The sequence below is a fragment of the Mobula hypostoma genome, chromosome 12 (assembly GCF_963921235.1).
Source record: "Mobula hypostoma chromosome 12, sMobHyp1.1, whole genome shotgun sequence".
Taxonomy (NCBI): Eukaryota; Metazoa; Chordata; class Chondrichthyes; order Myliobatiformes; family Myliobatidae; genus Mobula; species Mobula hypostoma.
This window is the reverse complement of record NC_086108.1, coordinates 56,760,733-56,875,131: the sequence shown is the minus strand read 5'-3', so window position 1 is coordinate 56,875,131 and position 114,399 is coordinate 56,760,733. Positions and strand designations below refer to the sequence as shown.

The window sequence follows — 114,399 nt, the reverse complement described above, 5'->3', positions numbered from 1 at the left end:
TTGAAATTTTAGCTAATGGAACAGATAAATGTGATTAAAGTATTTACTACCAAATTGTTTTGCAGATAATAACTTTTCCTGTAAAGTCTTAACAGTGGTAAGTGCTGGTAAATATCAACATTAATTACTGCAGTATAGAAGAAGGTGGGTATTTTACTTTACAGATCCTCGCCACCTCTTTCAATGAAGAATTTGCTTAATTTCACTATTCCCATTTTTCTCTTACCACTGAAGTAACTCTTCTGGATATTATCCAGCTGTACTTTGGAAGCTATTGTAATGTCTATACAACCCTGTTAGGAGCACATAAGAAGTCCTGTCCACTCATGCCTTCTGAATCCTTTGGCTTATTTAGAAAACCTCACTGGACCGTACTTTTTTCCCCCAAGAATGGTGGGATTCACGTTCCAAGACCTCTGCTAAGTAGTACTATTTAGGTACTGCTACATTAGTATGTCCAGGCCTTTTTGCTTTGACTTCTATTTAACATTTTGCCTGCCCTTCATGGTTGCTGAAAGAAGACTAGCCACTCTCTACAGCAGTCTATGTTGTCCACTATTTTTAAGGCACTGAATCTATAATTTCAATTTGCTGAGCCACCTCAATGCTGTGTATTTTTTTTAGTATTATGGCAAGCCCGAAGTACTGGAAATGGGGATTTTGAACAAAGTGTTACATTGGAAACCCAGCTTTTGGTTCCTAAAGTTCTAATAAGTGTTTTTGAAATGTTATCAAAAAATGAGGTACCATTGTCAGCTAGTAAAATACCACATTTCTTTTGATATTTGCAAATGCCAAGTTCGAATATACACATCTTAATATTGTATAGGTTTAACATCACACCAGTAAGCTCAAATGGATGTTGACAGCAAATTGCTATTTTTTTTAAATCCCAAAAACACTGAGACACAGGTAACATAATGTATTAAAAGAAGTTGATGTTTGTCTTTGAGTAGTAGTGAAAGCAGTTGTGAATTATGTTAGTTTGGGTACAGCAGGAAGACGTTTTGCATTGCTTAGTAGTTTTCAATGTCACTTCACGTGGTTGGTGTTGAGTATTCAGATGATGGGATAGATACCTGTTCCCTGTCTGTTTTCTCGCAGGAGGTGAGGTGCAAAGTTTTCCTGTGGATAAAAATTGTTAGGGAATATACTGGAGAAAATCTGCAGATGCTGGAAACCAAAGCAACACACAAAATGCTGGAGGAACTCAGCAGGTCAAGTGGCAGCTATGGAGAATAAAACACACATTGTTGGCGTTTTGGGCCAAGTCCTGCTAGTCCTGCTGAAGGGTCTCAGCCCGAAGTGTCGACTGTACTTTTTTCCATAGATCCTGCCTTGCCTGCTGAGTTCCTCGGGCATTTTGTGTGTGTTGTAAGAAATATACTGATCTGAGTTGATCCACGGTTGGGAAAGTTTTGGTCCTGTTGATAATTTGAAAAATCTGCTAATTTTACCCTTGCTCAGTGCATCAAACTGTTCTTTTACAGCAGAGCAGTGGTTAGTTTTTAGGAAGTATTTTTTGCTATGCAATGTTAAAATGGATTTCATTTTGCAATAGTCTTTTAGCATCCTCATACCCATTGATACCTTTGGAAATTATCTAGACACCTACAAGCATTAATAATCACAAAATTCTTCATTTACCATCTCCACTTCAAAGATTTATCAGTTAGTATTTATTGAATCCTACTTAACAGAATTGCTGTAAGATATTCTAAAGATGGATTTTTACTGACATCTACATCAAGGTTGCAGTTGTATGTATTTAGAATTGCTATTTGCAAGACTACAGACTTGGGACAAATCTCCATGCAGCCAATTATCCTTATGATAAATAAGGAATGTTTTCACAATTAATATTTTTTATAATATCTCAATACAGCAACTTCACAATTAAATGTATGTTTCTGGGATGGCCATGTGCCTTGGTATTGAAAGAATCATAAGTATAGATTTGGCTGCAGTGCATTACTTGAAGACGTAGTCTCATGTACTACTAATTTAGGACAAGAAAAATATTCTCTATGCCCAGGCTAAGGGAAACTCATTTGAGATCCTGTCACCTTGCTTTAATTAGCTGCAGGTTAAAGGCAGCATGGTATTTGTAAACCTGTTTTTAAGTTTTAAAAAAAATGAGAAGTCAATAGAGAGTACGTACTGTAAATCTAAAATAAAGCAGAAAATATTAGTTTAAAGCTATAATGAAAGGACATGAACCTGAACTTTGCAAGGATTTGGCTGGCTTGCTGAGTAACCCATGCACTTTTCTGTTTTTTGATAACTAGCTATCTGCATTTGGTGACCACCCTTTGCTGTTAAAACGACGTCAGTTCTCAATGTACACTGTTATGCACTTTTATAAGAAAATCAGCTGGTAGGTTGTTTCAAGCATCTTAGAGACTGGCTGTCTCTCTTGCTTCTGTCTGTCTAGGTAATCCCAGACTGTCGATGATACTGAGATCATGGCTCTGTAGAGGTCATACCATCTGTTGCAGAACTCCTTGTTTTTGCTGAAGATACAGTAGTTCTTTATGACCTTGGGGTCATTGTTCTGCTGATTGATAATGCGTAATTGATGAGAAGCTGCTTGTACTCGGCAATGAGGATTCCATTAATTCTGACCAGATCACCAACTCCATTGGCAGAAATGCAGCTCTAAATCTGCAGGGAATCTGTAGTGCTTCACTGTTGCCTGCAGACTCATCCATATTGCGCTCTCCAGCTGTTCTATGGACAAACTGCCTCCTGTTTGAGCCAAAAATTTCAAAGATTCCAAAGCACTTGCTGCTAATGTTCAGCACCCAGTTCTTGTGTATTTGTACATAAGCGAGTCTCTTGGTTTTGTTTCGCTTTGGAGGAATGACTTTTTTTTGGCAGCAACTCTTCCATGGAGACCGCTTCAGACAAACATCTGGATTGTAGAGGGATTACTTGGGTTCCAGTGGCTTCTGTGAGTTCAGTGCTGGACTTTGATTTAGCAGGGGCGTCAGTTTGAAGTATCTCTTGTCTGCTGCACTCAGTTTCCATGGCCAGCCACTGTGTTTCCTGTTTCTTTGTATTTCAGAAGAACTTGGACAACACGACTTGAAACTCCTGTTTACTGCAACATTTTTGCTTGGGAGAGACCTTGTTGATGTAGGGTGCCCACCTTGTCTTGTTGCTATATTCACTCTCGCCATGGTGTAAGAATTGATGATTTGAAGGTTAAATTCAGATCTACCATACCTTTAAATTTGGTTGTTTTTTTTTGCCTGGTTTGATTCCTTCTACACTGTTTGTGTTTCAGTTAGTCAGTTTGGTTCAGTCAACTCATGTCATTGATCATTAGCATCTGTTTGTTTAATCATGCACTCGGCTATATACCTACAGAGTAATCCAGTTTTTACTTGAAATGCGGTCTATTACTCAATAGTTCAACACACCACAATATTTTAAATTTTTTTTTAATGTTAACTCTAAAATGCACTGTTTCCTGCTGACACTAAAGCAGATGGCATAAAATATCAAACAAAATTTGTATTAAAAATCTAGAGTACCCAAGACTTGAGCTGAAACATTGCAGTATTACACAAAACAAATTCAGTTTTCTACTTCAAGTATATTAACCACTATTCTAAGTGCTACCCAGTTTCCAACATTCCTCTCTCAGTAGATTTCATAATTTTTAGATATTGAGGGTTTTTAACTCTTTAATAATAGCACTGACATATCCTTAAGAGTGCATCATTTCACTTTGCTATTTTTCTGACCCTTCTGTATTGTGCTTACCAGTGGTCTTCCTCCACTGTCTCATTCAGCTTGGATGCAGTGTTACTGGTCTGATCATTTTGGCATACTGTATATCAAAGGTTTTCTCTTGGGAGACTACCTCATCCACAGTAGGATTTTGTCTTTGGCTACTCTTTCTACTAAGCAACAACATTGCACATAGTTTCCACGCTTGTTAGAGGTGCCATCCTCTAGCTTTGGCCCACCTTAAACCTACTATTGATGGGTGTTTCAAAATTCAATTTGTGCTTAACTTCCTACAGCCGAATGTGAGACTAATGCTAAAATATCTGGAAAATGACTATTCTAACCATTGTTTCTCTAACTGGGTACCATCCCTGGGTGAACCAAAGTTTCCAACCTTATTGTCTGACCATATGCTTCTTTGACTTTCAGCTATTCAATTGCAAACAATGCCCATTTTATAAAAACTACCTCAACTCATCTACTGGTGAACTTGTTTATAGCATCACCACTTCCTGATTTTACACGGTATTAGCCTGATTTTCTTTCTTTCTCTCACTCTCACTCACACTCACACACACACTCACACACTCACACACTCACACACACACACACACTCACACACACACACATCTGGCTTAACCTCCCACTATTATTACTCTGTTTCTGTGTCTCAAATTTTAAATACTCGGTGTTTGGAAAATTGGTAACTAGGTTATATATGGATATATTTATTGCATCTCGTTGTATAGAACTTCCAATGCTTTCTTGGTTCCAACTCCACCATACATTCTCTACCTGGCTTCTGTCCCAGTGGAGTTGTCCTCAGGATGTTTATATTTCCAACAAAAACATGACTATCTTTTGTTTTTAAAAAAATAGTATAATATGCTATTCTTTGAGTTTACAATACATCTGAGTTGCTGGTGGGAACCTGGAGTAATCACATCTGTGTATAAAAATAAGACTACTAGAATTAGGTATAAGTTTTCAATCATGCATTACTAAAGCTGCACAAACTATTTTCATGATCCGACTCTTATATCCTGTCTACCATTCCCTAGTAGGTATACCTGCTTTTTAGATCTTGGCTGATGGGCATTTTTTTTTTAAATGAGCAAATCTGCAGATGCTGGAAAAATGAGCAACACACAAAATACTGCAGGCCAGGCAGCATCTATGGAAATGAATACAGTTGATGTTTTGGGCAGGAAGGGGTTCGACTCCGAATGCTGACTGTACTCCTTGCCATAGATGCTGTTTGGCTGCTGAGTTCCTCCAGCATTATGTGTGTGTGTGTTGCTTGGCATCTTCTGTTGGCTTATTTGACTGACTTTAGTAATCCTTAATTTTCACTAGCTAGTATATTTTCCAGTGGAATGGAGCCAAGAAGGTGTAACTGGAGCTTTTGTATAATTGCAATCTACTTATTTTTGTTGAAGCCTATTTTAATATTGGCCTTTTATACAGTACATTTGTATATACCCTCTAAAATTGGTGAATAATGTATATGTAGAGTTCAATAAATGCTCAGTTCCCAATTTCACATATAACGTTATGTATGTTGGGTCCAGGGGTGGATGACCTTGTTCTTCTCCATATTAAGCCTCCATCTACTGTCTTTTTCATTTCAGTCTTTTCTCCCAGATTTTAATTAGGAAGTGGTTGCAAAGCACCTGTGCAGATATCTGTTTTAAATACGTGGGATTATGTCAGTGCATGCAATGTATTTGTTATTTTGTTTTGTTCCAACTTTATACTTTAAAGCTGCTTTGTTTATACCATGAAGAAAAGCATGGCGATTGTACTTAAGATGTGTATATTCTCCATAGTAATACAATGAAAAGCTTACTGAAAAGCAATCCTTGCTAAGGAAAGCCGATTTTAATTTACACTTGATGTATTTAGTTACTTAATCCAACAATTGGTAATTAATTGGTCTTCATATTTATGATATTCAAGTTTAGCATAAATAAGCAAATTGATTACAAATTTTTAATTGCTGCATATATTGCAGAATGAGCTAATAAATAGATATCTTTTAGTGTTCCTTCGTCATTCCACAAGTCAGAATGATGTACTGACTAATGTTGGAAATTGCTAGAAACAAATTGAGTTACCGAGGTAAATATAAATATTTTGCAATGTTTATGCTAGCAGTCCTGTATTTATAACACATCCCTTGTCTAGGATATAAACAATCAACATAGAAGGGGAAGTTGGGGTTTTATGTAGGTAGGATCAAGTGGGCATGACTAGTTCCTCCTGGAATTGTGGAATCTTGGCACAACTGCCACCCAATATACCTGATTGGCCCCTTATGCAATATTGAACAAATTGGGCTTTTGCAATAAATTAACTTTGTGTGGTGCTTTCTGCTGCTTGCCCACAAATTGCCAAATTAATTTTCATGACTATTAAGTACCATAATTGGTAGTGTATCCTAAATAAATACAAATGTTAGTAAATTATTAAAAATAAATTAGTTTTTAGTGATAACATATTGTTGGAATTTCAGTGAAGAATGTAACCTCTGGCAGGAAGGAGGATAAAGTGGCAAGATTTGGACTTGTATCTCAATTGCAGGTGGTTTCAGTCCTGGAAGAATGCAACAAGGTGAGGTAGGTGAAGGAAAAGAAATGGAGGCATCTAAAAATGCCTTTGTATTAAAAACATTTTGATATTAAACATGACCAACAATACACTGTACCAATTAAAACTGACTTGGGGTTACTGTGCCTTGTGGCTCAAAAGCTGAATTGCAAGAGCAGTGTGAGGAATGTGAAGCCTATGATACTTATTTTTGGTGGACTGACATCTGACACTTCAATCAGCAATAAAATAAATCAAACACTGTTAACAGGTCATAAGTTGATCTTTAGTTTTGAAATTGCTTTTCTGAATCTTAGTTCCATTATGTGTAGTGGCAGTTGTGTATTGCTTCCTTAGTTTGGAAATACTTTGCATTGTTGGTCACTGACGATCATTAAATAAATTAATGAAAAGTTGTGGCAAATAATGAGAGCAAAAGGGATATAAATGGAGTGCGTTTGTGATTTCATTGAACTGTATCATTGACATTTCCAGTGAAATAAAGTTTGACTTTTTCTTGGACAGTACTTTTTAAGACACCAATTTTGAAGATTTTCTCAAGGGATAGCAGACAATCATGGATGCAATGGAAATATATATAACAAATAGATGCAGGCCCTTGCAAATAGTATTAGATTGTTATAAAAGATATGCTACATTAATGTTAAATGTTAAGATTTATTCAAATCTATATGCACTGACTTATTGAAGTCGATATGCATTTGTAGCATCAGTGTTTATTTGGAATAATTTTAGCCTAAATTTTGGATGATGCAGGCAGAGGGGCAAAATGAGCAGATTGTGTTTTTAAGGTAAGCAGTAACATCAATTTAAATTTGTTTTAGTTTGACTGGGTTTAAGTTTCAGAATTTTATGCAGATGGATTGAGAGCATGTGATTGGTTTAGCAATTCAGAGATTTTGGCTGATCTGGGAGACAAAAAGAAGCAAATTAGAATGGAAGTGAAACGTGATGGAGACAGTGAAAAAGACCTCCTTGGTAGGTCTGACTTCAGACCTAACAAAAACTGTTTCAAGATCCCTGCTGCTTAAATTCATGCATACAATCAGCCTTTGAATCTTTGGCTCCTACCATGTTCCATTGAACTAAAATGGAGGAACACCACATGATCTTCTGCCTTGAGGACCTGGCAATGAGTTTAACAATTTCTGACACATTGTGTTCTCAATAATCTATTTAATACCTCATATACCATTTTATTAAGCAGATGCCTTGCCATCTGTCACCACCACCTTGGGCAGTATCTCTTCTGGTCTCCTGTCATGGACAATGCACTTTCAGCCCTTTTCATGTCTAACCATCTTTAATTTTGTTTAACTTCTGCATACTATTTATAAATTACGATAATTTGCACATTTAGACGTAATGTAAAATTTTTTACTCCATATATATGAAGGATGTAAGAAATAAAGTCAATTCATTAGCCCTAGTTATCTATGCGGACTTAGTAGACATTTCTTGAACACTAAAACGTTTTAATATGCGGAGTCTCAACCCAAAGCTAAGAAATCCTCCCCATTACCCCACCCTCCAAGCCCCAATACCCCCTCCCTCGATGCTCGATAACTGATTTTTGCTTCAGATTCTGCAGTATCTTGTATCTCCAGTGAAATAACCCATCTGTTGATCAAACTTGTTGTTCCCTCTGATTTGGTGATTTCCTTGAATGTTATTTTGCCTCTTCAAAATTAACATAGTTGCCTTTGTCTTTTTAACAAAGGCTCTAGCTTCATGTGGTAAATGAAATATTTCCTTTAACAACCTTTAATTTACAGTCTGCCTCTCAGCCCTTGAATGTGTTGTTACTAATTTAACTGTCACTTCCGACAGAAGCTTCTACAACTTCTAATCTGTTGGTTTACAATCAGTGAACTCCAACTAATTTGCATACTTAAAAGTTGCTTGAGTTTCAGTTCTTAAATCCTCGGAAGTGTATCCATAATTTCATCACGTTTCTATCTCGTTTAAAACAATCGTAATGCAATCTTTTTGAGTTGCATATATGTTGGCTAACCACACAGCAGCCCACTTCAATGCCGTTCATTTGTTCAGTTCGTGTTTATCCCCATGCAGCCGCGAAGCCTTCAGTTGCAAGTTAAAAATCGTACAACTTTTCCTGCTAGCTAGCTTGAAATGGTGGCAAAAATAGGAAAACAGATTATTATCTGAATGGTGGCCGATTAGGAAAAGGGGAGGTGCAACGAGACCTGGGTGTCATTATACACCAGTCATTGAAAGTGGGCATGCAGGTACAGCAGGCGGTGAAAAAGGCGAATGGTATGCTGGCATTTATAGCGAGAGGATTCGAGTACAGGAGCAGGGAGGTACTACTGCAGTTGTACAAGGCCTTGGTGAGACCACACCTGGAGTATTGTGTGCAGTTTTGGTCCCCTAATCTGAGGAAAGACATCTTTGCCATAGAGGGAGTACAAAGAAGGTTCACCAGATTGATTCCTGGGATGGCAGGACTTTCATATGAAGAAAGACTGGATGAACTGGGCTTGTACTCGTTGGAATTTAGAAGATTGAGGGGGGATCTGATTGAAATGTATAAGATCCTAAAGGGATTGGACAGGCTAGATGCAGGAAGATTGTTCCCGATGTTGGGGAAGTCCAGAACGAGGGGTCACAGTTTGAGGATAGAGGGGAAGCCTTTTAGGACCGAGATTAGGAAAAACTTCTTCACACAGAGAGTGGTGAATCTGTGGAATTCTCTGCCACAGGAAACTGTTGAGGCCAGTTCATTGGCTATGTTTAAGAGGGAGTTAGATATGGCCCTTGTGGCTACAGGGGTCAGGGGGTATGGAGGGAAGGCTGGGGCGGGGTTCTGAGTTGGATGATCAGCCATGATCATAATAAATGGCGGTGCAGGCTCGAAGGGCCGAATGGCCTACTCCTGCACCTATTTTCTATGTTTCTAATAACAGAACATAGAATAGTACAGCACAGTACAGGCCCGTTGGCCCACAATGTTGTGCCAACCCTCAAACCCTGCCTCCCATATAAGCCCCCACCTTAAATTCCTCCATATACCTGTCTAGTCGTCTCTTCAACTTCACTAGTGTATCTGCCTCCACCACTGACTCAGGCAGTGCATTCCACGCACCAACCACTCTCTGAGTAAAAAACCTTCCTCTAATATCCCCCTTGAACTTCCCACCCCTTACCTTAAAGCCATGTCCTCTTGTCCCTGCAGTAGTCCCGTGGGGAAGAGGCGCTGGCTATCCACTCTTATCTATTCCTCTTATTATCTTGTACACCTCTATCATGTCTCTTCTCATTATCCTCTCCAAAGAGTAAAGCCCTAGCTCCCTTAATCTCTGATCATACGACATACTCTCTAAACCAGGCAGCAGCATCCTGGTAAATCTCTGTTCCCTTTCCAATGCTTCCACATCCTTTCTATAGTGAGGTGACCAGAACTGGACACAGTACTCCAAGTGTGGCCTAACCAGACTTTTATAGAGCTGCATCATTACATCGCGATTCTTAAACACTATCCCTCGATTTATGAAAGCTAGCACTCCATAAGCTTTCTTAACTACCCTATCCACCTGGGAGGCAACTTTCAGGGATATGTGGACATGTATCCCCAGATCCCTCTGCTCCTCCACACTATCAAGTATCCTGCCATTTACTTTGTACTCTGCCTTTGAGTTTGTCCTTCCAAAGTGTACCACCTCACACTTCTCTGGGTTGAACTCCCTCTGCCACTTCTCAGCCCACTTCTGCATCCTATCAATGTCTCTCTGCAATCTTTGACAATCCTCTACACTATCTACAACAACACCAACCTTTGTGTCGTCTGCAAACTTGCCAACCCACCCTTCTACCCTCACATCCAGGTTGTTAATACAAATCACGAAAAGTAGAGGTCCCAGAACAGATCCTTGTGGGACACCACTAGTCACAATCTTCCAATCTGAATGTACTCCCTCCACCACGACCCTCTGCCTTCTGTAGGCAAATAAATTCTGAATCCACCTGGCCAAACTTCCCTGGATCCCATGCCTTTGGACTTTCTGAATAAACCTACCATGTGGAACCTTGTCAAATGCCTTACTAAAATCCATATAGATCACATCCACTGCACTACCCTCATCTATATGCCTGGTCACCTCTTCAAAGAACTCTATCAGGCTTGTTAGACACAATCTGCCCTTCACAAAGCCATGCTGACTGTCCCTGATGAGACCATGATTCTCTAAATACCCAGAGATCCTATCTCTAAGAGTCTTTTCCAACAGCTTTCCCACCACAGACGTAAGGCTCACTGGTCTATAATTTCCCAGACTATCCCTACTACCTTTTTTTTGAACAAGGGGACAACATTCGCCTCCCTCCAATCCGGTACCATTCTCGTGGACAACAAGGACATAAAGATCCTAGCCAGAGGCTCAGCAATCTCTTCCCTCGCCCTGTGGAGCAGCCTGGAGAATATTCCGTCAGGCCCCGGGGACTTATTGGTCCTAATGTATTTTAACAACTCCAACACCTCCTCTCCCTTAATATCAACATGCTCCAGAACATCAACCGCACTCATTGTCCTCACCGCCATCAAGTTCCCTCTCATTGGTGAATACTGAAGAGAAGTATTCATTGAGGACCTCGCTCACTTCCACAGACTCCAGGCACAGCTTCCCACCTTTATCTCTAATCGGTCCTGTCATCCTTTTTTCTTCACATAATTGAAGAATGCCTTGGGATTTTCCTTTACCCTACTCGCCAAGGCCTTCTCATGCCCCCTTCCTGCTCTTCTCAGCCCCTTCTTAAGCTCCTTCCTTGCTTTCCTATATTCCTCAATAGACCCATCTGATCCCTGCTTCCTAAACCTCATGTATGCTGCCTTCTTCCACCTGACTAGATTTTCCACCTCAATTGTCACCCATGGTTCCTTCACCCTACCATTCTTTATCTTCCTCACTGGGACAAATTTATCCCTAACATCCTTCAAGAGATCTCTAAACATCAACCACATGTCCGTAGTACATTTCCCTGCAAAAACATCATCCCAATTCACACCAGCAAGTTCTAGCCTTATAGCCTCATAGTTTGCCCTTCCCCAATTAAAAATTTTCCTGTCCTCTCTGATTCTATCCTTTTCCATGATAATGCTAAAGGCCAGGGAGGGCTGGTCACTGTCCCCCAGATGCTCACCCACTGAGAGATCTGTGATCTGACCCAGTTCATTACCTAGTACTAGATCTAGTATGGCATTCCCCCTGGTCGGCCTGTCCACATACTGTGACAGGAATCTGTCCTGGGCGCACTTAACAAACTCTGCCCCACCTAAATCCTTGGAACTAATTAGGTGCTAATCAATATTAGGGAAGTTAAAGTTGCCCATGATAACAACCCATCAAAGTTGCTGGTGAACGCAGCAGGTCAGGCAGCATCTCTCGGAAGAGGTACAGTCGACGTTTCGGGCCGAGACCCTTCGTCAGGACTAACTGAAGGAAGAGCTAGTAAGAGATTTGAAAGTGGGAGGGGGAGATCCAAAATGATAGGAGAAGACGGGAGAGGGAGGGATGGAGCCAAGAGCTGGACAGGTGATTGGCAAAAGGGATATGAGAGGATCATGGGATAGGAGGCCCAGGGAGAAGGAAAAGGGGGAGGGGGGAAACCCAGAGGATGGGCAAGGGGTAGTCAGAGGGACAGAGGGAGGAAAAAGAGAGAAAGAATGTGTGTATATAAATAAATAATGGATGGGGTACGAGGGGGAGGTGGGTCATTAGCGGAAGTTAGAGAAGTCAATGTTCATGCCATCAGGTTGGAGGCTACCCAGATGGAATACAAGGTGTTGTTCCTCCAACCTGAGTGTGGCTTCATCTTTACAGTAGAGGAGGCCGTGGACAGACATATCAGAATGGGAATGGGACATGGAATTAAAATGTGTGGCCACTGGGAGATCCTGCTTTCTCTGGCGGACAGAGCGTAGGTGTTCAGCAAAATGATCTCCCAGTCTGCGTCAGGTCTCGTCAATATATAGAAGGCCACATTGGGAGCACCGGATGCAGTATATCACACCAGCCGACTCACAGGTGAAGTGTTGCCTCACCTGGAAGGACTGTCTGGGGCCTTGAATAATGGTAAGGGAGGAAGTATAAGGGCATGTGTAGCACTTGTTCTGCTTACAAGGATAAGTGCCAGGAGGGAGATCAGTGGGGAGGGATGGGGGGGACGAATGGACAAGGGAGTCGTGTAGGGAGCGATCCCTGCGGAATGCAGAGGCGGGGGGAGGGAAAGATGTGCTTAGTGGTGGGATTCTGTTGGAGGTGGCGGAAGTTAAGGAGAATATATATGTTGGACCCGGAGGCTGGTGGGGTGGTAGGTGAGGACCAGGGGAACCCTATTCCTAGTGGGGTGATGGGAGGATGGAGTGAGAGCAGATGTGTGTGAAATGGGGGAGATGCGTTTGAGAGCAGAGTTGATGGTGGAGGAAGGGAGGCCCCTTTCTTTAAAAAAGCAACTTTGCTGTGTTTTGCTTGAATTTCCAGCATCTGCAGAATTCCTCGTGTTTTCATGATAACAACCCTGTTATTTTCGCACCTTTCCAAAATCTGCCTCCCAATCTGCTCCACTGTATCTCTGCTGCTACCAGGGGCCTATAGAATACCCCCAATAGAGTAACTGCTCCCTTCCTGTTCCTGACTTCCACCCATACTGACTCAAAAGAGGATCCTGCTGCATTACCCACCCTTTCTGTAGCTGTAATAGTATCCCTGACCAGTAAAGCCACCCCTCCCCTCCTACCCCCCCCATCCCTTTTAAAGCACTGAAATCCAGGAATATTGAGAATCCATTCCTGCCCTGGTGACAGCCAAGTCTCTGTAATGGCCACTACATCATAATTCCACGTATGTATCCAAGCTCTCAGTTCATCACCTTTGTTCCTGATGCTTCTTGCATTGAGGTACACACACTTCAGCCCTTCTACCTTACTGACTTTACACTGTTTATTCTGCTTCTCTTTCCTCAAAGCCTCTCTATATGTTAGATCTGGCTTTACTCCATGCATTTCTTTCACTGCTCTATCGCTTCAAGTCCCATCCCCCTTGCAAATTAGTTTAAACCCTCCCGAACCATGCTAGCAAACCTACCTGCAAGGATATTGCTCCCCCTCGAGTTCAGGTGCAACCCATCCAATCTGTACAGGTCCCACCTTCCCCAGAAGAGATCCCAATGGTCCAAAAATCTAAAACCCTGCTCCCTGCACCAACTCCTCAGCCATGCATTCAACTGCCATCTCCTCCAGTAACTGCCATAACCTTGCCAGATAGAATGAAATTCTTTCTTTGGTTGCCCCCAGTTAATATAACATTGCACATCAGAAGATTCATTTCAAGTCCCACATCAGCACTGAATATGTTCAATATAGATTGGGTGTCAGCTGTAATCCTTTCAAACAAAAAAAAAGTTAAGCTTGTGTGTGTGGTCAGGATTTGAATTAGGATGTTAAGTGTTTCCAGTAATACAACCCCGCAGCTTTAAGCCAGTTATGATTTATTTCCAAATTATGACATTTGTTGACTTCAGAGTGCTATAAATGGGCACTTGCCTTAATCGTATAATTTTTCTTACCTTTTAGACAATTGATAATACCACACATTCTCAAGATTTCACCTGAATGGCCATTAGGTTTTAGGCATGATATTGCTGATATGCTATTTATTAATGGGAGAATCAAAACTGAATTTAAACTTAAATGTCAATCACATTATTAGCAACATCATACTTGGATACTCTTACTATCATCTGGGTATCAAATATAGCACCTTCCCAGTTTGTATAGCACAGTATCACCAATGGATTTAATGATTATATAAAGTGCCCCTTCAAAGGGCTGGACCTGGCCCGCAACCTAGAATCGCTTCATCAGGCCAGATACAGAGAGCTGATACTAATGGTACTTACACCTTCATCAGACACCAGTCTGCACGCTAACTCTTGTCTTAGACAAGACAGTATTAAATTTTAAGTTCTGGTTCTGCTGTTAAATGGTATTGACAAAATCTATCTTGTGGCACAAGAGTAAACTATGTCATGGAGGGAAAAATAACCTGTAAATGTTCCCAGTTATCAGCATAGTAGTTATACAGATTACCCAAGGTAATGTCCAGCTTTCTCACAATACGTATAACTGATATGAGGCACTGCTATTCACTTGGTTCCACTTATGGTTGTCCATAATCCTCAATCCAGGCGAAGGCATATGCAATTTATTTAGCTGGATACTCAATTATCAGTTGTAGAAAGAAACAAACAAGATGTGCCCAAATGGTGAGCTGTAATAGTCTGAAGTGCTCTCAAAATACTCGCTGTATGGATTAAGAAAATTATTCTACAATTGAACTACAGTCAATTCTCACCACATCTAATGTTAATTTCCCTTCGTAAGTGAGTTCCATTCTGGATAGGGACGGAAGAGGCATGAATGAAAAGCTGTTAACAAAATCTTGACTGGTCTCTGTAGTGTTGTCTGTAACATGTATAAAGTTGGAAGGTATGTATCCAATGCTTTGGTCTCTTGCAGAATTTATTGAATCTGTTAGTTGGTGAGTAATTTCCCCAGGGGACAACTTTTCGATATATGAACAAGGGAGTTGGCATTTGTAATCCAGAATGGCCACTTGACTGTTCCCTGGTGAAAGATCTTGGCTCAAGTCCTCACTCTGCTGTGGCTGACTAGCCGTGGGCTGAATATGAAATGTGGACAGCTGGCTGCTCTGGTCTTGATTAACAGCCTCCATACCACTGCAGAGTTCCTGGACAGATGACATCTCCTCCACTTGTAGAGTCTCAGGATCTTCATAAGCTGAAGTTGTGTCAGCTTGGAAGTAAGGACAAGTTAAATCCAGATTGCCCTGTACCAAATAAAAGGAGCAAATTTGAGAATTATGAAACTTGCAAATGTATGTTTTGTTTATTTAAAACTAATATATTTACTTAACTGCACCAAAATTGTTCAGTGTTCTAGATGTGATCTTGGTAACACCTTATACTGTTGCAGTAAGACTTCTATTCATAAGGGCTATGTTCAGAGTTTTATTAATTAGGTTGACTTATAAAAGAAATTCCACGAAGTTGCTTTGACAATTGGGTAATCTACTTCTGTGCTGAACCAGGCATTAATAAACATTCAAAAACAACAAAGCTAAATGCATATTTAAAATTAAATCCAACGAATACTGTGCCTCTTAAGTGGTCATCTGCACTGAAATGGATGGCTTAACCTGGATTTGTGCCAGGTTAAGTACATAGATTTCGCAGCAGAACTGCTGAGAAATCGAATGAAGCAAGTCTGCTGCTGCAAGAGAACTCCAATGATGAGTGAAGTTGAAGTGACAGTGGCATCAGCTCAAAAATTCCAGGACTTCCAGGTGCACACACTTTTCTGCAGTAGTCAAAGGTGTTGCTAAGTGTAATATTTTGGGACCAGTGACCTTTGGTTATATTTGGCTATTTTATATATAAAGGGACAGATCCAGTCCACAAGTTAAATTAACAAGGCAAAATTTCACTATATCAGACAGTACATTGTTGATTGGAATAGGTTAATGAGGGCAGGGCAATGGATATAGAAGGTGGTTTCAGTGATCCCCATAGTGGGTGATATTTCTCACCCCCCCCCCCGGGGCACTGGGAGTTTTTAAAGGGGCAATAAAGATAAAGGCTGTGGTGAGAGGGGGCAGCTGAGGGATTGCAGGCTTAATTTAAGATGAATTTCTTAAGAATCTGATCTGCAGTGCCTCTCATGAATGGTCATGTAACCACCTCATCTCTTGCTAATCCACCAAAGTTTGCTTGACATGCATTATAGTTGTTCAAAAGCAATGCAATACTTATGTATTTGGCATATTATGAGAAATCTGGACTGAAGGGCCTGTGTTATAGCCAGATATTACCTTTCACTACTGTATACAGTTGGCTAGTATGATTCCCATGCTCTAATCATGCAGTGACACAGTTCCTGTGAATTACAGTATGGAGTTCATGGGGTAATGTTCAGAATCTGCCCTATCGAATGGTCTTGATGGCATTTCTCTAGCGCATGACATAATCAAGATATTGTTGCCCCACTTTACTTCAGGCAAAGAGGATTTTGCCTGACCTATGATGATGTCATAACTTAAGGAACGGCTGGGCTTAACAACCACAGTCAATCGCTTATTAGGATATAGAGCATAGAAATCTACAGCACATCACAGGCCCCTCGGCCCACAATGTTGTGCCACCAGGTAACCTACTCTAGAAACTGCCTAGAATTTCCCTACGGCATAGCCCTCTATTTTTCTAAGTTCCATGTGCCTATCAAAGAGTCTTTTAAAAGACCCTATTCCATCTGCCTCCACCACCATCGCGGGCTGTCACATTGCTCTCTGGGGGGAAAACTTACCCCTGCCATCCTCTCTGTACCTACTTCCAAGCAGCTTAAAACTATGCCCCTTGTGTTAGCCATTTCAGCCCTGGGAAAAGGCCTCTGGCTATCCACAGGACCAATGCCTTCATCATCTTATACACTTCTATCAAGTCACCTCATCCTCTGTCGCTCCAAGGAGAAAAGGCCGAGTTTACTCAACCTATTCTCATATGGCATGCTCTCCAATCCAGGCAACATCCTTGTAAGTCTCCTGTGCACTCTCTATAGTATCCACATCCTTCCTGTACTGAAGTGACCAGAATTGAACACAGTACTCCAAGTGGGGTCTAACCGTGGACTTATTTAGCTTTAACATTACCTCAGGGTTCCTGAATTCAATCCCAGGGTTGAAGAAGTACATCACACCATACACCTTCCTAACAACAGTCAACCTGCGCAGCAAGTTTGAGTGTCCTATGGACACGGACCCCAAGATCTTGCTGATCCTCCACACTACCAAGAGTCTTTCCATTAATATTATATTCTGTCTTCAAAATCAACCTGCCGAAATGAACCACTTCACACTTGTCTGGGTTGAACCCCATCTGCCACTTCTCAGCCCAGTTCTGCATCCTACTGATGTCACGCTGTAACCTCTGACAACCCTCCAGACCATCCACAACACCCCCAACTTCTGTGTCATCTGCAAACTTACTAACACATTCTTCTACTTCCTCATATCATTTATAAAAATCACAGAGGAGGGGTCCCAGAACAGATCCCTGTAGAACACCTCAGGGGAAGTTAGTTAATTAGCAAAAAAGTTGACAAATGCTCAAACCTAAAGATAAATGCACCAATTGTCAATTTATTACACTTTCAGGTCACCAAGTGAAGGGCCAGTATTCAAGGAGATTCTCAGAAGAAAATAGGCAAAATGGTCACTCCAATTCTGGCAGTAAGTAGCATGTTGTAGGATGTTTCTCATGATGTTGTTTAATTCATAATGAAAATGGCAAAAGGAGACCAAACAAAAAAGAAGTGTAGACCGCATGGTGTAGAGTATCTGAAATAGGGAATTGTACCAGCACCAACAGCAGCCATTTGTTGTGTGAAACATTATTTTTCAAATGAGGCAATAAAACCATCCAGACTTCTTGAAAATTTGAAGAGAATATGCTCTGATAAAGTAGATAAGAACTTGGCTTATTTTCAGTCACTGCATGAAAAATTTCAGAAACAGGAAACACTAAAACATTGTTGCCAGTATTTTGTAACAACAGTGATGGTTTATGTGTTTCATACAATATTTCATTGCCAAATTTGGAAAGCCCCTGTACACTTGGAGAAGAACTGATTCTGCCGGCAGTAAGGGATGTTTTCAGCACAGTTTTGCATAAGTCACCAGACCAAATAATTAAAGAGATTCCACTCAGCAATGACTGTTTTAAAGACAAATAGATGAAATTCTGAGTCATAGCTTTGCCAGGCAACAAATCTTTCCTTCTTGGTTATGTTCATTTCATAAAAGGTAAAAAGCATTGTTCAAGAGATGTTTTGGGGACTAGAAACAGATACAAAGGGGGAGCTAATATTTGAGATTGTTGAGCAGTTTTTCAAAAAGAAGGACATTCTGCTCATCAACATTCTTGCTTGTACAACAGACTGAGCACCATCAATGACGGGATGTCACCATGGAGTTATTACTTATTGAAAAGGCTGTATCTAACATATTTGCCATTCAATGTGTAACTCACGGACAACATCTCGTCACAAAATATCTAAGGATCCAATGCAAATAATTAAATACTGTTATTACATAGGTAAATAAAGTCCCATGTTCTCAATTCTCAACAACTTCAACAGCATTGAGAATGATGACAGTTTGAATGTTTGCTGTTGCACACAGAAGTTAGATAACAGTGAAGATGAAAAGATGCCCATAGGTACATGGAGAAAATGTATGATGGCAACATGCATTCAATAAACGGGACCTTTTCAGAATGGCAGGCGGTGACTAGTGGGGTACCGCAAGGCTCAGTGCTGGGACCCCAGTTGTTTACAATATATATTAATGACTTGGATGAGGGAATTAAATGCAGCATCTCCAAGTTTGCGGATGACACGAAGCTGGGCGGCAGTGTTAGCAGTGAGGAGGATGCTAAGAGGATGCAGGGTGACTTGGATAGGTTGGGTGAGTGGGCAAATTCATGGCAGATGCAATTTAATGTGGATAAATGTGAAGTTATCCACTTTGGCAAAAATGGGAAAACAGATTATTATCTGAATGGTGGCCGATTAGGAAAAGGGGAGGTGCAACGAGACCTGGGTGTCATTATACACCAGTCATTGAAAGTGGGCATGCAGGTACAGCAGGCGGTGAAAAAGGCGAATGGTATGCTGGCATTTATAGCGAGAGGATTCGAGTACAGGAGCAGGGAGGTACTACTGCAGTTGTACAAGGCCTTGGTGAGACCACACCTGGAGTATTGTGTGCAGTTTTGGTCCCCTAATCTGAGGAAAGACATCTTTGCCATAGAGGGAGTACAAAGGAGGTTCACCAGATTGATTCCTGGGATGGCAGGACTTTCATATGAAGAAAGACTGGATGAACTGGGCTTGTACTCGTTGGAATTTAGAAGATTGAGGGGGGATCTGATTGAAACGTATAAGATCCTAAAGGGATTGGACAGGCTAGATGCAGGAGGATTGTTCCGGATGTTGGGGAAGTCCAGAACGAGGGGTCACAGTTTGAGGATAGAGGGGAAGCCTTTTAGGACCGAGATTAGGAAAAACTTCTTCACACAGAGAGTGGTGAGTCTGTGGAATTCTCTGCCTCAGCAAACTGTTGAGGCCAGTTCATTGGCTATGTTTAAGAGGGAGTTAGATATGGCCCTTGTGGCTACAGGGGTCAGGGGGTATGGAGGGAAGGCTGGGGCGGGGTTCTGAGTTGGATGATCAGCCATGATCATAATAAATGGCGGTGCAGGCTCGAAGGGCCGAATGGCCTACTCCTGCACCTATTTTCTATGTTTCTATGTTTCTAATACAGAACAAGAAATTATGTCAGCTTATAAAAATTAAAGAAAGATTGCTGCAACACAAATCGTTAATGAGGCAGAGGACACTGGAAGAAACATTCAAACAAAAGTCATCCAGCACTGTGTTTCATCCTGAGAGTATCCACTTTCATATCCCTCAACCACTTCTGATGTTCTTCCTCACAATGTTTGGTGCTGTATTTATCATCCTTTGTAAGTGGAAATCTTCTTATTTTTTGTTAATTACAAAACATTATTTTTGCATGAAATAGAACATAGAACATAGAGTAGTACAGTACAGGCCCTTTGGCCCACAATGTTGTGCCAACCCTCAAACCCTGCCAGCCATATAACCCCCCACCTTAAATTCCTCCATATACCTGTCTAGTAGTCTCTTAAACTTCAGTGTATCTGCCTCCACCACTGACCCAGGCAGTGCATTTCACGCACCAACCACTCTCTGAGTAAAAAACCTTCCTCTAATATCCCCCTTGAACTTCCCACCCCTTACTTTAAAGCCATGTCCTCTTGTATTGAGCAGTGGTGCCCTGGGGAAGAGGCACTGGCTATCCACTCTATCTATTCCTCTTATTATCTTGTACACCTCTATCATGTCTCCTCTCATCCTCCTCCTCTCCAAAGAGTAAAGCCCTAGCTCCCTTAATCTCTGATCATAATGCATACTTTCTAAACCAGGCAGCATCCTGGTAAATCTCCTCTGTACCCTTTCCAATGCTTCCACATCCTTCCTATAGTGAAGTGACCAGAACTGGACACAGTACTCCAAGTGTGGCCTAACCAGAGTTTTATAGAGCTGCATCATTACCTCGTGACTCTTAAACTCTATCCCTTGACTTATGAAAGCTAACACCCCATAAGCTTTCTCAACTACCCTATCCAGCTGTGAGGCAACTTTCAGGGATCTGTGGACATGTAACCCCAGATCCCTCTGCTCTTCCACACTACCAAGTATCCTGCCATTTACTTTGTACTCTGCCTTGGAGTTTGTCCTTCCAAAGTGTACCACCTCACACTTCTCCTGGTTGAACTCCATCTGCCACTTCTCAGCCCACTTCTGCATCCTATCGATGTCTCTCTGCAATCTTTGACAATCCTCTACACTATCTACAACACCACCAACCTTTGTGTCGTCTGCAAACTTGCCAACCCACCCTTCTACCCCCACATCGAGGTCATTAATAAAAATCACGAAAAGTAGAAGTCCCAGAACAGATCCTTGTGGGACACCACTAGTTACAATCCTCCAATCTGAATGTACTCCCTCCACCACGACCCTCTGCCTTCTGCAGGCAAGCCAATTCTGAATCCACCTGGCTAAACTTCCCTGGATCCCATGCCTTTGGACGTTCTGAATAAACCTACCGTGTGGAACCTTGTCAAATGCCTTACTAAAATCCATAGAGATCACATCCACTGCACTACCCTCATCTATATGCCTGGTCACCTCCTCAAAGAACTCTAATCAGGCTTGTTAGACACGATCTGCCCTTCACAAAACCATGCTGACTGTCCCTGATCAGACCATGATTCTCTAAATGCCCAGAGATCCTATCTCTAAGAATCTTTTCCAACAGCTATCCCACCACAGACGTAAGGCTCACTGGTCTATAATTACATGGACTATCCCTACTACTTTTTTTGAACAAGGGGACAACATTCGCCTCCCTCCAATCCTCCGGTACTATTCCCGTGGACAACGAGGACATAAAGATCCTAGCCAGAGGCTCAGCAATCTCTTCCCTCGCCTCGTGGAGCAGCCTGGGGAATATTCCATCAGGCCCCGGGGACTTATCCGTCCTAATGTATTTTAACAACTCCAACACCTCCTCTCCCTTAATATCAACATGCTCCAGAACATCAACCTCACTCATATTGTCCTCACCATCATCAAGTTCCCGCTCATTGGTGAATACTGAAGAGAAGTATTCACTGAGGACCTCGCTCACTTCCACAGCCTCCAGGCACATCTTCCCACCTTTATCTCTAATCGGTCTACCTTCACTCCTGTCATCTTTTTTTTCTTCATAAAATTGAAGAATGCCTTGGGGTTTTCCTTTACCCTACTCGCCAAGGCCTTCTCATGCCCCTTTCTTGCTCTTCTCAGCCCTTTCTTAATCTCCTTTCTTGCTTCCCTATATTCCTCAATAGACCCATCTGATCCTTGCTTCCTAAACCTCATGTATGCTGCCTTCTTCCACCTGACTAGATTTTCCACCTCACTTGTCACCCATGGTTCCTTCACCCTACCATTCTTTATCTTCCTCACCAGGACAAATTTATCCCTAACATCCTGCAAGAGATCTCTAAACATCGACCACATGTCCATAGTACATTTCCCTGCAAAAACATCATCCCAATTCACATCCGCAAGTTCCAGCCTTATAGCCTCATAATTTGCCCTTCCCCAATTAAAAATTTTCCTGTCCTCTCTGATTCTATCCTTTTCCATGATAATGCTAAAGGCCAGGGAGCGGTGGTCACTGTCCCCCAGATGCTCACCCACTGAGAGATCTGTGACCTGACCCGGTTCATTACCTAGTACTAGATCTAAATTTCATCTCCACCTAAAATCCAATGTTTGAGTATAACATGACCTGTACAAGAGAGACAGGTTACACTTGAACTACAGGGGGACCAATATCCTTTCAGGGAGGTTTGTTAGTGCTTTTGGGGAGGCTTTAAACTAAATTTGCAGGGGGATGGGAACCAGAGTGCCAGAGCTGACAGTGTGGCTGGGGTAAAAATAAATGATGTTAAAAGTTCAAGCAAATCCGCTAATGGAAAGGTTGTAAGTGGTGGTAAAAATCTTCTGAGGTGTATATATTTCAATGCCAGGAGTATTGTGGGGAAGGCGGATGAGTTGAAGGCGTGGATTGACACGTGGAATTATGACGTTATAGCAATTAGTGAAACTTGGCTACAGGAGGGGCAGGACTGACAGCTTAATATTCCAGGGTTCCAATGTTTCAGATGTGATCAAGGCAGAGGAATGAAAGGTGGGGGAGTAGCATTGCTTATTAGGGAAAATATTACAGCAGTGCTCAGGCAGGACAGATTAGAGGGCTTGTCTACTGAGTCCTTATGGGTGGAGCTGAGAAAGAGGAAAGGTATGGCCACATTAGTGGGATTGTATTACCCCCAATAGTCAACGAGACTTGGAAGAGCAAATCTGCAGAGAGATAGCAGGCAACTGCAGGAAACATAAAGTTGTGGTGGTAGGGGATTTTAATTTTCCATATATTGATTGGGACTCCCATACTGTTAGGGGTCTAGATGGTTTAGAGTTTGTAAAACGTGTTCAGGAAAGTTTTCTAAATCAATATATAGAGGGACCAACTAGAGGGGATGCAATATTGGATCTCCTGTTAGGAAATGAGTTAGGACAAGTGATGGAAGTCTGTGTAGGGGAGCACTTCGGTTCCAGTGATCATAACACCATTAGTTTCAATTTGATCGTGGACAAGGATAGATCTGGTCCTAGGGTTGAGGTTCTGAACTGGAAGAAGGCCAAATTTGAAGAAATGAGAAGGGATCTAAAAAGCAAGGATTGGGACAGGTTGTTCTCTGGCAAAGATGTGATCGGTAGGTGGAAAGCCTTCAAAGGAGAAATTTTGAGAGTGCAGAGTTTGTATGTTCCTGTCAGGATTAAAGGCAAAGTGAATAGGAATAAGGAACCTTGGTTCTCAAGGGATATTGCAACTCTGATAAAGAAGAAGAGGGAGTTGTATGACATGTATAGGAAGCAGGGAGTAAATAAGGTGCTTGAGGAGTATAAGAAGTGCAAGAAAATACTTAAGAAAGAAATCAGGAGGGCTAAAAAAAGACATGAGGTTGCCTTGGCAGTCAAAGTGAAGGATAATCCAAATAGCTTTTACAGGTATATTAAGAGCAAAAGGATTGTAAGGGATAAAATTGGTCCTCTTGAAGATCAGAGTGGTCGGCTATGTGCGGAACCAAAGAAAATGGGGGAGATCTTAAATAGGTTTTTTGCGTCTGTATTTACTAAGGAAATTGGCGTGAAGTCTATGGAATTAAGGGAAACAAGTAGTGAGATCATGGAAACTGTACAGATCGAAAAGGTGGAGGTCCTTGCTGTCTTGAGGAAAATTAAAGTGGATAAATCCCCGGGACCTGACAGAGTGTTCCCTCGGACCTTGAGGGAGACTAGTGCTGAAATTGCAGGGACCCTGGCAGAAATATTTAAAATGTCGCTGTCTACAGGTGAGGTGCTGGAGGATTGGAGAGTGGCTCATGTTGTTTCGTTGTTTCAAAAAGGATCAAAAAGTAATCCGGGAAATTATAGGCCAGGAAGTTTAACGTTGGTAGTGGGTAAGTTATTGGAGGAAGTACTAAGAGACAGAATCTACAAGCATTTGGATAGACAGGGACTTATTAGGGAGAGTCAACATGGCTTTGTGCGTGGTAGGTCATGTTTGACCAATCTATTGGAGTTTTTCGAGGAGGTTACCAGGAAAGTGGATGAAGGGAAGGCAGTGGATATTGTCTACATGGACTTCAGTAAGGCCTTTGACAAGGTCCCGCATGGGAGGTTAGTTAGGAAAATTCAGTCGCTAGGTATATATGGAGAAGTGGTAAATTAGATTAGACATTGGCTCAATAGAAGAAGCCAAAGAGTGGTAGTAGAGAATTGCTTCTCTGAGTGGAGGCCTGTGACTAGTGGTATGCCACAGGGATCAGTGCTGGGTCCATTGTTATTTGTCATCTATATCAATGATCTGGATGATAATGTGGTAAATTGGATCAGCAAATTTGCTGATGATACAAAGATTGGAGGTGTAGTAGACAGTGAGGAAGGTTTTCAGAGCCTGCAGAGGGATTTGGACCAGCTGGAAAAATGGGCTGAAAAATGGCAGATGGAGTTTAATACAGACAAGTGTGAGGTATTGCACGTTGGAAGGACAAACCAAGGTAGAACATACAGGTTAATGGTAAGGCACTGAGGAGTGCAGTGGAACAGAGGGGTCTGGGAATACAGATACAAAATTCCCTAAAAGTGGCGTCACAGGTAGATAGGGTAGTAAAGAGAGCTTTTTGGTACATTGGCCTTTATTAATCGAAGTATTGAGTATAAGAGCTGGAATGTTATGATGAGGTTGTATAAGGCATTGGTGAGGCCGAATCTGGAGTATTGTGTCCAGTTTTGGTCACCGAATTACAGGAAGGATATAAATAAGGTTGAAACTCAGTTACAGAGAAAGGTTGAATAGGTTAGGACTTTATTCCCTGGAGCGTAGAAGAATGAGGGGAGATCTCATAGAGGTTTATAAAATTATGATGGGTATAGATAGAGTGAATGCAAGCAGGCTTTTTCCACTGAGGCAAGGGGAGAAAAAAACCAGAGGACATGGGTTAAGGGTGAGGGGGGGAAAGTTTAAAGGGAACATTGGGGGGGGGCTTCTTCACAAAGAGAGTGGTGGGAGTATGGAATGAGCTGCCAGATGAGGCGGTAAATGCGGGTTCTTTTTTAACACTTAAAAATAAATTGGACAGATACATGGATGGGAGGTGTATGGAGGGATAGGGTCCTTGTGCAGGTCAGTGGGACTAGGCAGAAAATGGTTCGGCACAGCCAAGAAGGGCCAAAGGGCCTGTTTCTGTGCTGTAGTTTCTATGGTTTCTATGGTTCTATGACCAGAGTCATTATTGAGTTTAAAAATAAAATGTGGACTTTTTCAGTTTTTGTTACATTTACCTGTGATTAAATTCAATCTTTTGATCTAATACCTTACATAAAACCCAAAAGAAGTAAAATACAAATACACTGTACTGCAATATTTTAAACAAGACACGGCATCGTAGGTGGAGACCGAAAGCCTGCCGTTGTTTGTTGGTGTTCAACAGCTGATCCCTGATGCTGCTGTGCTGCTTTTATTAACTGGCACATACTATATTTTCATTATATTATTGGGTTGTAATAATTTTTACTGTTATGTGTGTTGAACAAGTGCAAGACAAAGACTGCTTTCTGGTAGCATGTAAATTCAGAGAATTGGCAAAGCCAAACAGCCACTGACTGTCCATCTGCATGGGTGAGGTAGTGATAGGATAGCTTACCTTCCTGATGGCTCAATGTACATATTGTTTCATGCACAAAATAATTAACCATATTAAATAAAACTACCTAGAGGGTATATGTATAGGCTGTATATGTAATGTAAATAGATCCTGTGTTTAGACATTATATAAATATTCCAAAATCCAAAAAAATTTGAAACATTGTTGGCCCCATGCATTTCAGATATGGGGTGCTCAACCTGTACATTGTTCTCCATAAGTGGCATCACAAGTAGATAGGTTAGTGAAAAAGCCTTTTGGCATCCTGGCCTTCAGTCAGGCATTAGGTTATGGATATTGGATATTATGTTGGAGTTATTATACAAGATAATGGTGAGGACACATTGTGTTCAGATTTGGATGCCCTGCAAAGGAAAAATGCTATTAGGCTAGAAGGAGTGCATAAAAAGTTTACAAGAATGTTGGCAAGACTCAAAGGACTGAGTTATAGAGAGAGGTTGAGTAGACTAGGACTTTATTAATTGGCATGTAGGAGAATAAGGAATAATTTTGGGTATATAAAATCATGAGGCACAGACAGGTACGATGAAACATACAGCATGTTTCCTAGGATTGGGGAACCAAGAACAAGAAGGTAGATAGAGTTTTAAGGGGAGAGAGATTTAATAGGAACCCAAGGGGCAGCATCTTGTAGAGGATTGTGTGTGTATGGAAATGAGGTACCAGAAGAAGTGGCTGAGGCAGGTTCATTCACAACATGCAAAAGATAATTGGACAGGTACATGAATTGCCCTAGATTAGATGGGCATCTTGGTTGGAATAGACCAATTCAACCAAAGTGCCTGTTTCCATGTAGTATGACTGGCTGTTTTGCATATATTTAGGGTTATTATTGCCTTGTTTCTTAATCTGAAGCAGGGAATAGTGCTTGCATAGTGCGCCATCTAGTGGCCTACACAAGAGCTGCTAAGGTCTGTTGAAAGCGATGCTATTTGTATTGATTGGCAGATTGGGAAGAATTCTCCAAATAAGATGCGAATACCAATATTTTCCCAACCCATGCAGAATGTATTTTTTAAACATAGAATATAAATTTAAACATTTTACCTTGATTGCAGTGTATTCCTTTGCCCATGTACAATTAGCTGGATCAGGAATCTTTTTAACATACAGATGAGATGTAAGTTTTGATAAAATAGACAAAGTCCTACGTCAAAACAAAATACAAATGAGAAGAGCACTTTATGCAACCTAGCTTGAGGACTGATTATGTAATTGTATATCCTATAAATCTTCCATGATGAGAACTCTCCAGCAGGCATTCGCCAAATTATTTTTTGGGACTTCCGTGGGGACCATCAGAGAAGTCCCCATTTCATGCTAGAATTAGGTCCTCCTCATAATGTTGACTGACCTAGAGCAGGAAACTGGGCAAGTTACTCAAATTTAATGGGCCTAAAGTAGAACAATGGATTTACAGTGAAGAAGCAGACCATCAAAATGACATTTTCAAACCAATTTTGGCACCATTTCCTTGCCTGCCATTTGACAACATCAGACAAACTTAAAAAGATTAACAGCAGAGATCTGATTTTATGCTTTTGAAGTAATTGGGAAAATGAATTTAGATAGACCCATTTTATGGTGAATGAGCAAAGCTATGACCTCAGCAAATCATTCAAACTATATTGTGCAATGAATGAGTTAATTTTATCTGCTGTCCTCTGAATCATTCCAGTGGATGCAAGACTGAACTGAACTCTGCTTGTGCCTGACTGTTAATTTTGCAGAACTTTATTTCCACACTTATGGACAAGTTTGCATTAATGATCGGAGGGACTTGACCCTCCCAGGCCTGACAGTGACTGCATTACCTTCACATAAAGTGGTGATGTAAATGAATCTCAAGTGCATAAGCAAGGGCGCAAGCAATTGAGTTAGCCTGGGAAGTAGCTTACTCCATCTGATTTTTTTTCCCACTTTGCATCAAGTGCAGTCTTTGGAAAATGCTGCTCACAGTCATTTTGATTGCATAAAATTATTTTCCACTAAATGTCAAAATTCAGCCAAGACACAATTTAAAAAGGAATTTCTGATTACACCTGGAGGTTGTAAGCACTAAATATGGATCAATATTATTTAAAAGTCTTGGCAGCTGCAAGCTCTTAGAAGTTAAGAGTACAGAATAAACAAAAACAATACATATTAATTTTGAGATATTTGGAGCACTAACACTATTTAAAATAAGCTAAATGTTACTAGGAGTTATTTCAGTAAATATTACCTGCTTCTCACCGACTGCCATAAACAAAACACAGAAACAACTACGGCAACTGAGAATGTTACTGCAATGACGACCCTGATGATGGAACTGCTGTTGGAGTGCAGCTCTGTACCTGGAGAACAAGAACATTTCAACAGTTTGAATCTGCTGGTCAGCTGACTGCCCAAATGTGGCCCTTCTGATTTATCTCTCCTAAGTACCAAATAATGCTGAAATTCTGTTCTGTGACCAATTAGTTATTTCCCTGCCTTCTTTCCAAACTCTGACTTTACACAAATGATACGTGATGTTGAGGCATGACTGTCCTTTGATGTTAGACCATAAGATATAGGAGCAAAATTAGGCCATTTGGCCCATCGAGTCTGCTCTGCCATTTCATCATGGTTGATCCATTTCCCTTTCAGCCCCAATCCCCTAACTCCTCGACCCCTTCATGCCCTGATAAATCAAGAATCTTATCAACCTCGGCCTTAAACATATAAAAAGACTTAGCTACACAGCTGCCTGTGGCAAAGAATTCTTCATATATAAGTCAAATTATTTGATAGCTGGGCATAAATCATTTTGCCTTGTGCTCTGCTCTGCTCTAATGGATATACTGGGAAGGGAGAGTGTATACTGTTGAAAGTGGCAGCTTTGACTCCAGCTAAAGATCTATGGCAGTGTGTTTAGCTGTGATATTCAGAGTTCTGGTAAATACTTACTTATGTAATTTAGGTAAAATTTGTGAGGTACTCCACTCTTTCCTTCTCCAGCTTTAGTTAGGGCTGTCATCCATACAATATATTCTGCTCCTGGTTTCAGGTCTGGTATTGTGTAACTTTTGTTGGTTGGATCAATGCCCTCTATACAAAATCCATGAAAAAGGAAACAGTGTTATTTCCCCAAATGGAGCGGTTTGTTGTATTTTGGGCATCTGTATTACTTTTTCATCCCAGTAATCATTCTTCCTCCCGTTTCAGTACGGCTTCTGGTGTTAATGTGTCAAAGTGGAACTGGGTTCTTAGCGATTTATTTCTTGTCTAGATACAATGAATGTAACTTTAACCTCCCTATTCCAACCATAGAAATTCGTACAAGACAAACAGGTCTATCAGGCAAGCCTGACACACACGTACTCTATTTCTGTTTGCCCATGTTTGGGCCATATCTTTCTAAATCCATCCTATCCTTTCCTAAGATGGCACCGATAAGTGGCAACATTTTGCATGTAGTTCCAATGGGAATCATCAAATATTCCCGTTTAGGACTACTGTGGCTGAAATCCATACTCACAGCTTTGGGTACTTCAGTAAGCAGCATTGCTTTAAGACATTTCAAAAAAAAAGTTTCTTGATCCTGAAAATCAGTGGACCCTGGTCAGCAGACTCGGGTCAGGAGTGCAGTTCCCATTTAAGAAAGTGGAAGCGTGGAAAGGGGGCCAGTCTGCAGGTATGATTGAAACACAAAGGCCTTGGACCCCCTACCTCCCAGCTATCTTGCTGGTGAATGTACAGCCTCTGGAAAATAAAATCAAAGACTTCAGAGCAAGATTGCTGTACCAGAGAGGACATTAGGGACTGTTTCATGGAAACCTAGCTAACCCCTGCCATTTCAGACATAGTGCTACAGCCCAAAGGCTTCACTATGTACCAAAAAAGACAAGATTGCTGACTTTTTTAAAGGTAGAGGAGATGGGTATGTTTCACGATTAACTCATTGTGATGCACAGACGTTGCAGTTCTGTCTCAGTCCAGCTCACCAGACCTACAACATCTAGTGGGGTCAAATGTCATCCATGTTATCTGCTGAGGGAGTTTTCCACCATCATCCCAGTAGTGGTGTACATTTCAACTCTGGCTGGCACTGGAGTTGCTGAGCTGATAATCAGCATTCATGAAACACACCCAACTTGAAGAAGTCTCTGAACAACTACCACCAACATATCACCTGTGGAACCAGAGGAGCCAACACATTTGACCACTGTTATACCACTGTCAAGAACGCTTACTGTGCCATCCCACACCCACTCTTTGGAAAGTCCAACCTCCTGGCTGTACTTTTACTCCCGGAGTACAGGTAGAGGCTAAAGACCTCAGCACCAGTGGTGAGGAACACAAAGGAGGTGGAGGAGTGCTGAAAGGACTGCTTTGAGTCAGTGGACTGGACAATACTCAGGGATTCATCTTCAATTATGATTGAATATGCCACGACATCAACGACATCATTGAGACCTGTGTGGCTGAGTGTGTGTCCTCAAGAACTTAGCAGATATACTCAAACCATAAGCTACTTTAAAACCAGGAAATTTGTAGTCTGCTGAAGGCTAGATCTGTGGTATTTTAAACCAGTGGACCCGAACAATACAAGGCTATTTTAAGAGAGAAAAAACCAAATCTGATTGAACATAAAGACAGATTCAGATGCACGCCAGCTCTGGCAGGGTTTGCAGGGCATTACTTCTACAAGGCGAAACCTAACAGCATGAATGGTTGTATAATACTTCACTCCCAGATGAGCTTAACACATTTTGTGCACGCTTTGAAAGGGAAAATAAAACTACACCCGTATGAATCCCTGCGGCACCTGGTGACCCTGTGATCTATGTCTCGGAGGCTGATATCAGAGCATCTTTCACGAGGCGTCAGGTCCTGATGGTGTACTTAGCAGGGCACTGAAAACCTGTGCCAGAAACTGGGTGGAGTGTTCAAGGACATCTTTCATCTCTCACTGTTGCTTTTGAAAATTTCCACCTGCTTCTGAAGGGCGACAATTATACCAGTGCCCAAGAAGAGCAGAGAGATCTGCCTCAACGACTATTGCCCAGCTGCACTCACCTCTATTGAGATGAAGTGCTTTGAGTGGTTGGCCTTGATTAGAACCAACTCCTAGACCTGGATCCACTGGAATTTGCCTGTCGCCACAATAAGTCTACAATTTCACTGGCTCTCCACTTGGACCTGAATCACCTGGATAATATTAATACCCAAGTCAGGCTGCTGTCCATTGATAACAGCTCAGGATCAAACACAATCATACCCTTAGTACTAATCAACATGTTCCAAAACCTTGGCCTTTGTAACTCCCTCTGCAACTGGATCCTTGACTTTCTCAGTCAGTGTGGATGGGAAATAACATCTCCTCCTCACTGACAATGAACACTGGTGCACCCATAAGGATGTGTGCTTAGCACACTGCTCTACTCTCTCTACACATACTGCTGTGTGGCTAGACACAGCTGAGGTGCCATCAATAAATTTGCCAATGATACAACTGTTATTGGAAGAATTTCGGATGTGAGGAGGAGGCATACAGGAATGAGACAGATCAGCTGATTGAGTGGTGTTAAGACCAAATAATTGATTGTGGACTTGAGGAAGATAAGTCAAACACACACCAGTCCTCATTGAGGGATCAGCAGTGGAAAGAGTGAGCAGTTTTAAATTCCTGGGTGTCAGCATCTCTGAGGATCTATCCTGAGCCCAATATATGGAGGCATTTATAAAGAAGGCACTACAGCAGCTATATTTAATGGACATTAGCATCTCCAGCATTAAGGACACTCTTGAAAGGTGTTCTGACATTGACGTCAAAGACAAATTCACAGGCTCACAAGATGCTGCAGGGATTCACATAGATGTAGTTTCATTCTCCCTTTTAAAGCGTGTATAAAAGGCATTCAGCTCATCTGGGAATGATGCATCACAGCCATTCGCGTTTCGCTTTGTAGGAAGCAATGGCTTGCAAACTCTGCCACAGTTGACATGCATCCAATTCCAACTCTAGGCTGTTTTTTTCGCTCTTAAGATAGCCATCCATTGGTTGTACCTGGACTTCTTATATAGTTCTGGATCACCAGTCTTGAATGAAACAGATTCAGTCCTCAGCAGATGACAAATCTCCTGGTTCATCCATGGCTTTCGATTTGGGTATGTCTGATATGTTTTCAAAGGCACACACTAATCCACACAGGTGACAACTGAGGCATATTCATTCAGATTGAAGATGAATCCTTGAATACTGTCCAATCCACCGACTCAAAGCAGCCCAGTAAGTGCTCCCCCACCTCCCTTGTCCATACCTTCTTTGTCCTCACCACTGGTGCTGCAGCCTTTAATCTTTGCCCACATGCTGGAAGTAGAAGTGCAGCCAAGTGATGGGATTTTCCAAAGTGTGGTGTGGGATGGCACAGTAACCTTTCACAGGTCTTCAATGCAAGCAGCAGCATTTGACCATCACTCTCTGCTTGCTACCATTGTGCTAATTATGAGACCAGTTCACTAGCATGGCCTGAATATCATGTGATCTAAACCGTCCCGTGGGACCTTGTGAAAGGATCACCCGACAGGCACCATAAGGAAAGCTGGAGAGCATCCTTTCTGAGTGGCATTTCCACACTACGCGGTGCAAGTGGGAGTGAGCCACTGTGAGGTTACTTTTGTATTGCTCTCATTAGAAATGAGAAGGTTTTTAAACATAGTTTTGCATAATAGGTCATGCAGTGAAATCAGCTAGGAGGTAGGACATTACTTGTAAAGTGAGTGATGTTTGAGAAATTGATTGGCTGTGACTTCTGTTCAATGTATGTCACACAGGTGTCCAGAACTTAGCAAGTTACAGATCAGCTTTTGCTTTCAATGGAGGAAGACAGCAGTAGAGTGAGGTACTGGTGTTTGGGACTGAGAGGAAACCCACCCTGCTAATCAATAAGATTATAGCAGATTTGTCTGTGACCTCAACTTGATATTCCCATCTACCTCCCAGTAACTTTCACCCACTTGTTTAAAGCAACCGTTCACCACTAGCTCAGAAATATTCTTCCCTGAAACATCTGTGGAAGCAGAGTTCCATAGATTCAAAAGTCTGAGAGAAGAAATTTTGGTTTGTCTATTTTAAATGTGCAACTTTATTGCTGTCTCAGCTAGTTGAAATCTCAGACTGGATCTTTCTACATTACATGGTTTTATTTGTTGATTTAATTATAAAACAAACTGATCCAATGAGACCCTAATGAGACACTAATCTAATGGCAGATCCTCCCAGCCTAACAGATGCCTGACTTCTGTACAGCCCATACCCCACAAACGAGTCTCTGGAAGACTGTTGGTATGAATTTGCTACTGCTGCTGGTACCTTCTGCTTTGTGGGAACATTTCTGGGTCACGAACAGTTTACAGGAATGTAACCCCGCTATAACCTGTGATGGACCTGTAAATGAGGTGTTTTACAATTATGGAGTATTTTATTGGAAAAAATATGGAAACCTATTTCTTCTGGTTGAGAAAATCATCTTTGGCTATACTTAAAGGGGTTGGGGAAACTTCTTCCCATACAAATTTGTTCAAACAAAAGCTTTGCTAGATATTGGTGCACCTGTTTAAAAAAAAAATAATATATATTTCAAGCAGTATAGATCCTGGGCAGTAAAAAGACAATAGGGCAATGAAATTATTTTGCATTGTATTGCTGCAGCATGCCAAAGAACACACTGAAAATGGGGAAAATGGTCTCTATATGTTAGAATCAGAATCAGGTTTATTGACAGCGGCATGTGATGTGAAATTTGTTAACTTAGCAGCAGCAGTTCAATGCAATACATAATAAGTAAATCAATGATGTGGATTGAATAGATTTCAAAAACGTGCAAAAACAGAAATACTGTATATTAAAAGAAGTGAGGTAGTATCCAAAGCTTCAATGTCCATTTAGGAATTGGATGGCAGAGGGGAAGAAGCTGTTCCTGAATCACTGAGTGTGTGACTTCAAGCTTTTGTATCTCCTACCTGATGGTAACAGTGAGAAAAGGGCATGCCCTGGGTGCTGGAGGTCCCTAATAATGGACACTGCCTTTCTGAGACACTGCTCCCTAAAGATGTCCTGGGTACTTTGTAGGCTAGTGCCCAAGATGGAGCTGACTAGATTTACAACCTTCTGCAGCTCCTTTCAGTCCTGTGCAGTAGCCCCTCCATACCAGACAGTGATGCAGCCTGTCAGAATACTCTCCACAGTACAACTATAGAAGTTTTTGAGTGTACTTGCTGACATGCCAAGTCTCTTCAAACTCCTAATAAAGTATAGCTGCTGTCTTGCCTTCTTTATAACTACATCGATATGTTGGGACCGTGTTAGATCCTCAGAGATCTTGACACCCAGGAACTTGAAGCTACTCACTCTCTCCACTTCTGATCCTTCTGTGAGGATTGGTATGTGTTCCTTTGTCTTACCCTTCCTGAAGTCCACAATCAGCTCTTTCATCTTACTGACCTTGAGTGCTAGGTTGTTGCTGCAGCACCACTCCACAAGTTGGCATATCTCACTCCTTTACACCCTCTTGTCACCACCTGAGATTCTACCCACAATTGTTGTATTGTCAGCAAATTTATAGATGGTATTTGAGCTATGCCTAGCCTCACAGTCATGGGTATAGAGACAGTAGAGCAGTGGGCTAAACACACACCCCTGAGGTGCATCAGTGCTGCTACCTCCAATGGTTCTATATTTTTATAAGACCTTCCATTTACTGACTGCCATAGGGATTTATAGGGGTTGGTCATAAATACTGATCTGATGTAGAAATTTTGTCAAGACTTACTGTATGTTGGAGATGGCTTAAGAGAGTAAGTGTCAGAATCATAGAGACACTGTTCTATCACATGGAAAATTCTTACTGAGTCATCATTTACACTAAGCCAAATTTATTCCTGCTAGATTCTAATCATTCATCTATTCAGTAAGATCAATTAAAATGTAATGTAATCTATCAACCCATGAGTCTTTGGGATGTGGAATTAAACTTAGGCACCAATGGGAAATGTGCAGTCACAGATAATATGCCAAGTCCACACAGACAGTATCTAATGTCAGGGTGTGCTCTTGTGCCCTGCATCAATTTCCTGTGATTCTGAATTTATTTTCTTCTGTCATACTTACTATAAATTTCAAGAGGCAACTTTGAATTTTTTTTCTTTATGTAGATGGTATAGCTATCAATGCAACCAGCCGTTTGGTTCTTTGGAATATCCTTCCAGAAGATTTCTGCAGTGTCGTGTTTAGTGAAGACAGAAGGTCCTGCCAGTGGAGAAGCTAAACAAAAACAGATAACGTCTTGGTTAAGATTATCTCTTTTTTTAAATTAACCCAATGTTTGAATGTTACCATGAGTCTGATTACCTTCTTGGGCTGTGTACTTCCGAGTTAAAAGTGATTTTCCGGTTCCATTTTTGTAAACTGCATAGACGGAGATCTGAAAGCATGTCTTGGGTTTTATATTTTCTGTAATACAGTGAGAGACATACTTATTAGAAAGTATTCCGCTGTGGTTCAAATGTTGAGCAGGGGTGTAGGAAATACAGAGGTGTGAATTAGGGACTGGCAGGATTTAAGGAGGGTGAAAACTGTTGTGTGTATCAGAAACTGTGCAAAAGAGAAGAGCACCCTCCTGAAAACAGGTGCAGATAGCACCTCTGTACACTTCAAAGGTAACACTGAAAAACGTTGTGACATATGCTAAATGTTACCGAACCTAGGTTACTCATCATCTTAACACAGAAACAGAACAGGGTTGCAAGAGCTGAACGATTGATACCTACACTTTTACTCACCATTCCTGTGATGTTTCACAACATTCCCAAATTCCCCTTTCAGTCCCTAAATCCCCCCACTGCTTCTGTTCAAATATTGCTGTAATTGTTAACACATGCAATTTTATATTGCGTCTCCTTAATTGTTATAGTCACCTATCCTCACAACTTTACTTAACATGTACTTTCAGTTTTCCCAAAAATCTTCTTGCTTCCTAAATGTTTTACTTACTTCCGATTTCCAAACCCTGCAAATTTTAGCTTTTTCAAAAAATATCAATGGATAATCAGCCCAGGTTCCAGTTATTTTTTCTAAAACACAAGCTTCAACTATCTGCGCACTATAACAACAGAAGCAATAGTTTTCCCAAAAGTCTTAAATGCAACAGACCAGAGATTAAAGTTGCATCAGGGGTTCATTTTCTTTGGTACCAGTGCAATTCTGAAGACAGGACCAAGAGAACTGTACGTCTGTAGTAACGTGATTATTTTGATTTATTAAGGACGCTCACATGAAGTCTGTTATAGCAGACCTCTGTGACTGTTTTCCCTCTGCCCTCATTCATTATGTTACAAATGGAAATCTATCCTACAATATAGGGTAATCTGAAACCCCCAAAATGAAACTGTGGTGCTGACTTTATTCCAGGTCCAAACATACCCAATCACATCATTATGCCAGGTCCTGAAGCCGAACAGGCTGATAGGTTTGATGATGATAATGCAGCTTGTTTAAAGAAGGTAATCTAGTTTACCTGTTAATCTTGCTGAATGGTTCTGAGGGGGAAGTTTAATCCAATTTATATTTTGATTAAGCTTGTCATTTACTTCTGTCCACTCGACCACGTATCCTTGGACTGCCGTTGGTGGTTTTACTGGTTCCATCCACTCAATTAAGAGCATGTTATTCTCGGTATACATAGTGGAAATGTTTCTTGCTGGAGGAAGATCTATCCATTAAAAAAATCAATAAATAATAAGTAAGTAACTAGCTTTTTAAAAACTCAAGTACAGACTTATAAATGGCATCAAACATTTACCCTGTGAGTTTCTGTACCATGCAAAGCAAGTTTGCACCAATTCCAAATATGATCTTGGGAAGTTACTACGTGGGTTACCTCAACATGTGTAACTGCAACATTTCAATGCCATAGAAGGGAAATAAGGCAGGCTTTGTTCCCTAGTTCCAGGATGTACAAACAGATATCATGTGTCAGGCTCAATTATAATGTTGCCTTAGTGGAAGATGCTGGCAACAATATTCATCTAGGCCCACGTACTGAAAAAAAACCATCACTGGCCCCACACTGTGGGAGAAAAAAAAGAGGCACAACCTAAATGGGGGACAAAATTGCATCTCCCCAGCTGAACTTGCATCTCAAGGATGGTTTGCTTATTTAGACATGAAAGAAAAATATCAAAATAAAGGCTGAGATGTTCTCAACCTGAAAATACTGCTATGGGAGATATAATAGTGTCTTTCAAGTTTCCTTGGGCATTTGTCCAGTTTGCATAGCTCATCTGGAGTACAATTCCAAAAATGCCATCCAACTGTGATTTTCAAAGTTATCGATTGAGTAAAGCTGTCAATTTACCTCCAATTAGTACCAAATTATCTGATCTTGGGTGTAATGATAACAAGGGCACCACTAACTATCTTGGGGAGGAAATGGAAAATAGTATACTTATTTTATTTTGCTGCTTGAAGTGATTTAACAAAATAAGATAATGCATTAAGCAGTAAAATAGTCCTGCCTTTACAACAGTGGCTAAACATGGAATGTAGTAGTGACTTTCAGTAGCAACTATTTCATCTGAGTAATGCCCTGCTAGATTCATGAATTGCCCTTGCATGTGTTCTCTCATTTTATGATTTAAAAAGAATTCAAACCCTTTGTGCTAAACTACTCATGTGCCGTTTATATCTCTCAATAACTGTTAAATCTCTGTAATCTCACCGCACCTGATGTGTCTTCTTTAACATTTTCTAAAAGAAAAAGAAAAAAAAACAAAAGTAGATCTTATGTTCAGAAGTATTTTCTTATACAAGGCCATTGCAGCTTTTGATTTATAGTATATGCCAGCCTTTAATTTTGTCTTTCTACCTTGGAGATGCTTTGTGCATTAGACGTGTGAGTGTAAACCTTTTCACAAATGGCAGGAAAATTCAAGGCTATGATCCTTGGTTGGGCATTGCTAAATAACTGTAGGAAGAACTTGCGTTCCCTAAGACAGGTTGAGCACCCCTTATCCAAAATACTTGGGGCCAGAAGTATTTAGGAATTTTTCAGGTTTTGAAATATTTTTGCATTTATATAATGAGATAGCTTGGGGATGGGACCCAAGCCTAAACATGAAATCTATTTACATTACATGTACAGCCTGTAAATATACCCTGAAGGTAGTTTTATATAATATTTTAATAACTTTGTGCATGAAACAATGAGTACATTGAACCATCAGAAAGGTAAGCTATCACTACCTCAGCCTCATGGGTGAACAGTCAGTGGCTGTTTGGCATCCTATCACTGCAGCATCTGAATTTATGTGGTACTGGTAATCAATCTTTGTCTCGCTGGTGATTGTCACACATGTATATGAAAATATAATGTGTGCAGGGTAACAAAAACAGCACAGCAGATTGGAATCAGCTAATGAACAACAACAAACAACGGCAGGCTTCCAGTCTCCACTTACAATGTTGTGTTATGATTATGTTTACAGTACACTGTATTTGTACAGTGTTGCATTAGCACATCCCAGCACAGTTATTCTGTCCTTGTCATCCTTAATTCCTGTAGGGACTTTCTCATCAGTTATAGTCAGTATCTTTCTGGGGCAATAGCACCAGAACGATAATGCCTCATCAGCATTGTAGACTTGTTCCAGTGTTAGATTTTCGTCAGTGTCGATCTTGGCAAACTCATCAATGAATTTCTCTGCTGCTTTGTGATCAGTAGACACTTTATTACCATAAATCTTCAAAAATTTAACACCGTGTCTTTTCTTAAATTTCTGGAACCATCCTGCTGAATATTCACAATTACCTAAAATTTTCATTTCATCATGATAGGTCTTTGCTTGTTTCATGATCAGCATATGTTCACTCCAATATTGATGAATTCACTTTCCCAAAATATGATTAAGATCTTTATTTTTCACATTATGTAGTACTTTTCTATTTTTCATTAACTTCTGTTCATTACTTTCAGCATAGAACTTTAACAGTTTGTCCTTCTGTTTCTTCAGGTTGCAGATGGTGGTCGTTCCAACACCATACTCTGTCAGATGCTTCACAGTTAAACTGCTGTCAAGTTTCTTCAACAACTTGACTTACTGTGTTATAGATAAACATAAATGCTTCCTTTTTTTTTCCTTTTCACTATTACCCATAGGGATAACTGCAGGCCTTTGTGACATTTTCAACAGCATCTTAATAGCACAGAGCAGAGAATAAGCACAAAACACATGGTAATCACTGTGAGTAATGCACGAAGACCTGGCTATGATGACCACTGAAAACAAACTGGCTCCATCAGGACACCACTCAGGATTGGTCAGGTCATTTCTCAGAACTATTTGTGGTTTGCAGAGACCTGCGCATCACCTGGAAACCTTCCTGGTGCGTTGTGGAATTTTCCATATGTGGCGTCTTGTCAGTGCTCAAAAAATTTCAGGATTTTGGGATAAGGGGTGCTCAACCTGTACCTACAATGTTATTTTGCTGGATTTCTATATTAATGATAGTGGGTCCCAGGGAATTACTACGGAGAACCCTTATTTTGTTACAAGCAATTTGCATGATAGACTGATTAGTTAATGGGATGGGATAGAGACTGAAGGTAACTATCTCATCCTACAGGCATGGATCTGTTTCTGTGCAGTAAACTAAGGCAGGTGGAAATATGAAACGCAACTCCTGAGAATTAGGCTCCCAAGTAGAGGGTGGCCATTGGATCAAGGTGTCAGAGGAAGCTAACGTTTGTAGATCATTCACCTCGGATGAGCCAATCTCTTCACAAGAGAAAAGCAGATAACTGAAAAGGGAGAAGCGTAGGAGGCAACTGAGGAAACCAAATTTCTCCTGCTTTTCTAGACCTCTTAAGGATATTCCAGTAATGTTGTGAAAACAGAAACATTTTGTTTTACCTCTGAGAGATGACAGGCGGAGTTCAGATGGTGGAGAGCTGCCCCTGGAGTTGTAGACAGACACAGTGATGACGCCGCCTGTGCTGGGAATGCCCACGGTATACCACGTGTTTTTAGTCTCCCTTGTCCATATGGTAGAGTTATGCTTTGTACTTTCCCTTAGGGTTACATTATAACCCCGGACTCTTCCTCTGATCTCAATTACCTTGAGAGGCTGTGATAATAAAAATATTTTTGTTATTTTCCTCGAGGTTTCAATTAAAACAAATGATTCCAATAAATATAACTTTTCCCCTAAATAAAAGCAGCTTTTCCCTCTCCAAAATATCCTGTCAGTGATACCTTGAAGCCAAGGCATGCTTATAGTTGTGTTTTCCTCTCTCCTTTGGATTGGTGGATAGATTTATACTTTGTTCATGATACCAGGAGATGCTGGAGAATGGAACAATGGTTTGGCTTATGCACCGAGCCTTTTCTCAGAATCACCTCCAGTCAGTTATCAGGACAGGTCTGATCTCCAACAGAACTTCTAGTGATCCTGAAACTCGGAGCCAGCAGCTGCTGGGGGTGGGCAGTAGACAGTGAGGCAAGCTAGCAAAGCTTGCAGTATGGTCTTGACCATCAGGGAAAATGGGCTGAAAAATGGCAGATGGAAATTAATACACACAGATGTGAGGTGTGGCAGCTTGGGAGGACAAACCAGGATAAGGCTTACACAGAGAACGGCAGGGCTCCATTGTGCGTTAAAACGAAGGGACCTGGGAATACAGATAATTCTAGCGGCAGCGCAGGTAGATAGGGTCATAAGCAGAGCTTTTAGCACAAATATTTCCATAAATCATGGCATTAAGTACCAGATTTGCGATGTTATGTTGAAGTTGTATAATTCATTTATTTATTGGGATACAGCATGGAATAGGCTCTTCCAGTCCTTTGAGCCACGTTGACCAGCAACTCCCAATTTAAACTTGGCCTAACCATGGGAGAATTTACAATGACCAATTAACCTATCAACTGGTATGTCTTTGGACTGTGGGAGGAAACCCGTGCAGTCACGGAGAGAACGTGCAAATTCCTCACAGACAGTGGTGTGAATTGAACCCTGGTCACTGGTACTATAAAGCATTGTGCTAACCACTACACTTCCACGCCACCCTGTATAAGATATTGTTTAGACCAAATTTTGAGTATTGAGTGTGACTGTAGTTACCTACCTACAGGAAAGATATCAATAAGGCTGAAAGAGTAAGGGAATTGCCAGGACTGAAGGACGTGAGTGATAGGAAAAGGGTAAATAGGTTAGGACCTCATTCATTGGAGGGCAGGCAAATGAGGGAGATCTTATAGAGGTATACCAAATAATGAGGGGTACAGAGAGGGTGAACACATGCAGCCTTTCCCCCCTCAGGTTTGGTGAGAGTAGAGGTTATTGTTTTAGAGCAAAAGATGAAATATTTAAGGGGAAGCTTTTCACTCAGAGAGTGGTGTGTGTCAGATGAGCTACCAGTGGAAATGATAGACAATTATATCATTTGACAAAGTTTAGATACAGTAGGTATATGGATGGGAAGGACTTGGAGGGAGGCATTTGGTTCAGGTGCAGGTAGATGGGACTAGGCAGAAGATTAGGTTGGTATGGACTAGATGGGCTGAAAGTCCTGTCTCTGTGCTGTAGCACATTGTGACTCTATAACTGATTTAACCCAGTGCATCCATCCCAATTTTTGAGGATTTCATTTGTTATCTTAACCACATTGGGGTGAGAATCCTCTAAACTAATGCAAAACCAGGGGATAGATTTGACCATTGAAGCCAATGTAAACATTAAAACTTCCTGTCCATAAATAGAAAGTATCAGATCAACTGTGAGACTGTGGTGAGTGCAGATGCAGCCCATCAATTGTGCAGTGAACTGACTGGGCCTTATATGCGTGGGTGGCAGTCTTTGTCTTTTGGGTCCTCCCACATCATAAGCCACCCAGCGTGTACCATTACCAACACGACTCAGTAAAAATATTTAATCATATTACCCTGCTGTTGCTCTAGCTCCACACAACGCATAGCACCTGCCGAGACTGGTACTGAGCAATTTGAATTTGTACCATTATAATTTGGTTTTGTGGTCCATGATATCAGATTTGCACGGATTCCCATGGATTCAAAATTGGCTTAGTGGGAGAAGCTAGAGAGTGGTTGCCTCTCTGACTGAAGCCTGGTAACGAGCGGTGTGCTGCGGGGATCATTGTTGTTTGTCATCTGTATCAACAACTTGGATGATAAAGTGGATCAATTATGCAAATTTGCAGATGACCCAAGATTCAGGGATGTATTGCATGGTGAGGAAGACTATCAAAGCAGGAGACTTACCCTAGAGATCATAGGTTAAGAGTCAAAGATTAAATATTTAAGGGGAACCCGCGGGGCACCTTCAGGATAAGAACATGGATGGGAGGGGAGATGGAGGGCTATGGTTCAGACGCAGGTTGATGTGACTAGGCAGAATAATAGTTTGATATGGACTTGATGGGCCCAAGGGCCTGCTTTTGTGCTGTGGTGCTCTATGTCTCTAAAGGCTGATTTATACTTGTGCGTCAAATGGACGCCGTAGCCTATGCGCGTTGTGAGCATTTATACTTGTGTGTTGGTGTGTCTGTGTTGCTCTGCAATTCGGGCACATAGCGCATGCGCACACACCTGCCCGTGCAAAGCTTCATGGTCATGGTAGTCTTCCTCGGTGTAAACAATTTTAAAGCGAGCGTCTTTTTCGTAAAAGCGAAATGTGTCCTCCATAATTTCGGAGGTCTGTAAAGCTTTATGGAAAGCATTGCAGCCAGAGTTCCTTCCCTTCCCTTCAGTCGGCCAACGGGAAGCTATTGCAGCGTAGGAGGAAATGTGATGCTACCAAACGGACGAATCACAGTTGTTCAGTGTGCATTGCTGCGACGTGTAGTTACATTTTGGGAGAGGTGCGTGTCAGGCTGCAGCGTAGGGATCCACGTAGGCTCTGTGTAGGGTTCGCGGCGACGCCATACTTACAGCGTCGAGTTGACGCAGAAGAATAAATCAGCCTTAAGAGTCCACATGGACAGTACCCAATGTACAGACTGAACCCAGGTCTTGGTGCCATGAGGCAGTGGTTCTACTACTATGCCATTGTACCATCTCCTTCTGTTGTGGAATGAGAAAATTAATTCTCAGAGTATGTAATAATGATCTTGATTTACTGGTTAATATAAAACAGAAGGAAGACTCTTTCTATAGGCTTTAGACTGCATCCAAATCAGCACAATCTACTGTAAATAGACCACTCCAGAGGTTAACTTAGACCACTGTAACAGGAGGCCATCTTGTAGGGAATGGTGTGGCCCTAATAGGGTTTTGAAAACAGCATATATTTGGATGTCACTTTCTGAATACAATATTTTTCATTCTTTCCAGCTTTAAGTAATGTTGGTTTTCATACCTGTGTTCACCATTCATTCTGCTCAAACTTGGACTTAGCAAACTCAATTAAATTTAAAAAAATAACATTTTATAATTGTCTTCTTTCTAAACTTAGCTCTGCTCTTACACTTCTTTGCGGCATCATCTATTTGGCCTTTTGCCCAATTCAAAATTCAAAAGCACATGGAGTGAGGAATTAATTGGTAAATAGACACAGCTGACAAGATTGTTTTATCCATAGTAGGATTTATTTTACCTTAAAAGAACAATCCTGAACTCTAATAAGAGATATGGAAAGCTGCCAAAGATAACCTAAAAAACAAACTGAATTCAAGTTGTGACGATTTAGAAAAATTACTGAAAAATCCAGTAACAGTCTAATAATAGGATTGAAGTTTACAGTCTAATACAACTATAGATGTACACGTTGAAAAATCTTTTGTAATTCTTTGAGGAAATAACAGGCAGGATAGACAAAGGTCAGTGGATGTTGTTACTTGGATTTTCAGTTCTTTGACAATGTTCTGCACATGGGGCTGTTAAATAAGAGCCTACAATATTACAGGAAAGATACCAGCATGGAAGACTGACTGACTGGCAGAAGGCAGAGAGTGGGAATAGAGAGCCTTTTCTGGTTGGCTGCTCATTACTAGTGCTGTCCTGCAGGGGTCAGTGTTGGGGCCACTAATTTACACACTATATGTTTATGATCTGGATGTCTGAATTGATAACTTTGTGCCCATGTTTGTGAATGATGCAAAGGTAGGTAGAGGGGAAGGTAGTATTGAGGAAGCAGTGAGTCTGTAGAAGGACTTGGACAGATTAGGAGAATGGGCAAAGAAGTGGCAGATGGAATATAGTAGAGGGATGTGCATGGTCATAAACACACGGAATTTCTTAAGCCAAAATGTAGTGAATCTGTGGAATTCATTTCCACAGAAGGTTGTGGAGGTGAAATTATTGGGTATACTTAAAGCAGAGGTTGAGAGGGAAAACAAATCAGCCATGATTGAATGGTAGAGTAGATTTGATAGGCCGAATGGCCTAATTTTGCTCCTATCTCTTATGGTCTTATAGTCTAAGAGTGAATATAAAGGGTAAAATTATTGAGACTCAGGAAAAAGAATTCTGGGAGTAGAGATTTATCTTTTTTCCCTGGGCACAAGTTTTTTTTGCAATCAATTACCTGCTACAGAAAGTATGCTATATTCATTACTGTTAAACAGATTTACCCTCAGATGACATATTAAAAGCCTACTGATTTACTGTTGAGGTTGTGGAGACAGAGAGGATTGAGAAGTTTACATGTCTTTAATTTGTTGAAATTTAGCCAAATCTGACATATGACTATGTGAATTGCACTGTTTGCTTGAGTCTAGAAAGTTTAGACACAACTTGTGACAACAACAGATTTGATAAAGCAAACAATTTTTTTCAATTTTTATTGTGACCAAATGAGCCCTGCTTTATAGATAAAACTACAGCTGTTTCCAATAACTGCTGCAGTAAAAAAAAACTATGTATTTTCACAAGTTTCTATCAAAGAACAGTAAAACATGATAATGAAAGCCACAGAATTTGGGTTAAAATCAAACCCAATCCTTTGAGTGTAAATTTATTCTGAAACAACACCTTAAAATTGAAAGGACAGGCAGGTAGGCAGAGGGGATAGTGTGGCTCTGTTGGTGAAAAACGAAATCAAATCCTTAGAAAGATGTGACATAGTATCAGAAGATGTTGAATCCTTGTGGGTAGAGTTAAGAAACTGCAAGGGTAAAAAAAAGACCCCGATGGGATATATACAGACCTCCGAACAGTAGCCAGGATATGGAGATCGGAACACCACACCAAAAGGGCAATGTTACGATAGTTATGGGGGAATTTCAATATGTACGTAGATTTGGAAAATTGGTTGGTGCTGGATTCCACGGGAGAACATTTGTAGGATGCCTACAAGATGGCTTTTTACGGTAGTTTGTGGTTGAGCCCACTAGGGGATCAGCTATGCTGGATTGAGTGTTGTGTAATGAACTGGATTTGATTAGGGAACTTAAGGTAAAGGAGCCCTTAGGAGACAGTGATCTTAATATAATAAAATTCACCCTGCAATTTGAGAGGAAGAAGCTAAAGTCAGATGTATCAGTATTACAGTGGAGTAAAGGAAATTACAGAGGCATGAGAGACGAGCTGGCCAAAATTGATTTGTAGGGGACACAAGCAGGGATGATGACAGAACAGCAATGGCTGGAGTTTCTGGGAGCAATTTGGAAACTGAAGGATATATACATCTCAAAGAAGAAGTATTCTAAAGGCAGGATGAAGCAACCATTGTTGACAAGGCAAGGGAAATCAAAACCAACATAAAAGCAAAAGAAAAGGCATGTAATATAACAAAAATTAGTGGGAAGTTAGAAACTGGGAAACTTTTAAAAACCAACAGAATGTAACTAAAAGAGCCATAGGGTGGAAAAGATGAAATATGAAGGGAAGCTAGCTAAAAATATCAAAGAGAATAACAAAAGTTTTTTTGAAGAGTAAAAGAGAGACGAGGGTAAATAGTGGACTGCTGGAAAATGATGGTGGAGTAGTAATAATGGGGGACAAGGAAATGGCAGAAGAAATGATTTAAGTATTTTGCATCAGTCTTCACTATGGAAGACACTAGCAGATGCAGGAAGTTCAAGTGTCAGGGAGCAGAAGTGAGTGCAGTCTATTACTAGAGAGAAGCTGCTTGGGAAACTGAAAGGTCTATAGGTAGGTAAGTCACCTGGACCACATGGACTACGCACCAGGTTTCTGAATGAGGTAGCTGAAGAGATTGTGGAGGCATTAGTAATGATCTTTCAATAATCAATAGATCCTGTTATGGTTCCGGAGGACTGGAAATTTGCAAATGTCATTCCACTCTTCAAAGAAGGGAAAGAGGCAGAAGAAAGGAAATTATAGATCAGTTAGCCTGACCTCAGTGGCTGGGAAAATCTTGGAGTCTCTTGTTCAGGATGGCGTTTCGGGGTTCTTGGAAGCACATGATAAAATAGGCCAGAGTTAGTATGGTTTATTAAGGGAAAATCTTGCATAGAAATCTTGTTAGAAATTCTTTGAGGAAATAACAAGCAAGAGAGACAAAGGAGAACTGGTGGATGCTGTATACTTGGGTTTTCAGAAGGACTTTGACAGGTGCCGCACATGAGGCTACTAAATAAGAGCACAAGGTATTACAGGAAAGATACAAGCCTGGATAGAGCATTGGCAGATTGGCAGGAGGCAAACAGTGGGAATAAAGGGAGCCCTTTCTGGTTGGCTGCTGGTGACTTGTGGTGTTCCACAGAGGTCTGAGTTGGGACAGCTACTTTTTATATTGCATTTCAATGATTTGGATGACAGAATTTATGGCTTTATGGCCAAGTTTGTGGATGATACAAAGATAATTGGAGGTGCAGGTAGTGTTGAGGAAGCAGGGAGGCTGCAGTGTGACTTGGACAAATGAGGAGAATGGGCAAAGAAATGGTAAATGGAATACAGTGTCAGAAAGTGTGCGGTCATGCACTTTGGTAGATGGAATAAATCCAGACTATTTTCTAAATGGGGAGGAAATTCAAAAATCCAAAGTGCAAACAGACTTGGGAATCCTCTTGCAGGATTCCCTAAAGATTAATTTACAGGTTGAGTCGCTAGTGAGAAAGGAAAATGCAATATTAGAATTTATTTTGGAAGGACATGAATATAAAAGCAAAGACGTAATTCTGTGGCTTTATAAGGCACTCGTGAGGCCTCATGGAGTATTGTCAGCAGTTTAAAAAAGGATGTGCTGTTATTGGAGAGGGTTCAGTGGAGGTTCCCACAAATGTTTCCAGGAATGAGAAGGTCATCATATGAGGAGCTAATAATGGCTGCTGGCTTTACTCACTTGAATTTATAAGCATGGGGGGTGGGGAGGAAAGCTCATTGAAACCTATCAAATGTTGAAATGCCTTGACAGGGCAGATGTGGAGAGGATGTTTCCTAGGACCAGAGGGCACAGGCTTGGAATAGAGGGACGTTGATTTGGAACGGAGATGAGAAGGAATTTCTTTAACCAGAGGGTGGTGAATCTGTGGAGTTTATTGCCAGCAGTGGCCATGGAGACCAGGTTAGTGGAGGCTAATAGGTTCTTCAGCAGCGCTCACATCTATGGTGATGAAATGGCTTGAGAGGGTGGTCATGGCTAGAATCAACTTCTGTCTCAGGAAGACCTGGACGCACTGCACTTTGTCTATCGCCACAATAGATCTACATCAGACTCAATCTCAACGGCTCTCCACGTGGTCTTGGATCACCAAGATAATGTAAGTACCTATTTCAGGATACTCTTTATTGAGCATAGCTCAATATTTAACACCATAATTTCTACAGTCCTGATTGATAGGCTATGGAACTTAAGCCTCTGTGCCTTCCTCTGCAAATGAATCTTTGATTTCCTAAGCTGTGCAAATCGGAAGTAACATCTCCACCCTGCTGACGATCAGTACTGGTGCACCACATGGATGTGTGCTTAGCTCACCGTTCTACTCCCTCTACACCCATGACTGTGTGGCTAGGCATAACTCGTTGGCAGAATTTCAGATAGTGATGAGGAGGCACACAGGAGCGAGATAGATCAGCTGGTTTAGTGGTGTGGTCACAACAACCTTACACTTAATGTCAGCAAGACCAACGATTGTAGATTTCATGAAGGGTAAGATGACTGAACACAAACCAATCCTCATCAGAAGTGGAGAGAGTGAGCAATTTCAAATTCTGGGGTGTCAATATCTCTGAGGACCTAACCTAGATGCAACATATTGATACAGCTATAAAGAAGGCAAGTCAGCGGCTATATTTCATTCAGAGTTTGTCAACTAAAGCAATTAAAAACTTCTACAAATGTATCTTGGAGAGCATTCTGACTGGCCTCATCACTGTTTGTAATGGGGGGTGGGGTGTGGGCTACTGCATAAGATCGAAGTAAGTTGCAGAAACTTGTAAAATTAGTCAGCTCCATCATGGGTACTAGCCTCCATAGCATTCAAGACATCTTCAAGGAGTGATGCCTTAGGAAGGTGGCGTCCATCACTAAGAATCCCCACCACCCAGCACATGCCCTCTTCACACCTGGTACAGAAGCCTGAAGGCACACACCCAGTGATTCAGTAACAGATCCTTTCCCTCTGCCATCTGATTTCTAAATGGACATTAAACCCATGAACACTATATTTACTTCTGTTATTTTTTGCACTACTTAACTATTTAATAGACATATACACTTACTGTAATTCAGTTTATCATGTGTTTCATTATACTGCTGCCATAAAGTTAACAAATTTCATGATGTGTACCAGTGATATTAAAACTGATTTGGATTCTGATTAGTCGGGGCATGAAAGGTTACGGGGAGAAGGCAGGAGAAGGGTTCGAGAAGGAAGTGGTCAGCCATGATGAAATGGCGGAACGGAACAGACTTGATGGGCTGAATGGCCTATTTCTGTTCCCATGTCTTATGGTTGTACCTGAATTGGACCACGGGATACAAGACCATAAGAAAGAGGGGCATAATTAGGCCATTTGGCCCATTGAGTCTGCTCTGTCATTTCATGATGGCTGATCCAGCTTTCCTCTCAGCCCCAATCTCTTGCCTTCTCCCAATATCCCTTCATGCCCTGAAGCAATCTCTGTCTTAAATATACAATACATAAAGACTGAGCCTCCACAGCTGCCTGTGGCAAAGAATTCCACAGCGTACCACTCTGTCTAAAGAAATTCCTCCTCATTTCAATCTAAAAAGACGCCCTCTATTCTGAGACTGTGCCCTCTGGTCTCAGACACTCCCACCACAGGAAACACCTGTCCACATCCACTCAATCAAGGCCTTTCACTATTTGACAGGTTTCAATGAGGTTACCCCTCATTCTTCTGAATTCCTGCACTCTTCATATGACAAGCCATTCAATGCTGGAATAATTTTTGTGAACCTCCTTTGAACCGTCCCCAGTTTCAGCACGTCCTTTCTACGATAAGGTGACCAAAACTGCTCACAATATGCCAAGTGAGATCTCACCAGTGCTGTATAAAGTCTCAACAATACATCCTTGGTTTTATATTCTAGTCTTCTTGAAATGAATGCTAACATTGCATTTGCCTTCCTCACCACAGGCTCAAGCTGCAAATTAACCTTTAGGGAATATTGCACAAGGACTCCAAAATCCCCTTGCACCTCAGTTTTTTTGTATTTTCTCTCCATTTTGAATATAGTCAACCCTTTCTGGAGGTTCTGTCAACCTGATAGAGATACCCGCGTGGTGTGTTGCCTCCCAGGTGCAAGGGCACGGGATGTCTCGGACTGGGTGCAGAATATTCTGAAGGGAGAGGGTGAACAGCCAGAAGTGTTGGTACATGTTGGTACCAATGACATTGGTGGAAAAAAGGAGGAGGTTCTGAAGAGAGAGTTCAGGGTGTTGGGTAGGAAGCTGAAAAGCAGGACCTCCAGGGTAGTAATCTCAGGATTGCTGCCTGTGCCACATGCTAACGAGCGCAAATAGCACGATCAGGCATATTAATGCGTGGCTGAGAGACTGGTGGAGGGGGCAGGGCTTTGGGTTGCTGGATCACTGGGGCCTCTTCTGGAGGAGGTACGACCTGTACAAAAAGGATGGGTTACACCTGAACCCAAAGGCGTCCAAGTTCCTAGCAGGCAGGTTTAATAGAGCTGTTAAGGAGGGTTTAAACTAATTTGGCAGGGGAATGGGAACTGGAATGATAGGGTTGGGGAAGGGGGAAACAGAAATTGATCAAAGATAGTGTGCAGCAGAGCTGATAGAAAGGACAGGCAGGAGATGAGGCATAATTACAGTCAGTGGGATGATATACAGGGCAATAGAGGTGTGGAGCAGTTAAAACAGAAAGCAACAAATACTGGACTGAAAGTGTTATATTTGGCTGCATGTGGCATAAGAAATAAAATGATCTTGAAATTCAGCTACAGGTTGGCAAGTATGACGTTGTGGCCATCTCTGAAACTTGGCTAAAGGATGGCTGGCATTGGGAGCTGAACGTCCAATGATATAAGGTGTATCGGAAAGATAGGTTAGTAGGCAGAAGAGGTGGTGTGGCCCTGTGTATAAGAAATAATATTAAAACATTAGAAAGGGATGACATAGGATTGGAAGGTGTAGAGTCTCTTAATTCAACCTATAGAGGCAGTTCAACCCATACAGGTCTCCAAACAGCAGCCGGGATGTGGATTACAAATTACAGCAGGAGGTAGAAAAAGTGTGTCAGAAGGGCAATGTCATGATAAGCGTTGGGGATTTTAACATGAAAGTGGATTGGGAAAACCAGGCCAGTACCGGACCTCAAGAGAGAGAATTTGTAGAATGTCCAAGGGATGGCTTTTTAGAACAGCTTATTGTTGAGTCAAATAGGGGATCGGCTGTGCTGAGTTGGGTGTTGTGCAATGATCCGGAGGTGATAAGAGAGCTTAACGTTAAGGAACCCTTAGAGAACAGTGATCATAATATGATTGAGTTCACTTCGAAATTTGAGAAGGAGAAATTAAATTCCAATGTGTCAGTATTTCAGCGGAATAAAGAAAATTACAATGGCATGAGAGGGGAACTGGCCAAAGTCGACTGGAAAGGGACACTAGCAGGAAGGACAGCAGAGCAGCAATGGCTGGAGTTTCTGTGAAAAATGAGGGAAGTGCATTCCAAATATTCCAAATAATTCCAAAGTATATTCCAAATAAGAAGAAATTTTCGAATGGAAGAAGGACACTACCGTGGCTAACAAGTGAAGTCAGAGCCAAAGTAAAAGTAAAAGAGAGGACATACAAGAAAGGCAAAGCTAGTGGGAAGATAGAGGATTGGGAAGCTTTTAAAGACTTGCAGAAGGAAACTAAGAAGGTGATTAGGAAGGAAAAGATGAATTATGAAAGGAAGCCAGCGACTAATATCAAAGAAGATACTAAAAGTTTTTTTTAAAGTATATAAAGCATAAAAGAGAGTTGAGGGTAGATATAGGACTAAAAGAACATGATGCTGGAAGTATTGTAATGAGAGATGCAGAGATGGCAGAAGAACTGAATGTGTATTTTGCATCAGACTTCACAGTGGAAGACATCTGCAGTATACTGGACATTCAAGAATGTCAGGGAAGTGAAATATGTGCAGTGAAAATTACGACTGAGAAGGTGCTGAGGAAGCTTAATGGTCTGAGGGTGGATAAATCTCCTGGACCTGATGGAATGCAACCTCGGGTTCTGAAGGAAGTCACTGGAGACATTGCAGAGGCATGAACAATGATCTCTCAAGAACCAATAGATTCTGGCATTGTACCAGAGGACTGGAAAATTGAAAAGGTTACTTTGCTATTTAAGAAGGGTGGGAGGCAGCAGAAAGGGAACCATAGACCTGTTAGCCTGACATCAGTGGTTGGGAAATTGCTGGAATCGATTGTTATGGATGAAATTACAGAGTACCGGCAGGCACATGACAAGATAGGCCAAATCCAGTGTGGTTTCCTGAAAGGAAAATCCTGCCTGAATAACCTACTGCAATTTTTTTGAGGAAATTACAAGCAGGGTAGACAAAGGAGTTGTAGTAGATGTGTTGTACTTGGATTTTCAGAAGGCCTTTGACAAGGTGCCGCACGAGGCTATATAGCAAGATAAGAGCCCATGGAATTACAGGGAAGTTACTAGCATGGGTGGAGCATTGGCTGATCGGCATAAAGGGATCCTATTCTGGCTGGCTGCTGGTTACCAATGGAGTTCCACAGGAGTTGGTGTTGGGACCGCTGTTTTTTACGACGTATGTCAATGATTTGAACTGAGGGATTAATGGATTTGTGGCTAAATTGCCGATGAAACAAAGATAGGTGGAGGAATGGGTAGTGTTGAAGAAACAGAGAGCCTGCAGAGAGAATTAGATAGTTTAGGGGAATGGGCAAATGAAATACAATGTTGGAAAGTGTATGGTCATGTACTTTGGTGGAAGAAATAAATGGGCAGACTATTATTTAGATGGGAGTCCTTGTGCAGGATACCCTAAAGGTTAACCTCCATGTTGAGTCGGTGGTGCAGAAAGTGAATACAATGTTGACATTCATTTTTAGATGTATAGAATATAAGAGCAGGGATGTGATGTTGAGGCTCTATAAGCCACTTGTAAGACCACACTTGCAGTATTGTGTGCAGTTTTGGGCTCCTTATTTTAGAAAGTACATACTGACATTGGGGAGGGTTCAGAAAAGATTCACGAGAGTGATTCCAGGAATAAAAGGGCTACCATATGAGGAATGTCTGGCAGCTCTTGGGCTGTATTCCCTGGAGTTCAGGAGAATGAAGGGGATGGTATGGCAAAGTTATTTCCCATGGTAGGGGATTCTAGGACAAGAGAGCAGGACTTCAGGATTGAAGGACATCCATTTAGAACAGAGATGCAGAGAAGTTACTTTAGCCAGAGGGTGGTAAATCTGTGGAATTTATTGTCAGAAGCGGCTGTGAAGGCCAAGTCATTGGGTGCATTTAAGGCCGAGACAGACAGGTTTTTGATTAGCCAGGGCATCACAGGGTATGGGGAGAAGGCAGGGGAGTGGGGATGACAGGAAGAATTGGATCAGCCCATGAATGAATGGTGGAGCAGCCTCGATGGGCCGAATAGCCTACTTCTGCTCCTATATCTTATGGTCTAATGGTCTTTCCTTTCCTCTAACAAAGTGCATAACCATTCAATGGGACTGCAGCAGGACTTAGTCAAATTGGAAGAATGGGCAAAAAAGTGGCAGATGGAATACAGTGTTGGGAAATGTATGATAATGCATTTTGGTGAAAGTAACAATAGTGCGGACTATTATCTAAATGAGGAGAAAATTCAGACATCAGAGGTACAGAGTGACTAAGGAGTCCTTGTGCAAGACTCCCAGAAGGTTAATTTACAGGTTGAGTCTGAGGTAAAGAAGGAAAATGCAATGTTGGCATTTATTTCAAGGGGAATAGAATATTAAAGCAAGGAGAAAATGCTGAGGCTTTATAGAGCATTAGCAGGGCCACATTTGGAGTATTGTCAACAGTCTTGTGCTCCATATCTCAGAAAGGATGTGTTGTCATTGGAGAGAGTCCGGAGGAGGTTCATGAGGATGATTCCAGGACTGAAGGGTTAACATATGAGGAGTGTTTGGCAGCTTTAGGCCTGTACTCACTAGGATTTAGAGGAATGCCGGGGGGGGGTGGGGGGGGGCGCGGAATTCTCATTGAAACCTACTGAATGTTGAAAGGACTAGATAAGGTGGATGTGGAGAGGATGTTTCCTTTAGTGGAGGTATCCAGAACCAGAGGGCACAGCTCAAAATTGAGGGGCAACCTTTTAGAACAAAGGTAAGGAGGAATTTTTTTAGCCAGAGAGTAGTGAATCTGTGGAATGCTTTGGAACAGACTGCGGTGGAGACCGAGTCCGTGTGTATATTTAAAGCAGAAGTTGATAGCTTCCTGGTTGGTCGGGACATCAGAAGATATGGGCCACCAGACTCAAAAACAGTTTCTCTCCTCAAGCAGTAACGTTGATCAATATATTCGCTCACTAATCCACTGCTCTACACACCACCCCCACCACTATTTTATCATTTCCTGTCAGTCACCTTGTGTACAGACATTCCTGTACCAAGAGTCATTTTATGGGTGCAGCTTCAATACATTGATTCTATCTTGTCTATGAATTATATATGTATTTTTATTATTGTGTTTGGCTTTTTTTGTGCTGCATCAGATCCAGAGTAACAATAATTTCATTCTCCTTTACACTCGTGTACTGGAAATGACAAACAATCTTGAATCACCCCCTCCTCTGATCAACAATACTTTCATTTTCCTGGTTATTCTGTTTTACCGCAGCCTTCTCACATTTCCCTGACTCTTCAAGCATGTTTGTCACTCCTGAATGATCCAGACAATGCTGACACTGGAAGTCCAATCATTCTTTGATGGAATGTCTAAGGATGGGGCTGAGAGGCAACAAATTCATCCTGTGTCTGGGTGCCTTGTTCATGGAAGATTTCTTTGCATCTTTGTCTCTGAAGCATTGCAGCCCAAGGAGTTTATATTTTTTAAAAAATCACATTTCTAAATTAGATTTTCTTGAGTAAGTCTCCCTGGAAAGTGGCAGATGGAGTTCAACCCAGATAAGTGTGAGGTGGTTCATTTTGGTAGGTCAAATATGATGGCAGAATATAGTATTAATGGTAAGACTCTTGGCTGTGTGGAGGATCAGAGGGATCTTGGGCTCCGAGTCCATAGGACACTCAAATCTGCTGTGCAGATTGACTCTGTGGTTAAGAAGGCATACAGTGTATTGGCCTTCATCAATCGTGGAACTGAATTTAGGAGCCGAGAGGTAATGTTGCAGCTATATAGGACCCTGGTCAGACCCCACTTGGAGTACTCTGCTCAGTTCTGGTCGCCTCACTACAGGAAGGATGTGGAAACCATAGAAAGGGTGCAGAGGAGATTTACAAGGATGTTGCCTGGATTGGGGAGCACGCCTTATGAGAATAGGTTGAGTGAACTCGGCCTTTTCTCATTGGAGCGATGGAGGATGAGAGGTGACCTGATAGAGGTGCACAAGATGATGAGAGGCATTGATCGTGTGAACAGTCAGAGGCTTTTTCCCAGGACTCAAATGGTTAGCATGAGAGGACACAGTTTTAAGGTGTTTGGAAATAGGTATAGAGGAGATGTCAAAGGTAAGTTTTTTTAATGCAGAGTGGTGAGTGCATGGAATGGGCTGCCGGCGGCCATGATGGAGGCCGAAACGATAGGGTTTTTTAAGAGACTCCTGGATAAGTACATGCAGCTTAAAAAATAGAGGACTGTGGGTAACCCTAGGTAATTTCTAAGGTAAGGACATGTTCAGCACAGCTTTGTGAGCTGAAGGGCCTGTATTGTGCTGTAGGTTAGGTTTTCTATGTTTCTATGAAATGTGAAAGTTTTAAATTGAAGTTTCAGATAATTTCATAGAGCAGAAATAAAATCTGCTCTATGAAATCTGTGTGGGATGAAAAAAATGTAAATAAATCAACAGATTCCACTCATCTGTTGATGTGTGCAAGTGATGTGACCTTGAGTAATGGGAAGTTGCCATATGGTCAGTTTTCTAAGAAACATAGTTTTAACATGCTTGGAAGCGCCTACAGAGGAGATGACAGGGGTAAGTTTTTCAACAGAGAGTGGTGGGTGTGTGGAATGCACTGCTGGCGACGGTGGTGGAGGCAAATACAATAGGGTATTTTAAGAATCTCTTAGATAGGCACATGGAGCTTAGAAAAATAGAGGACCATGCGGCAGGGTAATTCTAGGCAGTTTCTAGAGTAGGTTACATGGTCAGCACAACACTGTGGGCAGAAAGGCCTGTAATGTGCTGTAGATTTCTATGTTCTACGTTCTAAGGCAGGTGTACGGGTTTGAGTGGGATCCACGATCAGCCATGATGGAATGGCGGAGCAGACTTGATGGGCTGAATAGCCTAATTCTATACCTTTGTCTTATGGTCTTATACACTTCCCGACACTGTATTCCATCTGCCATTTCTTTGTCTATTCTCCTAATCTGCCTAAGTCCTGTTGTAGCCTCTCTACTTCCTCAAAACTATCTACCCCTTCACCTATCTTCATATCATCTGCCAACTTCACAAAAAGCCATCAATTCCATCATCCAAATCATTAACATATAATGTAAAAAGAATCGGTCCCAACATAGACTCCTGTGGAACATCACTAGTCACCGGAAGCCAAGCAGAAAAGGCTCCCTTTATTCCCCCTCTTTGCCTCCTGCCAATCAGCCACTGCTTTATTCATGATTCAATCTTCCCTGTAATACCATGGGCCTGTAGCTTGTTAAGCAGCCTCATGTGTGGCACCTTGTCAAAGGCCTTCTGAAAATCCAAGTACACAACATCAATCGATTCTCCTTTGTCTATCCTGCTTGTTATTTCTTCAACCAACAGATTTGTCAGGCAAGATTTTCCCTTGAGGAAACCATGCTAATTGTGGCCTATTTTATCATGTGCCTCCAAGTACCCTGAGACCTTATCATTATTAATAATCAACTCCAACATCTTGCCAACCACTGAGGTCAGACTAACTGGCCTATAGTTTCCTTTCTTCTGCCCCTCTTCCTTTTTGAAGAGTGGAGTGACATTTGCAGTTTTCTATTCTTCTGGAATTATTCCAGAATCTAGTAAGTCTTGAAAGTGCATTAGTAATGCCTCCACAATCTCTTCAGCCACCTCTTTCAGAATCCTGGAATGTACACAATCTGGTCCAGATGACTTATCTACCTTCAGACCTTCCAGTTTCCCAAGAACCTTCTCTCTAGTTATGGCAACTTCACACACTTCATGACCCCTGATATCTGGAACTTCCAGCATACTGCTAGTATCTTCCACAGTGATGACTAATGCAAAATACTTATTCAGTTCATCTGCCATTTCATTGTCCCCCATTACTACCACTCCAGCATTGTTTTTCAGTGGTCCAATATCCACTCTCGCCTCTGTTATATGCTATTTGTATCTGAAGAAACTTTTGGTGTCTTCTTTAATATTATCAGCTAGCTTACTTTCGTTTTCCATCTTTACCATCTTAACGACTCTTTTAGTTGCCTCCTTTTGGTTTTTAAAAGCTTCCCAATCCTCTAACTTCCCACTAATTTTTGATCTATTATATATCCTGTCTTTGGCCTTTATGTTGGCTTTGACTTCTCTTGTTAACCATGGTTCTGTCATCTTTCCTTTAGAATACTTCTTCCTCTTTGGGATGTATATATCCTGTGCCTCCTGAATATATTGCAGAAATTCCAGCCATTGCTGATCTGCATCATCCCTGCCAGTATTCTTTTCCTATCAATTCTGGCCAGCTCCTTCCTCGTGCCTCTGTAATTTCCTTTCCTCCACTGTAATAATGATACATCTGATTTTAGCTTCTCCTTCTCTAATTTCTGGGTGAATTCGATCATATTGTGATCACTCCCCTAAGGGTTCTTTTTTCTTTAGCTCTCTAATCAATCCTGGTTCATTGCACAGTACCCAATCCAGAATATCTGATTCCCTAGTGGGCTCAACCACAAGCTGCTCTAGAAAGCCATCTCATAGGCACTTTACAAATTCCCCTTCCTGGAATACAGCATCAACCTGATTTTCCCAATCTATCTGCATATAGAAACCTCCCTGACTATTGTAACATTTCCCTTTTGGCATGCATTTTCTATCTCCCGCTTAATTTGTAGACCACATCCTTACTACTGTTTGGGGGTCTGTATACAACTCCCATCAAGGTCTTTTTGACCTCCCTTAATCGCAGGATTCTGCAGAGTGGTGCGGACAGCCCAGCGCATCTGTAGTTGTTAACTTCCCACTATTCAGGACATTTACAAAGACAGATGTGAAAGAAGGGCCGGAAGGTTCATTGGACAACTGAGTCACCCCAACCACGGTCTACTCCAGCTGCTACCATCTGGGAAACGGTACCGCAGCATTAAAGCCAGGACCAATAGGTTCCAGGACAGCTTCTTCCACCAGGCCATCAGACTGATTAACTTATGCTGATTTGAGTGTATTTCTATGTTATATTGACTGTTCTATTTATTATAAATTATTATAAATTACTATGATTGCACATTGCACATTTAGACAGAGACGCAACATTAAGAATTTTACTCCTCATGTATGTGAAGGATGTAAGAAATAAAGTCAATTCAATTCAAATTTTATTCTTGCAGTTCCTTAGCTCTAGTCACAATGATTCAACATCTTCTGACCCTATATCACTTCTTTCTAATGATTCGATTTCAATTTTTCCCAACAGACCAATGCCGTCCCCTCTGCCTTCCTGCCTGTCCTCTCAATACAATGTGTACCCTTGGACATTACACTCCCAGCTATAATCTTCTTTCAGCCATGATTCAGTGATGCTTACAACATCATACTTGCCGATCTGCAACTGTGCTGCAAGTTCATCTATCTCATTCCATATACTGCAATCATTTAAATATAACAACTTCAGTCCTGTATTCATCCTTTTTGATTTTGTCTGCCCCTTTACATTGCAACTAATCCTGTTGACTGCAACTTTGCCCTATCAACAGCCTCTCCTCACTACACATTGCCTCTGCTTGTAAACCAGTTACCTCATCTTCAGCACTATCGACTATCTTTCCTACAATAACTCATGCATTGAAAAAACACGCAGCTCAGGACACTAGCTGCACCATGTTCAGCCTTTTGATTCTTGACATTGTCTGAAGTCTTACCAACATCTGCCTCCACAACCTCTCCACTATCTGTTCTGGCATTCTGGTTCCCATCCCCCTGTAACTCTAGTTTGACCCCACCGTGCAGCATTAACCAACCTTTCCACGAGAATATTAGTCCCCCTCCAGTTCCAGTGTAAACCGTCCCTTCTGTATAGGTCCCACTTTCTCCGGAAGAAAATCTAAGGATTCAAAAATCTTATGCCCTCCCTCCGACACCAACTCCTTAGCCACATATTAAACTGTATAATTTTCCTAGTTCTGGCCTCACTAGCATGTGGCACGGGTAAAAATCCTGAGATCACATCCCTGGGGGTCCTGCCTTTAACTTAACATCTAACTCCCTGAATTCCCTATGCAGAAGCTCATCATTTGTCCTACCCATGTCGTTGGTACACACATGGACAATGACCTCTGGCTGTTCACCTCCCACTTAAGAATGCTCAGGATTTGAACTGAGATATCCCAGACCCTGGCACCCGGGAGGCAACATACTATCTGGGAATTTCGTTCTCGCCCACAGAACCTCCTGTCTGTTCCCCAAACTAACGAATCCCCTATGCCTCTTCTCCGCCTTTCCATTCTGAGTTTCGGAGGCAGACTCAGTGCTAGAGACCGCTCACTGTGACTTTCCTCTGTTTGGCCACCCCCAACTGTATCCAAAGTGATATACCTGTTGTTGAGGGGGCTGGCCACAGGGGTACTCTGTACTGGCTCCTTAACCCCTTTCCCCTTCCTGACTGTCACCCAGTTTCCTGTGACCTGCACCTTGTGGGTAACTACTGACCTTGATAAATACCAGTTTGCGTATCGAGCAAACAGATCGACAGAGGATGCAGTCATCACAGCTCTCCACACAGCCCTTACAAACCTGGATCAGGATAACACCTATGTAAGAATGCTGTTTGTGGACTACAGCTCAGCTTTTAATACAGTCATCCCCTACAAACTGGTGCAGAAATTGAGCAACCTGGGCCTTGGCAGTTCACTGTGCTCACGGATACTAGATTTTCTGAGTAACAGACCCCAAAGTGTCAGGATGGGAGAACACACATCATCTACTCTCATCCTGAACACCGGTACACCACAGGGGTGTGTTCTCAGCCCCATCCTCTATTCTCTTTTCACCCATGATTGCTCTACCATTCACTCCACCAACACCATTGTCAAATTTGCAGATGATACCACCCTAATAGGTATCATATCAGACTGTGATGAGACAGCCTATAGGGAGGAGGTACAGCATTTGACAGAATGGTGTTGTCATAATAACCTGGACTTGAACATCACAAAAACCAAGGAGCTGATAGTAGACTTCAGGAAATCAAAGCGCGTCGAGCACTCTGCTCTGCACATATACGGGAAAGAGGTGGAGAGAGTAGAGAGTTTCAAGTTCCTCAGCGTCCACATCTCGGCTGACCTCACCTGGACTGCCCATATCTCTTATCAGGTGGGGAAGGCCCAACAGAGGCTCTACTTCCTAAGGAAGCTAAAGCACGCTCTCTTCCCTCATCACCTGCTGATCAACTTCTATCAGACAACTATAGAGAGCCTCCTGACGTATTGCTGTGCAGTGCGGTTTGCCAGCTGCACAGAACAGAACAGGAAGGACTTGCAGCGGGTTCATTACCCTCCCTCAGAGACACTTATACTGGCAGACTTCAAAAGAAGGCTACTTGTATTTCGAAGGATCCCACTCATCCTGGACATCACCTGTTTTCCCCTCTACCTTCTGGGAAGAGATACAGAGCATTAAGGACGAAAACAAAGAGACTCCTTAACAGCTTCTACCCACAAGCAGTGGAATGTATAACACCCCCTTCCCTTCTCCTGACCCCCTCCTAAGACAGCAGCAGCTAAATGCATCACACTTCCAGGAATGGCAGGTGTGCAATAGTCCTACCCCCCCATCCATATATTATTAATTTTGGACGGCACTCCTGAGGTTTTAGAGTTTATTTTATGTATATATTCTTTGTCATGCTGCAAAACGTTGAGCTGCTAAACTGTGTTTCATTGCTCCACAACAATGACAATAAAGATATTCTTCTTCTACTGCTCTGTATGTCCTATCTATCACCTCCCCAACCCCCCAGCCTCCCAAATGATCCAGAGTTCATCCAGTTCCAGCTCCAACCCCTCAACGTGGATTGTTAAATGCTGCAACTGGATGCACCTCACACAGCGGTAGTTGTCAGGGACACTGGACGTCTCCCTACTTTTTCCACGTCCCGTAAGTGGAGCATTCAACCAAGCTGCCTGGCATCTCTACTGTCCTAGCTGAGAAGATATAAACAGGGGGGAAAAAACTTAACCTAGAGCTTTTCTTTTCTTTTGCTTTCTCTGACTGACGTCTCTGCTCGTGGAAGCCTTGAAGAGCTGAAGCCTCAAGATCACCACTTGGTCCCTGTCCACTCAGTCGACGGCCGCTGCGCTTGCCCCTATCTTTCTTTGAATTGCTCTTGCTAATCAATCCTAAACACTGATTGGTCATTGGCCAAAGCTCATTTTCACTGTAGTGACCCACTGCTGCCTTTTGTAAATGGGCAAATCCCCTCCTCTCAAAACTTCCAATGTTCACATCGGCCACTGGACAAAGCACTTTTTCAGGTTGTTTAATGTAGAATAAGGTAAAATTCAAAGGCAAATTTGCATTGTCTGAGCAACCAATTATACCTCAGTAATGTCAGTGGAAGAGGAGTGAAGGATTCCCAGGGGAAATCTGCCAGGAAACTGAGGCTTCCTTCCATTGGCATCATTCAATCTGCTGATGCTACAGGAAGGGCAAATAGAAAGAGCTCTGTCTGGGCAACTGGTGGTAGGGCACTTCCTACAGAGGATGAGTGACAGGAAATGCAGCCTGTACTCCACTCAAAGCAGCCAGACGCAGACAAGAAGCCTCAAGGAAGTTCCTGAAGGAATAATGAGGCTTATTCTTGAATGACAGATCAATTTTTACCATCCCTGGGTATCTCAAAATATTTCTAAACGGATGAAGCACCTATGAGTTTTGTCAGTTTTGAAAACAGTTGTTATAGAACGTACTGCAGATTAATTTCACACAGTAAATATGAAAGATATAGGATTGACTTCAACCATGGTTCTGTGGCTTTCGCTGACAACCCTTTCCAGCTCATCAGCATTTTATTGTTCTTCAGCATAAACTTGTGAAAATGCATAGCTTTCCACTGCTTGTGTAACTGTAAACAGAACAAATTTAGACCTGAGATTTCAACTCCGTTTAACTTGCTGACCTGCTAGCATTTTCAGCATTTTTATCTGAAGAACGCCTCTGTGGCATTCAACAAAAGAGAGCGGAACTGAACTGCAGTAGGCTTTGTGACTTTGATGTGATGCCATTGCCTATGGAGGACATAGAAAGAGTAGCAGAACTACAGTGAGGGTAATCATTAGCGGGGATAATCACCTCAGCTTGAGTGCTTCCTCATCAGTGACCTAAATCAGAGGCCATTTTATTAGGTACACCGGCTTGTTAATGCAACTATCTAATCAGCCGATCATGTGGCAGCAACTCAATGCATAAAAGCATGCAGACATGGTCGAGAGGTTCAATTGTTGTTCTGACCAAACATCAGAATGTGGAAAAGAAATGTGATCTAAGAGATTTGGACCATGGGATGATTGCTTGTGCCAGACGGGGTGGTTTAAGTATCTCAGAAACTGCTGATCTCCTGAGATTTTTACACCTCACAGTCTCTAGAGTTTACAGTGAATGGTGTGAAATATACAAAAAAAATCCAGTGAGTGGAAGTTCTGTGGATGAAAATGGCTTGTTAGTGAGAGAGGTTAGGGGAGAATTGCCAGATTGGTTCAAACTGACAGGATGGTGACAGTAACTCAAATAACCATGCGTCACAACAATGGTGTGCAGGAGGATTTCTATATGCACAACATGTCGAACCTGAAGTGAGGTGGCTGAAGCAGCAGATCACAGACATACACTCAGTGGACACATCATTATTAGGTACAGGAGGCACATGACAACGTGGCCAGTGAGTGTAGTAGCTAAAGTCTCTTACCTTCCACAAGAGAGTGGCTTTTGGGTTGTTTGGATCGGATGAGTCTATGGTGTACCAGGCATCCAGATGTCCAATAGGTGCTGTGCAAGGAAAGCAAAGAAGCTACTGAAGTTAAATGGTCATGATGGAGCAGGTTCTAGAAATTCAAAATCCACATTTTGGAAGGAATAACAAACTGTAATATTATCTGAAAGCTATAGAACAGCTGTAAGGACAGAGAGATTAGGACATCATGTCAGGGCTTGACCTCAAATTCAATAATATCACATAACTAGCCTTTCAGGATTGTTGCAGAGTTGGCCAACATTGAAACATAAATCCTGTTAAGCAATCTTCATTCAAGGTTTATCCATTACATCGATCTCTGTGACGAGGTTCTGCAAAGGGAGTTAGGTGTTAAATTAAAGGGCAGGACCCCAAGAATGTGATCTCAGGATTGCTACCCATGCTACATGTGGCACACAACCTTGACTGATATATTTAAATGCCATCCAATTAATTAATTTACTTTATCTTAAAAAAAGTAAATTAACTTAATTGGTTTATCTGGTTAATTTCTCAGAAACAGAGGCAGTAATAAACCAAGTCCAGGAGTTGATAATCCCTGAACAGCAGAAAATCCCACAACTCTTGGAAAAATATGTTTACCTACCAGATTTCAATTTTATATTTATTTATCGGTAATTAATATTTTGCTTGCTTAAGATTTTGTTTTAATGATTAAACTTGTTCGAGCTCTAACTGAACAAAATTTCAATACTCACTTCAAGCTTACACCAAATACTAAAAATACTGAAAAGAAAAATTAAACGCTTTCATTCCTCCCTGTACTGAATTCACACTTCCCTGAAGTACACATAACTGACTCTCACAACAATAATTTAAAAAATGATGACGTTAAGTGGGTTTGCACAAACGGAATTCAGACATCTATTACTCTGGCACCAAGTGAAAAGACTTAATAATGAAAGCAATTATTTCAATGCATTTCACACCTTTGGTCAAATCATTCCTCCATGCCTCACAAAGAAAGTACTGATGTTAGCAGTTGGCTTTGTAGCCTTTTGAGTCAGGAGGCAAGGTGTGAATTAAGAATGAGTTTATCTACACAGAAGCAACTGGCTAGCACTGCTGAGCAAAAAACACCCTCTAGGATTTTAGGGTATTAACTTCAATGCTCCTTATAAATTCACTGGAGTGCTGTTCTCCACATTCCATTGAAACTACCAGGTTCAGTCGAAATTATATTACACCTCAGGTTGGCATCTGTCTGCCTCAGAAGACAATGGCAGATGATGATGACCATAACAAGCCTGGCCGGAACGTACACTAGAACCAAACAATTAAAAAAGTGAGTTTTAGTTCAAAGATCCAAAGGTTCATTTATGATCAAAGTATACAACTTGAAATTCTTCTTCTCCGGGTAGCCATGAAATGAAGAAAGAAAGGAAGGCAGCACGATCACCAACCCCCAAAATCCCCCCTCCCCACACAAAAAGTGAACAAAAATGGAACAGGCACATTGACCCCCAAATCCCTCCTCCCACAAAAACACGGAACAAAACGGAACAGACACATCAACTCTCAAATTGCTCACCCGCACAAAAAAAAACAGGAAAAAATAGGGCTAAAAAACATAGAATATAAAAGACTATAAGAATGAGAAAAAGTCTATAGTCCAAGTCCACGTCCAAAATGCAGAAAATCTGGGGAACACTCTCTGGGCCCAGCAGCAGACCTTTCCTCCTCCGTGGCAGAGTTATCAAAAGACAGGCAGCCAGTGCTCCCCCTCCGCACTCACCTCGATGCTTCAGTCTCCCTCATCACTTTAATCAGGAATGAAGGGAAGAGTTAATGGGCGAGATGAAGTTGAGCACTGGCTCACAGCCTGCCCACCATGAGGTTCCTGCATGCTGCCTCTGTGTCCAGGACTCCTCTCGGAGACTGCAGAGCACTGGAACACCCAAATGATCTCCAAACTGCAAATCACAGGCTCCCGCATTCCAGAATCACATCCAAGATGTAAAACGAACGTAAAAGACACAAAAGGAGTGAAAGATATGGTTTCATGATCTATCCAGGAGATATCGACTGAAGGAGCGCTGTACACAGGCACCATCTTGTTCAAAAAAGTTTTATAAGAGTAATTACAGTACTGATAAGAGGAATAACTAATAGTCACGGATACAATAGCGTCTTTAAGAGGCTTAGATAGGCACATGGAGCTTAGAAAAATAGAGGATTAGGCAGTAGAGAAATTCTAGGCAGTTTCTTGAGTAGGTTACATGGTTGACACAACATTGTAGGCCGAAGGGCCTGTAATGTACTGTAGATTTCTATGTTCTATATCAGAAACATCTGCCAGACTGGCACCACCGATGTCCAGTGGATGCCAGATTACTGTAGTTGATTTTATATAAGTAAATTGAAAATCAAAAGAAAAAGAGACTGCAAATCTGAAACGAAAACACTGGATGCTAGAAACACTCAGCAGATTGAACACATGAAGTTCTAATGAAGGTTTTTTTAAACCAAAATTAACTGTTCTCTCTTGCCACAGATGCTATCTGCACAGATGTTTTTCCTTGCCGCAGATGTTGTCTGACTTCCTGTATATGTTGGCAGATAAGTTGAACATGAATGCCTTCTGGCCTGGTGTCCTGCCTACACTCTGTAGTTAGGGTTACAGGGTGGTGACTAAGATGGCCACTTCTCACCAGTGCTTCAGATGGTATTAATTCAACGGAAATCAAGTATCAAAGCTGAGGAATCTTCATACTCTGTAAGCATTTGTATCACGTTGCTTACTCAAAATATCAAAACTAGACTACTGTATTTTTGTGTTCCATTTTCTTTTACATCCTTAAAAGTTAAAAGTTTGAAATGGCTTCATGATACATGCAAACAACACAATACTAGGGGCATACTGTACCTGCCTCCGGAGTCTTGGTGACAAATGAAGAACTCCAGTTACTCCACAGGCCTCGGGTACGATGAAACTTAGAACGAATCAGGAACGTGTAATCCATATAATGCTCCAAACCAGACACCGTGCAGCTTGTCAAATTGTCCACAATTTTCTGAAATCAAACCAGAGTATACTCTAATGTGGGTGGAAGGTTAAATTCACCATGATCTCTCAGGCCTCATCTATCTGCTGTGACAGGTACAACAACTTTGGTGTGCCTCACAATTCAGTCTACTTGCTTAAAACTGATGGGGAATTCTGAAGTCCCTTGCCAATGGAGGAGGAAGCAGTACGATACCAAAAACAGTGGGCAATGGCTTACTGGAGTGAGCTTTTACTCAGCTAACCCCAGTGTCAGCCTTTGATAAGCAATAAGCTTTTAATAATGCAAACTGAGGTCCTATGTTATACACAAACAGAAAATTCCCACTACAATGAATGGTAAGCTTTACCCATCACGCCACTGAATATCAAGGCTGAAAGTTAAATCAATTATCAAACAGAGGTGCTCTCAGCCCAATGCATTAACATTTGCCCAAGATTAGAATCGCTCGTGCCTTCTCAGCCAAATGAGGTAGTAGAGAGCCTTGTGACATGATGTTATGATAACATCCTTTCAGTTGATGTTAGCAAAACAAAAGAGCTAATGGTTGACTTCAGAAAGAGGAGCAGTGCGCACGCTCATGTTTACATCAACGGTCCTGAGTTTGAGAAGGTTGAAATCTTCAAGCTCTTATGTGTGAACATCAACGTTAGCCGGTCCTGGTCCTACTATGTTGACACCATGGTCAAGCAAGCTCACCAGTCCCTCTACTTCCTCAGGAGATTAAAAAGAATCCAGCGTGTCACCATTAACTCTCACCAGTTTTTAACAATGCACCATAGAAAGCATCTTATCCAGATACATCATAACTTACTATGTAATTGTTCTGCCCATTAATGCAAGAAACTGCTGAGGGTTGTGGACACAGCTGAGTAGATCATGGAAACCAGGTTCCCCTCCATGGACTCTGTGTACACTTTTCATTGCCTCAGTAAAATTGCCAACTTAATCAAAGAACCCATCCAGCCCAGATACTCTCTCTCCCACTGGGCTGAACAAAACCACGAAAGCAGCTATCACCAGGCTCAAGGACAGCTTCTATCCTGCCCTTATAAAACTACTGAACAGTTCCCTAGTATGATAAAATGGATTCCTAACCTCATAATCTACCTCATTATAACCTTGCACCTTATTGTCTACCTGCACTGCACTTCCATTATAACTGTAATGCTATATTCAGCACTGTGATTGTTTTGCCTTGTACTGCCTCAATGAAACAAACAGTATGCAGAGAAGTTTTTCACAGAACCTTGGTACGCCTGACAGTAATAAACCAATTTAATCCACTCAGTGGAAACTTAGGCTTCAGTGCACTGGTTCTGGGATTTCACTAATCTCATTAATGTCAGTAGATCTGCCAAAGTACAAGTACAGAAACTTCTTGATGGCTTAAGTTTTACTTCAGTCCTCAAAAGCTTGTACCTGAGTCTTACTATTTCCATCATGCAGGTGGTGAAGATTTAACTGTAGGAGCATGGTGGTATGTCTAAAATGGTTGATGCACACAAGGGACTGTTATTTGAGTAGAAATTGTTATTTACTTGAAAAACCTGCTAGTTGCTATCATCTACCAGAATAAATGGGAGTGACTAAAGGCATAGAGCAGAGACTGTAGATAATGGCATTACCCAAGCCAGAAGCGGTTGGAAGAGAGATCAGATGAGCACCCAGATATGCCAACCAGGAGACTGCATGTGTATGTATCAGAATCAGCATTAGACATAGGTATAGAATTAGGCTAACTGACTCATCGGTCTGCTCCACCATTCAAACGTGGCTGATTTACTTTCTCTCTCAACTCATTCTTCTGCCTTCGCCCTTACTACTCAAGAATCTCTCAATCTCCGCTTTAAATATATCCAATGAGTTAGCCTCCACAGCAGCTAGTGGCAATGAATTCCACAGATTCAACACCCTCTGCTAAAGAAATTCCCCCTCAACTCTGTTCTAAAAGGATATCTTTCTATTCTGAGGCTGTGCCCTCTGGTCCTAGACTTCCCCAACACAGGAAACATCCTCTCCGCATGTGAGGGATGCAAGCAACAGTTTATGGCTACAGGGCCATGCCTGGAGAAAGACGAGGAGAGGAATTGGCAATCTATAGCAAATCTAAAAAGGCAAGTAACAAATTTATGTTGCAACACGTTAAAATAAAATCTTGTATAAAAGACTTCCAAAGTGCTACAAACTAAGGAATGCACAAGTTCCTCAAAATATCTCTATTTGTTTCTTCAAAATTTTGATTGATCCATCAGCCATTTTATATGTGAATGGCCTCAGTGGGAGTGAAAATGATAGGAAGGGGGAGAAAAATGTACCACTTCATCCAAACGCATAGAAACGCCAGCGGAGCACTGAAAACATGAAAATCTGTCCTGTGAAATACTGATGAAAAAAATACATTTCATAAAATAAAACTGTAGTAAGCTATCAAATAAAAATACTGGAGGTGGAGCAAACAAAGTTAAATGTTACCTTTTCCTCTTTGCTGCTGTTTGCAATTTTGTACTGGATTTCAAACAACTTTGCATTCTGCCCATCTTCCCAGTATACGGTGCAAATGAAGAGAGTACCGTTGCTACATTCTATCCGACTGATATTGGGAGGATTGGGTTTCACTGAGAACAAAACAAATAGATTGAAGCCATAGTTACTGCAATGATACCAATACTGTATATAAAACTACAAGCATCACTAAGCTTTTTATATGTGGTATAACACATAAAGGCCTAGAAAGCAAACTATGAAATAAATGCGTATTGAACATTCAATAAGAATGCCTGACAGCAACTTTATCAATGAAATTAGCTCAGAGATTGACTTCTTTTAGTGCCATCACTGTAGCAGTATGTCTCATGTTCTACACCTGTCTGAATATCCCGTGGGATAGTCACATCCACTGTTGCCCCTTTCCCTGCTGTAGAGCTTGCAGGTCATCCCCCTTCAAGGGAAGGATGTCAAGATAAATTACGTCTTTGAACTAGTATCCCACTGCCCAACAGATTATCGGCACCCAATTGCCCACCATTGAGAACATCTACCATACGCGCTGCCTGGGCAGGGTGAAAAGCATTATCAAGGATGCATCTCACCCTAACCATGGACTTTTTACTCTCCTCCCATCCGGTAGGCGCTACAGGAGCCTCCGCTCCCGCACCAGCAGGCTCAGGAAGAGCTTCTTCCCTGAGGCTGTGACCCTGCTGAACCTCACATCACAGTGCTAATCAGTATTGCACCCATATTGTACTGTCTCAGTACTTTTATATTTGTGTGCTGTAGCACTTACTTTTTATTCACAGTTATTTTGTAAATAACACTATTCTTTGCATTTCTGGTCAGATGCTAACTGCATTTCATTGGCTTTCCATCTGTACTCGGCACAATGACAATATAGTTGAGTCTAATCTAATCCAGGGATATAGTGCTGTGGTTCTCTGAGAGGACCACGACCTTCTCATTGGGCTTGGAGGCTTGTGTGCCCCAAGGACCCAGACAGCCATGTTGGCTGGAGTCAGGGTTTTATGCTTTGGCTCTTGGGAGGGTCACCAATGCCAAACAGTTCAAAGGGTAGAGGCCATATTAAGAGTGGTCCATTGGTCCTCCAGGTTCAGGGTTTCAGCTCAGGGCTAACAACCCTGACGGGTAAAACAAAATTGCTACAGAAACAGCAACGAGGAATCCTTCTACATCTGAGTGAAATGGTATTCCTGGACCTGTATGACCGACAGTAGTGAAAACCAAGAGGAAGCTACTGACATGATGAAGGAAGTCCCAAACTCCACCAGAGATGAAGGACCTCCACTGCTGCCCTAAATGCCAGCGGCGTAACGAGCAGTGAGTATAGTGCTGTTGTCATACTGAAAAGGAACCAGCCCAAACTGCGTAGGTTTCCTGAACAAGCTGGTGTCTTATTAAGCAAATAACCACAAGATGGCTGCTAAGGAACAAGAAAATTGGTGTAATGTAGCCTAACCATTCAACCGGACCCACAAGTTCACCACAACATCCTGTTGCTCACTCGTTGTCCAGAGGCTCAGTGTAGGGACTGATCAGTGTTTACAGTATGAACTCAATTCTGATCTGAAGCAGAATCTCTTCCTTTTGCCCCATGACAGGTTATTGTGCTCTCAAAGAACAAGGAACAAAAAAAAAACAGGAGCTGAGGACTCTAACAATTGAAAAAGCTGAAACTGTTCAGAGGGTCACACAACAGCTGCAGAAAAGGAAGGAGTTAATATGTCAGTCCCCAGAACTAGCAGAGGTTAAAAATCAAGCATGTCTTAAAACACAGAGAAGGGGTAAAGAGAAAGGAAATGTTTGAGATGACTCTCTACTTTTAAAAAATATTTAGAAAGGCTCTTCAATAGGAAAGGCATGGAAGTATATGGACGTAATGTGGGGGGGAAATGGATTGGTGTAAATGGGCAAAAGGGTCAGTATGCATGTGATGGGCCAAAGGGGTCGTTTCTGTGCTGATTCTCTAATGAGTGACTGAATGAAACAGAAGGGGTGATGCTGGCTGTTCAATGTTCATGAACCACAGCTGAAATGTATGTGGTCAATGTGAATAAAGGGTAGGAGAGTGAAGACTTATCGCTTTGCTTTGCTTTCCTCTCCAGTTTTAAATACCTCACTCAGACTCTCTCTAGGTTTTTGCCCTGGAGCAATGCTTGAAATAATTTTCAGTTCTCAGGGAACCCTTGCATAAAAATTACTATATCTACAGCTCACGGAATGTTAGTATGATCAGCAAGTTGTAGGTATAATAATCTAAAAACAATTGTCAATGCTTTTTTGAGTAGAGGATGAATTTTTACCAATCTTTTTTGAAAAAAATCAGATAGTTAGTTTATATACCTTTCTTAAAATTATCTCTTTCTTTCCCATTCATAAATTTTAAAAATTCATTAGGCAAACATAATAAATTTCTGTTAAATAGCCGGATTAAGCCAAAATGCGATTTTATTTTTCTAAAGGTAGGCTCCATAGATTTAATCTAAATAAAGGTTGTAAATTGATTTTAATTAATGCTATTTACCACATGAAAGTTTATTAACAAAGTTGAATGGTAGGAAAGGAAAGGTACGTCACATCCGGAGTTTCTCTGGTTAGCGGATGAGATCCCTCCACGCCTCTCTGACGTAGTGGGGAACTGCATACGAGGTAAGTTACAGCAGTGGTTTGCCATTGCCTTCTGCCAGGTGAGTCTCCAAAGAAATCACCAGCTCGTAACCCAGTACGGATGGAAAGCGTGCAGGGGAGCCAGCTGGATTTGAGCTTGGGACCTTTTGTCCCAAAGTCCAGCACTGATGCCACTATGCCACCAGCCAGGTCCGATGAATAGTAAAGTTACTAAAAACCTAAAAATCACACAAAACCTCTTCAGCATCATGTGAGATGTTATCAATACGTCAACTTATCGTATTATTTGAGAGTGAAACCTTTTCAATTTCTCATACTGCATCTTGTCCTAGTGTTTTTTGTCCACTATAATTTTACATGCTGGCACTATTAGGTTCTCACCAACTGTGTGACTTTTCCTTTTCTGGGTAGTAAGTTCTGCTACTAAATAACTTGCTTCATGAATATTTTTACTAACTGTGACTTTATTAACAAAAATTTTATTCTGTTTGTCTTGCGATTACAATAGTCATTAAAAATAATCAGCACTTCATGCTCCTCATCAGCCTACCGTCCTCCCTCTGTGCAATACAGCACTCATCAATTATCAACAGCCTCTCCTAATTTGCGTCAAAAACGAAGAATGGGCTCAACCATATCAGCATGATCCTCCTGTGTAGTGCCATACAGGACTGACAGACCTTGAACAGGATTGCTAATGGGGCTGCTTGGTCACTGCCCAGCACTGCAAGCAGTAGCATCATGATTGTGCAAAGTAAGAAAAAACATTTTTTAAAAATCACGATCTCTTGTGGAACCCTGGTCTAACTTGTAAAGAAAAACTAATTCGGCTTGATTCTCAATAGCACCAGACTCCTGCAAGAATCAAACTCTCCTTCCTCGCTTTAAATAAATAAATGTGTTTAAAGATGAAAAGTCCTGCCCAAAATCAAAGTTGAATTCAGTCTGTGGTAAATTTAACTCTGGCTTCTAGCTTTAAAAATACCTCTTATCAAGAAACTGAGTCTTATGTTGATTATTTATTTCAGCATTCCATCTACCATATTCATTGCCGCACCTTATTGATAAAAAGCTGAATGCCAGCATTGGTAATAGACCTATTTCAACCTTACCCATTACTTGAACATATTTTGTACGGTGATTTATTATTCCCATACAAGTTGCAAATGACTTCTTCTTTTATTTCTACACTTATGTAATGGTTGAACATAACACAGCATGTGCAAACTAAACTGTGTGTAATATTGCACATATTCGCCCGTACTTTAACTAGAAAATATGGCAATTATATTAGTGGTTGAGCTATCTGCGGTATTTGTTCAAGGGAAAATGATCATTAATGTGATATTTAGGCAATATTGATATGTATTGGTAAAGTTCTAGGATGCTGATGAGCTAGTCACTCAGACCATGGGCTCAACATGATTCATCGTGCACAGTACACATTTAAATTAAAAAAAACTATTACACACTAATCTCATCCAGAGTGAAGTTCATGACTGCCGAAGATCGATTTCCCAGCTGGTTTGAGGCAGTTACCCAAGCCATATAGGTAGAGAATGGATCAAAACTGTGAGCAAATTCACAAGCAAAACCCGAGCCTTGGTGGTCACGTGTCTTTCTGTGTCTTGTGCATTTTCCAGTTGATGGTTCTGCAGAGGTAGCTGAGGCAACAAAACTGTGTGACTCATTTTTGAACCTGAAAAAAAATACAGTTGTGATTGTTTAAATATATCTGTATGTTTGAAATTACAAAAGATGCAGACCTTCAATTTATGCATGGAGAAAAAGAAAGAACAGCCATTGCAATAACCAAATTGAGTTCAATTTCAGAATTTCTCAGATCTGTTGCAGAAATGATTTTCATTGAAGCGTTTTGCACCCACACAACTGATGTCTGCTGAAACACAAGATTTAAAGTGTAGCTTCAAGTGTAGCCACATTTCTAAACGGACATGGAGCCTAGATAGCTGAATATACATGCACATTGAACAGCACGAAGGAAGGCAGCAGTCAGAGACTGACTTAATAAATAGTGTCGTACATTAATTGTTGATGGAAACAGAAGTTCTTGATAGTGACAAGACTTCATTGATTTAAAGCTATCAAGTTTGAGAAGAAGATAAGTTTTGTAGGTGTTTCCTTACACAAATTGTCAAAGGAGAATTGAAGAGTGTGCTAAGCATAAAGACCCGTGAGTGCTACGAGGGGACAGAAGCAATGACATACGCAAAAATGCAGAGCAGTTCAGGGGGAGGAGAAGATGAAATTATTTTCACTTGCTCAAGGAACAAGAAGTTTCCTCCTGTGTCTCGTTGATCCCGGGTACTGTAGATCATAATCCTTTCATCAATAGGCCAGCCAGCAGGAGGTAACTGGGACCCCGAGAAGATGCAAAGTTTGAGAAAATCTCAAATCAGGTTTTTAAGCATGGACATGTCAGAAGTTCAGACCTCGGAGAACTTATGGAATATTTTCTTCTCAGCAAATTAAATCAATACATTAGTTTCCAATGCAGGTTACTTCTGTACATTTTGTAGAAACATAGAAAACATACAGCACAATACAGGCCCTTCAGCCCACAAAGCTGTGCCGAACATGTCCCTACCTTAGAACTATAAGCTCATACCTAGGCTTTACCCATAGCCCTCTATTTTTCTAAGTTCCATGTACCCATCCAGGAGTCTCTTAAAAGACCCTATCATTTTCCGCCTCCACCACCGTCGCCAGCAGCCCATTCCACACACTCACCACTCTCTGCGTGAAAAACTTACCCCTGACATCTCCTCTGTACCTACTTCCAAGCGCCTTAAAACTATGCCCTCTTGTGCTAACCATTTCAGCCCAGAGAAAAAGCCTCTGACTATCCACACGATCAATGCCTCTCATTATCTTGTACACCTCTATCAAGTCACCTCTCAACCTCCGTTGCTCCAAGGAGATAAGGCCGAGTTCATTCAACCTATCCTCATAAGGCATGTTCCCCAATCCAGGCAACATCCTTGTAAATCTCCTCTGCACCCTTTCTATGGTTTCCATGTCCTTCCTCTAGTGAGGTGACTAGAATTGAGCAGAGTACTCCAAGTGGGGTCTGACCAGGGTTCTATGCAGCTGCAACATTACCTCTCGTCTCTTAAACTCAATCCAACAATTGATGAAGGCTAATGCACCGTTTGCCTTCTTAACCACAGAGCTGACCTGCATAGCAGTTTTACGTGTCCTATGGAATTGGAACCCAAGATCCCTCTGATCCTCCACACTGCCTAGAGTCCTCCATTAATACTATATTCTGCCATCATAGTTGACCTACCAAAATAACCCACCTCACACTTATCTGGGTTGAACTCCATCTGTCACTTCTCAGCCCAGTTTTGCATCCTATCAATGTCCCGTTGTAACCTCTGACAGCCCTCCACTCTATCCACAACACCCCCAACCTTTGTGTCATCAGCAAGTTTACTAACCCATCCCTCCATTTCCTTATCCATAAAAATCACAAAGTGTAGGGGTCCCAGAACAGATCCCAGAGGCACACCACTGGTCACCGGCCTCCATGCAGAATATGACCCGTCTACAACCACTCTTTGCCTTCTGTGGGTAAGCCAGTTCTGGATCCACAAAGCGATGTCCCCTTGGATCCCATGCCTCTTTACTTTCTCAATAAGCCTTGCATGGCTTACCTTATCAAATGCCTTGCTAAAATCCATATACACTACATCTACGGCTCTACCTTCATCAATGTGTTTAGTCACATCCTCAAAAAATTCAATCACGCTCGTAGGGCATGACCTGCCTTTGACAAAGCCATGCTGACTATTCCTAATCATATTATGCCTCTCCAAATGTTCATAAATCCTGCCTCTCAGGATCTTCTCCATCAACCTACCAACCACTGAAGTAAGACTCACTGGCCTATAATTTCCTGGGCTATCCCTACTCCCTTTCTTGAATAATGGAACAATATCCACAACCCTCCAATCCTCCGGAACCTCTCCCGTCCCCATTGATGATGCAAAGATCATTGCCAGAGGCTCAGCAATCTCCTCACTCGCCTCCCACAGTAGCCTGGGGTACATCTCATCCGGTCCCGGCAACTTATCCGACTTGATGCTTTTCAAAAGCACTAGCATATCCCTTTCTTAATATCTACATTCTCAAGCTTTTCAGTCCACTGCAAGTCATCCCTACAATCGCCAAGATCCTTTTCCGTAGAGAATACTGAAGCAAAGTATTCATTAAGTACCTCTGCTATTTCCTCCAGTTCCATACACACTTTCCCACTGTCACACTTGATTGGTCCTATTCTCTTGCTCTTCACATACTTGTAGAATGCCTTGGGGATATCCTTAATCCTGTCCGCCAAGGGCTTTCTCATGGCCCCTTCTGGCTCTCCTAATTTCATTCTTAAGCTCCTTTCTGCTAGCTTTATAATCTTCTAGATTCATATCATTACCTAGTTATTTGAACCTTTCGTAAGCTCTTCTTATCTTCTTGACTAGATTTACAACAGCCTTTGTACACCATGGATCTTGTACCCTACCATCCTTCCCATGTCTCATTGGAATGTACCTACTCAGAACCCCATGCAAATATCCCCTGAACATTTGCCACATTTCTTCCGTACGTTTCCCTGAGAACATCTGTTTCCAATTTATACCTCAAGGCAGAATGACCTTTCCTGATTCAATGCTTCCTTTGTCTTCTTGTTTTTCTCTAAGCATTCAGTTACATGTTCAATGGAGAAACAGCTTACCACAAAACAGTTTTTGTGCTGATGTGTGTGGCACGTCCTGGTTCCCAGGTACAAATTATGTCACCAGTCCTGCCCTTCCGAATGCATTTCAGGTTTTGGGGTGGATCTGGAGGATCTGAAATCATAGAATTTGGAATTTTTGATGTAGAGTTATTTCTAAAATTCGTTATTGTGTTTATCATAACTGCAGAAGAGCATTATGCTATTAGACACTATTTGCGTGGCTGAGGGATTGGAGCAGGGGGCAGGGATTCAAGTTTTTGGATCATTGGGACCTCTTTTGGCGCAGGCGTGACCTGTACAAAAAGGACGGGTTACACTTGAATCCTAGGGGGACCAATATCCTGGCAGGGAGATTAGCGGGGGCTACTGAGGTGACTTTAAACTAGAATGGTTGGGGGGTGGGAATCAAATTAAAGAGGCTAGGCGTGAGGAGGTTAGTTCACAACAGAGGGATGGGAACCAGTGCAGAGAGACAGTGGGGTGTAAAGTGAGCGTAGAAGCAAAAAGTACAAAGGAGAAAAGTAAAAGTGGCAGGCCGACAAATCCAGGGCAAGCATTAAAAAGGGCCACTTTTCAACATAATTGTACAAGGGCTAAGAGAGTTGTAAAAGAGCGCCTGAAGGCTTTATGTGTCAATGCAAGGAGCATTCGTAATAAGGTGGATGAATTGAAAGTGCAGATTGTTATTAATGATTATGATATAGTTGGGATCACAGAGACATGGCTCCAGGGTGACCAGGGATGGGAGCTCAACGTTCAGGGATATTCAATATTCAGGAGGGATAGACATGAAGGAAGGGGAGGTGGGGTGGCGTTGCTGGTTAAAGAAGAGATTAACGCAATAGAAAGGAAGGACATAAGCCGGGAAGATGTGGAATCGATATGGGTAGAGCTGCGTAACACTAAGGGGCAGAAGACGCTGGTGGGAGTTGTGTACAGGCCACCTAATAGTAGTAGTGAGGTCGGAGATGGTATTAAACAGGAAATTAGAAATGTGTGCAATAAAGGAACAGCAGTTATAATGGGTGACTTCAATCTACATGTAGACTGGGTGAACCAAATTGGTAAAGGTGCTGAGGAAGAGGATTTCTTGGAATGTATGCGGGATGGTTTTTTGAACCAACATGTCGAGGAACCAACTAGAGAGCAGGCTATTCTGGACTGGGTTTTGAGCAATGAGGAAGGGTTAATTAGCGATCTTGTCGTGAGTGGTCCCTTGGGTAAGAGTGACCATAATATGCTGGAATTCTTCATTAAGATGGAGAGTGACATAGTTAATTCAGAAACAAAGGTTCTGAACTTAAAGAGGGGTAACTTTGAAGGTATGAGACGTGAATTAGCTAAGATAGATTGGCAAATGACACTTAAAGGATTGACGGTGGATATGCAATGGCAAGCATTTAAAGGTTGCATGGATGAACTACAACAATTGTTCATCCCAGTTTGGCAAAAGAATAAATCAAGGAAGGTAGTGCACCCGTGGCTGACAAGAGAAATTAGGGATAGTATCAATTCCAAAGAAGAAGCATACAAATTAGCCAGAGAAAGTGGCTCACCTGAGGACTGGGAGAAATTCAGAGTTCAGCAGAGGAGGACAAAGGGCTTAATTAGGAAGGGGAAAAAAGATTATGAGAGAAAACTGGCAGAGAACATAAAAACGGACTGTAAAAGCTTTTATAGATATGTAAAAAGGAAAAGACTGGTAAAGACAAATGTAGGTCCCCTGCAGACAGAAACAGGTGAATTGATTATGGGGAGCAAGGACATGGCAGACCAATTGAATAATTACTTTGGTTCTGTCTTCACTAAGGAGGACATAAATAATCTTCCAGAAATAGTAAGGGACAGAGGGTCCAGTGAGATGGAGGAACTGAGTGAAATACATGTTAGTAGGGAAGTGGTGTTAGGTAAATTGAAGGGATTGAAGGCAGATAAATCCCCAGGGCCAGATGGTCTGCATCCTAGAGTGCTTAAGGAAGTAGCCCAAGAAATAGTGGATGCATTAGTGATAATTTTTCAAAACTCGTTAGATTCTGGACTAGTTCCTGAGGATTGGAGGGTGGCTAATGTAACCCCACTTTTTAAAAAAGGAGGGAGAGAGAAACCGGGGAATTATAGACCGGTTAGCCTAACGTCGGTGGTGGGGAAACTGCTGGAGTCAGTTATCAAGGATGTGATAAAAGCACATTTGGAAAGCGGTGAAATGATCGGACAAAGTCAGCATGGATTTGTGAAAGGAAAATCATGTCTGACGAATCTCATAGAATTTTTTGAGGATGTAACTAGTAGAGTGGATAGGGGAGAACCAGTGGATGTGGTATATTTGGATTTTCAAAAGGCTTTTGACAAGGTCCCACACAGGAGATTAGTGTGCAAACTTAAAGCACACGGTATTGGGGGTAAGGTATTGGTGTGGGTGGAGAATTGGTTAGCAGACAGGAAGCAAAGAGTGGGAATAAACGGGACCTTTTCAGAATGGCAGGCGGTGACTTAGTGGGGTACCGCAAGGCTCAGTGCTGGGACCCCAGTTGTTTACAATATATATTAATGACTTGGATGAGGGAATTAAATGCAGCATCTCCAAGTTTGCGGATGACACGAAGCTGGGTGGCAGTGTTAGCAGTGAGGAGGATGCTAAGAGGATGCAGGGTGACTTGGATAGGTTGGGTGAGTGGGCAAACTCATGGCAGATGCAATTTAATGTGGATAAATGTGAAGTTATCCACTTTGGTGGCAAAAATAGGAAAACAGATTATTATCTGATTGGTGGCCGATTAGGAAAAGGGGAGGTGCAACGAGACCTGGGTGTCATTGTACACCAGTCATTGAAAGTGGGCATGCAGGTACAGCAGGCGGTGAAAAAAGCGAATGGTATGCTGGCATTTATAGCGAGAGGATTCGAGTACAGGAGCAGGGAGGTACTACTGCAGTTGTACAAGGCCTTGGTGAGACCACACTTGGAGTATTGTGTGCAGTTTTGGTCCCCTAATCTGAGGAAAGACATCTTTGCCATAGAGGGAGTACAAAGAAGGTTCACCAGATTGATTCCTGGGATGGCAGGACTTTCATATGAAGAAAGACTGGATGAACTGGGCTTGTACTCGTTGGAATTTAGAAGATTGAGGGGGGATCTGATTGAAACATATAAGATCCTAAAGGGATTGGACAGGCTAGATGCAGGAAGATTGTTCCCGATATTGGGGAAGTTCAGAACGAGGGGTCACAGTTTGAGGATAGAGGGGAAGCCTTTTAGGACTGAGATTAGGAAAAACTTCTTCACACAGAGAGTGGTGAATCTGTGGAATTCTCTGCCACAGCAAACTGTTGAGGCCAGTTCATTGGCTATGTTTAAGAGGGAGTTAGATATGGCCCTTGTGGCTACAGGGGTCAGGGGGTATGGAGGGAAGGCTGGGGCGGGGTTCTGAGTTGGATGATCAGCCATGATCATAATAAATGGCGGTGCAGGCTCGAAGGGCCGTATGGCCTATTCCTGCACCTATTTTCTATGTTTCTATGTTTCTATTTCAGAGACATGAAAGTTATCTTGTGCCAGTAAAGCTGAACAAACAGGTATGAAATTAGCAACAGAAAGTCTCAAAGAAGGATGAGAAATAATGAAAATATCTATTAACTCAATTAGTGTTTGCAAATATAAAGAAAAGGTTAAAAGTTTCGATGCAAAAAGAAAGCAGATCAAACAATCATTCAAAAACCCTTCAAGCATTATATCTGGGAGTCAGGGTGGAAGAAGGGGAAGTCAAGGGAGCAAGAGAGGTAGAGGGGCCGCAGGAAGAGAAAAGAGGTGACTCCACCAGACTATGACGATCTTGTCCTGTGATTTCTGCTGACAACTTCTGCTGAAGAGGCAGATGCTCAAGAACTAGCACTCTGTGTACTGAAGTCTGGCAAAGCAACTGACTTACTTTCCCATTACACCATTGTCATGGAAAACTTTTCAAATTTATACTGATATCAATTTAAAAAATCTAAAAAAACTTAGTGATTAGTCAAGGTGATGAGTGAAATTAAAGCTACTTACAGCCAGCTTTGACATCAATTCCACAGATCAAATATTCAGTGTTGCAGTGTAGTTTACATGCAAAACTAGTCTTGGAGTTTTCAAATTTTGGTATGTGCGCAGTAACTTCATTAGCAGAGATCTGTATTGCAACCAGCTGCTTGATGTTGTTTTCAATAATACAGAGTTGTTGGGTTGCACACACATTGTAGGATGATTCTTTTAGAATGCATGTTATGTTAATGCTGGATCCAAGTCTGATTACTGAAGCAGGGCTGACTCGCATTTCCCCGTTAGCACAGGATTCTGGAAAAATAAGTCATTTCTAAAATCACGTAGTTACTAGATTAAAAAGCAGTTTGAAGACATCAGCAAATAACATTCCCACCATGATTGTTCTGGGCTTCTTTACAGAAATGCACATGTTAATCACTGTTTTAGGAAATGGTTAAGATTTTTCTGGTAGAATTGACAATTATTTCCACTATTTTATCATTGCTACTAGGGGGCCTTGTTGATAGTGAAGCAAGTTACAATGAATTACAAATAGACTCTGATCATTCAGGGAGATGGTTGAGGAATGGCAAATTAATTTCAACATAGCTAAGTGTGAGATGATGCATTTTGGACAGATTTACGGATTTGTACTTGAGTATTGTGGGCAGTTTTGGTCATCCTGTTATAGGATGGACATTGTCACATTGAGGAGGATACAGAAGAGGATGCTGACTAGACTTGAGGACCTGAGTTAAAGGGAGAGGTTGTCCACACGGAGTCTTTATTCCTTACAGCATAGGAGAATGAGAGGTGACCTAACAGAAATCTATAAAATCATGAGGGGTATGCATAAGGTGCATGGTCAAGGTCTTTTCCCAAGGGTTGGGGAGTCCAAAACTAGAGGGCACAGATATAAAATACGAAGGGAGATTTAAAAGAGGCTTTTGCGAGTACAATTGCAACATTTAAGAGCCATTTGGACATCTGCATGGAAGAGAGGGCCTTCAAGGATTATGGGCCAAACATGAGCAACAGGGACCAGCAGGGAGGATGCTGAGGGTGTGCATTGACCGGCTGGGCCAGGGAGCTTGTCTCCATGATCTATTACTTAATTATTCTCCCTACATGAGGAGAAAATCTGCAACTCAGAAATCCATAAATTATTATGAAACCTTTTAGAGAATGCTAAAGTTATAGATAATATACAATAGATTTTTTTTCTGGAGTAGATAATTTCTTTCCATTTAATAAACTATGTTTTGTAAAACAACACAGGAGTTATAGACTCTGATCAAATTATCCTTACTCAAGCTAACAGTTATTAATAACTTAAAGTCAGTGCAACTGGAGCTCTCTTCTGGGTATCCTAGTGTGCAAATTATCTTATAATGCTTCTAGGTAATAATTAATAATATTTTTCTTTGAATGGCTTAGTGGCAAATGTATTATGGATTGGCACCCAATTTACAGAGAGGCTCTAGGTTCTTGTGCTGAATTAATTGATCATACAAGAGACTCTGTGAGGGCACTAGAAGCCTTTTTGACAATTGGCTCTTCATGCAACAGCAGCTAAATACTGCAGATGCCAAAACTCAGAATTAAAAACTGAAAATTGGTAACTGGTTAGTAGCTCAGGCAGAATCTGTGGTGAAAGTCAGTTAGTATCTTAAGCTGGTGGACTACTCTTAATGTCATTGAACTGTTCTTAGGAAAGTGATTGAACGTATTTTGGGGAATTTTCTGTTCTTAATCCAGTGTCTGTGGTTTGCTGAACATGACAGTATAGTGGAGAATAGGATTTAGTGCTGCACTAATACTCTTGAAATTCAACTACTTATTTCCATAGGATTACTCTTGCTTGTCCAAGTTCAGCATTTGATGAAGACACAAATTCAAAAAAAGGTTAAGAAACTTTAAACAGGCTAGGAGGCTGATGATTTACTCTCAGCTATCTACATATACAATCAAGATAGTTTATATTAAGCTTACCAGTTCCCCTGGGCTTGTACAGCAAGATGATGATTAGGCTAGCTATCCAACATATTCCAACAAACTCCATCAAACATCACAAAAGAAGCTGAGATTATAGGTTCTCCCTGAAAAGAAATAGTATAACACTCTCAGTCCCATATGATCAACTTTTGCTGCCTCTGAGACATTGACATCTGGGAGCTTGAAGATGCTCATCCTTTCCACCACTGAAATTTCAGTGAGGTCTGGTATGTGTTTTCCCACTTGCCCTTCCTTAAATCCACAACTAGCTCCTTGGTCTTGCTGAGGTGAGGTGGTTGTTGTGATACAACTCAATCACCTAAACTACCTCACTCCTGTGAGCCACCTTATTGCCATCTGAGATTCTACCAATGACAGTGTGGTCATCTGCAAATTTCTAAATGCTATTTCAACTAAGCTTAGCCATACAGTCATAAGTATAGAGAGAGTAGAGCAGAGGGCTAAGCATGCATCCTTGAGGTGCGCCTGTGTTGATTGTCAGCAAGGAGGAGATGTTATTTCTGATTTGCACAGACCGAAGTTTCTCCAGTTTCAGATAGTGGTACAGAGGCCCAGATATTGAAGCTTGGCTATTAGTACTGAGGGGATGATGGTGTTGAATGCTGGGCTGTAATCAATAAACAGCAGCCCAACATATGTCTTGTTATTGTCTTGGTTCTCCAAAGTAGAGTGTTGTGGGCAAATTGCAATGGGTCCAGGTCCTTGAGCAAGCAAGAGTTAATTCTATACAACCTAAAGTGACTATACCTCAGATTATGGACATTTGGTACCACTCTGCAGGAGATCTCACATTTTGGTTGGTTCACCAACCCTTTCAAAGTGTTTGACTGCACTGTCCTTGAAGGGAACAGGCGTAAGATGGGTAGGTTTGGCCATTATCTAGTTGGTGTCTATACGGGAAAGAAAGGGGTGGAGCCCATCAACACAACTCAGGGTTTAAAAGTTTCATACAGACACTAGATGCATGGAAATAAAAAAATGTTTATTGAAGTTGCAGATGTTGAAGTATATTTTTATATATGTAACTTCAGAGCTTGGACCATCATGAATGATATGTGCTGTCAAGTGAAGTGGGGGTATATACACCTGACAGAAACACTGTCCCCTTGTGCCATCACACCGGCACGTGATCTTCTCCACCATAACTCACACTTATTCCAATCCACTGCCGTAGGGAAGGAAACTGCTTGTGTTCCCCAGCTGCATCCAAATACAGAGAAGTCTTTCATCAGCACAACGTGGATAATTCAAGGGATCAACTGCGTCATGAACTGTCTCTTTGTCAGACACTGCTTGCCCAGGGGCGGAATGGTACTTCAGTCGCTTGCAGGGATAAATGCCAGGAGGGAGATTAGTGGGGAGGGATGAACACGCAAGGGAATCATGAAAAGTGTAATCTCTGTGGAAGACGGGGGGGGGGGGGTAAAGACGTGTTTGGTGATAGGATCCCTTTAGAGGTTCTAGAAGTTGTGAAAAATTATGTGTTGGATGTGATGCTCAAGGTGGGTAGGTTAGGACAAGAGAAACTCTATCCCTGTTAAGGGAAGATGGGATGAATGTGGATGTCTGAGAAAAGGAGGAGATGTGGGTGAGGGCAGCATCAATGGTGGAAGAAGTGAAACCCCGTTCTTTGAAGAAGGAGAACATCTCTGATGTATTGGAAAGGAAAGCCTCATCCTGGGAACAGATGCAGTGGAGATGAAAGAACTGAGAAAAGGAATAGCATTTTTACAGGAGATGGGTGAGAAGAGATAGTCAAGATAGCTGCGAGAAACAGTAGGTTTATAAAAGTTGTCAGTAAACTGTTTGTCTCCAGAGATGGAGACAGAGGGATTGAGAAAGAGGGGGGTGTGTCAGAGATGGACCAAGAGAATTTAAGGGCAGGGTAGAAGTTGGAGGCAAAGTTGATGAAATTGATGATCTCAGCATGGGTGCATGAAGCAGCACCAATGCAGATGTCAGTGTAGTGCAGAAAGAGTTAGGGAGCATTACATGGACTGTTCGTAGCCAACAAAAGGGCAGACATAGCAGGGGCTCATGCGGGTGTGGGTGTGAGTGTATTACGCCTCGAGTCTGGAGAAAGTGGGAGGAGAAATTGTTGAGGGTGAGGACTAATTCTGCCAGATGGAGGGGGAGGGTGGTAGTGCAGGGTAACTTGCTGCGTATTTTGTTGAGAAAGAAGCAGAGAGCTTTAAGGCCTTCTTGGTGGTGGTATTGAAGTGTATAGGGTCTGGACATCCAGGGTGAAAATGAGGCAGTCAAGGCCAGGGAGTTGAAAGTTGCTGAGGAGATTGAGGGTGTGTGAAGTGTTGTGGATGTAGGTGAGAAGGGAATGAATCTGTTGTAGTGAGATGCTGAGGGGTCAGTATTTTAACATGATTGTAGCCCATAGTGTTGTTCATTGAATTAGAATCCTATACAAAGATGCCTCCTCCACCACAAGCTGCAAAGACCAGAAACAGATTGGAATAGAGGAGATTGCGAGAGTTGCCCAAGAAGATGTCAGCAGTGAGAGGAATGCAAGTAGGGTGAGAACTAATAACAACTTGAAGATATTATCTGAAAGAAGATGGATGACTCAATCTTCCTCGCACATCTCAGGTAAGGCTGGCAGGCTGAAAAGAATGTTAATAGGTTCCTAAGGCTTTCATAGGTCTTTACTGCATTGCATAATTTTGCACATGGAATAAAATAAATCTAGCCTAACTTTTTAAGTCATTGCTTCAGCAGAGCAGTCACCAATACACAAGTATTTCCTATAGATGGAGACCCATACTGAGTTAATGGCAGCATGCTAGCCATCCAGGCACTTTGGTAGCATAGCTGTTACAGCTCGGGGCGTTGGAGTTTGGCATTCAATTCTGGCATCCTCTGAAAGAAGTTTGTACGTTCTTCCCATGAGCATGTGGATCTCCTCCGGGTGCTCTGGTTTCCTCCCACAGTCCAAAGGTGTACCGTTTAATAGGTTAATTGGTCATTATAAACTATCCTGTGATGAGGCTAGTGTTAAATAGATAGGTTGCTGGGCAGTGAGGCTCGTTGGGCCAGAAGGCCCTGTTCTGCACTGTATCAAAAAATAACTAAGTAGGTAAGTAAGTTCATTTTATTTAAAAAAAAGCACACCCAGAAAAGTTCATTACTAGAACCAATTCCAGACCACTCTAAAAACATAAAACAGGGAATTCAGATAACAACCATAAGATCATAAGATCTGGGAACAAAATTAGACCACTTGGCTTATCGAATCTGCTCCACCATTCCATCATGGCTGATTTATTATCCCTCTCAATCCCATTCTCCTGCCTTCTCCCTGTAACCTTTGACACCCTGACTCATTGAGAACCTATCAACTTACGCTTTAAATATACTCCATGATGTCGTCTCCGCAGCAGTCAGTGGCTATCAATTCCACATATTCACCATCCTCTGGCTAAAGAAATTCTTCCTTATCTCAGTTCTGAATGGACACCCCTCTATTCTGAGGCTATGGCCTCTGGTCATAAACTCACCCTCTGGATATAAGCTCTCCACACCCACTCAATTTTCGATAGGTCTCAATGAGATCCACTCTCATTCTTCTAACCTCCAGCAAGTACAGGCTCAGAGTCATCAAACACTCTCCATACATCAACTCTTTCATTGCTGGAATCATTCATGTGAACCTACTCTGGAACCTCTTCTATGCCAGCACGTCTTTTCTTAGCTAAAAGGCCCAAAACTGCTCACAATACACCAAGTGCAGTCTGACCAATACCTTATAAAGCCTCAGCATTACATCTTGTTTTCATATTCTAGCCCTCTTGAAATTAATGCTGACATTGCATTTGCCTCCCCTACCACCAACAGAATCTGCAAGTTAAACTTGAGGGAATCTTGCACAAGGACGCCCAAGTACACTTTGCGTCTCTGATTTCTGAATTTTCTCCCCGTTTAGAAAATAGTCTATGCCTTTATTCCTTCTACCAAAGTGCATAACTCTACACTTCCCTACATTATATTCCATTTGCCACTTTGCCCATTCTACCAAGCTGTCCAAGTCTTTCCGCACACTCCCTGCTTCAACACTACTTGCCCCTCCATTTACCTTCATATCATCTGCAAACTTGTTCACAAAGTCATCAGTTCTATGATTCAAATAATTGACATTTAACATGAAAAGAAGCCGTCCCAGTATTCCACCCGCCCTTTAGAATACATCTTTGGGATATATCTATCCTGTGCCTTCCGAACTGCTCCCAGAAACTCCAACTCTTGCTGTCATCCCTGCTAGTATCCCTTTCAGATCAACTTTGGCCAGTTCACCTCTCATGACTGTAATTCCCTTTACTCCACTTCAATACTAACACATCTGACTTTAGCTTCACCCTCTCAATCTGCAGAGAGAACTCGATCATATTATGATCACTGTCTCCAATGGGTTCCTTTACTTTGATCTTCCTAATCAAATCTGGGTCATAACATCCAATCCAGAATTACCTTACCCCTAGTGGGCTCAACCACAAGATGCTCTAAAAAGTCATCTCGTAGGCATTCTGCAAATTCTCTCTCCCGGAATCCAGCACAAAACTGATTTTCACATTCAACCTGCATATTGAAATCCCCCATGACTATCGTAATATTACCCATTTTACATGCGCTTTCTGTCTCTCATTGTAATTTATATCCCACATCCTGGCTACTGTTTGAAGCCCATGATGTGGGATAGGTGACTTTTTTATAGAAAGCTATCAGCTGAGATCTGATGGGTAGAATTAAAAGAAAACAACAAGAGTTAAAACTACAATAAAATTTGCCTGCAAGCTTCCTGTAGTAAGAGGACATTTCATGAGTTGGTGAGGCTTGCATCAAAAAGCAGGATTGTGTTAAAAAGAAGAGGATTTGTTGGGCCTGATCCCCAGCTGCTTTATCCACCACCTGTGGATTCAGTTGCACTGCTGCTACCCAGTCTGCAAAGGTGAGCTGTGCCTGGTGGCCTTTACTCGGGCATGGGTTTACTGCTAGAGAACATGGACAAACTTCAAACCTACCCCTCCCACATTTTGCCCCTCCAAACTTTCAATTAGGGGAAGGGCAGAAAAATTTCCGTAAGGCCACAAGACATAGGAGCAGAATTAGACCATCTGGCCCATCGAATCTGCTCCACCATTCAATCATGGCTGATCCTTTTCTCTTCTCCTCCGCAACCCCAGTTTCCAGCCTTCTCCCCACTACCTTTGATGCCATGTCCAATCAAGAACCTATCAATCTCTGTCTTAAATACACCCAATGACCTGGCCTCCACAGCTGCATGTGGCAACGATTTCCACAAATTCACCACCCTTCGGCTAAGGAAATTTCCCCACATCTCTGTTTTGAAAGGGCGCCCCACTATCCCGAGGCTGTGCCCTCTTCTCCTAGACTCTCCCACTATGGGAAACATCCTTTCCACATCTACTGTGTCTAGGCCTTTCAACATTCGAAATGTTTTAATGAGATCCCCCCTCATCGTTCTGAATTCCAGCAAGTACAGACCCAAAGCCATCAAATGTTCCTCGTATGATAACCCTTTCATTCCTGGAATCATCCATGTGAACCTCCTCTGGACCCTCTCCAATGCCAGCACATCTTTTCTAAGATGAGAGGCCCAAAACTGTTCACAATACTCAAGGTGAGGCCTCACCAGTGCCTTATAAAGCCTCAGCATCACATCCTTGCTCTTGTAAACTAGACCTCTTGAAATGAATGCTAACGTGGCATTTGCTTTCCTCACCACCAACTCAACCTGCACAAGGACTCCCAAGTCCCTTTGCATCTCAGAATCTTGGATTTTATCCCCGCTTAGAAAATAGTTTGCACATTTATTTCTAATATCAAAGTGCATGACCATGCATTTTCCAAAACTTTATTTCATTTGGCACTTTTTGCCCATTCTCTTAGAAAGAACATTAACATTTTAGATTGATGACATCACAACAACAGGGACAAAATGGCATTTAATCCAGCCAGGTGGCGTAATCAGAAATGTTATAATAAACAATCTCTCCGACCCTACTTAACAGAATAGAAAAAAATAAGCATAACTCAATCATTCAAGATAACAGACAGAAACCAGGAAAGCCATTTGTATTGTGGAGGTGTTACTTGAATTTATATTAAACACAAAGTGACCAAGTACAAATGTGACTTGATTAGAGAAAGCAAAATGAGCTTTTTACAGAGTAAAATGTGTGATAAACTTACATAAATTTTTATGAGATAGCAAATAATGTAGTAAACAGTATAATGTTTTTCTCATCATTTAAAAAATACTCAAAATAGTTTCATAATAGAGACCTTTAGAGAAAAGCCCAAGGAACTGAGAGCAACTTACCTACCTGTTTAGGAAATGGTTCTCAACGATCAATCAAGAAGCATAGAAAATGATGGTGCACACAAACTGGGAGAAATTGATAGTTGGATCCAGGGAATATTTATACAAATCTCCCTTTGGAACTTTACGACTTTGGGAACAGACAAATGAACATGCATTACATCCCATCTGAGATCAATATTTTATTTTTATCACATTTTGTCCAGAGTTGTTCAGAGTACACTAGATTTGACTCAAGCTGTACTCTGTGAGAAATGTCAAAACTTGGTCCTGTTTTTGTTTTCTAGGTCTCATATAAAGATTAATATTTTGCCTTTTTGAATTTTTTTATTTTGCCCAGCTACTGCCTGTCTGTGTAAAACTTGCGATGGAACAATACATCCTTTCCAACTCATCTGAGCAAGCAAGATCACTTGGTATTTTCTTATATTCATTTCCAAATTTTTGGCATTGGCAAACTTGATTATATGATTCTCCATTGTGTCCTCCAGCTTGTTAGTAAGTATAGCAGATGGTTAAGGCTTGAAGTGACGTCTGCAATTATTAGGATTCTGAAGTCATCAAAAGGGTCAGGAATGAGAAACTTCCTTCTATAGGTAGGAAGGATAAGCTAAGGAGACATAACCTTAATCAGAGCAAGGCTATTTATGACAGCAATTCATAATAACCCTTCACTAGAAGCTGGTAAAAAAAACAATAAAAAAATCTAAATTATTTAATTCTAAATGAGACAAAGTTCCAAGGAGGACGTAAGGACAGAGTGAGCTAGAAACAACTCTGCACGTGAACTTGAAGAACACAACTGGAAAAGAAAAAAGACACAAACCAGGTAGGTTTAACCGTGTCAGCAAGACCAAGGAGCTGATTATTGATCGAAGGTCCATGAGCTCGTCCTTATCAGATGATCAGAGGCGGAGAGGGTCCTTGGTGTTATTATGTTGGAGGACCTGTGTTGAGGCCTGCACACAAGAGCAATTATGAAGAAAGCATGGCAGTGCCTTTACTTCCTTCAGAGTTTACGAAGATTTGGCATGCCATCTAAAACTCTGACAAACTTCTATAGATGTGTAGTGGAGAGTATATTGACTGGCTGCATCACAGCCTGGCATGGAAACATCAATGCCCTTGAACGGAAAATCCTACAAATAGTAGTGGATACAGTCCAGACCATCGTGGGTAAAACCCTTCCCACCATTGAGCACATCTCAGACATCCCACCTCTCCCGGAACTTCCGGGAGTTTCCCGCAAATTAAAAGTGGCTCCCTGATGCCCGCAAATTATATACAATGTCCCGGAAATTGATTTTTTTGAGAGTGAGCGAGAGAGAACGCGCATGAGAGCGAGCGCAAGAGCAAGAAAGCGAGTGCGAGAGAGCGAGCGCGACCACGAGAGACAGTGAGAGAGAGCGCGCGCGAGAGACCGAGAAAGCAAGCGCAAGAGAGAGAGCGAGAAAGCAAGCACGATAGAGAGCGAGAGCAAAAGCGAGAGAGAGCGAGAGCAAGAGTGAGAAAGCGAGAGAGAGTGAGAAAGCAAGAGAGAGAGTGAGAAAGCAAGCGCGAGAGACAGTGAGAGCGAGAAAGCAAGCGCAAGAGAGCGAGAGCAAGAGCGAGAAAGAGTGAGAAAGCAAGCGCGAGTGAGAGAGCATGCGCGATACAGAGAGAGAGCGAGAGCAAGAGCAAGAGTGAGAGAGTTCCAAAAAAAGTCAGAGTGGTAGAGCATTCCAAAAAATATATGAAACGTACGTCACCCCAGACTACACTAAAGTGTACCCCTGCCTAATAGGGGTCAAAATAATGACAGTGTTGCTCGCTGCACTGTTTGCAACAGTGACTTTTCTATTGCCCATGGTGGGTTAAGACTGTAAAAGACATGTTGAGGTGAGTTTAACAGGTGTCATTCATTCATTAGCATTGCTAACGTTATTTAAACTAGCTGGCCAGCTGCTAAGGAGCTACTCTATTGCAGACATCCCACCTCTCCCGGAAGTCTCCCGCAAATTGATGGTGCTACCTCCCTGAAATGAGTTTTTGCAGGGTGGGATGTCTGACAGCTACAGGAAGTGCTGCTACAGGAAAGCAGCATCCATCATCAGGGATTCCCACCACCCAAAACACGCTCTCTTCCCGCTATCACCATTAGGAAGAAGATACTAGAGCCTTAGGACTCACATCACCAGGTTCAGGAACAGTTACTATCCTTCAACCATCAGGCTCTTGAACCAAAAGGGAATTATTCGGATTTCTTATCTTTTTGACTACCAGAAGCTGTCACTCACATTCGGTAGCACCACCTTAACTGGAAGTCATTAACCCGTATACCATTATGTATTTATTGAGAATGCCCACAAGAAGATTAATCTCAGGGTTACATATGGTGGCATATACTGTATGTACTTTGATAACAACACTACTTTGAACTTTTTGATCCTTATTTATTATTTCAATAAAACATAACCTTGGCTGAGGAAAAAGCCTCTCAGCTTTGACATTAATAGATTTTTGTCAGCCAAGGCTGTGAAAGAATTTAGAGCCAGGGCAGATGAAATGCAGTTCCGATGCAGATCATTTTAATTTCAGTGAATGACAGAGAGGGCTTAAAGGGCTATTCCCACAGACTTTCTATTCCTGGATACTATATCCACCAACTGACCAATGAGAGACCATACTTGATGATGAATGCAGACTTCCAAATACAAAGCACATTGCATTCTGCCCAAATCAGCCTCTGCAGGTGGACAATATCATCATCTCCCATGTGCATGCTAGGTCTCTCTCCTCCGAACCGATATTTGTACTATGCTTTCTATCTCACTCAGCTGCCCAGTAGCAGCTTATGTGTGGATCCCACTTGTAAGGCAACATCTGATGGCAGGGCTGGGGCGGGGGGGGGGGGGCAGGTGCTTGCAATGTAAGACTGTATGTTTCCATCACTATCTGCCGAACCCTGCGCTGGCTTAGTATCAGATAGGTGCACGGAACAGATACCCCACTATATCCACCTGAACCATTAACACGCATCTGACCTAAACAAGTGTTTCCATCAGTTCCCTCTCCCACTCTGATTCCCCTGAATTTCACCTACACCAACGGCAATTTACTGCTGCCAACTAACCTTCCAACCCACATGTTTGGCAGGTGGGATGGAAATGGGGCACCGCTCAGTATGTGGAGGGAGAAGGCTCAATGTTTGAGATGTGCAGTAACAGGGAAGGGGAGGGGAAGAAACCAACGGGTGTACATTAATATCATCTGTATCGATTGAATCAGAGGTGGACAGATGGGGAACAGTGTAATAGATTAAGTATGAAGACACCCTAACTCATCATCATCTCCCACAGAAATCTGTATATACAACACGGTAGATGACCCTAACCTCCTCAGGTTAGCACCAGCTGCCTCTGGCTGTGTAACCCTCCACCTTACAAGGTGTAGTTCTCTTGGACAATGTGTGGGTATCATGGCCGTTGTGACTGACTCTCTGCGATGTGTATAAACTGTGAGAAGTGGAGGCGAGGCCTGTAACCTTGCTTCACGTGAGGGTGTAGCTAAATGAAGGAATAGCTGTAAGATGAATGCTAAGGGAGTGGTGCATTTAGCACGAGGTTACTGTACTCGTAGCACTGCATCAGAGTGCCCGGAATGGCCTCATGGCATTTACCATCTGCATAGGGCGGGCCACTTAACTGTATCTGTGCAGATACCAGCCACCTTTCCTCTTTTACATCACCCTAACCAGCCCCTCTACGATTTTCCACCAGCTTCAGCAGACTCCATTGTTGTGAGTCTGTCAGCAGCTTCTCTAGCCATAAAGCACTTACATTGAGGTGCAAAATATCTTTAAGCTGCGCAAGCCAAAATTTTAGCTGATGTGGAAACTTGCTGCTGAGGCATCTGACTAACGAATAGTGTGGTCAGTGCTAGCTGTACACTACAAACACGCATGTACACCAAACTGGCTGCATTCCGCAGAAGGCCCAAGAGAATGACACATGGTCAGCTCTGTTACTGCTTTCGAAAGCTATTAAATTTAGTCCTCAAACTTTCAGGCCAATGAGTTTCCGTGGAATCAGAAATCTGACAAAAGCTTTCTTTAAAAATGTTAATAGTTATGACTACTAAGAGCGCTGGTAGGTTCAAATTATAACCTGAAATATTAATAGTTTTTCTCTCAAAAGACATTAACCTACTGTCGAGAATTTCCACAACATAGTTCTAATTTGTAGTATTTCTGATGTACTCATATGGCCTCTCAGAGGTGCCAGCGACATCAGTGGAAGGACTGAGCAATCATGCCCATCAGGGCAAGAAAGTTTATATTATCTAAAATGAGATGCCCAAGGAAAATGGAATATAAACATTTTATGGCCTCAAGGTGCAGTGCTTCTAGTTCACCAGATTTTTCTGTCTGGTTTATGTAACTTTAATCTTGCTTTCCCAGAGTTAACCATATACAACCCTGAGATTTCTTTAACTCCAAGAAACACAACAGAATCCACGAAACAAGAGCAAGTCTGCAGATGCAGGAAATCCAAGCACACAACAAAATGCTGGAGGAACTCAGCAGGACTGCTGAGAATCCATGAAAGACTGCACCCAACAGGACAGACAAACAATGGGCAGAAGACAACAAACTGTGGAAATACAAAAAGAAAAAGAAATGAAATAAAAATAAATAAATAAGCAATAAATATTGAGAATATGAGATGAAGAGTCCTTGAAAATGAGTCCATCAATTGTGGGAACAGTTCAGTGATGGAGTAAGTGTAGTTGAGTGAAGTTATGTCCTTTGGTTCAAGAGCCTGATGGTTGAGGGGTAATTACAGTTCCTGAACCTGGTGGTGTGAGTCCTACGGTAACTCTACCTTTTCCTGATGGCTGCAGCAAGAAGAGAGAATGGCCTGGATGGTGGGGGTCCTTGACGATGGATGCTGCTTTCCTGTGGCGGTGCAAAGTGTAGATGTTCTCAGAGGGGGAAGGGCTTTACCTGTGATGGACTGGGCTGTATCCACTACACATTGTAGGATCTTCTGTTCAAGGGCATTGGTGTTTCCATACCAGGTTGTGATGCAACCAGTCAATATTCTCTTCACCACACACCTATAGAAGTTTGTCAAAGTTTTAGATGTCATGCTGAATCTTTGCAAACTTCCAAGGAAGTAGAGGTACTGCTGTGCTCTCATCGTAATGGCACTTACGTGCTGAGTCCAGGAAAGATCCTCTGAAATGATAACACCAGAGGATTTAAAATTGCTGCCGCTTTCCACCTCTGATTCCCCAACGAGGACTGCCTCATGGACCTCTGGTTTCCTCCTCCTGAAGTCAATAATCAGCTCCTTGATCTTGCTGACATTGAGTGAATGGTGTTGTTGTGGCCCCACTCAGTCAGGTTTTCTAAATGCTGATTCGTCACCACCTTTGATTTGACCAATGCCAGTGGTGTTGTCAGCAAACTTAAATATGGCATTGGAGCTGTGCTTAGTCTCAGTCATAAGTATAAAGTGAGTAGTACAGAGGGCTAAGCACACAGCACCATGGTGCACCTGTGCTGATGAAGATTGTGGAGGAGATGTTGTTGCCAATCTGAACTGATGGGGGTCTGCATGTGAGGAAATTGAGGATCCAGTTGCACAAGGAGGTACTGAGGCCATAGTGTTGAAACTTATTGATTAGTTTTGAAGGGATGATAGTACTGAATGTTGAGAGGTAATCAATGAAGAGCACCTTTGCTGCCCAGATGCTTCACAGTCGAGTGAAGAGCCGGTGAAATGGCATCTGCTGCGGACCTGTTGTGCTGGCAGTCAAATAGGAGCGGATCCTAGTCATTTCTCAGGCAGGAGTTGATATGTTTAATCACCAACCTCTCAAAGCACTTCATCACAGTGGATGTAAGTGCTTCTGGATGAAAGTCATTGAAGCAGATCATCAAGTTCTTCTTAGGCACCGGAATAATTGAAGCCTGCTTGAAGCAAATGGTTACCTCAGACTGCCAAAGTAAGCGGTGAAAGATATTGATGAACGCTCAAGTCTGTTGATTTGCACAAGTCTTTAGTACCTGGCCAGGTACCCCATCCAGGCTGGATGTACACAAAACTGTAAAGATAGGAAACTAATCCCATACCACAAATATCATGAGCGTTTTATTAATAATATTTATTTGATTATATGCAGCGGGAGTTTAATTCCTTTTTGCAGTGTCATTGGGACTCATAATACTGGATGAGTATGTGTTTCCACACTCCATTCGGGCCGATTTTTACTTCAATGTGGGAACTCCAGAGAAATAGAATGTAATCAGATGATAGGCTGTGGCTGCGTATTTGTACCCTTTCACAAAAACTCTTCAGTAATATTTTAAAAACTGATTTTGCTAGACAATGTCATAAACCAGGTTCAATTCTTGGTGATGAGAGTTGTCCATGCTTGTAGTTAGGACAGTCCAGTTAAAAAAAAATAAGGCAGCTGAAAAACGAGAAGGGTAGCTTTCTATATACTGTAGACCATTTTCCACTTTTATTGTTTAATGCTATCAATGTATTTAATGGAAGGGTTTTCAGTGAACCATTTGCAATCTAAACATTCAGAATTTATGTCAGGACTTCAGCTCTATCCCTCACACTATCCCTTAATTCAAAATAAATGAGAAGCTCAATTTTACGGGTAGAGACTAATACAATAAAGCAGAAAATTCAGAGCTCTGGATTAAGTTAGATATTAATAACCCCGAAGAGAATAAAAATTGAAAGCCTCCATGAAATCAATCTCTTAAAAAAAGCTCATGAATTTTTTCATGAAAAGGATATTCTTATTGCCCCTTGAAACAATTTACAATTTGCCTGTGAAGTTTGCTAACTTCAGGATTTTCTGAACCAAATATAATTAAAAATAAGTTTTTTCATATTTTCTATTGATCTCGTTCTTTGAAAGTATCCACGGAAATTCTCCCTAATAATGTCTGTCCAGGGTTGATTACAAAAATTACAAAACTCTTCTCCATCTGGCAGAACTGGTCCTCGCTCTCAATGATTTCTCCTTTGGTTCCTTCCACTTCTTTCAAACAAAAGGTGTAGCCATGGGCATTCACATGGGTCTCATCTATGCCTTTCTTTTTGTCAGCTACATGGAACAGTCAATGTTTCAAGCCTACACCAGTATCACTGGCCAACTTTTCCTACACCACATCAATGACTATATTGGTGCTGCTTCCTGCACCCATGCCAAGCTCATCGACTTCATCAACTTTGCCTCCAACTTCCACCCTGCCCTCAATTTTACATGGTCCATTTCCGACAACCGCTACCCTTTCTCGATTTCACTGTCTCTATCTCTGGAGACAGCTTATCACCTGATAATTTTTATAAACCCACTGATTCTCACTGCTACCTGGACTACAGTATACCTCTTCCCACCCTGTCATTTGTAAAAATGCCATCCCCTTCTCACAATTCCTTTGCCTGCACTGCATCTGCACTCTGGATAATACTTTTTATTCCAGAGCTAATGAAATGTTCTCCCTCTTCAAAGAAAGGGGCTTTCCTTCCTCCACCATCAACGCTGCCCTCACCCACATCTCTTCCATTTTGCGCACATCCGCCCTCACCCCATCCACCTGCCACCCCACCAGGGATGCGGTTTCTCTTGTCCTCACCTACCACCCCACCAGCCTCTGTGTCCAGCACATAATTCTCTGTATCTTCTGCTATCTCCAATGGGATCCCACCACCAAGCACATCTTTTGCTTCACTTCCATTTTTCGCTTTCCACAGGGAACCCTCCTTATGCGACTCCCTTGTTCATTTGTCCTTGCCCACTGATCTCCCACCTGGTGCAAGTGGAACAAGTACTGCACCTGCCCCTCTACCTCCTCCCTCACTACCATTCAGGGCCCAAACAGTCATTCCAGGTGAGGCGACACTTCACTGTGAGTCTGTTGGGGTTATCTACCATATCTGCTGCTCCCGGTGTGGTCTCCTGAATATTGGTGACACCCAACGTAGATTGGGAGACTGCTTCACTGAGCCTCCATGTTTCATCCACCAGAAAAAGCAAGATCTTCTGGTGGCCACCCATTTCAATTCTACTCTCCACTCCCATTCCAAAATGTCAGTCTATGGCCTCCTCTACTGCCTTGATAAGGCCAAACTCAGGTTGGAGGAGCAACACCTTATATTCCGTCTAGGTAGTCTCCAACCTGATGGCACGAACATCGATTTCTCAAACTCCTGGTAATTGCCGCCACCCGCCCCCCCCCCCACCAACATTCCCTATTCCTATTTCCTTCTCTCACTTTATCTCCCTACCTACTCATTACCTCTTTCTGGTGCTCCTCCCCCCCTTTCCTTTCTTCCATGGCCTTCTGTCCTCTCTTATCAAATTCCCCTTTCTCTAACCCTTTATCTCTTGCACCAATCAACTTCCTAGCTCTTTACTTAACACCTATTACCTTGTACTTCTTCCTCCCCTCCCCCACCTTCTTACTCTGAAATCTCATCCCTTTTTCCAGTCCTGATGAAGGGTCTTGGCCCGAAAACTCAGCGCTTTTACTCTTCCATAGATGCTGCCTGGTCTGCTGAGTTCCTTGAGCATTCCAGCACCTGCAGATTTTCTTCAGTTTGTAAACCTCCAGATAATCCCAATCACTTTATTACAACACTGTTTTAAAATACTCACAGGGACCTAATCTGCACTCCATGCAAATGTGCTGTGCATATCCAACAATTTGCATTTTATTGTTATACTAGTACCATTTTTTCTCTTTCCCCATAGTGAGTCAAATATAATTGCTTGCTTCCAAGTAACTAAAATGTATGAATGAAGATGACGACATTGAAGATGTTGAAGCAATCACTTCAGTGTACGGGGCATACACTGCCATTATTTACTCTGATAAGAGAATCAAGGATACTCTATTTAGTAATGAAGCCAGAAGTAGAACACATGGAAATCCCAGAGAGAATAACCATAAGATCACTGCATTTATTATTAGTAGTTTGTTGTTGGTCCTTTCCGCGCCTTGTGGTGTATTGGGTGGCAACCTTACCATCTCATTAGCATTTTTTGCCTGTTTTTGTAAATGCCGAGTCACTAGCTCGACGCTCAACCCAGCACAGATGGAATGCGTACAGGGAGCCAATCGGATTCAAACTCAGGACCGCTCACCTCGAAGTGCAGCGTGGACAGCACTACACCACTGGCTGGCACATTAGTATTTTCAAAAGGGAGAAATGAAGGTGATAATCCAAGATTTTAGACCTTAAGGTGGTTAATATAATGGGGTAGATTAAAATAGAGTAAGAAATTATTAGTTGGTTGATCTGCAGTGAGCCCATTCAGGATTATGTGTGAATGATAAACCTGGTTCTTTGGCAAGCAAAAAAAAACTACTAGAATGATGGAATAATAAGTAATTAGTGCCAGTATTAAACTAAATAAAAGTGCTTAGGTGAAGGTAAGCAATTGTGCAAACCATAAGAAATGGAAGGATTATATCAAAGAAAAAACAATTGGTTTCCCTTTCTCAAAAACCTCCATTGTCTTCACCCAACAGATCAATTTAAAATCCTTGTCAGTCTTACGTCTGTCTATTTCTTTTGAACAGAGAGTGTCATGAAATTTCACCCCAAAACTGTGGTGAGGCCAAGGAGGAACATTGAAAGTAGACCATTAAGTAGGCTATTTTTTAAAAAAGTGAGTGTTAAAGTGGAGATCCAGGAGATTCTGCAGATGCTGGAATATTACTTCCATTCTCAGTGTTATATAGTGGCTGAGATAAGAGGAAACGATAAAGAGGTCTTTACCTATTCTTAAACAGGAACTAACATGATTACAGTAAAAGGTAGTAGACTTCCTATATGCAAACTACTTCCTCATCTATTATTACAGTAGATCTGACAAGAAGGAAGCGATCTTTGATTCAAACTTGAATAATAAAACAGATTAGTGATTAAACTGAATAAAGAATAGTTTCAAAATATAATCACACCTTTTTAGGTTGAATAATGACCCTTGAAGAATCTTAGTCCAATGGAGAGAATTTTTGCCCTAAATTTCTGCTTGTAAAAGGAAAAAAAAAGTGATCACTGGATCAGTAATGGTAGGGTAGACATAAGATAGGCCAGGTTTACACGAGGAAGCCTATCTGGCATCAAACACTATGTGGGCTACAATTAGCATTATGAACGCTGCAGCCACTGTTTCTGTTGCTACATGAACGCAACCTCTCTGACAGTATCATACTCATTTTAAAATTCATTTATGGGATGCAAACATTGAAGACAACATCAACATTTTTAATATGCATTCTTTTCAGATCTTTGTAATTTGCCAAAAAAAAATCTAAAATCATTTCCCCAATCTTCGAATCACATAAATCCCAAACTTTGGTCAGCCAGCTGTGTTTTTATAACAATTTAGTAATTTGATGATTACCTTCCTTGGAAAATAGCAGGTTATCTCCTGAAGTTCGACATTATATCCAGTCTCCTTTCTATCACTAACATGCGTAGACATTGTGAACCTTCCCCCTATTTCACCTCACCAGTGCTGAAACTGTACACACTTGTACAATTTCTGGGCTTAACTACATTTCCCTTGATTTCCTTAATCACCATGTATCTGGCTCAGGGTCAGTGTCATACAAGCACTGAAACAGGCCCTTGGCCTAGCTCACTCACGCTGACCAAGCTACTTAACCTGAGCTAGTCCCATTTGCCTGCATTTAACCGACACTCCTCTAAACGTTGGAGACAAGAGACAGCAGATGCTGGAACCTGGACCAAAAACAAATTCCTGGAGGAACTTGGAGCGTCTAGTCCAGATGAAAGGACCCAAATGTTGACTGTCTACTTCCCTCTGTAAATGCTGCCTGTCCCACTCACTTCCTCCAGCAGGCTATTATTGTTCCCGCTAAACCTTCTCTATCCATCTACTTGTCTAAATGCCCTTGAAACCTTTTGATTATATCCACCTCTACCACTTCCTCTAACCAGCTTGTTCCATATACCCACCAACCACGAAGTCCCCTTTAAATCCTTCCCCTCTCATGTCAAACCATGCCCTCTACCCAGGGATAAAGACTGCAACCATTCAGCTCATTATTTTATAAGCTTCCATAAGGTCACTCCCCAGCCTTCTACGCTCCAGGAAAAAATTGTTCCAGACTATCTAGTCTCTCGTTATAACTCAACACCTTTACTTCTGTACCATCCTTGTATTTTTTTGCACTTTCCAGTTTAAAGTGATCCTTCCTATAGCTTGGTAACAAGAGTTGTACCAGATCCCATTTGGAATATACTCAGGGACCGAGCCCCAACTTCCCTTTAGGGTATGGGTCCGAAGACGTATTACAATCTCAATAAGAAATTTCTTCACTCAGTCCTAAATGCCCAACCCCTTATTTTGAAACCATCCCTTGCTTCTAGACTTCCCAGCCTGGGGGAAAATTCAACACTGCAACTATCTTGTCAAACCCAGTAAGCACTTTGCATATTTCCATGAGGTCACCTCTCACTCCAGATTTAAGAATACAGATCATGCCACATGACAAACTTGCCATCCTAGTAATCAATCTGTGAATCTTCACTACACTCCATCTAACACAAATATATCCTTCTCAGGTAAAGATATGAGACCTGTAAACAATATTTCAAATGTGTGCATGCACTGGAGAATACAGGGGAGATTCACGTGGATGTTATCTGGATTGGAGGACTTAGGGAGAGGGTGGATAGGCTGGGCTTCTTTTCCTGGAAGCAGGGCCGGTTGAAGGATGACCTGATCCGAGTGCAGGTATATGAGATTATGGGAGGCACAGATGGGATAGATGTCAAAATCATGTCCCTCACGGTAGGGTATTAAAAAAAAGGGAGCATAGGTTTAAGATGAGAGGAAGGAGTTTGAAAGGTGATCTGGGGGGATTTTTATTTTTTAAAACCACAAACAGAATGGTTGCCTGAGGAGGTGGTGAAATCAGTTATGTTTGAGATAATCAGGCTGGCACTTAAACAGGGAAGGCAAAGTGGGCATAAACACATCTAATGCGAATAAATATTATTAGTACAGTATAGCTGCACAAACGCTGCCGGAACATGGTGGGACGAAAGGCCCACCTCTATGTTCTTGGGCTCTGAGGTTCCGTTTATTGCTGTTCCTCAGCGGGCCACTTGTAACATTCAGTCATCTCCATCTGCATTCTCCTTTCCAATCTGCAATCCCACTGACATGACAGCCCATGAGGAACGATAGCAACGTGAAGTACTGAATACCGCTTACCCATATAATATGCGACAGTCCTGCAGACAATGAAGGGCTCAAAGTGTCTTCCTCTCTAACCCCAGGCGGGCAGTCCCAGCGCACCCACGCCAGAACTGACACCCCGGTCACTGAGTCATTAGGCGGCGAACCAAACGAGGCACACTTCCACAACCTGACTCATAGAATACTCCAAACCACCGACACCCCGCCCTCTCCCATATCTAGGATATTTTGACGAGAACGATTCAAGCCATCACCCTGGAAGGAGCTGATCCGTACCCCAACGGCGAAGGGTCATCGACCCCTCCACAGCCGCGGCGGTGTTACCAGTATTTCCCACTTTAAGCGCACTCCCAGCAAATCTTCTAACTTCGGCAGAGCAGATGAACGAATGGAAATAAACAATAATCTACCTGTAGTTTCGGCAACTTTAATCTTAGCAGAATGTATCCACACATTTATTTCCCCCTTAACTTTTTTAGTATGATTCATACTTGATGGAAACGTTTATTAAGTTAAAATGAACGATTAAACATTTTCCGCACAAACGGCAAATTAATTCCGAACTGAGGACACTATCTAACGCGGATAATCTTTGAAAAAAAGAAATAAATCCGATTTTTAAGAGAATAATGTTACTCTTGTTAAGGCTCACCATCCGCCAGAAACAGCACCTACTTCCCTGCATTGAGCCGGATTTCATCCCCCCGCCCCGCGGCTGCCCAAGGGGAAACAAGGACTATTCTGCCCGAAAGTTGGCAGCTTCTCAGCGCCGGACACCCGTTCCATGAACACAACGCATCGCCCAAAAGAAAGAGACGGGTTACTCACGGTTCACATCACTCCGGGACCGGCGCTGTTCCACGTGTCGCGGCTTCTCTTTCCCCCGTTGTAACTCAACGCCGGAGACAGATCACAAAGCGTCGCAAAGAGCCCGACTATTCAATTTTTTTTATAGGGGAGAATTATCGGGGATACTATTTCTGGCAAGTTTTAAACAAATCGCATGGCTGCCGTTTAAACCACACACTTGAGCTGGGTTCCTCACTGCTGCGCTCCTGTGATTCTATTTCAGAGCCCAGCCTAAAACCACACGCCTTTCACACCTCTGAAATGTGTGATCCTTCTCACACGCAGTCATCAAAAAAAGAGCAGACTGCTGCAATCTAACTTTCTAACTCGGTACTTGTGAAATTGAAACTGCTTTCCGAGCAGCCCCAGGATTGGAAGGAGTGGTTAGGTCCTTTATTAACATGGAGCGTTGGGCATTACATTGTCGCTATCTCCTAAAATTTACATTAAATTTACATCGCAGAAGCAAAGCGACCGGCCCACTGACCTGTCGTTCTGTGTTAACCCATCCCAGGTGCCCTACCCATATTCATGTTGCACTAAGGTAGTTCTCCCTCTCTGCTGTACTTCCCATCTTTCCATTCCACTTTTTGTGTGCCTATCCGTTCCAAGAGTAACCAATCACGTTTTTTTTGAAAGCTAAATGTTAAAAAAGTTTAAAATAAAAACTTGACCAAAGGAAAACATTTCACATTTTGAAATTGCTCCATTAGGATTCCCTAATCTTGTTGCCTCAAGTTCTGATCAACTGTTGGAGTTTCATTGTCCAACCTTAATAGTTTCATTCTGTAATCACAATTGTTCATTGTAGTTAACTCTATTGAATATTAGTCCATGGAGTAGCTGATTATCTTAGCACTTTTTCTTGTAACTTTATAAATTATTTGTATATCATGCATTGTGCAGAGCTAATTAAGCATTTTGTACCATTCCCATTTTCAATTACTCAACTTGAAAATGTTTCAATCAGGACTATTTTCCCAATTGGGTTATTTGTGTTGTACTCTTGTAGAAGGGTTACATTTCACTTGATTTTCTGTTCACAAGCATATGATAAGTAATCCTCTTCTTCTTGAAATAAAATAATATTATTAATGTGTTTGTTCTCTTGGAATGATTTCACAATGTTGCTGAAAAAAAATATGGGCAGTGAATTCAAACCCTTAAACATTCATTCCATGAAACATTTTTCTTTGCATAACTCTTGGTTCTTTCATCAATCTTCCACATCTGATATCCTCTGATTCTTAACCTTCTACTTTTTTAGAAGTTCGTGCAGTAGATGAACAGAAGTTCATTCTATAGATGAACAGTATCCTGACTGGTTGCATCATGGCCTGGTATGGAATCACCAGTGGCCAGGAACAGAAGAAAAGCCTCCAAAAGGTGCTGAATACAGCCCAGTCCATCACGAGAAAATCGTTGCCCACCACTGAGCACATCTACAAGGAGCACTGACCCACAAGAAAGCAGTATCCATCATCAAGGACCCCCAACATCCAGGCCATGCTCTTTTCTTGCTACTACCACTGGGAGGGAGGCACAGGAGCCTTAGGTCACACACCATCAGGTTCAGGAGCAGTTCTTACCCTTCAATCATCAGGATCCTGAACCAACGTGGATAACTTCACTCACCTCAACTCTGAACTGATTCCACAACCTACAGTATGTTCTTAGTTTTATTCTCATGTTCTTAGTTAGTTAGTTTGTTTATTTATTTATTTTGCTGTCTATCTAGTTATAGAACATAGAGTAGTACAGCACATTACAGGCCCTTCGGCCCACAATGTTGTGTCAACCCTCAAACCCTGCCTCCCATATAACCCCCCACCTTAAATTCCTCCATATACCTGTCTAGTAGTCTCTTAAACTTCATGAGTGTATCTGCCTCCACCACTGACTCAGGCAGTGCATTCCACGCACCATCCACTCTCTGAGTAAAAACTTGGTCATCTGCCCTTATCCTCCTTTACCTGCCTACAGCTTTTCTCATGTTAACTACACCATCGTCCTCCAACACCCCTCCTCCGTCATCCACCTGTGTGGGGGCATGTTGGCCAAGTTCCATTTTTATCTTTCCAGTTGTGCCAAGTAACTCACCTTCCAGTCCTGACAAAGGGTTTCGGTCCGTAACGTAGACTGATCTTTTCCACGGATGCTGCCTGACCTGCTGAGTTCCTCCAGCGTGTTTGTGAGTGTTGCTGAGTAAAAAACCTTCCTCTAATATCCCCCTTGAACTTCCCATCCCTTACCTTAAAGCCATGTCCTCTTGTATTGAGCAGTGGTGCCCTGGGGAAGAGGTGCTGGCTATCCACTCTATCTATTCCTCTTATTATCTTGTACACCTCTATCATGTCTCCTCTCATCCTCCTTCTCTCCAAAGAGTAAAGCCCTAGTTCCCTTAATCTCTGATCATAATGCATACTCTCTAAACCAGGCAGCATCTTGGTAAATCCCCCCTGTACCCTTTCCAATGCTTCCACATGCTTCCTATAGTGAGGCGACCAGAACTGGACACAGTACTCCAAGTGTGGCCTAACCAGAGTTTTATAGAGCTGCATCATTACATTGTGACTCTTAAACTCTATCCCTCGACTTATGAAAGCTAACACCCCATAAGCTTTCTTAACTACCCTTTCTACCTGTGAGGCAACTTTCAGGGATCTGTGGACATGTACCCCGAGATCCCTCTGCTCCTCCACACTACCAAGTATCCTGCCATTTACTTTGTACTCTGCCTTGGAGTTTGTCCTTCCAAAGTGTACCACCTCACACTTCTCTGGGTTGAACTCCATCTGCCACTTCTCAGCCCACTTCGGCATCTTATCAATGTCTCTCTGCAATCTTTGACAAACCTCTACACTATCTACAACACCACCAACCTTTGTGTCATCTGCAAACTTGCCAACCCACCCTTCTACCCCCTCATCCAGCTATTTATTTAGCTATTATTGTATTTGGCCAGATTGTCTTCTTTTGCACATTGGTTGGTTAATATTGATTCTTTGTTCTACTGTGAATGCCTGCAAAAATGAAACTCAGTAGCATATGGTGACATATACACTCTTTGATAATAAATTTACTTTGAACTTTGAACCTTTGCCAGGGGGTTACAGTTTCTCAATTTACACATGGCATTTATACAATTTTCAGCAACTTTATCAGATCCCTTTGTAAACTCCTTTGTTCCAAGGAAACATTCTTCATCTCTGGAATGAATTTAGCACATCTCTTCTGCTTCCTTTCCAAAGTCTTCATGACTCATATAGAGTAATGTACAGAACTGGACACCATACTCCAGTTGTGATTGAACTGGTGTTTTATAGAAGTCCATAATTGCTTTCTTGCTCTGACAAAAATATATCACCTCTTTTCTGTAGGGTAAGTTCACGATGCACTTTTTCAGCAACAATAAAAACAGAAAGTTGGAGAACATTTGAATTCTTGGTTTAAAGTATCTGGTTTTGATCTGATTAAGAATAATCTGATTAACAATTATTAACTTGACTAACTGAAATGAAATGTGGAATATCATCAAGGTTATGTGAAGAGGTAAATGACGCATCAGAGGTGAATGGCTTCAACTTGGATTATAGAATTTAATAAGTCATGGAAAGGAATTCAAAGGTGAAAAGCAGCTTCTTAGTTTGAGATTCCATGATGTTATAGAATTCTGTCTCTGGACAGAACAATCTCCTGTCAATGCATTGCAGCTAACACATGCTATTCAGTGACAGGCTGTACATGAATTTTGTTCTTTAGGCACATAACTGAGATTCTCAAAGAGGAAGTATGCTTGACACCTTAAAGCAACATTTACAATTGTCTTAGTGAAAGGAAACAAGACTAATTCCCCTCATAATAAATAGGGTGAATGTTATTTACACTCAGATCTAAGTACTTCCTCTACAATTTGAAAATAAACAAGAAAGTAACAGGTGAATTTGTCTTAAAAGCAGCCATGGTCTATGTGGCTGTTGAATGTAGCTTTTGAATGACTGTTTTGTAGATGTTAGTTTATGAATGGAAAAGAGGCTTATGGATAGAATTTGTGATCTTACACTCTTGACAGCTGAAAGCACAACTGTTGATGGTGGAGTGATGATACTAGAATTGGCCAAGAGGCCTGAAACAAAATAAATTAGATATCTTGAACAGTAATAGGATTGGAGATAATAGAGATGGGCAGGTGTAAGACGAGGGAGAGAGTTGAAACAAAGTTCAGAACTTTAAAACAGATATTTACTTGATTGTGAGTAAATTAAGGCCAGTGAGCTCAAAGGAGGTGATCAAGTGATAAGAATTAGCAGTTTTGAATGAGCTCAGGTTTCTAGAATATAGAAAAGGGAAACTAACAACGAGCATTAATTGCATCACATTATAAACAGCAATAGAATGAGAAAAAAAGATAATGGCCTTCTTCTTCCCTGTAATTAGTTGGAGGAAATTTCTTCTCATTTGGTATAGGAATTTTGAGGAATAACATCATTTTAGAGATAGTGGAAGTGCTACTGCAAGAACTGGATGTCATGAGCATAGACATGGAAACAGATGCACAGAGCAATTTTTGGTGATACATAGAAAACATAGAAAATAGGTGCAGGAGTAGGCCATTCGGCCCTTCGAGGCAAGAGGCAGCACATAGGAGATAGCCAAAGGCAGATCCTAGGGTCACCAAGGGTAATGAAAAGGGAAACTATTCCTTGTAGAAAAAGCAGTAAATGTTCAACAGGCAATGTTTGTGGTGAAAATTTGATGACTATTTCTTATTGAAAAAAGAAGTCATCAGAAGTGTCAAGAGTTAACATCTTAGATTTTAGATTGTCAACTTTTGTTCAGAACTAGTCAACAACTTCACTTTTCTCCCCATAGATGTTACCTAATCAGCATTTTATTGTATTTTTATTTTAATATTCTACTTTTGAAGGTGAGTTACTTGACTCAATTGGAAAGATAAAAATGGAACTTGGCCAACATGCCCCCACACAGGTGGATGATGGAGGAGGGGTGCTGGAGGACGATGGTATAGTTAACACGAGAAAAGCTGTAGGCAGGTAAAGGAGGATGAGGGCAGATGACCATGCTGGACAACCAAGGGATTAATAATGATTCCTGTGCAGTAATGTTTCACTAAGGTCCATTCATTAAAGCTCCAATAATCTGTTCTTTAATTGTTCCGTGATCCCACAGCTCATTCAGGTGCTGTTCCCATGCTTCCTTTAACTCACTGCACTCTCTTTAAACTCATCTGGTTCACTGAAAAAATCTCTCAGTCCTAAAGATGCCAGATTATCAGAGTTCTAATGTACAGTACTTGGTAACTTCATGGATAGCTGAGTTGATGATACACTTGACAATGTTCTCCAGTGCCTTCCCATTGGATCCCATTTTGGATATTTAATCTATCTTCTTCACGTTCAGACAGATGCTCCAGTCGCCAATATTCTAAGCTGCTCCAAAATCATGGTGGAAATGATGCAATAAGTACACTGTGAATTTTGTCCTCTTCTTTCTATAAATGTCTAGGAAAATTACCTCCAACAAATTTTCCTCGTTTAAAGTGTTTCACATCAAAAAGCACCTTACAGAAATGTTGGAAAACACGTACAACAAATCAGAGAGTAAAATATCAGGAGGAGTGACCAAAAGACCAATGAAAGTTTAAAGGACAGATTATTTCCAACGTAATTTTACATTTCTAATTGAAAATAATTTCTGAAGAGCCCCCAGTATGTCAAATGGCTGTCTGCTCCACATGCAGAATTATTGAAATATACCCTCAGTTGTCATTTTACTTTGTACCTCCTGTACCTAATAAAGAGGCCACTAAGTGCATATTCGTAGTCTTCTGCTGTTGTCGTCCATCCAATTCAAGGTTCAATGTGTTGTACATTCAGGGATGCTCTTCTGCACACCACTGTTGTAACACCTGGTTATTTGAGTTACTGTTGTCTTCCCGTCTGCCTGAACCAGTCTGACCATTCTCCTTTGACCTCAATCATTAACAAGCCATTTTCACCCACAGAACTGCTGCCCACTGGAAGTTTTCATTCTCTGTAAACTTCATACAGTAGTTTTACTTTATAGTTAAACTTTAGAGAATGCACCATTCTCTGTAAACGTTTAGAGATTTTTGTGCGTGAAAATCCCAGGAGAGCAGCCATTTCTGAGATACTCAAACCACTCCGCCTGGCACCAACAAGCATTCCACGGTCAAAGTCACTTGGATCACATTTCTTCTCCATTCTGATATTTGGTCTGAACAACAACTGAACCACTTGACTATGTCTACTTGCTTTTAGAACATAGAACATAGAACATAGAATAGTACAGCACAGTACAGGCCCTTTGGCCCACAATGTTGTGCCGACCCTCAAACCCTGCCTCCCATATAAGCCCCCACCTTAGATTCCTCCATATACCTGTCTAGTAGTCTCTTAAACTTCACTAGTGTATCTGCCTCCACCACTGACTCAGGCAGTGCATTCCACGCACCAACCACTCTCTGAGTAAAAAACCTTCCTCTAATATCTCCCTTGAACTTCCCACCCCTTACCTTAAAGCCATGTCCTCTTGTATTGAGCAGTGGTGCCCTGGGGAAAAGGTGCTGGCTATCCACTCGATCTATTCCTCTTATTATCTTGTACACTTCTATCATGTCTCCTCTCATCCTCCTTCTCTCCAAAGAGTAAAGCCCTAGCTCCCTTAATCTCTGATCATAATGCATACTTTCTAAACCAGGCAGCATCCTGATAAATCTACTCTGTACCCTTTCCAATGCTTCCACATCCTTCCTATAGTGAGGTGACCAGAACTGGACACAATACTCCAAGTGTGGCTTAACCAGAGTTTTATAGAGCTGCATCATTACATCGCGACTCTTAAACTCTATCCCTCGACTTATGAAAGCTAACACCCCATAAGCTTTCTTAACTACCCTATCCACCTGTGAGGCAACTTTCAGGGATCTGTGGACATGTACCCCGAGATTCCTCTGCTCCTCCACACTACCAAGTATCCTGCCATTTACTTTGTACTCTGCCTTGGAGTTTGTCCTTCCAAAGTGTACCACCTCACACTTCTCTGGGTTGAACTCCATCTGCCACTTCTCAGCCCACTTCTGCATCCTATCAATGTCTCTCTGCAATCTTTGAAAATCCTCTACACTATCTACAACACCACCAACCTTTGTGTCGTCTGCAAACTTGCCAACCCACCCTTCTACCCCCACATCCAGGTCATTAATAAAAATCACGAAAAGTAGAGGTCCCAGAACAGATCCTTGTGGGACACCACTAGTCACAATCTTCCAATCTGAATGTACTCCCTCCACCACCACCCTCTGCCTTCTGCAGGCAAGCCAATTCTGAATCCACCTGGCCAAACTTCCCTGGATCCCATGCCTTCTAACTTTCTGAATAAGCCTACCGTGTGGAACCTTGTCAAATGCTGTATTGAGTTGCTCAATTTCTGTATTGAGTTGCTGCCATATGATTGGCTAATTAGATATCTGCATTAGCAAGCAAGAATACAGGTGTACCTAATAAAGTGGTCAATGAGTGTAAATGGAAATTTTAGCCCTGGATTTTGGTATCAGTGATTTTTATAGCTGGGATTTGTTTTGAGTCCGCAGCCTCTCCAATACAGAGCTGTCAGAATCAAGTGGACTTGAAATCAATGGAAATTGGGGTAAATGCTAAGGGGACTTTTCTTGCAAAATATAAGGAAGTTGGAACATTCTTATATTCACAACTTTAAAACTTATGTCTATTGAAAGGTACAGTCATCAGATGTGACCAATATTGTTAATTCGTTGTCATGATGCTTAAGGTGTTTTAGAACTTGAAATATCTCCCTTGAAACCTGTGATCAAGTACAGTCACACTCTGTGCTCGTTCTCTCCAATTCCGCTAAGAGCCTATTGAAAATTTACTGGAGTTCTTTCCAGTGGCATGGAATCCAAGCATTTTCAGATTCTGCTCCTCCATTCACTAATTCTGGCTAACCACTGGATTCCTTCCAATGTCACCAGGTCCTGTAAAACTGCCCCTCCTCCCCTCCACAACCAAATAAGTAATTAAGATCAGTTTCCCACACTGCAGCTAACCTTGATAAGATTCCATGCTTTGCATCAGTACCTATATATCTCACCTAGCATCTTCCTGCTAACCTGCACTTCATCACGAGGAAAGAGATGAAAACTTAGTGAATCAGGGAATGAAGAATTTACAACGTGACCAAGTTGATTGACCAGGGGGATTCTTTTTCTGTCTTTTGCTTACCTCAAGAAGTCTAAGAGTGAAGTGTAGGTGCCGCCCTCTAGTTGTTGGAGCAGATCCAAGAATGATATAAGAAGTTAAGATGATGGAATGACTTCACTGTAGCTTCCATTTCATTTCCCCAGGTCTCTGCAGAGTAATATCCAAACCAGCAGAACAGAATTGGAAGATAGCAGGTGATAGATATGCAAAAGCATAAAAAGCCATCAGTTTCAAAGTGTTGAATTCAGAATATTTACAGAAAGTGCAATCCGGTTGTTGTATTTAAACAACTGTGTTTCTAGGTTCTAACGCCAATGATTGTAAGCATCACAAATTTCCAGGGCGGGTACAGTCTCCCTGGTCCATGTTTTGGGTCCAAACCTATCTCAAGGAGCAATTCCTTTGTCAGAGATTTGCTGATCCAAATGCAGATGATCTTATCTTGGCCAGTTTCAGGTCAGGCTATACAGAGGCCAATGAATGTTGTGTTTGTAAAAGATGGAGCAGTTACATCAAAGTTTATTTACCAAATATCAAAAAGCCTGTTAATGATTAAACCCCTGCAATAACAATCCCAAAACCATAAAGCTATTGGGAAAAATATTGTGACAAACACATGAAGATATCATGACAGTCAGGGAGGGGTTTTCTGGTGCATCCAGCCTGCTATAATGAAGCCGTTGATATCATGATATACACTGCCCCGTGTTCTTTTGGATGAGGCAAAAATTAAAGTTATAACTCAGGCCAATTTATTGTGGAGGTTGATGGGTTCTTTATTAGTAAAGGCACCAAAGGTTATGGGGAGAAGGCAGGAGAATGAGGTGAGAGGGAAAATAAATCAGCCATAATTGAACGGCAGAGCAGAATCAATGGCCAAGTGGCCTAATCCTGCTCCTTTGTTTTACGGTCAATTTGGAGGAAAAATCTGGAAGTTTCTTTTTGATACTTAGGCAATCAGAAGTAGCTTAGGTGGTCAAACTGGTTTGATCCCTTTAAAATATGTGATATTTGCCTCAGCCAGTAATGGATTCAAAATTTTGCTAAAAAGAATTAATGTAATCAGCTTTCTGAGGGGGAACCTGTCCAGTGAACCCCTTACCTGCATGGATCTGGCACCACCACAGGGCAGCGGGAGACCCAGGTAAATATATAATTACTTAGTCAATGAGGCATGTAAATTTAGTTAATTAAATGTCTTTTTAAAATTCACATTCTTACTTGCTTAATTGATTTTGAATATCATGGACAGGTTTGACAGTTAAGTTGAGGAACATAGTTTATCCCTTTGTCAAATAATTTTTCAGCTGTTTATGGACAGAGTTTAGCTCAGTCCACCCCTGTGGCACTATACACTAAATTCAGAAAGTTCAGATGAAGTTTTTGAATCTCTTCTTGACCCATCTTTTGATTCTTTACTTGTCTTGTGACCAAATCTTCTGTCACTCCATCTCTCCTTCATTCTATATTATCACGAATGTTTCTTTTTTAACCCATCTCTCTCCAAACTTCCAATATTTTAAAATGTTTTATTTTGTTTCCTGCTCTGAGGAAAAGCGTGAAACCACTGTTGCTGGCAGAAGCTCAGATGGTGACATACAGGCATGAGATAGATTGGTTGGTTAAGTGGTGTCACAACAACTTCATACTCAATGTCAGCAAGACTTCAGGAAAGGGAAGTCAGGAAAACATACACCAATACTCATTAAAGGGTCAGGGGTGGAAAGGGTGAGCAGCTTCACGTTCCTTGTTGTCAGCAGCTCAGAAGATCTATTCTGGGCCCAACTGATTGAAGCGATCTTGTAGAAGGCATGCCAGCGATTGTACTGCATTAGGAGTTTAAGAAAATATGATATGTGACCAATGATTCTTGTGAATTTTGGTGGATTTATGATGGAGGGCATTCTGGTTGGTTGTATCATTAGAAGCTCCAATGTGCAGCAGAAGAGAGGCCAGAGAAGGTCATAGCCACGACCAGTTCCAACTTGGGCACCACCCTCTCTACCTTTGAGGACACCTTCAAGATACTACTCGAGGAGGTTCATTAAGGAACATTACCATCCAGGTCACAACCTCGTCTCATAACTACAATCAAGGAGGAGGTACAGGAGCTTGAGGATACACTCACCAGCTACATTGCCTTCACAATTACAATTCTGAACAGTCCACGAACAGCATACTATTCCTCTTTCACACTAGTTATTTATTTATAACTTATAGTCATTTTTATGTCTTGCCTTGGACTGCTGCCACAAAAGAAAACAGATTTCACGCATATGTCAGTGACTCCCTTCTCAGCTACTGCCTTACCTATTGAGTTTTCCAGGACTTATTCATCTAATTTTGAATTGCAAAAATTATAGAATTCTCTCCGTCAGTTGAGGCTACATTGTGTGGTAACAACAATGAAATTACTTATTAGGTGAACAGAGAAGTTATTAAAATCACAGTACTTTTTCAACTCAGTAACTTCCAATTTGCTTTTGGGACATGGGTGACACAGTCATTCCCATTCTTCCTTGCCTCAAGGTATTGAAAGTTAACCACATAATTTGTAAACTTATGATAGCTTTTTTCAGAGAGACATACAGAATGGAAACAGATTCTTTAGCTCAACAAACCATGCCATAAGACACCTATTCAAGCTAGTCCCATTTGCTCACGTTTGGCCCAAATCCCTCGGAACCTTTCCTTTCAATGCACCATCATTTAAAAGTGATTATCATATCTGCCTCAAACACCTTCTGGCAGCTCATTCCATATATGTACCATTCTCTGTGTAAAAATATGGTTCCCCTCAGGTTCTTATTAAATCTTTTCCCTCTCACATTAAACCTATAGGCTCTCTGGTTCTTGATTCCCCAACCATGGGAAAGGGACTGAGTGCAGTCACCTCCTCATCATTTGATACACTTCTCTCAAGGGACACCTCAGGCTGTTATGCTCCATGTAAAATGTCCTCACCTGTTCAAATTATCCTTATAACTCAGTTCCTCAAGTCCTGGCAATATCTTTGCAAACTTTTTCTGCACATCTTCCAGTTTAATAACATCTTTCCTTTAGCACAGCAACAAAATCTCTACACAATACTCCAAATGCAGCCTCACCAGCGAGATACAATCATCACATGAGCTCCAAACTTCTATAGTGCTTTAGCTGATAAAAGCCAGCATGCCAAAAGCCTTCTTCACCACCCCATCTACTTGCAACACCACTTTTAGGGAATCATGTAGCTGAACTCCAACATCCCTCTGTTCTACAACACACCCTTGGGCCCTACCACTTACTGTGAAAGTCCTATATTGGTTTGACGAATGCATTACCTCGCATTTATCTGAATTAAAATCCATTTGCTGTTCCTCGGCCTACTTACCTAACTAATCAAGATCCTGCTGTAATTTTTAATAACCTTATTTTTTGTCCACTATACCACCTATTTTAGTGTTACCTGCACCCTTACTAACCATGTCCTGTGCCTTCTTAAAAAGATTGTTGATATAGTTGAGAAACAACAATGGGCCAAGTACTGACCTCTGAGACACACCACTTGTCATGGGCCTTCAGTCAAAGAAACAAACTTCCACCATTATCCTAACATCAAACCAATTGAGTATCCAGTTAGTCGGCTCTCCCTGGATTCCATGCGATCCAAACTTCTAGATCAGCCTAAGGCCTTAATGGTCTGAATAGAGGGACATCCACTTAGAACATAAATGAGGAGGAATTTCATTAGCCAGAAGGTAGTAACTCTGTGGAATTCATTGTCGCAGATAGTGTGGAGGGCAAGTCACTGAGTGTACTGAAAGTGGAGGTTGATAGGTTCTTGATTTGTCAGGGTGTTAAAGATTACAGAGAGGAGGCAGAAGAATGGGGTAATAAATTGGCTGTGATGGAATGGTGGTGCAGACTCTATTTGCCAAATGGCCTAATTCTGCTCCAATATCTTATGGGCTTATGATCTAAACTTGGGTTGCTTTCTCTGCAGGGGTTGAGGGGAGATCTGAAAAAGGTTTATAAGGTTATGAGAGGCATAGATAGGGTAGACAGCCAGTATATTTTTCAAGCAACACACATAAAAGTTGCTGGTGAACGCAGCAGGCCAGGCAGCATCTCTAGGAAGAGGTGCAGTCGACGTTTCAGGCTGAGACCTGACGAAGGGTCTTAGCCTGAAACGTCGACTGCACCTCTTCCTAGAGATGCTGCCTGGCTTGCTGCGTTCACCAGCAACTTCTATGTGTGTTGCTTGAATTTCCAGCATCTGCAGAATTCCTGTCGTTTGCAGTATATTTTTCGCAGGGTTGAGACGTCTAAACCAGAGGGCATGCATTTAAAGCGAAGTGGGTAATTTCGAAGGAGATGTGAGGGGCAAGTCTTTTTGTACACAGACAGAGGTGGGTGCCTGGGATTGTGATAGAGGTAGATACATTAAGGGCACTTAGGAGACATTTAGATAGGCACAGGAATGTGAAGGAAATGGAAGGATATTGTGAATGCAAACGGGATTACTCTAGCTGACCGGTTGATTACTAATTTAATTACTAAATTTAATTACTAAAACAGGGTTTGGCACAACATTGTGAGCTGTAGTTCCTGTTTCTCTGTTGTACTGTTCTGTGTTCTAAACCCTGTCTTTCCATATGTATGTTGCTATATGTTATCCCTCACAATCCTCTCCAGTAACTTACCTGTCACAGATGTTAGGCTTACAGGTCTATTGCTCCCATGTTTTTTCTTTGCAGTCCTTAAATAAACATACATTTGCTGTCCTCCAGTCTATCAGCACCTCAGTGGTAATGGTGATGCAAATATCTTGGCTAGGACTCCTCCAAGTTCGCTAGCCTCCCACAATGTTTTTGGATAGACATGGGCAGACCCCAGAGAGTCTACCTTCACACATTTTAATACGTTCAACACTTCCCCAACACATCACTATTTACTTTCCCTAGTTCTGAAGCCTTTATGTGTTTCTCTAGGGTAAAAACAGAGGAGAAATATTAATTGAGAACCTTGCCCATTTGTGGCTCCACACATAGATGTCCAGCTCAGGCTTTGTAGGGCCTTACTCTCCCTATTTACTCTTTTTTTCCCTCAGTATACTG

The 114,399-nt window shown here is 41.7% G+C and overlaps 1 protein-coding gene across 2 annotated transcripts; it reads right to left on the bottom strand.

The window, feature by feature from the left end:
* Nucleotides 1-13,845: 13,845 nt before the first annotated feature.
* Nucleotides 13,846-101,382, bottom strand: il12rb2 (interleukin 12 receptor, beta 2a). 2 transcript variants are annotated; one of them, XM_063064953.1, is made up of 17 exons: nt 101,019-101,382; nt 81,566-81,672; nt 79,601-79,885; nt 75,559-75,673; nt 72,278-72,504; nt 68,139-68,281; nt 65,525-65,672; nt 62,593-62,672; nt 39,799-40,012; nt 37,613-37,636; nt 36,405-36,599; nt 35,240-35,341; nt 35,000-35,152; nt 28,795-28,935; nt 28,091-28,202; nt 26,914-27,013; nt 13,846-15,212 (listed from the first exon to the last, which is right to left on the bottom strand). In XM_063064953.1, exons 2-17 carry the CDS (start codon nt 81,633-81,635, stop codon nt 14,685-14,687), a joined length of 2,637 nt encoding a protein of 878 aa, XP_062921023.1. In that variant the 5' UTR covers nt 81,636-81,672; nt 101,019-101,382; the 3' UTR covers nt 13,846-14,684. The 2 variants fall into 2 exon arrangements, with proteins under 2 accessions (XP_062921023.1, XP_062921024.1); XM_063064954.1 differs by lacking the exon at nt 37,613-37,636.
* Between the last annotated feature and the right edge of the window lie 13,017 nt (nt 101,383-114,399).

Coding starts and splice junctions, on each gene's coding strand:
- il12rb2 (XM_063064953.1), bottom strand. CDS start 81,635: ATGGAGTTTGTTGGAATATGTTGGATAGCTAGCCTAATCATCATCTTG. Junction 65,673..68,138: donor ACAGCAGCAAAGAGGAAAAG/GTAACATTTAAC, acceptor GTTTGATTTCAG/AAAATTGTGGACAATTTGAC. Junction 40,013..62,592: donor AAGCCACTCTCTTGTGGAAG/GTAAGAGACTTT, acceptor TTATTATCACAG/CCTCTCAAGGTAATTGAGAT.